The following is a 144179-nucleotide window of genomic DNA, read 5'->3' on the forward strand; positions in this document are numbered from 1 at the left end:
GGCAGGTACTTCACAAAGTCAGCAAGCGGCAATAGAGGCAGAAGGTGAGGGTTTACAGGGTAAAATCAGGGATTTCTCTCGGAGCGCTCACACTGCAGCGTCTTACTCCATGCGTCGCTGGCCACGCCCCCATGCCCATTGACTTTAATGCATTTCATACAGCAGGGTATCAAAGTACACAAACAGGCCGATTGAAACACAAGAATATCAGGATAATAGTAATATAGGAACGCTAAGGGGCCCATTCACTAAGTTCGAGTGAAGGAATAGAGGTGAAAATAGTTAGATTTTCGAATGGTTTTTTTTGGCTACTTCAACCATCGAATTGGCTACTTCGACCTTTGACTACGACCTTCGACTTCGAATCGAACGATTCGAACTAAAAATCTTTCAACTTTTCGACTATTCAATAGTCGAAGTACTGTCTCTTTAAAAATTTCTTCGACCCCCTAGTTCGCCACCTAAAACCTACCGAGGCCAATGTTTTAGGGAAGGTCCCCACAGGCTTGCTAACAATTTTATGATCGATGGATAATCCTTTGATCGATGGATTAAAATCCTTCGAATCGTTCGATTCGAAGGATTTAATCGTTCGATCAAACGATTATTCCTTCGATCGAACGAATTGCGCAAAATCCTTCGATATTCGAAGTCGAAGGATTTTAATTCGGCAGTCGAATATCGAGGGTTAATTAACCCTCGATATTCGACCCTTGATACATCTGCCCCTAAGTGTCTTACCAAAACAGCAACGATCACTTTGTAATGAATGGAGGTCTCTGGCGTCCATTTTATCCCACTGCGCATGCACCAAAACGCCTGTGTTGTGATGCTACGTGCCTTTAAAAACAATGCGCATGCACGCCTGTGCCAATCCCGGATGCGCCATCTTGACACCTGGCAGAGATGCAGCGGGACTCAGCAGGGTACTCGGTGCCGGGAGCGCCATTCTGTAAGCTCCTTACAACATCCCTAGGTCTGAACACTTACGGGGGAATGTAATAAAAATCTCTAACGGAAAAACTATTCGCAATGCGAAAACGTATGCCTTTGCGCGAACAAATTTTGCTTTGTGCGAATTTAATATAGCTTTTGCGAGCCCGGAAACTGTTTAGCGACCACTTCCGACAGTGAAAGACCGTTTGCGAATTTTATAGTTTGCGCCAATGCGCAGTCAATGTAATAAAACTTCTTACTGAAAAAGTCGTTATGTTTGCTCCAAAAGATTACGACACCTTCAAGCACTTCTTATGAGTGCACAATTAAAATTCGCAATGCGCAATTAAAATTCGCAATGCAATAACAGTTTAAGTAACAATATTACATTGCGAGATATGGATTTTTAGTCTTATTGGTGCAAATTGTTTTGCTCTTTGCGACTTTTATTATATTCCCCTGTTATTCCCTACTTCTGGGCAAACTCAAACTGCTCAGCTAAATAATCTGTCTATCTGTCACTCCTAGTGGCAAATTCACTAAGCAGCGAAAATGCGCTAGCGACGCCTTCGCCGCACTTCGGCAGGCCAAGTTTTGCCAGGGCGCCGCTAATTCACTAAAATCCGAAGTTGTGCTCAGGGAGGCGAACGGTTAGCGAATTTGCACTAGCGTTAATTCATCAAGCAAAGTGAAGTTACGCTAGCGATGCCTAATTTGCATACGGCGCGAAGTTAAAGTTGAATGGACGTATATGTAGCAGCAAATACATTACACTACACAAGCCTGGGAAACCTTCATAAAATAAAATAGAGTTGTTATTTTGCCCTACACATGTGCCCACTCTATAGTTTAGGTGCCATATGTTAGGAAATGTAGGGGGGAAGGAGGGTACACCCAAAAAAATGTACGATCTTTTTCAGCCTATCACCCTTAAAAAAGGAAAAGATGCCAGCGTTTTTTGGAAATTAGAAAAAATGTCAACTTTTTTTGAAGCAAGCCCTATCTACTCTATTGCACTTTGCCTGGTCTCAGTTGGTAAAGGCAAGTCTGGCGCAAGAGTTAACGTTCATGAAAATCCGCAAGTTAGTGAATTAGCGTAGTTACGTCCCTTCGCCATATCGCAACTTCGCCTGGCGTAAGGGTGCGAAGTAGCGCTAGAGAAGGTCCACTTCGCTAGCGAATTTATGCCAGCGCCCATTAGTAAATTGGCGAAGTAACAAAATGACGTCATGCTGGCAAATTTGCGCCAGCGTTAGTCACTTCGCCCTTTACTGAATCTGCCCCCTAGAGTGACCTCTTTAAGTAAGTAGCCTCTCCTGACTAGACCTAATCAGTCTAGGTTCCACTTGAGGCCTGTGTGCCTATTCAGGCCAGGACTAACACCAAATGGACCCCGAGTGCATGTAATTCCTGGTACCGTACCTTGTCATCAAATCCTCTTTTATTTCCAGCATTTATTTTAGCAGCATTCTCCTCAGTCAACTGATAAGCTTCCTTTAGACTGCCCACAGACAAGTTACATACTGATAGTGTTCTTAACATCTCACTCCATCAGTCGAAACCCCAACTGCACATCAATAGGAAGTCAAGCTTCCCTTCCAAACATCAGAAAATAAGGGGAAACCCCATAGATTCATGGCGCGTGCAATTATAGGCGTGAACCAGTGCACTCACATGACAACTCCATAAGGACTTGTCACTGGCAGGAAGAGTACCTAACATGTCCAACAGTGTCTGACTAAATCATTTAGGTAAAGCATCCCCCTCATGGTGGTAGGGAGTCATGCGACTCTTCTCTATACTCAGCAACTCCATCAGTTCCTTTATCCACCAACTTTCAAAGTCTCTCCCCTCATCTGAGTGAATCCAGTTGGGCAGACCATAATGAACAAAGAACTTCTTACACAAGGTCTTAGCCACCATCACTGCTTTTTGGTCTTTAGTCAGATAGGCCTGAGCATAGTGAGTGTAGTGATCAGTTACAACCAACACATTACCTGTTGTCATTATCAATACACAAAAAGTCCATGCAGACTAAATCCAATGGCCCAGTGCTCCTTAGGTGCTCCATAGGTGCAGCTCATGTAGTTAAAGTTTTTCTCTGCAAACAGGGCACACATCTCTGGCAGTACTCTGCGACAGCATAGCCATATGTTTCTTCAACCCCTAGATGTCCATGCTGATCATTTAAACTTCTCAATGTAATCTTTTGATAACTTTGGGGAAGCAAGAGTGATCTTGATATAATTGCACTCTATAAAAGAGTCCATCAATAACTCTGTATTGTATTAGGACAACTGGTGGTGGGCCTGCCCATTTGCAATGGTGCTAAGTGTGTTATGCTTTAAATGAGAATGATTTGGGGGCCCTCATTTTTTATTGGAAAATTATTCACTTAGATTTTTAATAAATATGACCTCTCTTTTATTTTCTAAAACTAATTATGTTGTCTGAGTTATTTTGGTTATTTTGATTACTGCAAAATTTGGTCTTGTGGGCTTTAGCTTTGAGTCAAAGGAAGCAGATTACACACTACAGACCTTATCAGCTTTGATGTGAACAGATATAGTTACGTAGTTAAATTGGGTTGAAAAAAGACAGTCCATCAAGTTCAACCCCTACAAATGAAAACCCATCATCCATACACAAACCCCTCCATACCTTCACACAAATTATATATACCCATATCTATACTAAATATAGAGTTTAGTATCACAATAGCATTTGATATTATGTCTGTCCAAGAAATCATCCAAGCCACTCTTAAAAGCATTAACAGAATCAGCCATCACAACACCACCTAGCAGTGCATTCTACAACCTCACTGTCCTCACTGTGATGAACCACCTACTTTGCTTCAAATGAAAGTTCTTTTCTTCTAGTCTGAAGAGGTAGCCTCTGGTGTGGTGATCCTCTTTATGGGTAAAAAGGTCCTCTGCTATTTGCCAATAATGTCCTTTAATATACTTGTAAGTGTAATCATGTCCCCTCGCAAGTGCCTTTTTTCCTGAGAAAACAACCCAACCTTGACAGTCTACCCTCATAATTTAAGTTTTCCATCTCTCTAACCAGTTTAGTTGCACATCTCTGCACTCACTCCAGCTCTTATATCCCTCTTAAAGGGGTTGTTCACCTTTGTAACAAATTGATAAATCTAACAGTTCACATGAATAGAACAAACTTTTCCATAGAAATAGTTAACAGAAAAAGTACAGTTCAAGAGATATTCACCTCAGAAGTGTCCCTGTACTAATCCTTCAGTTCCACACAGACCCTTTGCTGGGAGGGGGTCACTGACCCCCAAAAACACTACAGTGTTCACTTCCTCTTCCTTATATGACATCACACATTGTACTGGCAGCTAACTTAACTCCTATTGGCTATGTCTGCTGTCAATCTGCCACTGCTTCCTGTGCTGGCTGTGCTGGGGAATTTGAGCAGCATTCAGGTACTGAAGAGAAACTGTTACAAGTTTGTGAGAGGGAGGGGGAGTGTGGGCTATGTGCTGCAGAGACTTCAACTGGCAGATGGGGGGATCAAGGTGCTTGGGACCAGGAGTTTTCTGGATAATGGATCTTTCCATAATTTGGATCTTCATACCTTAAGTCTACTAGAAAATCATGTAAACATTAAATAAACCCAATAGGATGGTTTTGCTTCCAATAAGGATTAATTATATCTTAGTTGGGATCAAGTACAAGGTACAGGTATGGCATCTGTTATACAGAATGCTTGCGACCTGGGGTCTTCCGGATAGCAGATCTTTCTGTAATTTGGATCTTAGTGCTAGAAAATGGTGTAAACACTAAATAAAGCCAATAGGCTGGTTTTGCTTCCAATAAGGATTAATTATATCTTAGTTGGGATCAAGTACAAGCGACTGTTTTATTATTACACAGGAAAAATATATCATTTTTAAAAATTTGAATTATTGGATTATAATGGCTACTATGGGAGATGACACTTGTACTTTCCAGAAATATACTATTATTTTTTTTTTGGGGGGGGGGGTCCATGTATTATTTTGTGTATTTACCTCATACAAAAGGTAAAATATTTTTCTGGTATAGATCCCTATATCATGAAAAATATAACTTTTTAATTTTTTGGTATTTAGAGCTCTAAATCTTGTTCCAGAAGTGAAACACTTAAAAAAGGTATCGTTTTCCTAGGTAAATTACCGCCCCCCCCCCCGGGAGAGCGCACAAAATGTTCAAAAAATGTACCTGCCCTCATCACTGCTCTGCCTGTCACTTAGGGCTGCCACCTCACCCTTTTAAAACCAAACACATATGAAATCCACAGCCTGCATGGCTAATTAGCAATTCATTTAGATGCATGATACATGGCTGCACAGAAATCAGTTCAGTCTGCAGCATCTAAATGAGTTGATAATTAGCCATGCAGCCTGTGGATTTCATATGTGTTTGGTTTTAAAAGGGTGAGGTGGCAACCCTACTAGTGTCCCTGCTAGATGTGTAAGTTACATACGTTTCTAAGCAAGTCACTGCTGGTTTTGTTGCAATTTTGTAAATAACTGACATTATGCTTAATGCCAAAGGTTGCCAAACAATGTTGCTCCTTCCTTTTCTGCAGTATTTGTCTGCATGGCTGTGTGATTGTTTGTTACAAGGCAGGTTTGTTTATATGCTGCGTCTGTTAACCTCTGCCATTACAATTGAGTAATCAACCAATGACCATTCAAATTATGTGACTGGTTACAGTTCACAAGCACCCAATAAATTACTAGGAGGAGGGCAATATCAACATCCAATAGGAAACAAGTAAGGGCAAAGCCTGGGCATGATGATGTCATCATATAGGAAGTTCTTGGTGTGTCAGGTTCAAAATAGGCCACTCCCATCACTTCAGAAAACTGGTCAGAGAGACAGGAGAAGGACTGAGTTAATAGGTATAACAATTAGCTTTTACAATGGCATTTTTACTTTTTGTTATGGAAAATGGTTTTTCTAACACATTGAGAGCATTGTTAGTGGTTTCATAAGATTTGTACATTGAAGGTGAACAACCCCTTTAAGGACAGGAATCCAAGACTGCACTGCATACTTAAGGCCAGTGCTGTCCAACTTCTGTGGTACCGAGGGCCAAAATTTTACTGACCTATGTGGTGGAGGGCCAATGATGGAAGTCAGTGTTGGCCACCCCCCCCCTTTTAAACCACATCCACTGTAAACCACACCCATGTTACCACATTAACCGTGGTAACACACCAAAAAACCGAATGGTTGGTGCTCACTTCAGGGAAATCACTCATATGTGAAAAATTGAAGTCATGTTAAAACATACCCTTAAATCCATATGCCTCATCCTCCCCTGTGGATAATACAACAACCCCCCAACATGTGATTAAACACCTTAGGGGCCCTTAACAACAATTTCCAAATGCTAACAAACCCCAAGAACAAACCCCTAACAGGCTTACATCCCACAGGTAGCATAGGACAAGCAGAGAATGGCACACACAAGCAGCACTGGGCAAACAGAGAATGGCACACACAAGCAGCACTGGGCAAGCAGAGAATGGCACACACAAGCAGCACTGGGCAAGCAGAGAATGACACACACACAAGAAGCACTGGACAAGCAGAGAATGGCACACACAGACAGCACTGGGCAAGCAGAGAATGGCACACACACATACAGCACTGAGTAAGCAGAGAATGGCACTCACAAGCAGCACTGGGTAAGCAGAGAATGACACACACAAGTAGCACTGGGCACGCAGAGAATGGCACACGCAAACAGCACTGAGTAAGCAGAGAATGGCACACACAAGGAGTACTGGGCAAGCAGAGAATGGCACACACAAGCAGCACTGGGCAAGCAGAGAATGGCACACACAAGCAGCACTGAGTAAGCAGAGAATGGCACACACAAGGAGCACTGGGCAAGCAGAGAATGGCACACACAAGCAGCACACACAAGCAGCACTGAGTAAGCAGAGAATGGCACACACAAGCAGCACTGGGCAAGCAGAGAATGGCACACACAGGTAGCACTGGGCAAGCAGAGAATGGCACACACAAGGAACACTGGGCAAGCAGAGAATGGCACACACAAGCAGCACTGGGCAAGCAGAGAATGGCACACACAAGCAGCAATGGGCAAGCAGAGAATGGCGCAAACAAGCAGCACTGGGAAAGCAGAGAATGGCACACACAAGCAGCACTGGGCAAGCAGAGAATGGCACACACAAGGAACACTGGGTAAGCAGAGAATGGCACACACAAGCAGCACTGGGCAAGCAGAGAATGGCACACACAAGCAGCACTGAGTAAGCAGAGAATGACACCCACAAGGAGCACTGGGCAAGCAGAGAATGGCACACACAAGCAGCACTGAGTAAGCAGAGAATGGCACACACAAGCAGCACTGGGCAAGCAGAGAATAGGACACACAAGCAGTGATTGGCACACCCAAGCAGTACTGAGTAAGCAGAAAATGGCACACACAAGCAGCACTGGGCAAGCAGAGAATGGCACACACAAGCAGCACTGAGTAAGCAGAGAATGGCACACACAAGCATCACTGGGCAAGCAGAGAATGGCACACACAGGGAGGGAAGGCAGAACAGGAGACAGGGAAAGCTATCATTTTATGTACTACATACAGTGACACAGTGCTGGTGCCCCATTAGCATTTTGAATAAGGTGTGAACAGGTAAACAATGTGAGCAGTTTCAGACTTGGTCTCAGATGTGAACAGTACAGGTCTTTAGAATGTGAACAATAGAGGTGTTACAGGTGTGAACAATGCAGGGCGATCACAAGTGTGAACAATACATGGGATTACAGTCTGTATTTGAGGTTTAAACAATGCAGGAGCCAGTTAATCTCTGTAGTGATACCTTTTAAAATGTACACATGGTAAGCAGACACAGCATGTGGGGGGGCACAGAATGGGGGGTCACGGACCGCAAGTTGGACATCCCTGCTCCAGGTGATGCCTTACCAGGGACCTATAAAGAGGCATAATTATGTTTTCATCCCTTGAGTTAATGCCCTTTTTTATGCAAGATAGAACTTTATTTGCTTTAGTAGCCACAGAATGACACTGCCCAGAATTAGACGTGTTATCTACAAAAACCCCTAGATCCTTCTCAAAGAAATTAAGATAGTCTGGCAAGATCTATTACGCATAAAACCATGCTGGCACAAACTCATAGTATTATGATTTGCTATGAAGTCCAGTATCTTATCCTTTATTAACCCTTCGAAAAGCTTTCCTACCACTGACGTCAAACTAACTGGCCTATAGTTTTAAGGCTGAGAATGGGATCCTTTTTTGAATAGAGGCACCACATTAGCAATTTGCCAGTCTCTCTGCACTATGCCAGATCTCAATGAATCCTGAAAAACTAAGTAAAGAGGTTTGGCAATCACAGAGCTAAGCTTGCTAAGTACCCTGGGATGAATACCATCTGGCCCCGGACCTTTGTTAATCTTAACATGTTCTAGTCTCTTTTGAATTTCCTCATGTGTGAACCAGGCATCATTAGTTGTATTACTAGAATTGGGACTATTAAGAAGGAAACCTTCACTTACTGGTTCCTCATTTGTGTAGACAGATGAAAAATATGAGTTCAGAATCTGCGCTTTTATTTTGTTTTCATCAACCAGCTGACCAGCTGACTTCATTTTTTTACTAGTAACATATTTAAAAAATAATTTTGGATTTTTTTTACTGCTTGCTGCAATATCCTTTTCTATATCAATTCTAGCTTGCCTTATAGCTTCTTTGCATGATTTATTGGCCTACTTGTACCTTATAAATGACTCGGCTGTCCCAGCTAACTTGAAAGCCTTAAAAGCACGTCTTTTCTTACCCACCTCAACACCAATGCTTCTATTGAACCAAAAAGGTTTTGCTTTGCAACGACGTTCATTGCTTACAAGTGGAAAATACTGATAAGTATATTTATTAAGCAGCATTTTAAAGACTTCCCAATTTTGTTCTGTGTTTAACCCTGTGAAAAGCATTTCCCACTTAGTATGTTGCAGAGATGCCCTTATACTGTCAAAGTTTGCACGTCTGAAATTTAGTGTTTTAGTTACTCCCTTATAGAATTGCTTCTGCAACAGAATCTCAAAGGAGACCATGTTATGATCACTATTCCCTAAATGCTCACCCACACAAATGTTAGAGATGAGTTCAGTATTATTAGTTATTACAAGGTCCAAAAGAGAGTTATTCCTAGTAGGTCCTTGAACGAGCTGGAATAAAAAGTTGTCATTCAGCATATTTACAAACCTACTAGCTTTTTCTGTCTTAGCAACCCCATTACCCCAGTCAATGTCTGGATAATTGAAGTCACCCATAGCAACAACTTTACCCAGTTGTGAAGCCGCTTGTATCTGCAAGAGTAGCTGGGCTTCATACTCGACACTTATACGAGGTGGTTTATAGCATACACCAATGATAATTATTTTTGTAACCTTTTGCCCAGTCAAAATCTCTACCCAGAGGGATTCTACACCCTCACCAGTGCCAGCTATTATTATTTCTTTAGTGCATGGCTTTAATTCAGGCTTTACATTCAAACACACATTTCAGTTAAGTCGGCCCTCATGGCCTCAATAAAGGGCTGGGGTCTTATGTGTTGTAAGTTGTTCCCCCCATGTGTATAATTAACAAATGTATCGGATTCGGGCATGATGCCTCAAAGAACATACCTCTCTGCTGTTCCCATTTTATACCTCTCTTACTCCGCCAAGAGATCTTCATGTGTTCCTTCGGCAAACCCATCTGCTGACCTGCAGCCCCTGCATGCTTCATAGCCCAGAGAATAAATAAATGCCCTAATATCAAAACATTGCAAGTTGTTGCACCTCCTGCTGCGATAAAGAAAGAACATGAGTTGACACCTCTCCTGCATCAGTTATGGGCCTTATGTATCTCCAGTATACCTTTGACTTCCCTCTTCCCAGTTATTTTATCCTTTTGCTACTTTCGCCGCCCATTGCTGCCTCAGTTGCCTCACTAATTCTAAAAGAATGTGATCCAAACCTCTCTGGAACCCCCCATTATATATCACAGCCTTCTTCAGTACCTGCCTAAACTGAAATGCTGAAAGAGGGGTTCCATCTTCATGCAATAAAAATTGCTGCCCTCCTGATGAACACACCACCATATATTCCCTTACTAACCTAACGGGGCATGACACTTCCCCTGTTTCCTGTATGCTTACCCATTTCCCTTTACCCATCTGATCCATTTTAGAACTACTAATATAAATCAACAGTTTCCCTTCCTGTATCAGCACATGTTTCTACCATAGCCCCTTTCCTCTTTTTTATTTTTTTTTATTTGCTGACCTAAATTAACACTCTCCTATCTTGTACCTGCCGTGTTTGGCAATTAAACCTTTTCCTACTGTCTTCTTAGATGGGGCGTGAAAACTGCTCTAAACAATAGACATTCAAAATGGTCAAGCATACCTTTTTTAATGCCCCTAATATCAACTGTAACCAATCTTTTACTATTGGTTCTCTTTTATCCATTTTGGGGTCCTCAAACGCTATCCCATGCTCTTATTACATTTTTAATTACTGGGTTGTGTGTTAAATCTGGTTTACCCTCTGCTATGGAGAAATGTAAAATAGCCGCTAATGTGGCACTAGCTCCAGCTTTTGATTTACCCTCCTTGTAAAGTAGCATCAAAATCACAACATATATTTTATGTCACCATTCCTCTTACCGCCCTTGCAGAATAGCTGCCATCTTTTCCAGACCCTGTTATAGGTGGAAACAGTTTTTCTTTGTTTTTTGATACAGACCTTTTATACAGTTCTTCTAAGAGGGGTTCACCAGCTGTCATAAATTATCAGGGCATGTATGAGCTATTGTTTGAAACATTAGGCACAAGCTTAAAGAAAGCTCCCTTTTCTCCCTAGACAAGGCATATGTTATGTTGCTCTCCACATCTGGGACATGTTGGGCTTTGAACGAGATATTATGTCTCATGCAGATTAACACTAAAAACCATAGCAGCCCTATAACCAGGGGTGAGTCTGATGACAACTCTGCATTAGCTGCTTGTGTTAATCTTATCATAATGTGGTTGCTTACTTGCTTTTTCCTTAATCAACCTTCCAATCTCCTGTTAATTATCCACCCCATAGGTATGACCCTACATGCAAAATTTAGAGTGCCCAGCAGTGCTTGTAAATCCTTTAGTGTGACCTTGACCACCAAACCCCTACCTAACATCCTAGCCTTTATAACCTTCTCAATTGGCAGTCTGCATACTCCTATCTCTGTGTTAATTTCACTGTGTCAATTTTACTGTTGTTTTAACTGCCACCGGAACACCAAATTCATTTAACAAAAGTTCTAGGTTTTGATAGCAACTCCCCACAGACTATTGACAATTGTGGCTCACTAATAGGAAATCAGTTAAATAGTAGGCTATGCTGCAATGCCCTGACCTTACTTTCAGAAACCAATGCAAGAAAGTGCTAAAGCTTTCGAAAAATTCACAAGATACTGCACATCCTATGGGTAAGCACTTGTCAATAAAGTAGCCCCCCTGAAAGTAACAACCAGTAAATTTAAACTGTCTGGATGCAGTGGCAGTTAGCGAAAAGATGACTATTTCCAACATGGTAATTTCTGCTCTTAAACCTTTCCCTTTTACTATCTCACGGGTCTGATCAAAAGACTGGTATTTCACTGTGCACTGCACACTGTCAATTGCATCGTTAACTGAATTTCCTTTGGTGTAAGTAAAGGTGGCCATAGACACAGGTGCAAATTCACTAAGCCGCGAAGCGCCGAACGCTAGCGTTAATTCGCTAGCATTTGGCATTTTCGCTACTGCGCAAATTCACTAACGAACGCTGGCGTAGTTTCGCTAGTGTTACTTCGCAACCTTACGCCAGGCGAAGTTTCGCTAGCGACGAAACTACGCAAATTCACTAACTTGCGCAGTGTACTGAACGCTACCTTTTACGCTAGACTTCCTTCGCCACCTCAGACCTGGCGAAGCGCAATAGAGTAGATAGGGATTGTTTAAAAAAAAGTAAATTTTTTTTCTAAGTCCCAAAAAACGCTGGCGTGTTTTCTACATGATGGCTGATAGGCTGAAAAAGAAAATTTTTTGTGGCTCCCCTTCCTCCCCCCTACATTTCCTGACTCATGGCAACTTACCTAGACAGTGGGCACATGTGTAGGGCAAAATAAAATTTTTATTTGCTGATTTGAAGGTTTTCTAGGCATTTGTAGTGCAGATACGTGTTCCTCCATTGAAATTTGAATTTCGCGCCGTATGCAAATTAGCCTTCGCTAGCGTAACTTCGCTTTATATAGCCAATCAACGCTAGCGCAACTCTGCAACCTTACGCTACCTCTGTGCGCAACTTCGGATTCTAGTGAATTTGCGGAGCCCTGGCGAAACTACGCCTGGCGAAGTGCGGCAAAGTTGCGCCTGGCGCAACTTCTCATCTTAGTGAATTTGCCCCACAGATCCTATCGTACGAATCGACGATTCATACGATTTTCGAATTGTGTGTGGCGTGTGCCGACATCTTTTGTCCAGCGGAGATCGGTCGTTTGGTCGATCAGTCAGGTTTGATTTTGACCCGACCGATCCCGCTGGATCGGTCGGGGATCATGTTTGTTGATGGCATATCGGGGAAAGATCCGCTCGTTTGGCGATGTTGCCAAACGAGCGGATCTTTTGCATCTATGGACACCTTAAGTCTGAATTCTTTTACTGTACATCCCCTTAAAAACCCTTTCAAACCAGCACTCCTCCCCTTGCCTCCTCCTCCAGCCCATCCCTCCTTTTCCCTCCATTGTTAGCCCCCTCCATTGTTTTTACCTGGGTGGGGGCTGGGGAGTGAGAGGCTAGGCAACACCTGGGGGGAAGTTGGCCCCGCCTAACCCCATGTCAGCCCTAAACGGGCTTCATTCCTCCTTCTGAATGCAGAAAATAACAGCGTATTTCAGCTAGCTGATTTCAGCCCTGTGTGGCCCTATCCTGACTAGGGGATACCCTTTATTAACGGGATATAAAATGCAAGCATTTGTGACATTTTGGGTTAATTGGGAGGGTGCGCTGTTCCTTGCTTGCCTAGAGCACCAAAACATTGGGTTGGGCACAAAGTTGCAACATTACCCTTTTAATACTTGTTATTAAGCATATGCCATAATCTTCTGTAAAGAGGGCATCTAAATAATAGAACACATCTTGGCAATCTACACGGTGGTGGTATACAATACAGATAGGGTTGCCACCTGGTCGGTATTTTACCGGCCTGGCCAGTAAAAATGATTTCTGATCCCAATGTTATTAATAGGGCAAAAAGATAACTATATAGGAAGGCCAGTATTTTTTTCCAGAAAAGGTGGGAACCCTAAATAAAGATCTGCTTATACCCTGTCCTACTGATAAAGAAATAAAGCGATCCCTGTACGGAAAGCATTTTAGGACATCCTCCTCCACATGCTCCTGTGTGCGCTCTCCTAAGGGAGAAGAATGCAGACTCATCTGTTATTGTACTCACACTTCCGAAGAGGCAGCGCAGCAGTCACATCTCAGTCCTGGCCATATATAATGTTGTAATCTCCCCCTTCTTGTCTCATTTCTCAGTCCTCAGCCCTCCCTCCTTGCTCAGACTTCTGCTTGTAAGCCAGGTTGATGTCTGAGGAGGGAGGGCTGATGCCTGAAGAGGGAGTACCTAGAAATGAGACACGAGGGGGGAGATTGGAACATGATATGTGGCCAGAAAGGAGGTGTTATTGCAGCCTCTTCAGATGTGTGAGTACAATAACAGGCGAGTCTGCATCCTTCTTCCTTATGAGAGCACATACAGGAGCGTGATTTCTCCTGAGGATGTCCTAAAATGCTTTCCATAGTCACATGGCACTGTGATGTCGTGCACGACGTCAGAGAGTCCAACTGCGGAATAAGTACTGGTGGATAATTAAGAGCTGAGGTGAGTGCGCAAGGAAAAGGTACAGCGTGCGAGTCCCTGCATCCCCAGAATCTTGCCTGTAGCCCTGTGCTCAGTCTCCGGCCAGCTGCGTGCCTCTAGGGACTGGCATTTCTCTTGCTCCATTTTCTTCCCATCAGGACATAAAGGAAAGGCAGGAATAAATGGGATCTTTTGTTTGATTGGATTCGGCTATAAGATTAGATTTAGTTCTGTGATAAAAGACAGTCGGCAACAGAATGAATTGGAAGTAAAAGCAGACATTTGAATCAGATGCCAATATATTCAGCACCTCTGATTTACAGAGAAACCTGATAGGCTGAAAAATGTCCCCCCTCATCCCTGTATAGGCAAATACATGCATGTAATGCACAGGCTCTGCCTCTAATGTCATGCTGTATATTCACTGTTCCATGAGTGGGATTCAATCACTTAATTAGAAAATGAAATTCTGCTCTATATGAAGAAGATAAATGTTGTTGAATACACAGGGTGCTTTCTGGGAATCGTCATATCCAAGTCTTTTTAAAGGGTTTCCAGCTTTCAAATGGGGGTAACTGACACCATGTAAAAAACAAATTCTCAGCAAGTCTACACATTTATTGTTATTGCTACTTTTTATAACTCATCTTTCTATTTAGGTCCTCTCCTATTCATATTCCAGTCTCTCATTCAAATGAAAGCATGGTTGCTAAGGTAATTTGGACCCTAGAAACCAGATTGCTGAAATTGCAAACTGGAGTGCAGCTGAATCAAGTGTAAAATGACTCAAAACCTACAAAAATATGGAAAAACCTGAAAATATCAGAATATCATTCTCTACATCATACTAAAAGCTAATATACAGGTGAACATTAAGCACAGTGACAGGGAGAGGGATAGGTGCGAACGAAAGGCTCGCTTAATAACACTGACAGCAAATTGCACCACCAACATTACTTATAGAAACCAATCAGCAATAAGCCTGCAAGTTGGGAAGAAAAGTGAAGACCTTATTGGTTGGTATGGTTCCTGCACTGGTTTAGGTTAGTGAATGAAGTCCCTCTTACACTACCACACATGGCACTATTTTACATTCTGTTAAAATGTATTAATTACATTAATTAATATTGTGTACCTATTGTGTAACTATAATGACCTCTACTTTGTGGCTGTGATTAAGTGTTAAGAGTTGTTATGTGGATTGACTAGAATTTCTGACCTGTTACTCCTGGCTCGCTTACCACTTGTTTAAAATAAATAATTGGTTATGGGTTATTGCTTTGCAGAGAATGCCCCAACTTTGTGCCTGCTCTCAGGTATCCCTGGCACTAATTCATGCTTGGCTCATGCACAGGATAATGCTCTCATTCTGCACACAGGAAAACTGGGAATGGGCAAGAAGATGAGGGTAATCTGCACGATTCCTAACAAAAAGCCACCAGTGATTTTACCCTTTATTCTCTTCAGTTACATAAAAGTACAGAAGCAGCCTTTTTGTCATACCTTTACAGAGCATTATATATGGGGCATACCCTTTACATTGATCAATGTCTATTCCATAGAATGCAACACTGCTTCTAGCTTCCTCTTGTAAGGCTGTAAGCAAATCATTACAATGCATGGTTCCCACTCAAGTCCAAACAATTGAAATATATCTCATTCCATGCAATGGAAGGAATGAGGAAGGCGGCACTCCATAGCTTGTGCTATTTTTGCTCCAATAAATGGATTAAAAGGCAACTTCCTTAATATAGCCATCCAACAACCCAACTGAAACTTCCGGGCCATTCATCAAATACATTCATATTAAGAACGGGACTAGGCAAGGGCAGGGTCGGACTGGGGGGCCCATCGGGACTACTGTCCAGGGCCCCTTCTGACCCCCCCCCGCCCCCCTACTATGACGTGCCGTCCACACATGTGTGGAGGCGCTGCTCGGCGCACCTGCGTGTAGGTGCCACTCGGCGCTCCTCAGTGAAAGGTGCCGCGCGCATGCACAGATGGCGCTGCGCGGTGCATAAATAAAAAAAAAAATTCTGTCACATACGATCAGGACAGGGGACTTACCCGGTGGGGGCCCATTAAAGGGTCGGGCCCACCGGGTTTTTTACCGGTCTCCCGCCGGGCTAGTCCGACACTGGGTAAGGGTGCACTTTATCCCCTTTACACTATGTCCTCAGCGATTCTCCAGTTATCTCAGGGATTACATTAGACACCTCTACGTACAAAATCTCACTCTTCACAGATGATGTTTTGTTAACAGTAACTAAACCATTAATCTCTCCAAAATCTACATAAGGTTTTAGATATGTATATCTTTCTAGCTATAAGGTTAATCATAGTAAAACAGAGGCACTTCCTATACAAATCTCACAGCCACTATTGCGGCAACTTCAGGGCGCTTTTCAATATAAATGGCAAACAGAATCGATATCTTCCTTAGGGACTAAAATTACTTCAACGTACATATAATGTAATTTATACAAAAGACAAAGAGTCTAATACAAAAATGGTCAAAATATTCTATTTCCTGGTTTGGCAGGATATCTGCAGTGAAAATGACTATTATGCCTTAATGAGATCCAAGCAATATGTCATGACTTTATTTGGTCCAATCACAGACAAAGAACCTTTAAAAAAGTTATGATGGTACTACATAGGCTAGACGAACTGGGGGTCCCTTCCTTTAGTAGATATTATGAGGCAGCACATTTGAGACAGCTTTTAGCATGGGCAAGTTGGTATCCTACCGCTACATGGGGTCTTATAAAGAGCAAAATGTCCACTGTAGGCCATTTGAACCAATGGGTCTGGTTAAAAGCCAGGTCCCTCGCGGGATAGGGTGACTTTGCTGGCATCTACACAACATACACTCTCGTTATGGTATAAATTAAGAGAGACTTAATCTCTACTAAACCGCTTAACACATTGTTTCTCAATAACCCTGAATTTCAGCCTGGGGTTCATCAGAATTTTATGAGCAAATGGGTGTCCACAGAAATACAGTCCATTGGAGACTTACTGGACCCGTGTACAAGGAAGATCTTATAATTCACTGATTTAAAACAGCCCAAGAGACATTGAATTTTTTGAATATTTTCAACTTTGTGAGGCCCTTCAGTGATAATGCAAAACTGAATCCTCCTACGCCTTTTGAGTTATTAGCAAAGTCGGGCCTCCCACAAAGGGGGCTAATCTCTAAAATATATCAGATGCTTTCCGAACCCCAGACAACATCAGCACCCAGACATCTATATATGGATAAGTGGGACTCCCTCCTAACCAACCCTCTTACATTGAGTGGGATTCCATTTGGGAAAATGCAAAAAAAAATAGTAACATGTGTAAAGCAAAAGGAGCATATACTGTATATAAAATTCGTATGTTTTGGTACCATACCCTGGCTAAACTGCACTCTCTGTTCCTCGACCACTCACCATTATGTTGGAGAAACTGTGGGGAAATAGGCACTCTCCCCCATATATTTTGGGACTGCCCAAGCATTATACCACTGTGGACTGATATTTCAAACTTATTAAGTAGAATGTTATATGAGCCTGTCCCAGTAGACCAATGTACCTTTCTATTGGGTAAACCCCTTCTGAAAATGGGCAGATCTACCCAGGCCTTAGTAAATCAAGTTCTCACAGCCATGAGCCTTTCAATAGCTGCAAAATGGAAATCGCCTAATCCCCCCCACTCTATCTGAAATTAAGTGCAGGATTAACTCCAGTATGGTCTTTGGTATCGCCATAATACAGAACAATACCCAACATTTATTAAGATGTCTTTACACCCTGGGAGCTACTGGACTCAGATGAATGAGTACTTTTTATTTACCCCCTAGGGAACTATTTAAAACATTACAGGAGTGCTGAAGTACTGTTTTGCAGGTTCTTTGTTTAATATTACTTTATTCTTGATTACTTTATCATTTTTCGTTGCAATCTAGTCATGCTCACAAATACACACATTGGTTGAAGGTAGAACTTAGTATGACAATATATCACTTTTTATATATATTATATAAGATGGGATATGTCTGTATTAGCATATTTGGATAAAATTCTCTCCCAGGAGACAGCGCTCCAGCTTTGATAAAACTGTCTTTATTGTATGTGGGACAGCAGCATAATAATACAATGTTTTGAGTGGCACTCCACTCTTTGTCAAGCATAGTTGCATAGCATACTTAGACCATGTTGTTACAGATGAAATCAACCTAATATGTGACCTGTTTATTGTAAAACAACCTACAGTATATACTCGAGTGTAAGCCGAGTTTTTCAGCATCCAAAATGTGCTGAAAGAGTCTACCTCGGCTTATACTCGAGTCAGCGGGCAGTAGCTGAGATTGCATTCACTTTTAATCATTCCTATACCAACAGTTCGCTTGGGGAGAGACTGCAATATCACACAGCGCCCTCTGTTGGTTATATGAAAGAATAACAGTGCGCCCTCTGTTGGTTATATGAAAGAATAACAGTGACTGCAATTTCACACAGCACCCTCTGTTGGTTATATGAAAGAATAACAGTGCACCCTCTGTTGGTTATATGAAAGAATAACAGTGACTGCAATATCACACAGCGCCATCTGTTGGTTATATGAAAGAATAACAGTGCGCCCTCTGTTGGTTATATGAAAGAATAACAGTGAGCCCTCTGTTGGTTATATGAAAGAATAACAGTGACTGCAATATCACACAGCGCCATCTGTTGGTTATATGACAGAATAACAGTGCGCCCTCTGTTGGTTATATGAAAGATTAACAGTGACTGCAATATCACACAGCGCCCTCTGTTGGTTATTTGAAAGATTAACAGTGACTGCAATATCACACAGCGCCCTCTGTTGGTTATATGAAAGAATAACAGTGACTGCAATATCACACAGCGCCCTCTGTTGGTTATATGAAAGAATAACAGTGACTGCAATATCACACAGCACCCTCTGTTGGTTATATGAAAGAATAACAGTGCGCCCTCTGTTGGTTATATGAAAGAATAACAGTGACTGCAATATCACACAGCGCCATCTGTTGGTTATATGAAAGAATAACAGTGACTGCAATTTCACACAGCACCCTCTGTTGGTTATATGAAAGAATAACAGTGCGCCCTCTGTTGGTTATATGAAAGATTAACAGTGACTGCAATATCACACAGTGCCCTCTGTTGGTTATATGAAAGACTAACAGTGACTGCGATATCACACAGCGCCCTCTGTTGGTTATATGAAGGATTAACAGTGACTGCAATATGACACAGCGCCCTCTGTTGGTTATATGAAAGAATAACAGTGACTGCAATATCACACAGCACCCTCTGTTGGTTATATGAAGGATTAACAGTGATGGCAATATCACACAGCGCCCTCTGTTGGTTATACAAAAGATTAACAGTGATGGCAATATCACACAGCACCCTCTGCACATGGTAGTGGGACAATGGGACAATGCACACAGTAATCCATTTGGCAATTCTCTGTCACCATCAACTTTGCAAAGAAGTCCGTTTGATCGTTGGGGGGGTCACTTTGGCAGAATGTGCGCTGCTGGGAGACAGGGCTGTAGTTGTGTCTAGGCTTATGCTCGAGTCAATAAGTTTTCCCAGTTTTCGTAGGTAAAATTAGGTACCTCAGCTTATACTCGGGTCGGCTTATACTCGAGTATATACAGTAAATCTTTTCAGTAAAAATATAGACAACTAAGTCTATTTCTCTTGTGCTGATCTTTTTCTGTCTGTCATAACTCATTTCCAAATGTTTTTTTGCTCTGTGCTCTTTGATGTCCTGTCCTGTAAAAAAGATCAGCCTGGCAGGGCAAACAGATGGGATACTTAAGCTTTCCCAAGCCAATCTATCTGTGTGTACTGAGGGGTTCATCCCATGCCTGTCAACACTTACATGTTTGGGAAGCAAAAGACATTGAATGACCCATGTACTATTAGCCTTACTGGAAGCAACACAAACATTGATTGGCTGTCTTACAGTCAAATTTGGTTCTGCGTGTTGCGTTAATCCCCACTTAACAATTCATTACAAGCCCATGCTGATTGCATCTTAACAATATTGCAAGAATTACACCTCTTCCTCATCTCCTGCTTAGACTATTGCAATATATTCCTTTTTGGCCTACCATTTACTTACCACTAGCATCCTCCATATAAGGCATAGAGAATACAACTGCAGGACTCACCTCATTTGAAAACCACCTCTGCTGCACCTTTCTCCAAATCCCTGCACTGGCTAGCAGTATACTTTTCAATCAAATTAAACTCTTCTCACTCACCTACAAAGCTTTACGTACCAATGAGCCACCTTTTAAAACCTCTAAACCTCAAATGACCTCAGACTTTCCTCCTATCTAGAAACCTCCTTCATGCCCACCTACAGTACTCCACTGAGCAGCTCCCTACCTTTGGAACTCATTACCCCACCACATGAGACACTCCATTAGCTCACCTCTCCCCTCAGTCATGAAACCTAAACTTTACCCTAATAACTCTAACACAGTTCAGTATTCGCTTCCCATAATAACACATCAGACCAAACTGAATGCAGCGTGCAAAGTGCAAAAAAAAGGCTGCAATCACTGCATATTAAAAAATAAATATCTGCATAAAATTCTTTTTATAGAAAAATAGGTGCAATAATGCTTAGACTATTGCAATATATTCCTTTTTGGCCTACCATTTACTTACCACTACCATCCTCCATATAAGGCATAGAGAATAAAACTGCAGGACTCACCTCATTTGAAAACCACCTCTGCTGCACCTTTCTCCAAATCCCTGCACTGGCTAGCAGTATATTTTTCAATCAAATTAAACTCCTCTCACTCACTCGCCTGGAACATAGTATTTGTACCTGGATAGAGAACTGGCTAAAAGATAGACTACAAAGAGTGGTGGTAAATGGAACATTTTCTAATTGGACCAGTGTTGTTAGTGGAGTACCGCAGGGCTCTGTACTAGGTCCCTTGCTTTTCAACTTGTTTATTAATGACCTGGAGGTGGGCATTGAAAGTACTGTTTCTATTTTTGCAGATGATACTAAATTGTGCAGAACTATAGGTTCCATGCAGGATGCTGCCACTTTGCAAAGTGATTTGTCTAAACTGGAAAACTGGGCAGCAAACTGGAAAATGAGGTTCAATGTTGATAAATGCAAGGTTATGCACTTTGGCAAAAATAATATAAATGCAAGTTATACACTAAATGGCAATGTGTTGGGAGTTTCCTTAAATGAAAAGGATCTAGGGGTCTTTGTAGATAACACGTTGTCTAATTCTGGGCAGTGTCATTCTGTGGCTACTAAAGCAAATAAAGTTCTGTCTTGCATAAAAAAGGGCATTAACTCATGGGATGAAAACATAATTATGCCTCTTTATAGGTCCCTGGTAAGGCCTCATCTGGAGTATGCAGTTCAGTTTTGGACTCCAGTTCTTAAGAGGGATATAAATGAGCTGGAGAGAGTGCAGAGACGTGCAACTAAATTGGTTAGAGGGACGGAAGACTTAAATTATGAGGGTAGACTGTCAAGGTTGGGGTTGTTTTCTCTGGAAAAAAGGCGCTTGCGAGGGGACATGATTACACTTTACAAGTACATTAGAGGACATTATAGACAAATGGCAGGGGACCTTTTTACCCATAAGGTGGATCACCCTACCAGAGGCCACCCCTTTAGACTAGAAGAAAAGAACTTTCATTTGAAGCAAGGTAGAGGGTTCTTCACAGTCAGGACAGTGAGGTTGTGGAATGCACTGCCGGGTGATGTTGTGATGGCTGATTCAGTTAATGCCTTTAAGAATGGCTTGGATGATTTTTTGGACATGCATAATATCAAAGGCTATTGTGATACTAAACTCTATAGTTAGTATAGGTATGGGTATATAGAATTTTAATTAAAAGTAGGGAGGGGTGTGTGTATGGATGCTGGGTTTTCATTTGGAGGGGTTGAACTTGATGGACTTTGTCTTTTTTCAACCCAATTTAACTATGTAACTAACTATGTAACCTACAAAGCTTTAAGTACCAATGAGCCACCTTTTAAAACCTCTAAACCTCAAATGACCTCAGACGTTCCTCCTATCTAGAAACCTCCTTCATGCCCACCTACAGGACTCCACTGAGCAGCTCCCTACATGTGGAACCACATGAGACACTCCATTAGCTCACCTCCCCCCTCAGTCATGAAACCTAAACTTTACCTTAATAACTCTAAAACAGTTCAGGACTCGCTTCCCATAATAACACATCAGACCAAACTGAATGCAGTGAGCAAAGTGCAAGAAAAAAAAGGCTGCAATCACTGCATATTAAAAAATAAATATCTGCATAAAATTATTTTTATAGAAAAATAGGTGCGATAATGCATTCATAAAACACCATTCAGAAAATATTTTTGCCATGCTTAGTGCAGTTGTGTGAACCCTGTCATATCTAGGTCATGTGTAATGGCAGCTATTGTGAAAAATGTGCAACAGCATCCTTGTAGGTGCAAATGGATCCCTGTGTATAAGGTGTGCCTTTCAGGGCACATTTGCAAACTTGTTAATGACCTAAACACAGGTGCTTATTCACATAACACTTTGTCCGGAACAATGTCTGGCAAATTACCCCCAGTAGCAGGTGGCAGGCTTTCCCTTTCCCCATTGGTGACACCATCCCTGTGTCCCAGCCCCTCTAGCAATGTTTGTCTTGCCCACTCCCTGTTTTGGGTTGGGGTTGGTGTTGGGCAGGTTAGGGTTGGCAAGGGTCAGTTAACTTACACATCATTACTCTGCACTTTCTGCTGGGATAAAATCAGACATGAAGTTCAGAGTGCAGCGCGTTCAGAATTAAGGAAGCCCAGCAGTAGGCCTGCATAAGAAATCAGAAACTAGTTCCCCAAATCAGTTCAGTTCCAAATAAATTCAATTGCGTTTTCTTTTATATCTCAGAGGCCAAAATATGAATTAAATATGATCAACCCAGAAGCATATTTCACATTATGCTATACTATATACTTATACACATTTCCCTCATCTCTCTCTGACAGGACTAACTCACTAACAACAGTTACAATGACCATCAAGAAAGACAAGAAGAAGATGACTGATAGGATAGTGAATCATGCGCTCGAGATAATCTTTCTGCTTACTGGAGAGGTGAGAGCAGCCTTAAGATTGCCCAGATGCCACTAGTCGAATACACTGGTACCAGAAACATAATACTCTGTCTGAGTAGCAGAATTGTGTTGACCCTATATGGCAGCAATGATTTCCTGCTATACAATCAGTGTTTTCCCCAGGCCCCTTTTGCTTAGCTTTAAATTCCATTTATATTTCCTTAATCAGGAATACATCATTATGAAGAAAAATGCTCCCCAAAGCATACACCTTCTGACTGGTGAGGTGAGTACACATAGGGATTCTTTAAAGACTAGAAAATCTAAGAAATCTGACATAGCGATTTAGCATTACTTTAAATATGTTTGATGCACCATCATATGTTTGAGCACCATAGTTGTTGCTTCAATTGGAAGCACAAATCTGTGTTCATATCTTTGGGTAAATGGCTAACAGTGTACATTTATTAGTATGCTAGTGCTCAATAAGTTTTTGTATGTTACAGGTCCATATAAAGAGTGGAGATGCTGCTGTCTATTTTTCGACAGAAGAGTGGGAATATATAGAGAGCCACAAGGAGTCTTACAAGGATGTTATGATGGAGACCATTGGTAGTTCTGGAATCCCAAACAACAAGACCTTTGGTAATTTATTGTTTGCTATTATTGGGATTTAATCTATGATTAAATACAGATTCAACAATGAAATCCCTGCTTGCTACAGCATGGCAGGATCCCATGTATCCTAGAAGAAAAACAGGCCCAAGGTTTAATTGTGTTCACAGCCGGCTCCTACTTGTATCCCTTCAAGTCCGCAAAAATATCACTAAAAATGAAAAGCCAGCGCCAAAGGCACAGGGGACAGACAAAACAGAATATAGGGTAATATTGTTTTACAATGTTGTCACCTCTAGTGTGAAAATTAACTTCACCTTATAAGTGTTACCCTCATTCGGTATTAACCACCACCAAAGGGTTAAAGAACTTTCCTTAGAGACTTGTTTAGGTGGGTACTCACAAACATAGAATATCAACTTGCACCTAAAGAATCATGCACTTCTCCTGGTATTTCAGCATCCTTTCCTCGTGTGCGATGCTGGGCGCCTTCCAGTGACGTCACCTGCCTTACGAGTTTCGTCTTGCGACTTCCTCAGAGGCTTGGTTTCTACTGCACATGTCCACTTCCTTTATTCCGTCTCTGCGCGTCACCCGGCAACACCTCCTTGTGTTTGCCATCCGTTGCTATGGGGACGCGTGGTTATCGATATACTTAAACATCACTTTCTCCATCTCCTAGTCCCATGGTATTTAGGGTTCTCTCTGTTTCCATCGATCCAACCCCCATTTAAAAAATGCCTAACCCAGCAAATCTTTAGCGATTTCAGTAAATAAATTATGGGTAAAACTCCTATATAGAACAGCATATATCCAAAAAGGCTGTTACATATTTTAGTAGATATACTATACAGAAAACACTCCTATATAATAAAATTATATGTAAAAAGCATATATCCAAAAGAGCTGTTATACATAAAGGACATTGAATTATAACATTTGCATTTATATAATAATTTAATAATTCATAAATAAATATTCATGTATCTCCTCATTCCATTTTTATGCGGCTAGGGTATATTCTAAATGAAAATGAACATAAATTTATAAAAATAAAAAACCCAATTATTCCTGTCTTGTACTGTCTACCAAAAATACACAAAGACAGAGATAACCCACCAGGAAGACCTATCGTCTCCGGAATAGGGTCTATTACAAGCAATCTTTCCCAATATGTAGATAGACTCCTACAGAAATACGTTGTAGCACTCCCCACCTACTTAAAAGATTCCACCCAATTGTTAAAGATACTACATAAAATAGAATGGGGCTCAAATTTCATTTAAGGTATCTTAGATGTAAAATCCTTATATACGTCAATAAGACATAACCAAGGTATAAAATCAACTGCGTATTTTTTGGATAATGATGACGAAATGACTGCTGAACAAAAAGAGTTCATTTTAAGCTCCATAGAATTTATTCTAGAACACTATTTTTTTTGGTTTGAAAGCCAATTTTATTTACAGCTGTGTGGCACCTCCATGGGAACAAGATTCGCGCCCAGTTATGCGAATTTATTCATGGGACTCTGGGAGATACACAACATACTCCCCTTTGTACAGCTGGGTGCGAACTTACTCCTGTGCCGGCGCTACATTGACGATATTATATTTATTTGGAGAGGTACTAAGGAAGAAGTGACACAATGTATAGGTGGATTAAATAAAAATGATTTAAATATTGAATTAACCCCAACAATAAGGGGCCGATTCACTAAGCTCGAGTGAAGGATTCGAATGAAAAATACTTCGAATTTCGAAGTATTTTTTGGGTACTTCGACCATCTAATGGGCTACTTCGACCTTCGACTACGACCTTCGACTTCGATTCGAACGAATCGAAGTAAAAATCGTTCGACTATTCGACCATTCGATAGTCGAAGTACTTTCCCTTTAAAAAAAACTTCGACCCCCTACTTCGGCAGATAAAACCTACCGAAGTCAATGTTAGCCTATGGGGAAGGTCCCCATAGGCTTGCTAAACTTTTTTTGATCGAAGGATTTTCCTTCGATCATTCGATTAAAATCCTTCGAATCGTCCGATTCGAAGGATTTAATCGTTCGATCGAACGAAAAATCCTTCGATCGATCGAACGAACGTTTAGCGCTAAATCCTTCGACTTCGATATTCGAAGTCGAAGGATTTCAATTCGAGGGTCGAATTTCGAAGTATTTTTTACTTCGAAATTCGACCCTTAGTGAATCTGCCCCTTTAAGTGTAACATTTTTAGATCTCGAAATATACATAAAACAAAATAAAATACACACAAAAACACACTTTAAACCTGTAGACTCAAACAATTATGTTATACCCTCAAGCAACCACCATCCTCGGTGGATACAAAATATCCCCTTAGGTCAAATGTGTAGGGTGAAGAGAAATTGTTCAGAACAAGAACATATAGATGAACAGCTGAACTTTATGAATAATAGATTTAAAGAAAGGGGTTACAATAAAGATCTAATTAAACAAACTGTAGAGAAGGTCCTGAAAATCCCAAAGACAATGCTTTTAGAGGGTAAGCCAAGGAAACAAAATGAAGAAAATGAAATAGTATTCTCGACCACTTACAATCCAATAGCGAAAGAGATAGGGGGTATTATTAAAAAACATTGGAATATACTAAAAGGGGATACAAAACTCCACCAATCCCTTCCCTCCCAGCCAAAGATAGTGTTTAGGAAACACAGAAATTTCAGACAGGTTCTAACACAGAACCATTTAACAACTGACAGTTAGCGATGGGCGAAACTGTGGCGATTCGCTTCGTCAAATTTTTCGTGAATTTCTAGCAAAATTCGTGAAACGGCGAAAAATTCGCGAAACTGCTGCAGCGCGACTCGTTTTGACGCGCGACGATCTTGTCGCGCGTCAAGTTCGAAGTTGACGCGCGTCGAGTTCGAAGTTGACGGGCGTCGAGTTCGAAGTTGACGCGCGTCGAGTTCGAAGTTGACGGGCGTCGAGTTCGACGTTGACGGGCGTCGAGTTCGAAGCACACATATCTGCTGGATTTGTCTACATTTTATGGGGCACATCTACTATAGGGTGAAAATTCACCAAAAGTTTGGTGTAAAATAATTGTCTCATATGTTATAAAATGTATGGTGGAAATCAGTTACAGAAAAAAATTTAAACACTTTTGCAGCCTATCAGCGTGAAAAACGGAAAAGACGGCAGCATTTAGTACTTAGATGATATTCCACTTAAAAATGATAATGTAAGTAACTGAAGAATGAGGATGTTTTATGCACTATGCAGGTCAGAGCTGAAGGCAAGTCTAGTGAACTGTCACTAACAGTAGCCACTAACCCCCTTTATAAATCTGTCCCTATGGCTTTGTTTGTGTCACCTTTTTTCTGCTTTGGACAGGCCTGGACTGACAATCTGTAGCTTCTGACAAGTACCAGAGGGGCTGCTATCAGGTGCCATAGAAAGTCATTATTTAGTTGGCTGATGGGCCTGTTTGGGACTCTCATTACTTTGAATGCCAGGGGCCCAGGGCCTGTTTTGCCTCCCAGACCAGATGTATCTTTGATGCTCCCATTAAAACTTTTGCCCAATTTCAAGCTACACTGTGATAAACGAATACGGCATACAGTATGGCATGTTTTGCTTTAGAGTCAATGGGAAGAACATTTGACAGTTATGTTTCTCTCAGTAACTGCCACACACACGTCCTGCCCATATACATTGTTAGAGGCTCTTTTTCAAAGAAAGTGTCACATTTTGCCAGTTTCTTATAAAAAAATCTGTAATTTTTTACATTAGCTCTGGTCGACTGGTCATGTTATCTACTACTACTCTGTCTCTCAGTCTATATTGCTATTAAACCAAAAAGTACCATCTATACTTATATATATATATATATATATATATATATATATATATATATATATATATATATATTATATATATATATATATATATATATATATATATATATATATATATATATATATATATATTACTAATAGCTTACTAACACAGGCTCGGCTAATAATAATATGAACACATAATGTCTGGGTGTATCCCACATCAATAAACCATATGTTTATGTCAGTGAACCATATATTTATGTGAAAATGTAAGTAATGATACTTGTGTTATATTATCCAAACAACTTCAAGTACCATGCGAGTCCTAGTTAAATGAAAAATAAACTCCAAATATATAAGTTTGAAAAAACTTTATATAAATTTAAAAAAAAAAAAAAGAAAAACCAGCACACCAGTGCTATTAAAATAAATAAAAACATTAAACTGGAGGAGGAGGAGGAGGAGGCGGACTCATATTGTCCAGCAGGTGCCTGATCTCTCTCACTTCCTGTTGAATTTGAGACACCTGCTGGACTAGGCCTCTAATAAGTTCAGTGAGTTCCCCACCATCTGCTGCTGCTGCTGGTGGTGCTGCTGCTGCCTCTGGCCCCTCTATAAGGCCTGCTGGAGGAGATGGTGGTGTAGTGGGGGGAGGAGATGCAGCCCCTCCTGCGTCTTCCGCAGCCCCTCCTGCCTCTTCCGGTGCTGCAGCGGGCTCTCCAGCAGGCATCCACTCCGCTGGCAATCAAAGAATTCCATTTTGAGTAATACAGCACTTGCATTTGTACAGTACAGGCGGAGGTGATGTGTACATACAAAAAACCTATCATTGATATGGATGGCAAGTATGGGGCCGAGCAAAACCATTAAGAGAGTTTTTTGCAGAAGATAATCTCCATTTGACAGCTCATTTACTTGTTATCTAACTTGTCTGCAATTAAATGACACTCAACTGTTTCAATCCTAATTAAAATTTTCACTGAAATACATTTTTGCTCTAAAATAGCAAATCATTATAATATACTATAAGTCTGGGCATTATTGTAATTAACAAGAGCAGTTTATGTTTTCTATTTAAATAACTACCTTCCACTTCCTGCTGCACCTCGTCCACAAGCACGGGGTGGCGCCTCTTCAAATCGCTCCAAACCCCGTGCCTCAGCGCATATCTATGCCTCAGCCTGCGCCTGAGGCTCATCATTATACGCCGCCTGAGTGCCTGGATACCAGGAGTGCCGGGAGGGATGGTGTCATATCCCTGCAGGTGGAGGAACCTTATGAGGTCCCTCACTTCCTACTCACGCATACCTCCTGGTCCAGACATCTCAGGCAGGCAATCTCTCTCTATAAGTGGGCAGGGAATAGGGTATTTATATATTGGCAACGCCCATGTTGACACGCGCACCACGTGACGCGCGCACCACGTGACGCGCGCACCACGTGACGTGCGCACGCACAGGAACCTGACGCGTAAGCGCCGTACTTGACGCGTAAGCGTCGTACTTGACGCTCAAGCGCCGTACTTGACACGCAAGTGCCAAATTGGCTAATGACTAGTACTGTAACTCTAATACATTATGATTTTCTGTTAATTTTATTATCATTGTCACTATATTTGAGAACCATGCATCACTATTAGAAGTAACATTATTAGAAAGTTAGGAGGTAGGCCTCAACCAGAATACATTTATATCAACTATGTAGCAGTATTGGAATGAACACATTATTAGAATAAAAATTAGATGACGATATAGGTAGGCCTCAACCAAAAGAAATTTCCCAACTATCAGGCAGCATTAGAAGCAACATTGTTATTAGGAGCCTTGGAAGACCCCAACCAGATGACATTTGCTAGCTATGTGACACTATTAGAATTTCACGGTCAGCACCCTAAACCAGAACAGATGCCAAGCTCCCTGGTCTCGGCTCGGCTTCACCAGTTAATGTGACCACCTTTGGCTTCGGGAGTAGCCCTCAGCTACTCAGATGCCACCTGGACTTTACGAGAGGAGCAAGGCGAGGAGTTCTGGCAAGCAAAGGGGCATGACTGTTGAAAGAGTCTGTTAGGCCGAAGGTCACAGTACAAATAGGCTGAAGCAAGTTTGTGGTCAGACAGGCTGGGTCGAGGCAGGTGGATATCGGAGAAGTCTAGCAGGCAAAGGTCAACACCGGGTAATCAGTCAGAAGTGGATTAGGCAGAAGGAGTAGTCGAGATACAGGCTAGGGTGTATTTCGGATATCAGAGTAGTCAGGAACAGGCAGGGTCACAACAGAAGATCAAAGACTAACAGATTCAGATGCTTAAAGCTCAAAAGGCACCAGGAAAAAATCCTATCACGGGCAGCTTGCAGAAGGCCGAGCTGGCCTTTTAAACTTTTGAATTTCGCGCCATTGCATGCGCCTTTAAGAACCCGGAAGTGGGTGCGCACTCACACTAAAAGACCGGACGGCAGAAGAGGAGGTGCACAGGGATCATGGTGGGAATCCCTGCTGTCCCCCCACTAGACCACCAGGTCATCTCCTTACATAGAAACAACATTATTAGAATTAAAATTAGAAAAGGTAGGCTTCAACCAAAAGATAATGACATTTGCCAAGCATGTGGCAATAGTAGTAGTAGTAGTAGCAGCAGCAGCAGCAGTACTGGAATAATACTCAATATTTTAAATCGCATGACGGTATAGGTAGGTCTCAACCAGAAGGCATTTGCCAACTATGTGGTAGCATTGGAATGAACACATTATTAGAATGAAAATTAGAAGAGGTAGGCCTCAACCAGATGACAATGGCATTTGCCTGAAACACAACACATTTGATAAAGGATGAGGCAGTGGTAGCAACAGCAGTAGCATTGAATTTTACTGTATTAGGACCTGCAGTATTGACATGAGGCAGGCCTAAAACACAACACTTTTCATAAAGGATGAGGCAGTGGTAGCAACAGCAGTAGTAATGAATTTTACTGTATTAGGACCTGCAGTATTGACATGAGGCAGGCCTGAAACACAACACGTTTGATAAAGGATGAGGCAGTGGTAGCAACAGCAGTAGCATTGAATTTTACTGTATTAGGACCTGCAGTATTGACATGAGGCAGGCCTCAAACACAACACGTTTGATAAAGGATGATGCAGTTGTAGCAATAGCAGTAATAATGAATTTTACTGTATTAGGACCTGCAGTATTGACATATTAGGCCTCAACCATAAGAAATTATCCAACTAAGGCAATATTAGAAACAAAATTCTTTGTAAGCCATGTTAGACCTCAACAACTGAAAAATTTGCCGACAATGCAGCAGTAGTATCTTCAGTAGCAGTAGGAGCCATGATGATAGACCCCCACCAGATATAACATTTACCGACAATGCAGCAGTAGTATCTGCAGTAGCAGTAGGAGCCTTGATGATAGACCCCCACCAGATTAAAAATTTGCCGACAATGCAGCAGTAGTATCTGCAGTAGCAGTAGGAGCCATGATGATAGACCCCCACCAGATATAACATTTACCGACAATGCAGCAGTAGTATCTGCAGTAGTCGTAGGAGCCTTGATGATAGACCCCCACCAGATTAAAAATTTGCCGACAATGCAGCAGTAGTATCTGCAGTAGCAGTAGGAGCCTTGATGATAGACTCCCACCAGAAATAACATTTGCCGACAATGCAGAAGTAGTATCTGCAGTAGCAACAGGAGCCTTGATGATAGACTCCCACCAGATATAACATTTGCCGACAATGCAGCAGTAGTATCTGCAGTAGCAGTAGGAGCCTTGATGATAGAACCCCACCAGATTAAAAATTTGCCGACAATGCAGCAGTAGTATCTGCAGTAGCAGTAGGAGCCATGATGATAGACCCCCACCAGATAAAAAATTTGCCGACAATGCAGCACAGCAGCAGTTCTATTAAGGCTAGTAGTAGGCTGCAGCAGCAGCAAGGGCAGCAGCACGTGCAGCAGGTGCAGACAGATGGGATAGGCAGTACTACGGAGGAGGAGAGTATAGGCAGCAATGGAGAGAGGAGGCTAGGAGGAGGAAGAGGAGGAGGAGATGAGGCTAGTCTCTGCTGTCTGCTATGGGCACTTGGATATCCTCGCCTATCCAGGCCTCATTCATTTTTATAAATGACAGCATATCCACGCTGCCAGTGGATAGCCGTCTCCGCTTCTCAGTGACCACCCCACCTGTGGCACTGAAGACACGCTCTGACAGGACACTGGCAGGGGGGCAAGCCAGCACCTCCAGAGCGTACTATGCCAGTTCTGGCCACTGTTCGAGCCTCAATACCCAAAACTGCATGGGGTCATCATCAGGGCGAATGGCGTCCTGCACACTGACTGACCCCATGTAGTCAGTCACCATATGCTCCACCCGCTGGTGGTGGTGGCTTTGGGTATTAACCGGGTCTGCTGCTGCCCGTTGAGGCTCGAAAAAGCTCTTCCACACACCCATGAGATCTCCGCCTTTGCTGCTGCTGCTGCTGCTGCTGCTAGCAACCCGTCTCTGCTGGGTGTGTGGAGTAGTGGAGGCCTGAGATGTGTCAGACTGGGGGAAGGCCTCCACTAGTTTTGAGCACAGAGCCCTCCTCAATTGACCCACCCTCCTCTCTCTCTGGCTGGGTACAAGGAACTCCCCCAACTTTCCCTTGTACCGTGGGTCAAGCAAAGTGGCCACCCAATAATCATCCCGGTCTTTGATGGAACAGACCCGGGGATCGCTCCAGAGGGAAGTCTGCATATGGGCAGCCATGTAAAAGAGGTGCCCCCGACCAACCTCTTCTTGACTGCCCTCCAGATGCAGCAGGTCATCTGGCTCGACCAGCCCCTGCTCTATACCCTCCCAGCCGCGGACAATAGCTGGGGTGGTTGGGTGGCGCGTGCCCTGCTCCCCATGCTGTGCAGGCACCCAGCCCTCCTCTCCCTCATCCTCCTCAGCGGGCACCATCTCCTCCACATCCTGCCTCCCAGCCCCATCTGCCTGCCTACGGGGCCTACTCTCCTCCTCCTCAGGCACGTCACCCTCCTCTAGCAGGCCATCCAACGTGCACTTGAGGAGGAACACCAGGGGTATGACATCGCTGACACACGCATTGTCCCTGCTAACAAAGCGTGTGGCCTGCTCAAAGGGGGCAAGTACTCAGCAGAGCTGCCTCATCTGCTGCCACTGCTCTGCACTAAAGTAGCCTAAATCTGCCCCCTGAGTACCCCTGGCACTATGCTCCAGCAGGTAATTGCTGACCACCCAGCGCTGCTCCACGAGGCGCTCCACCATGTGCAGGGTCGAATTCCAGCGCATCGGCAGGTCACAGATGAGCCGGTGGGTGGCAGATTATGCTGCCGCTGCATCCGTGCCAAAGACGCGCTGGCGGTGGGGGACCTGCGAAAATGGCCACATACCCTACGTACCTTCTCAAGCATGTCACCCAACCCTTGGTAGCTCTTGAGGAAGCGCTGTACCACAAGGTTGAGGACATGTGCAAAGCAAGGCACGTGGGTCAGGTGGCCTAGGCGGATGGCGGCCAGCAGGTTGCGACCATTGTAGCAAACAATGTTCCCTGCTTGGAGCTTGCGGGGAGTGAACCACCTCCGCACCTGAGTCTGGAAGGCGGCCATGAGCTCAGGTGCAGTATGACTCCTCTCGCCCAGGGAGAGGAGTTGCAGCACAGCCTGACATCGCTTGTGCTGCACTGAAGCGTAACTACGGGTACGCTTCAGGGGTGGCTCATCCATAGCCGCAGAGGAGAAGGAGGAGGAAGTGGGCATGTGGGGTTTGCCCTGAACCCCACGGGGAGGCACCTGTAGCACGAGGGGAGCGCCCCTGCTTGCACCCTCCCCAGCACTCATCAGGGTGACCCAGTGCGCAGTGTAAGAAATGTACCTCCCCTGCCCATGCCTGCTGGTCCACGTGTCAGTGGTGCAGTGCACCCTGCCGCCGACAGCATGATCCAGCGACAGGGACACATTCTCCACCACCTGCTGGTGGAGAGCAGGGACGGCCTTCCTGGCAAAATAATGGCGGCTGGGGATCCGCCAGTTAGGGGCAGCGCAAGCCATCAGCTGTCGAAAGGGGGCTGCTTCAACTAACTGATAGGGCAGCAGCTGCACTGCCAGAAGTTTTGCCAGGCAGCCATTGAGCCTCTGCACTTGGGGGTGGCTGGGGGAGAGAGGCGTCTTCCGGCCGAGGAACTGAGGGAGGGAAACCTGGCGTGACAGGGGCCGCATTGAGGAGGCTGCAGAAGAGCCTGAGCTACACAGTGGCCGCCTCCAACTGTGAGCCTCAGAATCCTCTTCCCTTGTGGCAGGGTCTGGGGAGCTAGCACCTCTTCCCTGAGGAATGGAAGGAGGTGGACGGGAAGCACCACTGCCCCCTGGTGCCCTGCCACTTTGGTGCTGCTCCCACGTCATCCTGTGATGACGTTTCATATGGGAACTTAAAGCCGATGTTCCCATATGTGACCCTGCCTGCCCCCTTCCAACCTTCTGCCGGCAGAGCTGGCACACTGCTACCGTCTGGTCCTCTGCCTGGCACGTAAAAAATGCCCACACTGCTGAAGTGCGGGCCACTGCCTTGCCTGCTGTGGAGGGCTGGGGATGGTCCCCACCCATACGCCCAGAGGCTTTGGACCGAGGTGCAGTGCTGCCCTGTTGCCTGCCCCCCCTAGCAGAGGTTGGTAGAGCCGGCTCTTCATCCTCCTCATCATCAACAACACACAGTTCCCCCCCTGAACTGCTGCTGTTATCCTCCTGAGCCAGCTCCCAGGGTCCGTCCCTGTCATCATCCTCCCCCAGACCAGACCCTGCCTCATATATGGCATCAAGTCCCACATCAAGCATGCTGGTGTCTGACCCCACACCAGCAGCCTGCTGCCCTGCCATTAGGGGACCCTGCCCAATATCCCCTACTAGTGATGTGGGCTGTGCCATGACCACCTCCTCCTCCTCATCAGACATGAATGCCCCCCCCATTCCTGCCTGATCATCAAAAAGATCCTGGGTGTCTGGGCCCAAGTCCACCTCAGGATCAAATAGGAGGGATGGAGTGTCCCCCAGTTCTGAGCTAGCAGGTGATGCCACTTCCTGCTGCTCACTGGTGCCCGCTGCAGATGAGGTAGCCTGGGTCAGCCAGTCTACCACCGCCTCTGCCTGCTGCGAGCGTATGGGTCGCGAAGCAGAGGCAAAAAAATCGGGCACAGTCCTACGTGGACCAGTTGCCCCGCTGCTGCGACCCACAGCCACCTGCTGCTGTGGCAGAAGCTGCTGCTGCTGCTGCGGCTGCTGCGTTGGCAGCAGCTGTTGCTGCTTTACAGTGCCCAGACTGGGCATAGTACGTGGGCTAGGCTGTTGTGGGGTTGGATGCCCACAGCCAGCACCACGGCCTCTTCCTCTGCCTCCCCTCCCTATCCCACTACCACCACCCAGACCCCTCCCCCCTCTCCCACGGCCCGTCATATTGGGCAAACTAAACTTAAAAAAAATAAAATAAGGGGGGGTGTGGATACTTTGGGGAAGGAAAGGAGAAAACAATAAAAACCCTCAACTAAATCCCCTCAGCACAAGTGTACCCACAAGGTATACACACACAGACAATCACAGATAGTTAGCCCTAAAAAGGGCTATTGTGGGGTGAGCAGGCAAGCAGAAGAGGGAAAACAGAAAACTGAAATCCACAACCTCCACTTGCACTGACTCAGAAAAAAAAAAAGCTCTCTAAACTAACTCCACTAGCTAAATCGAACACCAATCTCTCTCTCAAACCTGCTCTCTCTAACCTACCAAAAACGCACTGAGTAATGGCCGCCTCTACACCTCCTTATATAGACAGTGGGACGGCTCAAATCTGATTTGTCACGCGGTGAACTCGGCGCGCGCGACAAACTCGACACACGCGACGAACTCGACGCGCGGCGAATTTCTATTGCAGTTTCGTGAAACGCGCAAATTCACCGCGAATTCACCTTAGGCGAATTTTTTTGCCCATCACTATTGACAGTATTAAATCTAAAGAAGTAGATAGTTCCTGGTTGGGATTCTTCCCATGTGCAATATGTAAAGCGTGCAAATATGGCACATAGAGAAAACAATTTGTGTCAAATGTCACAAAAGAAGTGCATAAAATTAGACAATGTATAAAATGTACTACACAAAATGTTATCTATTGTCTAGAATGTCCATGTGGACTACAATATATTGGAAAAACAAATAGACCTTTGCGAGATAGGATTAGAGAACATATAAGAAATATAGAAAAGGGCTTGGATACCCACAGTGTATCTAAACACTATCTAAAACAAAATTTTGGGGTGTGGAACAGATAAAAAGAGGCTGGAAAGGTGGGGATTTGGTGAATAAAACGTTGCAGATAGAAAGTAAATGGATACACAAAATGGAAACATCTGTACCAAACGGTCTAAATATAGATATAAATTTGAGAGCATTTCTGTAAGTTGCTAGTATAAGCATATTCCCCATGCCCCATAAAAATGGGGGAGCTTCCAGGAGGACGATGCATAGATATGCTTTTTAAAAAAAAACATTGCCATGTGAGTGCATTTTAATTCTTGATTTTAAAATATAAAAGAGGTATTTTTACACTATTTGTTGCTGCATGTCGATTTCCAGTTCATACCAGGAGAAGTGCTTCATGATTTTTTAGGTGCAAGTTGATATTCTATGTTTGTGAGTACCCACCTAAACAAGTCTCTAAGGAAAGTTCTTTAACCCTTTGGTGGTGGTTAATACCGAATGAGGGTAACACTTATAAGGTGAAGTTAATTGTTTTGCTTTTCACACAAGAGGTGGCAACATTGTAAAACAATAGGATCCCATGTATACCCACTGTACAAAGTCTGCAGCTTTCTGAAAACCAGCAATATACTCTCGATTTTAACTTAATGTCTGCCTGATTCTCTTTAACTGTCTGTTAGTGGTTTGTTTCCTAAAAATGTCAAAAAATAAAATAACAAACAGATAATCATTTGTAGTGTGAATTAGGAAATATCAAAGCAATTTAAATTACAAGCATTTGCCATCCAGATAATTGTATTTTTATACTTTATGCAATCATCAGAAGACCTGATCTAATTACCTGTGGCAGTGGGTTTGTGTTGTTCAAAACTTTGGTAGCAGTGATGTGGGTTGTAAGTAGTGATGGGCGAATTTATTCGCCAGGCGCGAATTCACGGCGAATTTGCGCGATTAGAGCTTCCGTGTCTCATCTTCAATACAGGACACATACATGCTGCAGGTAAAACTGCTTTCAGTGGCAGTGCTATTAGGCTATTAGTCCTTTATTAAAGGTGAGGTAAGACCACTGAATAGGAACTGTATCTTTTCTAAAGGAGATTTAAAGCTTTAGAAATGCCGTGGTAAATTCCTATTCTTGCTCACCATTGGCTCCAGTCTCTCTTTAATTTGGTGACTGTTTCACGGAAATCCACTTTTCAAGTGCATATTAATTCAGCTATCATGATTAATGAAATAGGTCACCACCACCTAGTTTTTATCTTGATTGGTAAATGGCATGCTGAATGGGAATTGAATTGTGGCCCACACAAGCTTTACCATGTGAGCATTCTTTGATCACACACAGGTCCCCAAAAAGAAGACTGCTGGGTGCATATTTGAGACATGACTTCAGGATATGGTTCAGCATTCATCAGAACCATGCTGATTTTGCAGGATTTGAATTTTGAATAATGCCTAGTGAAACCAAATCTAAACTTAAATTGTGACTTTAAAGCACAAGGCAGGAGTTTTCTGCCCAACGTTTCAATTTATTTCACTTATATTAGAATATGCACACTAGTGTTTGGATTTGGTTAATTGTAACCTAATTATAAGGCTAGTGATACACATTTATTTTAATAGGAAGCAACACAAACACTTATTATTCCTTTGCCCTGAAGACACTCTGAATATACTAACAATAATCTTACAGGTAAAATTGTCACTAAAGTTGCATTTGAAAAGGAACAAAAAGAGGAGTCATATGCAATAAGGAGACTTGACACTAAAGTGCAGAAAATCAGTGGATATGCCAGTCCTGGTAAGTAATGAAGTGCATGTCAGCAAATTGATGAATGATGCTCAACCCTAAATTGTGCCCTGTCAGTCTGATTCAAAATCTCTATGCAATATCTAAGGCCTTGTGTCACTGTGGGTTTGGACAGGGGCCAAACCAACTGGAGCCGCTAAGAGAGGGGTGTTTTTTGGCCCTGGCAAAGGTTAGGCCCACCACCTGCCTGCTACAGGAGCAATCACAGATAAACCCATAGGTTTGGTCTTTGTCCGCACTTTGGCAAACATAGGGCTTATGGCCTGCAGGTACATGTCACAACCCTTTAGTGAAATAGCAATATTCTTAAAAGACACAGATTCTGAAGGAATAATTATTTGTAACTTGATTAACAATGATTTCTCTGTCCATGCAATACAGTGCAAGCTATGGCACTCAGCCACTGTCTTGAACGTTATTACATTCATACTCTCATGCTGCATACAGACAATGTTGGGAGACAGGGATGGGTCTGGTACAGTGATCAACAGAAGAGGGATGGTGGAAGAAAGTGACATGGACAAAGGCTGAATATTCATTTATAACATGCAATATTTTGCATGCACACTCTTCAGGTGGAAAGGTAGAGTTATTGACCATTCCTGTTTCAGAATTAATATTCCATCCATGTGCCATCTCTAGTAGTAACAACTATTAATTGGCGAATTTATATGGCAGGCATGGATTTGCAGCAAATTTCCATACTTCGTCGCCCACGAATGCACAAAACTGCTGCGAAAATTCACTGTGGAAAAATTCGATGTGACAAAAAAATTTGTTGCACGTCAAAATTATTCGGACGACCATTGACTTTAATGCATTTGGACAAGAGTTGCACATATAAAAGATTGTCCCTCGTGTCAAAATTGACACGTGTTAAAATAATTTTTAAGCCCATTGACTTCAATGTGTTCCGCTTACATGCCCACATTATTATGATCCCTCCCAGTGTTACCCAATATTCCGATAATGCCAGAATAATGTGTGTTGGTCTTGGGGTGTTTGGTCTCTATGAAAAGAGAATTAAATTTCCTACCTGGTACTCATAGTTTCAAAATTTTGCTATACAACCACAAATAGTTTAGGCTGGTTGAAAGATCTATGTATCCAGAATAGCCAGTTGTAAATTGGTGACCCGCCCTCACCTTTCTCTTTGGATGGGGGTGTGACCTTTCTCTTCCCAACCTGGATATTTAGGGTCCAGACAAGTGGGAAGATATATGCCTTTGGGGACCAAGCTGCTTGGGAGGTATATGTCGTTATTCTTCCATTCCCCCGGAACAGGACTCATATAAGATCCTTCTGTAGGTGATGTATGTAGGTTTCTGTATTTTTATCCTTTTTTATTTTATAACTGTTTGCTGCCTTGTATGTTATTTGTAATTGTATCTGATCTTTTTATATTTTATGCACTGTCCACTTTGGACTATTAAATCTACAATTTAAAAGAGTTTGTCTTTGCTGCTCTAAATGAACCTTTGACCTGAAGAGAAGTGTGTACAGATGAAGCCAGAGCGGATGGTGTGTCTTGCGCGCTGTAACTAATCTAGTTAAATGCACTGTTCGCGTTAAGCGCAGAAACACACGCTGCCCCGACGTTTAGAAAATAAATGAGCTAAAATTCAGATAGGTGCAATTCCAGTACCAAACACCAGGTGGCGCCTGAACTAGATTCCATTCCTAAGCCATACGACTGCTGCTGAAATCTAGCGTGACAGAAACTGGGTGAACAGTGGGTTGGATCCTGCTCCTGTACAGATGCTGGCACCAATGTTATTTATTTGGGGGGCAAATGGGCTCACAGCCAAACAGCAAAAACGTTACAGTATCTGCACTATGATGTTGATTGTAGGCTTCAGTAATATGCATTGCATTTCCTTAACAGACTTGGCTGAGTACATTGGAAAAAAAACATATGCATTTTATTCATGTTTGAGTCTGTAAAAACCATTGGAATCATTCTACATAAAGCAGTAGAATTATTATTTTTTTTTACTTTTTGATAACTATTTAAATACCTCTTAAGTAAGAGTGTTGTGCTTTACTGCCATACAGTAGGCTTTATAGCATAATGGTTTAGTTACTAGACTATGGAGTGAAAGGTCATGAGTTTGAAACTACCCAACTTTAGTTTTTTTAACTTTTCCTATAATTCATATTCAATTGATAATTTAATGTAATATGCCATAGAATTTACATAAGTGCCATTATTTTACCTGTGATAGCTTGTGAGTAAGATACTAGGCCTTATAATGGAAGGCTTTTGGTTCTTACTGAGGAAAAAATACTTGGTACCATCTTAAATACAGCCGTGGTGTTTTTTTAAACTTTTTGCAAAAATTGGCCTTAAGTAAAAGTTTTGGGCAGCATCTTCATTTTATTTTCCACTTTATTCTCCAGAGAGTGATTTTTATTATTTGTGTTTTTGAGTTATTTAGCTTTTTATTCAGCAGCTCTCCAGTTTGTAATTTCAGCCGTATTGTTGCTATGGTTCAAAGTCCCCTGCACTGATTTGAATAAGAGACTCAAATATGAATAGGAGAGGCCTGAATAGAAAGATGAGTAATAAAAAATAACAATAACAATACATTTGTAGCCTCACAAAGCATTTGCTTTTTAGAAAGGGTCAGCGACCCCCATTTGAAAGCCTCAAAGAATCAGAAGGAAAAAGGCAAAATAATCAACACCCATTGAAGAGTTGCTTAGAATTGGCTATTCTATAACATATTAAAAGTTACCTTAAAGGTGAACCACCCCTTTAACTCAATCATTTGATTTAACTGTGTGTCAATAATACTATTATACAGTAGCCACAGCATTCTACAGTTAACCAGCATATGTGGTGCACTGCCCTTCTGTTCAATAAAAGTCACAGGGAATGTGTTTCCAAAAGTAGACAAAATGAGCTGCAGTCTAAAGCTGGCCATAGATGCAAAGATCCGATCGTACAAATCATCGTACGATCAGACTTTCCCATCTCCCGACCCGCCACTAACCATTCAGATCAAAGTCTTACCAGTCAGATTAGTTAAAGAACAGATCAGCAATGTTCTGCCCCTGACAGCTATCTATGTCCAACCAAAGCTAGTGACAGTCTCCCACTGAAAATCGTACGATCGACAATACACGCAGAGATATTATCGGCAGCCGACAGAAATTTTCTAACCTGTCCGATCGACCAAACGACGGATCTCCGCCGGACGAAAAATGTCGGGACTCTCCACACACGGTTCCTCGATTCGTACGATCAGATCTTTGCGTCTATGGCCAACTTAAAGGGATACTGTCATGGGAAAAAATTTTTTTTCAAAATTAATCAGTTAATAGTGCTGCTCCAGCAGAATTCTGCACTGAAATCCATTTCTCAAAAGAGCAAACAGATTTTTTTATATTCAATTTTGAAATCTGACATGGGGCTAGACATTTTGTCAATTTCCCAGCTGCCCCTGGTCATGTGACTTGTGCCTTCACTTTAGGAGAGAAATGCTTTCTGGCAGGCTGCGGTTTTTCCTTCTCAATGTAACTGAATGTGTCTCAGTGGGACATGGGTTGTTACTATTAAGTGTTGTTCTTAGATCTATCTGGCAGCTGTTATCTTGTGTTAGGGAGCTGTTATCTGGTTACCTTCCCATTGTTCTTTTGTTTGGCTGCTGGGGGGGGAAGGGAGGGGTGTGATATCACTCCAACTTGCAGTACAGCAGTAAAGAGTGATTGAAGTTTATCAGAGCACAAGTCACATGATTTGGGGCAGCTGGGAAATTGACAATATGTCTAGCCCCATGTCAGATTTCAAAATCGAATATAAAAAAATCTGTTTGCTCTTTTGAGAAATGGATTTCAGTGCAGAATTCTGCTGAAGCAGCACTATTAACTGATTCATTTTGAAAAAATAATTTTCCCCATGACAGTATCCCTTTAAGGGCAGAGACAGATGAGAAGATTCGGGGAGATTAGTCACCCAGCGACAAACCGTCTCTTCTTCGGCCGACTAATCTCCCTTAACAGCCTTCCGTGCCGGCTAGAATCTAAATAGCTGGCGGGATGGCAATAGGATTGCTTCGCTTTCTCGTTTCTCGCTTTGTTTCCTTGTGTGGTCAATCCGGGAAGCCTATTGGAGGGCCCCATACACATTTGACATTTACCCAGGGGCAGATTTCCCCCGAGGGTGCCCAGAGGCCAAAAATTCGTGAATTTCCTGGGAAATTTGCGAAACAGCAAAAAATTAGCGAAACGCATTGAAGTCAACAGGTGTCAAAATTGTTTTGACGTGCATCAATTTTGCCGCTTGAGACAATTTTTATACGCAAGCCTATTTTGTCCAAATGCATTAAAGTCATTGGGCGTGCAAATAGTTTTGACGCTTGCCAATTTTTTTTTTGATGCATCAGATTTTTTTGAATTCTCTCTGCAGTTTCGCAAATTTATTCACTGCTGGCAAAACGTGGAAATTCACCGCAAATTTGCGCCTGCCGAATTTATTCGCCCATCACTAGTTACCACCTTTTCTGGAAAAAAATACTGACCTTCCTATATTTTTATGGTTTTAACCTATAAATAACATTGGCATCATGCAACAATTTTACCACCTAGGCCGGTAAAATACCAGCCAGGTGGCAACCCTATGCCCCTTAATTTATGCCACCCTAGGCCCGGGCTTTTGTGGCTTCACCACAAATTCGGGCCGCATTTACCAACAGTAAATAGTAGCAGTTCCTCTTGTTAACAGCCCCAACCCCCTACTAAAGTCCTACATGTGTGAACTCCTCACATTATCAAGCCCATGAGCTTTCAAATGTAAATTAGCTGGAATGCACCTGAATACACATATAAAGTGATTAAGGTACAGACAGAAAAAGGAAATGGTGGGGGTTGTGTGCTGTAGTATCCCATGTGCTAAGGCTTTGGACACACAGGTTATTGTCAGCATCTGTTTTCAGCCTGCTTAATTGGGCTGATCTCAGCCTGTGTGTGACCATACACAGGCTGATCAGATTCAAATCAATGGAGCAGGGGCACTGAGCAGATCTGCTTCTCTCCGCCTGTAAAATGACTAGGCCAAGGAACCCCCTATCCCCCCAATCTGCACCTTTACATTAAAAAAAAAAACACAGAGACATGTTATGGCTAAAATCTGTGGAGGTCACAAGCTTTATTTAACAGTTAAAAATCAAAGTTTAGGTACACCCTGACCCCAGCTGCGGCTCTCATTCTCCAAACGTGGGCTTCTGCCCAAAAAGTTTCCAAAAAACCTGAAGCAGGGATCACGGGGCCGGGCGCACTCAGTGACCACCTTTTTGCCCATCCCCCTGCTCCCTCGTTGTGCATAATGGCGCTAACCCAGTCACTTGCATGCATCAGAGCAGTCCCAGTCTGATGCACACTCGTGACTCACCAAAGGTAGGCCTGCACTATAACCACTTCGTAGACCTAGAGCCGCACTGATGCCAACCAATGGAAAAAAGGGGAGGGGTGACACCTAACCTTTCCAATGGCCCCACTACACCACCTGTGACCTCCACCATTCCTCAATAAACACCTTAATGTTCCCAATGAACAAGCGCAAACCTTCTTCCGATAAATGAACTCCATCCTGTCTGTACAACCTTGTTTGCCTACATTTTATATTTTCATGCCTTATTACGCCCCCCCCCCCCCGCCGGAAGAACACATGAATTTATGCATGGCCCTGTTAACCTTCTTCCTGACCTTCTCAATGCCTTTTGGGGAAGAGGCGCCTCTCCAATTGCTTCTAGGAATCATATCTGACCATGCCACACATCGGATTCTCCCCTTGCTCAAAATATCTGTTAAGTCAGCCTTCATGTTTTCAATAAGAGCTGGGGTCCTATGTGACGTAAGATCATTCCCCCCCCCGCATGTATGATTAATAAATCTATAGGATTCCTTTTTGCTGCTCCCAAGGACATACCTCTCAGATGCTCCCATCTCATCCCTCTCTTACCAAGCCAAGTGATCTTCATGTGTTCCTCCGGCAAACCCATCTGCTGTCCTGCAACCCCTGCATGCTTCATTGCCCAGAAAATAAATGAATGGCCTAATATCAAAATGTTGCAAGTTGTCGCACCTCCTGCTGCGACAAAAACAAGAACATTAGTTAAAATCTTCCCTTGCATCGTTTAAAGGTCGTTTGTATTTTTTGTCAGCCTTCGACTTCCATCTTCCCAATGCCTTTATCCTCTCACTACTTTCCCCTCCCATTGCTGCTTCAGTTGCTGCACCAATTCTAAAAGAATGAGACCCGAATTTCTTAGGATCCCACCCATTGTTGATCACCGCCTTTTTCAGGACCTGTCTGAACTGAAAAGCAGAGAGAGGGGAACCATCCTCATGTAATAATAATAATGGACCTCCTTCCGGGTGGACTACCATATATTCCCGTACTAACCTAACAGGGCATGACACTTCCCCCGTTTCCGGTATACTTACCCATTTTCCTTTTCCCATCTGATCGGTCTTAGAACTACGAATATGAATCAACAATTTATTTTCTTGTATAGACACATCTTTATAACCTAACCCCTTTCCCATTGCCTTTTTTGAAGGTGGCACTAACTCACTGATACGAAATGCTCCTCCAAATGACAATGCAAAAGCTGCTCTAAACAACACACACTCAAACTGGTCAAAACAAATCCCCCCCAATGATACCAATATCTGTTGCAACCTAGTCTTAACAATGGGCTCCCTTTTATCCACCTTAGGACCCTCTAATCTACTCCAACCTTTTAAAAGCTTTTTAATGATAGGATTCCGTGTAAAATCAGGTCTCCCTTCTGCTAAAGAAAAATGCGATATTGCCGCTAACGTAGTCACCGCCATCGCCTTGTACTTCCCCTCCTTGTACATGTCTTTCAAAAATTCTAACAAATCCTTAAATGCATAATTTTTCTTACCACCAGTGCAGAATAGGCGCCACCTTTCCCATGCCCTTTTATAGCTGCCGAGGGTTTTTTCCGACAACGACCTCGCATATAACTCTTCTAATATGGGTTCACCAGCTGCCACACATGACCAGGGCACACATGAGCCATTTTTTCTGCCTTAGGGGCCAGTTTAAAGAAGAGCTCCCATTTCTCCCTTGACAATGCGTCTGCTAATGTGTTCTCTACACCTGGCACATGCTGTGCTTTGAATGATATATTAAACTTCATGCAAATTAGCACCAGCTGCCTCAATAACCTAATTACTGGAGGAGAATCGGATGACAAATTATTCACTGCATGAACTACTCCCATATTATCTGATAAAAACCTTATTGCTTTATTCTCCAGTTCTCCCGCCCACAACTCCAGCGCTACCAAAATAGGGAACAACTCTAACAGTGTCAATTTTTTCGTTAACCCTTTCGCCTGCCATACTTTCGGCCACCTGCCAGCACTCCATTTTCCTGCAAAATATGCCCCAAAACCAATACTCCCTGACGCATCTGTGAGAAAATCCAATTCCTGGCTAAGCCTAGCCTCCTCAATCCATATTCTTATTCCATTAAACTTATCCAGAAACTTGTCCCACACCTTCAAATCCTCTCTCAATTCCTTTGTAATTCTGATTTTATGGAATGACTTTTTTATCCCTGCCATGGATTTTTCCAGTCGCCTATTAAAAATCTTTCCCATGGGAATTACTCTACAGGCAAAGTTTAACAAACCCAACAATTTTTGCATTTCTTTCAATGTTACCTTCCCTGCTGTTATCAACGTCTTGACTGCCTGCGCTGTCCTATCCACCTTATCCTTTGGTAGACTACACACCCTTGCTTCTGAGTCAATTTCAATTCCCAAAAACGTCAATATTGTCGTAGGTAACACCGTCTTTTCCTCCGCTACTGGCACCCCCAACTCTTTCAGCATTTGCAAAAATATTATTAACGTCTTCTGACAAGTATCTTCATATCTCGGCCCAATAATCAAAAAATCATCCAAATAATGAGCTATAGCTACATTCCCTGACCTTTTGTACAATAACCAATGCAGAAATGTGCTAAAAGCCTCAAAAAACGAACAAGATATCCCACACCCCATAGGTAAACACATATCCACATAAAAAACTCCTTGAAAATAACAACCCGTCAACTTAAAACTATCAGGATGCAATGGTAAAAGCCTAAATGCCGACTCTATATCCACCTTTGCCATCAAAGCCCCTTCTCCCTGCATCTTAACTATCTCCAATGCTTTCTCAAAAGACTGATATTGAACTGAACATTCCTCCTTGTCCAATGCATCATTTACTGATGCCCCTTCTGGATATGACAAGTGCTGGATCATCCTATATTTCCCTGGTTCTTTTTTAGGTACAATACCTAATGGTGACACCACCAAATCCTTTATGGGCATTTCCTCAAATGGACCCGCCATCCTCCCTGCCTTCAATTCTTTCTCCAGCTTCTGTTTCAATGCTTCTTCATGCTGAGTAGCCGACTTTAAATTCTTATATACTTTAATTGGAGTCGGCACCTCTAAAACTGGTATTCTAAACCCTTCCAAAAAACCCTTTGCCAAGAATTCTGCTATATCTCTATCTGGGTAACCCTGCAAAGCCTCACTTAGCTTGCCCACCTGTACTGACGTTTCCGCTCTTCTGTTGAGCTGCTCGAAAGGGCTGCCTATTCCCCTCCTTCTTTTTGTTGCATTCACTTACTGCATGTGATAAACCACAAGCTGAACATGCATGTCTAAATCTACAAGCATACCCCCTGCTACAGCGCTTTTCATTATAAGCAAAACAAACATTCCTTGGTTTATGAGATATCAATCCTCTACTCACATTGTTAAACCCACCTTGCTCCTTTGCTACCCATCTGGTCCATAAATCTATGTCCTTTTGACCAAATGACAACATCTTACTATTGACCATCTTTTTTCTAAATGCCCTGTCATAATCAGACCATGAAGTGCCCTTGTAAAAAAAGATATGTGTCTACTATGGTATCAATGTACTTAATCACATTAAGGCATTGCTCCGGTTTTCTTTCCAAATAAACGCTAGTAAAAACCAAAAAACCTTTCAACCAATCAAAAAACGACTTATTCTTCCTTCCTTCCCCCTCAATCCTAACCCCATCTTCCTTGGCCTGCACCATTTCCCTTGTCAAATCATATATATCGACAAATTTCCCATCTTCAATTGCCTTCCTCAATTTCCTAGGCAAATGTGCTGCTGTTTCTGTCAAGGCACATGCATAAGTATCTGCTGCTCCTACCAGCACCAACTGACTCCTCTCCTTTACCGAATCCCCTGCCTTATCCTTTTTCTCCTTTCCCTTACCTTCCTTAAAGTATTTTTTAATTAAAGCCAAAATTTTCCCCCCTTCTGTCTCACTATCCGAAGTCTCTGATTCTGAATCCCGATTAACCAATACATTAGATCTCAACTCACCCAAAGCACCAACCATCCCAGATGAGCTGCGACCTTCCTTCTGGACCTGATGAACTGCTGGCGACTTAGCCGAGATGCGACTTTCCTCCCTCGCAGAAAGACTTGCTGCCGAAGTAGACGCCTGATCCTCATAAATGCCATCATCAAAATATTCATCATCATCATATTCATCATCATCATCCTCATCACCACCATAATCATTAAAATCCCTCTGATCCCGGTATTGGAAACCTCTACTGTGCCTTTGCCTCTGAGAATCATGAATATATCGGACACGGCCATTACCCCTGAGCTTCACCCTGCAACCCCCCCCTTGCCCTTCCCTGCCCAAACCCCCTACCCGCAGGAGAAGGGGCAGACTCTGTTCCCCACTCCCCACTCCCCGTCCTCAGATTCCTCCTTCCTTACCCACCCCCCTTCGGATTCAGGGTCCTCACTGTTGCTGCCCCTATCCTCAAATTCCCCCCCCGAAACCGACTGCCTAAATTCTCCCCCAAATTTGCAGGAAGAACCTTTATCATTGGTGGGAGTAGGATCCCTCCCTCCCCCCTTGTAATGGAGGCCGTGCAACCTCCCCCAGATCCGCTTGATGAGCCATTATCATTGGTGGGAGCGGGACCCCCCCACCCGGGACCCCCCCACCCCCCCTCCCTAACCCTACCCGTGGGCGACTTTGCGGGACTCTTTCCTGAGCCCCTCAACCCCCCCGCCCCCTTTGCGGCAATCCTCCCCGGGCCCCCCAACCCCTTCCGCTGGCCCCTTCCTTTAAAAACATTGGTGGCAGTGGCCCCATCCAGGCCCGCTACCTCCCTCTGGGCACCTCCCCCCTCCTTCCCCGAATGAACCGGACTCTTAGGGGAACACTCAGCTAACCGCTTACCTCCAATGACATCACCGCCGAAATCTCGCGATAACTCACCGCCTCTGCTCACAACTTCACCGATCCTCCTTCGCGCTGGACGTCTTCCGGATCCCTCCTGCAAAGAGAACCTCACCTTCCTCTTCTGCCTGAGCCCATCCGACGACGCTGCATCCTGCTCCCACTCCTCCCGGAACCTCTTCGGCCGAAAAACCTTTCTTCTAGGTGCGACCTCTTCTGCTCCGACGCCTTCCATCTATGTCTCCCGAATCTTCTACTGCTGCCAACGAATCTTCCTCCGCTGCTGCTGAATCCTGCTGCTGGTGTCGCCGCTGCCGCCAATCCGATGAAGGACCTGCAGGAAACAAAAAACAAGTAAGTATGAGCGAAAATCACCACAGCATCCCCTTAAAACACTGACCTGCCCCACGCTCCTCCTCTGCTTCCTCCCCCAACCCGCCCACTTTTTTCCCGCTGTGGCTAGCCCCTTCCTTTGTTCTACCTGAGGGGCTATCTGGGAAGGGTTGGGGGATGCTAAACACGGGCACATTATGGGGGAAGGGGGGCCTGGCCTAAATCCATTCCTACCTAGACGGTCCTCATTCCCCCTTAGGTTGATAATCTGACTGCTCAACAGCCATTGACAACAGCCTGTTTGTCCAAAGCCTAAAGCTGGCCATACACAGAGAGATCTGCTCATTTGGCGATGGTGCCAAACAAGCAGATCTCTCCCCGATTTGCCCACATTGAGGTGGGTGATATTGGGCTAATCCGATGGTGGGCCCTAGGGCCAAACGATCGGATCAGAATGGAGTCCAAATGGGCGGTAGGATCGTGGGACCGCATCAATGAACTGAACTTGACGGATCGGCATCATATTGATTGGGGACGCCCATCGGATGGCCTAACACACAGCCCAATAAGCTGCTGACTCAGTCTGTCAGCAGCTTTTATCAGCCCGTTTATGGGGGCCTTAAGAGGTTGTGGCTGGAGATTGTGGCGTAAGTAGAGTTGCCACCCGGCCTGCCAAGGCCGGGGCCGGTATTGCAAATTTACCGACAATGCAATTGCATTGAAATACCCTTTAAAAAAAGCCCCTGGCCTGCCCCCAATTCGAAAATAACTTACCTTTTTTCCAGCGCTTTGCGATGTTGCTCCGCCCCTTTTGCAGCACGCCGCGTAGCTCCGCCCCCTTTTAGCGTCACCCTTCTTGTGCAAAGTCTTGAAGGAATACACTCTGTTATTGTAATAATGATTATGATGCTTTATTGCACAGTTTTGCAAAAGCCCTGTGTATCCACACATGTATTCTCACCAGTGTTGGACTGGGCCTGTGAGACAATGGGCCAGTCCCCCTCCCCCGATCACCGTACCCCCCAAATAAAACTACTTGTGGCGCCGTTCGCGTATGCGCATATTGGGGCCTGGAGGTTTGTAACCGGGTGGGCCCCCCATGTCGGCACTCCAGTGGTACGTCTGCAAACTGCAGATTGTACTAAGTCTGTCTTGGTCTCCAGGACACCTAAGGGAAGGATTACACAGATGATTTCCGTGCAATCCGACATGCTGCGCAAAAACGCAGGCGTCAAATCAGATGCGACGGAGATAAGGTAAGTCAATGCATTGTCGGATGGTGTCGCAGAGTTGATCAGATGCTGTCGGATGCAAACGCACCTGAGTTTTTGCGCAGCGCGTCGGATTCCACGGAAATCGTCTATGTAGTCCTTCCGGTAGAGACGATCAGGGTCGGACTGGGCCGACGTGACACTGGGAAAAAATCCAGTGGTCCCCAGCTCTTTTGGGCCCATACCCGCTCCCTGCACTCCCTCTCCTCCTCTCCCTGAACCCGGACACGCTGATGCTCTGGAAACATGTACATACATGCAGGTCTGGACTGGGAAACAAAATAGGTCCTCACATTCCAATTACATAGAGGCCCAATTATCTCCCCACCAGCCCACTAAATAGTGACTGGCTATGGCATTTTACAGCAACCCCTCTGGCATTTGCCAGAACCCGCAGATTGCCAGTCTGGGCCTGCATGCATGTGTGGGTGCTTTGGTGGGGGGAGAGCTGGTGGAAGATAGGACTTTGCGGCTGGGCCCCCCAGTCCGACACTGGAGACACTCCATGTGCCCTGGATCAAACTGTATTTATTTAGTAAAATCATCTACCGCTGCCACTACCTCCATATAAAACATTGTTTGAATCAACTGTAAAAGTTCTGGTACATCAGGCAATGAGCTGGCTAGCTTCACTTGCAAATGCATTATATCTTGGTGCTGCGAGGTTTGCAAAGATGGCACAGTACACAGGCTCCATAATTATTAATTATGGGTGCTTGGTGCTGATGCCTTCAGTGGCACCATTTATTTGTTGTTTATTCAGGAATTTTATTATAGAGGCTAAATTTCACGAAGTTGCTAGAGCTAATTTGATAAATTGATGATGCCACTGTCTTTTGATTCATTATTTACTTCAATGCAACATAAATTAAGCTTAATTCAGTATAAAATGAAAACTTTACATTTCAGTATTAATTAGAAAAAATTGTAAAAATTTAAAGGTATAGAGGGGAATTGAACCTGGCACCTTTACCACCAGAAGCAAACACTTAATCCACTAGGCCACCAACACTCCACCTGAAGTAATAACTTCAAAACTTCTCTTTATCTGTAGTTTACTGAATGTTACAGTGAAAAAAAAAAAGTTCAATACATATTAATTGTGAAACCATCTGTTAATTAACGCAGCTTATAGTCATGCAGCCCAAAGATATAGAGGAAAGTGCATGGATGGTTAAAGCATTAAGAGTTAATTTTGATCATGGATTTTTTTTTCCCCCCCAGAGTTTGGTTACACATTTTTATTAGTACTACCACACTAATGTATCCTAAAGATACCAGGTGGTATTCAGAACTGACTCTTTAAATGTCCATGTGCAGATCCCATTTCTTCAGCATAGAAGGAGATTGTGGAATTGTAACTCATAAGCCTACACCTATAGCAATAACTAGCGTGTGGCGACCTCTAGTGGTCAGAGCTGGTAATGCATTTAGATAACTGCGATAAACGCGAAGAGACAACTTTAGATATCACATTTTGCTGCTGATTATCTTGAGTTACAGCGCGTTAAACGGACAAAAACAAGTGGCTGCATCTGATCATTCAACAGAATCACTTCAGCGCACTGCCCAGTTTTTTTATGCAGTGGTGCTTCTTTCCTCGTTAGACTTCACCGCAAGTCTTCAGCATACATATTATTAGAAAAGTGAGGAGAGCAATCCAGGGCAGAAGATCTGCAACAATGTAGTTTATTAGCAGCTACAAAACACACAACATGTTTCGGGCCTCAAACGCCCTTTATCAAGTGTAACAAAAATGGAAACTAAGTGACCTTTTAAAACATATCCTATTGGAATCCCACCCCTTAATTACAGGGTCAAAGTTCATCCCCTCCATGTTTCATGTGAAAGTGCCAATTAGCAGTGTTAATAATATAAATACAATAAAATGTGGAATAAAATTGTCGATCTTAATCATAAAAAGATTTTTTAAAATTATTAAAGTGCGTTTGTGAAAGTGTACATATAATCTTTCAGACATTTATAGATTAAGGCATATATCAAAAAAGTGTATATCAAAAAATAGTCCAGCATTACACAAAAAGAGTTTTTTCAACCTTAATCCAAGGCATATTCAGTCCATTGCCATATCGCCAATTTCCACCTATAAATAAAATAAAATTCACTGATATAGCGCCTGGGTACTGCACATCACAGTGCCTACCTAGGTTTCACGAAGCATGCAAAAAACGTTCACAAGGTAGAAACTAGAGTAGCTTCCATAATATTCATTCTGGCAACTTACATGGTAATATTCATTACTATATATTAATTAAATGGCCAAGTGCCAGTATATAGTTGAATCGTCTTACCCTTATTGCGACTAAATTGCTAGTATTTTCTATTATCAGAACCTGTAATAGTGAAGACACAAAGTTAAAGTTAAAGATACGGTTTTAGGCTCCAACTATTATTCATTCCATCCGGAATATGAGTATTCAACTTTCTGATCCATCTGCCTTCGAGTTGCAGAAGTTTGTTTAACCTATTCCCTCCTCTCTTATCTAACACAGCTTCATCTAGGACACACCATTTCAATTGCATAGGGTTATGTTTATGCTCCACAAAATGTCTGGATACAGACGTATCTGTTTGTGAGTTCATCTTAAAGTTCCTAATATTCCCTCTATGCTCTTGAATACGGATTTTGATTTCCCTTTTTGTTTGCCCTACATAGCCCATGCCGCAGGGACATTTCAGTAGGTACACTACATGGGTCGTATTACAGGTGGCATAAGTTTTGATTTTTATTTCATAACCTCTAGTGGGATGGTTAACAACATTGCCTTTCATAATTGATGAGCAACAGTTGCAGCTCATACAAGGAAAAGTTCCAGTTTTGGATTTTCCAAGAAACCTAGGCTTTTGTAACCTCGTGTCCGAGGGACTGGCCTTTTTTATAGCAAAACAGGGGTGGTTGCTTAAAGAGGTGCCCAAATTGTTTATCAGCTTGTAATAGTGGCCAATATTTCTTAACAGCTTGTTCAATAAGTTTAATCTTAGATCATTTTCTATTTTTTGTTTTTTTGACAATAGATCGATACGAGGGACTAATTCCACCTCTTCTACGGCTTTTTCTATAAGTTCAGGCCTATACCCCCTTTCCAAAAATGTACTCGTAAGGGCAATTTTTGCTTCCTCATATTTATATGGCCTTGAGGTAATTCTTTTAGCCCTAATAAATTGGCCTTTTGGAATTGCTTTAGTAACTGTACGACTATGGAAGCTCTTCGCGTGAAGTAGGTAATTCTTGTCTACAGGTTTCCGATATAAATCAGTGTGTAGTTTACCATCGGCCAAACTGATCTTCACATCCAGAAAATTAATTTCTGATTTCGACCATTCATAAGTGAATTTTATGGTATCATGGCTTGTATTTGCTTCCCTCAGCATACTGTCTAGTTGTTCAATACTCCCAGTCCAAAGGATGAGAATATCATCCACATATCGGCTCCTTATTAAGAAAAAATTGTTTCTCCAAATGGTGTACAAACAGATTTGCATATGATGGGGCAACTGTGGCCCCCATTAACGTACCCTGAGTCTGCCAAAAGAATTCGTTCTCAAATGCAAAATAGTTCTTTGTTAACACCATGTTCAAGCAATCTAATATGAAGAAGATTTTCTGATTAGGCAAATTGCTTTCCAATAGCACACCTTCAATACAGATCATACCTTCACTATGGGGGATAGAAGTGTCTAAACTTTGAATATCTATCCCGCATAATATAAGATCGGATGGAAGTGTATCAATTGCATTTAACCTGACCAAAAGGTCTGTAGTATCTTTTAAACATACACTGATTTTTTGCATTTCATTTTGAAGAAAAGAATCAGTGAAAATAGACAAAGGTTCCAGTGCTGACCCTATCCCAGAGACTATGGGTCTCCCCGGGGGATTAACTAATGTCTTATGCACTTTCGGCAAAAGGTACAGCACTGGAATCCTTGGCTTGTCAGTTATCAGAAAATCTCTTTCAACATTATCAATTACTTTATTTTGCCATGCTTCCTCTATCATTAAGTCAATGCTCTTTTAAACTTCAAATGTAGGATCAAACCCCACTTTAACATAATGCCCAGGTGTATTAAGCTGTTTGTAGGCTTCACAATTGTATTTGGTCCTGTCTAATAGCACAATACTTCCGCCTTTATCGGCTTTGCGAATAATTATTGAGTTATTATTTTTCAATGAGCGTAATGCTGCTCGTTCTTTAAAGCTCAAATTATTCGCAGGCGGAGTGGTGCTATTACACCAAATCTTCTTACTTCTCGGTTAATACAATATGTTCAAAAGCTTGAACTGACTCGTTTTGTATATCAGGTACAAATGTACTTGGTTTCTTACATTTAGTGACTGGGCCAGGATCTCTATTCTCAGGAAAACACATTTTAAGCTTAATTTTCCGTACAAACTTAAGAAAGTCAATCTCCCAGTCCTCAGCTGCGGTAAAATGCATAGGCACAAAACCAAGGCCTTTATTAAGAACAGACAGTTCGCTAGAGGTCAGTTCATGAGATGAAAGGTTAATAACTAGATTTTTTACCTCGGTGCCTGCCTGTTCCTCCGTGGATAACGATCCTTGTTGTGCTGAATTTTGGGATTGGAATGTCTCTTTCCTTCGCCTCCTTCCTCTGTGCGTCTGTCTAAAAAACTCCGCTGTGAAGTACTCAGAGTTTCATCTTCACTGCTTGTGGGGATAGCGGGGCTGCGTCTTTCTCTCCAACCTTTATTGTAGAAGCGTTGACCAGGCAGTCCGGTCCTTGGGGATCCCCCTTCAGAGCGCTGCCGAAGACGGTCTTGACGCCAGGTATAGACTCTCTCTGCCGCATAATCCTCCGCATCCCTTTCTAATTTGGCGAGCTTCCTTGTTAGTATGTTGCGGCTTAGCTTCTCAAGGGCCTCTTTATGGCTTACACGTACCCTTTCAGCTTCCTCCACGCCGACACTGTTAACTATTTCAGTCCTGCACTTTACGATCTGATCTTTCAGTTCTGTCAGTTTCACATGCGCTCGCTCCACCATCAACACCATTAGGTCTAGGCTGCATTTGTTCGTGATCTCGTGCCAGCGTTGCATCAGAATCACATCATCGCCGCACAGGTTGGGTGTAATATCGAGTCGCAGGCCACGTGGGATTTGCTTGGCCTTTACATACCGGATCAGCGTGCTTTGATGTAAGGATAAACTTATTTCCTTTTTTTCCAGGTTCAGTAATTCTCTAGCCGGATCTCTGGTTAGACACAATCCTTCTTGCGGTTCTAACCCTCTTTCTGCTTCTGTTATGATTCGTAGGATATCGCTGTCTGTATATGCAAATGTAAGAAAGCTTTCGGATGTTCCATTAGTAGCCATAGTGGAGATTCTTTAACCTCCTAAGTGCGGCGGCGCTTGAAGCAATGGTAAATCTGATCATTCAACAGAATCACTTCAGCGCACTGCCTAGTTTTTTTATGCAGTGGTGCTTCTTTCCTCGTTAGACTTCACTGCAAGTCTTCAGCATACATATTATTAGAAAAGTGAGGAGAGCAATCCAGGGCAGAAGATCTGCAACAATGTAGTTTATTAGCAGCTACAAAACACACAACATGTTTTGGGCCCCAAACGCCCTTTATCAAGTGTAACAAAAATGGAAACTAAGTGACCTTTTAAAACATATCCTATTGGAATCCCACCCCTTAATTACAGGGTCAAAGTTCATCCCCTCCATGTTTCATGTGAAAGTGCCAATTAGCAGTGTTAATAATATAAATACAATAAAATGTGGAATAAAATTGTCGATCTTAATCATAAAAAGATTTTTTAAAATTATTAAAGTGCGTTTGTGAAAGTGTACATACAGTATAATCTTTCAGACATTTATAGATTAGTTTCCATTTTTGTTACACTTGATAAAGGGCGTTTGAGGCCCGAAACATGTTGTGTGTTTTGTAGCTGCTAATAAACTACATTGTTGCAGATCTTCTGCCCTGGATTGCTCTCCTCGCTTTTCTAATAATAAGTGGCTGCATCTGTATGTCAAATGTATGCTAACCCCTCTTGCTAGTTAGAAGGAAAGTTGTGCATGTTTTATCCTTTATCTGCGGTTGTGAGAGTTTTGTATTGACTGTTGATTGCCTTAACCTGTCTACTGGAGTGAATGTCATAGTGCTTAGCTGGAAAGCATAGTGGGATAAGCCTCTAGTAAGCGTCAGAGTGCCAAGAGTCGGGTGCTTGCGGCCCTTAAGCACGGTGGTGGCAGCTTTGAAATTTTGGCATGTTGGGACTGTTTGGGTGTGACTGCGTGTGAGTTCTGCACAGGTTAGCAAGGAACTGCGTGGGCCTTTACAGTTGCATGCTGTGTCACTGGAGTCTGTGGTGGTGTGCGTGACAGGTAGGTATTAAATATGGGTCTTTTCTGCTCCTTGCAGACCCTGGTGCATCCTAGCCTGCACATATGAATGAAGCTATGGGGGTTCCAGGAAATTCATATATGTTGCTCACCACTCTCCCTCTTAGGATGCAGTTTTGCAGTGTACTTAGAATAAGGTGAAGCTCTTTATTCCATTGAGTGTAACCCTGTAGGGCTGGGCGCAAAGTACAAAAAACAGTTCATTTTTGCACCTTGTCACTTTTTTGGTAAATAAACCTCTTTATGTGCAGGTGGATCATTTATAAATCTTCATCTGAATTAGATATAGTAGATGTATAATTTAAGAATTCTTCAAATATTTATTACATCAAAATATGTAAAATTTACTTCATCTTAAGAGGCCTCCTATAAGGATAGTTTGCACTCTGCAGTTGAACATCTTTTTGTGCCCTAAAACCATGCTAGAACTTTAAAGCTGAACATTTGAGTTTAGCTACCCCAATCTAAGTTCATTAATCACTTTCCCTCTACATTAAGGTGCCAATTCATTAACTTCGAGTGAAGGAATAGAAGAAAAAAAACTTTGAATTTCGGAGTGTTTTTTTGGCTACTTCGACCATCGAATGGGCTACTTCGACTTCAAATCGAAGGATTCAAACTAAAAATTGTTCGACTATTCGACCATTCGATAGTTGAAGTACTGTCTCTTTAAGAAAAAACTTCGACCCCCTAGTTCGCCACCTAAAAGCTACTGAACCCAATGTTAGCCTATGGGGAAGGTCCCCATAGGCTTGGCTAAGTTTTTTTAGTCAAAGGATAATCCTTCGATCGTTGGATTAAAATCCTTCGAATCGTTCGATTATAAGGATTTAATCGTTCGATCGAACGATTATTCCTTCGATCGTCCGATCAAAGTATTTGCGCAAAATCCTTCGACTTCGATATTCAAAGTCGAAGGATTTTCATTCCCAGTCGAATATCGAAAAGGTACAAGGTCATACAAAGGTACAAGGATTTTCATTCCCAGTCGAATATCGAGGGTTAATTAACCCTCGATATTCAACCCTTGATGAATTTTCCCCTAAATATCAATGCTGAATGGATGCTTCAAAAAAGTGCTAAGTGCTTGATTCTTTTGAAAATAAAAACTGCAGGTGGGAACAAGCCAGGGTTTGAGCCAGACATTAATCAGAATGATCCATGCAGTGCAGTAATATGTGTGGAAGATAAAGATCAGGAGCTCTCTATAAATGGTGACTCGGTAAGAGTACAAGACAAATCAGAATGTATTTGAATGCAAATGTATGTTTGTATATTTTCATTTTTGATTACTAACCCTCTTTTATTAGACAGGACTACCATGCTTCCTTCCCTAAAGGGAAAAAACGAGCACACACTTTAGTGAAAGACTGCCCCCTCCAACCAGTGGCCAAATTACATGGAACATTGTAGTGAGCGCTGCTTAATTTTGTATGCCAGGTTTCTCTTGTATGAATCTCCAAGCAAAATTTTAGCAAGCCCTGCTTAATTTTCTATACAAGGTTTGCCTCATATGAACCTCCAAGGAAAAGTCATACATAGGTAAAGTTTCCACAAGCCCAGTAAGCCAATCAAATGTTTGCTTTCATTATCAGATCTGCATTAGAACTGCTGATTGTGAATATTGGTTTGCAGGGATCACCCAAACCTGTCTGTATCTGTATATAGGCCCTGCTGAATAACTAATCAGAACAGTGGTCCAAATATACAATATTTGTATAAAATAAATAAAGACGGTTAAAGATTTTGATGTTATTTAACAATGAAATATATTTTCATACAACGCAGTAATCTTAATTCTTCCAGGTGAAATCAATGAAGTTGTATCAGATATAGAAAATAAAGGGGAGCAATATGCGGACAGTAGCCTGGAAGACACTATGCAGATAATCTGTGTGAATGCTGACTCAGGTAAATATAGAGCATGTCAAAACAAAAGGCTGCACCCCTGCGACATGTGCAAACACCATCCAAAATCTTATGGTGAGGGATATACTGAACAAAATGGTTCTGTTTTATGGTTCTGTTTTAGAGGTTGGAATATACGTATCATGGCAGTCATTTACAATCACACAAGCAGACGTATAAGCATAACCAGTAGTGGGCTTTTAGCCATGTACATAGAATACATATATACAGTACACTATGTGGTATTCAGGGCCACCATCAGGAATCACGGGGCCCTGTACGGCAAAATTTTCTGGCCCCCCTGGTCCCTGCCCACCACAGATCCTGCCCCCAAGCCCCAAACCATTTGTGGTCAGGGCCCCCCTACAAGTTAAAAAAAAATCATTAGTGGTCAGGGCCCCCCCTATAAGTTAAAAAAATTCATTAGTGGTCAGGGCCCCCCAATAAATTAAAAAAAAAACAGTGATGACAGAGAGCCCCCATAAAAGTATAATAATAAAAGAATATAATAATATAAAAAGAATATATAATAAAAAAAAAATCATTGGTGGCCAGGGGTTCAATAAACTAAAAAAAAACAAAAACCTTAAGGGGGTTATTTACTAAAATCCAACACTCCCATTTACCATATTTATTAATGAATTTACTTCAGTAAATCTGGTGCAGGAAAAGATAAATTCGAATCAAATTAGATTTGAGGCAGCAAACAACTCCAAATTCATCCCAGGACATTCCCCCCATTGGTTAAAACAGCAATTTGGCAGGCATAAGGTGGCGAATAGTCGAATTTGAGTTCTTAAAGGGCAAGTTTATGATAAATTTCAAAAATCAAATTTGAATTTTTAAAAAAACTCAAATCAAATTTTAACAATTCCCTAGTCGAATTTTACAGTTTTGGCCATAAAAAAACGCAAAAATGTAAATTTTCACTTCAACCCTCGAAAAATCTGCCCCTGAATGTGTAGCCTTACAGAGCATTTGTTTTTTAGATGGGATCAGTGACCTCTATTTTAAAGCTGGAAAGAGTCAGAAGAAGGCAAATAATTCAAAAACTATAAAACAAAAAATAATGAAGACCAATTGAAAAGTTGCTTAGAATTGGCCATTCTAAAAGATACTAAAAGTTAACTTAAAGGAATTGTTCAGGGTAAAAATAGAAACTGGGTAAATAGATTGTATGTGCAAAATAAACAATGTTTCTAATATAGTTAGTTAGCCAAAAATATAACTTAAAAAGGTTGGAGCGACTGTATGTCTATCTAACATAATAGCCAGAACACTACTTCCTGCTTTGCAGCTCACTTTGTTTTCACTAATTGGTTACTAGACAGTAACCAATCAGTTATTTGAGGGGGTGGGCACATGGGTCATAACTATTGCTTTTGAATCTGAGCTGCATGCTAAGGATCATTTGCAAACTCACTGAGCAGTTATGTCCCATGTGCCCCCCTTTCAAAGCAGGAAGTTGGGTTTTGGCTTTTAGGTTACACATCCAGTCACTGTAGCCTTTATAGATGACATTTTTTGCTATCTATATTAGAAACATTGTTTATTTTGCACAGCCTATCTATTTACCCAGTTTTTATTTGTACACTGAACTGTTCCTTTAAAGGTGAACCACTCCCAAACAAAAGTTGAACAAGAGACAACCACTTTAAGGTATGGTAATTCAAATTAAAGAAAGACCTTTATCTGAAAAAAAACCCGGTCCCAAGCATTCTGGATAATAGATCCTCTACCTGTATATGCTCCCCTACTAGTTTTTTGTTAGTGTACCCACGTTTTATTAATTGGCCAGCTGGTTAGTACAGCATGCCTTGCCTGGGAGGGCTTTTACTCTTTGCAGGGTTTGTGAGCTTCTGTGCAAGATGGTTTAGAAGATGACCCAGCTTGTTAGCATTCATTAAAGTAATACTGACAGTAAAAAAATTATTTTCAAAATATGAATCTGTCAGTTAGAGTTGCTGCACAAATATGGCAGCCCCCCTCATAGAGGAGAATGGGGGGTAAGAAAGGTGATGTAAAAGCATCTGGCAAATACTTGTATGACAAGTATTTTCTGGTAAGAAGATTAGCCAAACAACACAGGCTGGTGTAGCGGGGATCTCCCCTGCACGTTTATTTCGTCAAGTGATGTAACGTTTCGGGGGCGTGCCCCTTCATCTGACGAAATAAACGTGCAGGCGAGATCCCCGCTACACCAGCCTGTGTTGTTTGGCTAATCTTCTTTGCAGATATTTCTGGGAGAGGCGCCGACCCCTCCAGCCAGCACCGGGCAACTATTACCAGGAGAGACCTAGGGGAAATTAGGTAATTCGTTTTGCTGCAAGTATTTTCTGGTGTCAGTATCCAAGATTGCCACTCACTGTAGTATATGATACTAATTATCCTGCTTAGTGATAGCTTGAATACTACTGCTGCACTTTGACATTGTGCTAGAATGGGCCACAGGCTAAAATGTTAAATCACTAGACAGAAGCACATGCTCATGCTGTTCAGGATGGCCCGGTCACTTAGCACCTACACCCAAGTCTCATCATCAGTCTCCTTAAGACTGTTCCTGGGTAGTTTTATTGTAACCTGTAGCAACTACTTGGCAAACTTTGAGCTTGTTGTTACAAAACTTTCATAGAGGCACATAACACATGTAACCCTTCAGTTGCAGTCTCAGCTTTATACAGCATGAATGTGACTTGCCTTGGAGTGCATTGACAAGGCCTGCACTATAATGGCATATAAGGAACATTTTAATTAGTAAACATGCACATAAGTTATTTGTAAAAATATTGTAGTTTATGCACAAACTAAATACATTGGGTGTTATTTACTAAACTCCGAATGCAAAAATCATGAAAAATTTTTGATTTTTTTTTTATTATTAAATCTGACTTTTAAAAAATCACAAATTTATTAAACCCCTAAGATAGAAAAGTCTGAATTTGAAAATCCGGCATCTCAGACCTTAATCAACTATTTAGGAGGCTGAGAGAAAGCAATCAAGGCAAAACTTGCTGCTAAGTGTTCTTTATTACACACAATGTAAGTGAGGAGGAAGAGACAAAGCTCCTAATGCAAATAGAAAAGGCTGCTAGTTTAGGTAAAGTAATGATAATGGGGGATTTTAATTACCCAGATATTGACTGGAGAAACAGTACTGCTATATCAGTTAATGGGAACAAGTTTATAAACTTATTGCACGACAATTTTTTTAGCACAGGTTGTTGAGGAGCCTACCAGTAAAAATGCTATTCTTGATTTAGTGATCTCAAATGACCCAGAACTTATAGCAAATGTGCAAGTCATTGAACCCCTGGGTAATAGTGACCATAATGTTATATCTTTTAATGTCTGGTGCAAAAAACAAAAATATACTGGGGCAACAGTATATGCCTCTATGCCTCTTATAGGTCCCTGGTAAGGCCTCATCTGGAGTATGCAGTTCAGTTTTGGACTCCAGTCCTTAAGAGGGATATAAATGAGCTGGAGAGAGTGCAGAGACGTGCAACTAAATTGGTTAGAGGGACGGAAGACTTAAATTATGAGGGTAGACTGTCAAGGTTGGGGTTGTTTTCTCTGGAAAAAAGGCGCTTGCGAGGGGACATGATTACACTTTACAAGTACATTAGAGGACATTATAGACAAATGGCAGGGGACCTTTTTACCCATAAAGTGGATCACCGTACCAGAGGCCACCCCTTTAGACTAGAAGAAAAGAACTTTCATTTGAAGCAACGTAGAGGGTTCTTCACAGTCAGGACAGTGAGGTTGTGGAATGCACTGCCGGGTGATGTTGTGATGGCTGATTCAGTTAATGCCTTTAAGAATGGCTTGGATGATTTTTTGGACAGACATAATATTAAAGGCTATTGTGATACTAAACTCTATAGTTAATATAGGTATGGGTATATAGAATTTTAATTAAAAGTAGGGAGGGGTGTGTGTATGGATGCTGGGTTTTCATTTGGAGGGGTTGAACTTGATGGACTTTGTCTTTTTTCAACCCAATTTAACTATGTAACTATGTAACTATGTAACAAAAACCATGAATTTTGGAAAAGCTAATTTTAGTGCCTTGAGGGCTGCCCTACAGAGCATTGATTGGTGCAATAAGTTTTCAGCTAAAAACACAGAACAGAAATGGTTGTCCTTTAAAATGATATTAAATAATTACTGTTCTGAATTTATTCCCTTAAGGACTAAACGTAAAAGCTCTAAGAATCATTCTGTGTGGCTTAATACAGAAGTAAATAAGGCATTTAAAAACTACAAATCTGTAGGGACAGAAGCTGCATTTAATGAATATAAACACTGTAATAAATGTTGTAAATCAGCAATCCGGAAGGCTAAGAAAAGAAATAAAGAGTTAATTGCGGTGGAGGTGAAAACTAACCCAAAAAAGTTTTTTAAATATATTAATAGTAAAAAGATGCAGGTTGAGAGTGTTGCTCCATTAAATAATGGTACCAGTATGGTTGTAACAGATACAGAAAAGGCAAATGTGTTAAATCAGTTATTTTCTTCAGTGTATACAATAGAGGAGTCTGGGTTCACAGGCTCACTTTATAACTGCACGAATGGTTCAGCTCAATCTAGTCAGTGGCTGACTCAGGATATGATTTAAAAAGCTTTAATACAAATTAATGTAAACAAGGCTCCAGGGCCCGATGGCATACACCACCGGGTTCTAAGAGAGCTTAATTCAGTTTTAGACCAGCCCTTATTTCTGATTTTCTCAGATTCACTGTCATCTGGTATGGTGCCTATGGATTGGAGAAAAGCTGATGTTATTCCAGTATTTAAAAAGGGATTACGATCTCAGCCTGGCAATTATAGGCCAGTAAGATTGACATCTGTGGTGGGCAAATTATTTGAAGGCTTGTTAAGGAATCACATTCAAAATTTTGTCCTAATGAATGGCATTATGAGCAACAATCAGCATGGCTTTATGAAGGATCGGTCATGTCAGACGAATTTGATTGCATTTTATGATGTGGTAAGTAAGATTCTGGACAGTGGGGGGGGCAGTAGATGTGATCTATTTGGATTTTGCCAAAGCGTTTGATACTGTGCCCCACAAACGACTGCTTTCTAAACTAAGGTCTGTTGGGCTTAATGAAGTCGTTTGCACGTGGATAGGAAACTGGCTACAGGATCGGGTACAGAGGGTGGTTGTTAATGGGACATTCTCTACTTGGAGTAAGGTTCTTAGTGGGGTCCCCCAGGGCTCAGTATTGGGTCCACTTTTATTTAACTTGTTCATTTATGACTTAGGAGAGGGTGTTGTAAGTAATGTATCAGTGTTTGCAGATGACACAAAACTATCCAGCCCAATTAATTCCATCCAGGATGTGGCATCCTTGCAACATGATCTTGACAAACTGGCAATCTGGGTATCTAAGTGGCAAATGAGATTCAATGTTGATAAATGTAAAGTCATGCACCTGGGATGTAAAAATATCCAAGCCACTTATACCCTTAATGGGACTACACTAGGCAAATCCATTATGGAAAATGACCTTGGAGTCCTTGTAGATGATAAACTTGGCTGTAGCCAGCAATGCCAGTCGGCAGCATCAAGGGCAAATAAGGTCTTGAGCTGTATTAAAAGAGGCATAGAGTCAAGGGTGGAGGGGGCACATTCTTCCACTGTATAGAGCACTTGTAAGGCCCCATCTAGAATATGCCGTACAGTTTTGGTCTCCATCACTCAAACAGGACATTATTGTATTTGAGAGGGTACAGAGAAGGGCAACTAAGCTGGTAAAAGGTATTGAAAATCTTAGCTATGAGGAAAGACTGGCCAAATTGGGGATGTTCACGCTGGAGAAGAGGCGCTTAAGGGGTGATATGATAACTACAGTGCTACGCAATATGTTGGCACTATATAAATACATGTTAATAATAATAATAACTATGTATAAATATATAAGGGGATCATATAATAATCTCTCAAATGCTTTATTTACCAGTAGGTCTTTCCAGCTGACACAAGGTCACCCATTCCGATTAGAAGAAAAGAGGTTCCGCCTAAATATTCGGAAGGGGTTTTTTACAGTGAGAGCTGTGAAGATGTGGAATTCTCTCCCTGAATCAGTTGTACAGGCTGATACATTAGATAGCTTTAAGAAGGGGTTGGATAGCTTTTTAGCAAGTGAGGGAATACAGGGTTATGGGAAATAGCTCATAGTAAAAGTTGATCCAGGGACTAGTCCGATTGCCATTTTGGAGTCAGGAAGGAATTTTTCCCCCCTCTGAGGTAAATTGGAGAGGCTTCAGATGGGGTTTTTTTTTTTTGCATTCCTCTGGATCAACTGGCAGATAGGTAGTTAATAAAAAAAAAAAAGGTTGAACTCGATGGACATGTGTCTTTTTTCAACCTTACTTACTATGTTACTATGTTACAACATGTTTTGGGCCGGATGCCCTTTATCAAGTGTAAAGATTTTTCAGTGATACAAGCTTTTAAGGGTATATACAGGAAGTGAGGTCCCATACAATACGTGTCAAAGTTTCAACAGTGTATAAGTGCAAACATATGTTGTCATTTCACGGGTACCCATAATTAAAATAATGAATATAGCAAGAGTCCTCTTTTGTAATGTCCATAGTGCTGAATCAATCAAAAATGTTTCAAAAATTCTAAATTCTTGTTGGAATCCAATAACGCACAAATTAGGAACTTCTCATTTCTAGGCCTACCACAAACAAACTTGATAACATTTTCTAATGTATGGAAGGAAGGGTATATAAGCTTACCATTAGCTGTACATTTAATGTAACTATCTTAGGGCTCAGAAAACTGTTATCTGAAAAGAAACTAAAACAGTCACTAAAACAGTATCTTAAGTTTATACACATAGTATAAATAACGCAACATTGTTACAATTTTTATAGAAAGCATTTCACATTCCAGCTATCATTCAAGCCTTTTGGATGGAGTGTAACAAACTTCTTAATCCAGTACGCTTCTCTCTGTAATATTCTCTTTTTCGGGTTCCCGCCTCTATTTTGAGGACTAATCACTTCCAGAATAGCCCATCTTAGCTGAGACTGATTCTGGTTAACAGTGTTAAAGTGTGTAGATACCGTGGTATCTGTAGCTGTTCCCTTTTTGTAGTTTCGTATGTTACCCTTGTGTCTTTAATGCGGGTCTTTACTGCTCTTATTGTTTGACCTATATAGGCTAATCCACAGGGACATTTTAATAAGTAAATCACATTATTTGTGTGACATGTGGCAAAATATTTCAATTTGACTGGAGTACCATTTGCAGGATGGCACATTGTTTCTCCTTTAATCAATAGAGGAGCAACAGTTACAATTTAATCAAACACATGTTCCCACTTTTGGTTGGCCCAAGAATCTCTGGGTTCCCTTTAGTTTGGGGGGGTTTACCTCTGATAGACAAAGTATGTCTCAGAGGCACCTGCCTTTTTTGTAACTAAACACGGGAAGATTTGCCACAGCACTCCTAAGTGTTTTTTCCTGTTGATATAGAGAAGGAAGGAACAAATGTAGCCAAGACTTAATGCTACTGACTGTTGAAACACTTACTACCAAGCTAGATGACATCCGCACCGAAATCCAGAAGTATAAGGAACGACTAACTTGGGAGAAAGGCAAGGAGCAAGCCGAGAAAACATTCAGCAAACAAGAACGCACATTAACCTAACTATGTTAGACCATCATCCTCCAGAAAGGGACGCGAGAGACTACAGGAAAGGCCTGTGAATACTCATGGTGCGAGGATAGGAACACCCAGTGCACACAATCTGGCCAGCACGTCACGACACAGATTGCACACAAGGAAGCCACTGGGCCCCTGCAGACCACGCACATTCCCAATATCGCTACAAGCGGCGACAGAGAACCCCACGACAAGGCGCACTTAGAACACCAGCGGAAGTCACATCTAGAAGCGAAGAATGTTCTGCTTCATCTACACAATTGTCTGCATCTTTTTTAGGACCTGCAACAGCCCAGGATACCACAGGCATACAACACATTCAAAAGGCACAGAATACCAGGAAACAGTATCCAACTCGGAACTGCAAAACAGCAAGGTAAACCACCTTGTAGTTAATTTCTTAAGGAACATTAAATTGAAATTACATTTTGGTCCACAGATGGCCTCAAGTGGTAGTAATGTAAAAGATACCACAGACGTCTTAAGTGGATTCAAAAACACTAGCACATTTGTACCTGATGTTAGCAATGAATTTCTCTGCTTTTGAAAAAATTGTAACACACGAGGTGAAGCAAATGTGGGATAAAAATGCGACCACAAGTAAAAAGACTAATTTATCCCATAATGAAAGGTCAGCACTACAAAGGCTAAAATCAAATGATTCATTGGTAATACGTACGGCAGATAAAGGTGGGGCCATTGTAGTAATGAACAAGGAAACATACTTAGAGGAGGCCTTTAAACAACTCAATACACCAGGCCACTATGAAAAAATAGGGAAAGATCCCACTAATTCCATTAACAATGAAATCGAATTGTTGATATCACAGGCAGTTCACAATGGCCTCATCCCTAATCATGTAAAAGATTTCCTATGTAAAGAGTACCCACGAATACCTGTGCTATACCTCTTACCAAAAATTCATAAGTAATTAAAAAAAACCCAGGTTGAACTATAGTGTCTGGGATAGATTCAGTTTTGGAACCCCTCTCTAGGTTTGTTGACATTTTTTTGCAGCCTTTGGTTGCTAACATTCCTATCTGCTTAATCAACACCACAGATCTGCTATGTAAATTGAGGGACCTTGGGAAAATAAGTACTAATGTAAAGCGATATAGCATTGACATACAGAGCCTTTACACCTGTATTCCACAAGAAGAGGGCATTCTGTATGTGGAGGAAGCCTTACTAGAAACTATTGTCTCCAACCAATTGCTCTACTTTATCCTGGACTGCTTGTCGATTGTTTTAAAAAAAAAACTATTTCAGATTCTCTGGAGAATTTTATTGGCAAAAACATGGGACATCAATGCGGGTGGCTGCCGCTCCCTCGTTTGCATACATCTTTGTTCACAGAATTGAAAAACAGTTGTTCCTGACTGCACCACACCTACAATATATGGCAGGATACTACAGGTTTATGGATGATATTCTCGTCTTATGGGAAGATCCAGAATCAGCCGTTACAGAAATGGTAAACCAGTATAATGAATCACACCCTACCATTAAGTTCACCATAGAGATGGGGGGTCACTGCATAAACTTCCTAGACATCACAATAACAATAACTAATGGCAATATCAGTACTAACCTCTACCGTAAGAATACGGAAAAAAATAATATTTTTCTAGCCTCCAGCTTTCATGCCCCTAAAGTGATTAGAGCAAGTCCTAAGGGCCAATACATAAGGGCACACAGGATCACTTCTGAAAAGGAAAACTATACCTTGGCAGTGGAAACCCTCAAACAGACATTTATTAAAAGAGGGTATAGATCAAAGGATATCGAGAAGTGGGCAAAATGCCTAGGAAACAGTTACTGACATATAAACAAAAAAATAACAGAAATTTTCCCATTTGTAAACCAGTATAGTGCCCAGAGCAAAGAAATAGAATGGATTATTTACAGGTACTGGGCACTATTGCAACAGGAAAAACACTTAGGAGTGCTGTGGCAAATCCTCCTGTGTTTAGTTACAAAAAAAGCAGGTGCAGGGACGTCATGTGATGCGTTCGTGAGTAGACGTGTTGGCACATCACTCCGTCCCGGCCTGAGGAAAAAGCATCATAAGCTCCCTTTTATTATCTCTGAAAAGGTGACGTCTGCTGCACAATCTATTGGGGACATGACTAGGATGGGAAAAGCCAAGAAGAAGACACTACAGAAGCCGTTAACTAACTTCTTTGACTCCCAAAGCTCAGCCCCGGAGGAATCCAAGATGGCGGCGGCGAGTCCCTTCTCCTCTACGCAATCGGATAGTGGACCGCCAGATAGTCCGGTGAGCCTACATTCAGAAATGCCACATGACTCACCGCATGTTAGTGACACAACATTACTGCACAAGTTTAAATCTTTATTACACAAGGAACTGACTGAAATGTCGGTAACTATTACGTCGCAGCTTACACTCGAAATACGCGATTTGGGACACCGTACTGAGGAAATGGAAAATAAGCTGGATGGCGCTATCATATGCTTGAATGAGCATGACTCTTCAATCACGCACCTAACGACGCAATATGAGGAGGTGGTGGAACGTTTGGAAGATTTGGAGAATAGGTCCCCACAGAATAACATTCGTATACGGGGCCTTACTGAGGACATCAAGGATTTGCAGGTCGAAATCCCTAAACTATTGGCCAATCTGGTTCCAGATATACCACTTGCTCGTTTGGAACTGGACCGTGTGCACCGAGCATTGGGGCCTAGAAAGGTCAACGGGATGGCGCGAGATGTCATCTTACGATTTCATTACTACGCAACGAAGGAGGCGGTCATGGCGGCCGTTCGAGGAACCGCGGACTTAAGCTATAACTCAAACTCTTTCCAAATCTTTTCGGATCTGGCCAGCATTACTATTCAGCGGAGAAGGGAGTTACGCCCTGTCACGCAGCTATTGCGGCAACACAATATCCTGTATCGGTGGGGCTTTCCATTCAAGTTGTTATTCACCTACAACAGCAAGCAACATCTGGTCAAGTCGCTGAAAGAGGGGCAAGCGACACTTCGCTTGTTGGGAATAGCTTCGGATCAAAGCCTGCCTGATCGTCCGCACTCCTCGCCCGCTCAAACACCGCCATCCCCAAGAAGCCCATTGGCTACTATTTGGGAGAAAGCACCGCTGAAATCCCCATGAGACCTTATTCGCAAATGATAAAACCGTTTCTTTTTTATATGTCTCTGCACCTGTTCTCTATATGGGAGCTTGTTACGCTACACTACACCACGTGGCGTTTAGTTTATTCTGTGACACTTCCTCGGCCGGGAGGACGTTACCCCCCCTCGCCACTACACAAATGTCATCGGTGAGGATGTTACTGGAACATATTCTCCACATTGAGACATTTCCCACTCATATGATCCTTTTGAGTGAGGGGCCACATCTTAGTGTGGACTGTTCTGGTTATGTATATCCAATAAGGGTATTACAGTTTCACCCCCAGTTTGATGTTCTCTTGCTGCGACTTTTCGATGTTTTTCTTTTTTCGACCATACTGGTTTCCATTTTTTTTTTCAGATTTTCTCCTTTTTTTCCTTATTACACTGCACTGACATTTCAAGGACATTGGATTCACTTGATTTCTGGCTGGCTCAATGCCTAATGTTACTTTGGGAATGGTATGATTATCTGAAGAGTTGTTTTTTCACGGTACCACAATGGCGGTTTTTTTGACGCATAATGTCAAGGGATTTAATAGCCCTCAAAAACGCTCTATGGCCTTTCGCTATTATACATCTATGGGCATACAAATACTTTTTTTTGCAGGAAACACATTTTTCCAGGACTTCAATTCCTAATTATTTTCACAGCCAATTCCCACATGTTTTTTTGGCCACGGCGGAGAAGAAACAGAAGGGCGTGGGAATCTTTATTAACAAAAATGTACCATTTAAATTGTTAAAGTGTGTGCCCGACCCGCAAGTGCATTTTGTCATTATTGTTTGTCTTATTGGGGAAACGCTCTATACCTTAGCGTCAGTATATAGCCCGAATGATCACCAACATAAATTCTATAATAGATTTTTCGCATCTTTGTCCGTACACCACAGAGGACAAGTAATTATAGGAGGCGATTTGAACGCTACTTTAAATGCTAAAAAAGATCGTTATGATCCTATGAACCCACTTAAGAAATATTCTGAATCTATTTCAAAAATCTTACTAACGAAACTAAAAGATATGGGGCTTGCTGATGCATGGAGAGAGCGTAATCCCTTTAAAAGCGATTATACCTTTTACTCGAACCCTAATAAGACTTACTCCAGAATTGACTATGTCTTACTTGGTCTCTCACTTCTGCCAAAAGTAATCTCGGCAACAATCCCTGTCTGCTCTTGGTCAGACCATAATCCTGTGAAAGTTGTTCTACACGATTTAGATTCTCGGAGACGTACTCCAATATGGCGGTTGAATGAAGCCATCCTTACAAACCCTCAAGTTCGTTCCCAAATTGAACAGGAGTTACTTTCCTATTTCGAAATTAATAATACCCCTGATGTTAGTGAATCAATACTTTGGGAAGCTCATAAAACCTACATCAGGGGTATTATTATTAAAATTTGTTCAAAAAAGAAAAGGAAAAAACTATAAAAGTGAATACATTGACACAGCCATTGGAGCACACTGAGCTAGAGTACAGAACTAATCCTAATAATAGATTGTTTAAAAGTATCCGACAACTCAAGACGGAACTCAACTTACTCCTTTTGGAAGATGTTGAAAAACAACTTCAATGGATGAGACAGAAATTTTATACTAAGGCTAATAAAATTGATACCATGTTAGCCAATAAACTGAGAAATATGCAGAAAGGTCCTTCTACATATAGCTTGCTTACCAAATCGGGCGCTCTTACAGCTAATACTTCAAAGATTGCTTAAACATTTAGAGATTACTATTCACAACTTTATAAGAACCAAACTGTATTTGACAAACAAAAAGTGGACTCAATCTTCCGAGATATAGCGATCCCTACTTTAACTAATGATCAGATAGCTTCTATGGAACAACCTATTACTATGGACGAAGTCCAGTGGGCCATAAAATCTTTGAAATCGAACAAAGCACCTGGGCCAGATGGGCTTACAGCCCCTTATTATAAACACTTTTCCAAAGTCTTGATACCTCATATTACTTATATGTTCAACTTCATAGGAACTGGTCAGTGATATACTTCTGATTCTCTTAGAGCATTTATAACAGCCATCCCAAAACCGAACAAAGAGAGCCAGGCTGGTTTTGTGCCTGGACGACAGCCAACAGATAACATTCGCAGGGTTATTGATTTGGTGCATTGGGCCAGAGAGAGGGGCACACCTGCTGTGCTCCTCTCTCTGGATATAGAAAAAGCTTTTGACTCACTGTCATGGGATTTTCTTAAATATGCCCTGGATAGATATAGGTTCCCTCCGACTTTTTTGTCACATATTAAGGCATTGTATAACTTCCCTACGGCAAAAATGAAGTTTTGTGGCTTTCTTCCCACTCCAATTGTAATAGAGAGAGGTACGCAGCAGGGATGCCCACTGTCGCCAATATTGTTTGTTCTGACAATGGAATTTTTGGCAGCATGGATAAGGCATAATGTTGATGTATCGAGGATCTCTATAGCACAGCAGGAATACAAATGTTGTTTATATGCAGATGACTTGTTGCTTACTATTTCCAAGCCATTGATTTCATTGCCGAACCTCTTTAATATCATGGACAAATTTCGATTGCTTTCTGGGCTTAAACTTAATGTCACTAAATCTGAGGCATTACCGCTAAACATCTCCCCTGCTATGAAGAAACTTTTAGAATTGAACTTTGATTTCGAATGGGTACAAACTTCGATCAAATATTTAGGGGTACGTATTACGGATTCATATCACACGTTGGGTATAAATAATTACAAAAACCTTATCAAGAAATTAATGGATGACTTAGACTCCTGGAAAAGTTTTTCGATCTCATGGTTTGGTAGAATTAACATTGTAAAAATGAGTATATTACCCCATATATTGTACCTGTTTCGTACCCTTCCTGTCCCACCGCCAGTTGATTTGATGACTAGGTTACAAAATGCATGCCCCAAGTTTATTTGGTGTACTAAATGACCAAGAATAGCTAAAGCAATATTGTATAGACATAGGTCAATGGGTGGATTAAGTGTCCCAAACTTTCGTGAATATTATATGGCTGCACAGATATCTCAGTTGTTGCATTGGTTTGTCCTTTCCCAACCACCGAAATGGGTGCTGATTGAACAGGATATTTGTCACTGTAGTTTCCTTGGGGATACCCTTTGGATTTCTGATGTATCTCAATCTGCTAAGAGCTTTCCCACTGTCAAACATACCTTGGCTATATGGCATGCTGTAACTTCTAAACCTCACTGGTTGTCTAAACATAAACCCTTAGCACCCTTGTTTAATAATCCAGACTTTCCACCGGGCCTGGATCCTAGGCAATTCAATTGGTGGGTGGATAAAGGACTAACACATATTCACCACTATTTATTGCATGGTAAAGCTCTAAGCTGGACTGTCCTACAAGATAGATATGCCATTCCTGATCGAGAACAATACCGCTATAATCAAATACGGCATTTCTTAGCTACTCCGGAAAAGCAATGTTCTTTTTCCCCTCTTACATTTTTTTAAACATTATGTTTACATCGTCCCCAAATGAAAGGATCTCTCAGTTACTTATACAGACAAGGCACTACTTCACAACCTATAGTATCCCTCACATATGTTAAAAATTGGACAGCAGAATTGTCACTGGATTTGGATGAGCAAACTTGGCAAGCTATTTTCACAAACACAATGCATACTTCGGTTAATATATTGGCACAAGAAACCTCATATAAGATTTTAAGTAGATGGTACTTAGTACCTACTCGCATTGCCAAGTGGAAACAGGGAGCTAATCCTAATTGTTTCCGAGGCTGTGCCACACTAGGCATAATGTTACATACATTTTGGTAGTGTAATAGGGTGCAACGCTTATGGGCTAGAGTTTACGAATTAATATATACAGTATTGCAAGTAAACTTACCTAAATGCCCAGTGGAAGCATTACTGAACAAACCAATAGAGGCGTTATATAAACCGCACTATAAACTAATCACACATTTTTTCACTGCAACTAAGCAAACCATTGCAAAAGCTTGGCTGACTCCACATTTGCCCTTCTCTGAAGTCAAAAACAGAATAGATGCTGTCTTCCTTATGGAAAAACTCACTAGCATATCGCAACATAAACAGGAACAATTCACGAAAGTTTGGGACCCATGGATTCCCGAGAGATCTGATCGTAATGTTTTAGCCTACTAGTAGGCCGTGTGAAGAAACAGGACCGGAGTCCTGTGGTACAATCTTACTGCTATTTTGTTTGTATAATGCTTGGTGCAGTGTATGGAAGAAATCTCCTTCTCTCCCTCCCCCCCCTTTTTTTTTTTCCTTTCTTTCTTTCCTCTTCTCTCCTTCTTCTTATTCTCTCTTCTCGCTGCCCTTATCTGTTTCTCTTTTCTTTTCCTCTCCCACCTAACCCCTGTTAAATTTTTTTTCGAATACCTTGTTTATCAATATTTTTACATTCTCGTAGCATATAGCACTCACTCAAGAGTCGGACAATTGTATTGCATGTATTATGTTTAATTGTGATCTGTTGTCTTTAACGATTGTTTAACCGAACATTTCTTATCAATGCACTGAGATGTAATTATTGAATCTCTGCAATAAAGAAATATTGAAATAAAAAAAAAAGCAGGTGCCTCCGAGACATACTTTGTCCATCAGAGGTAAACCCCCCAAACTAAAGGGAACCCAGAGATTCTTGGGCCAACCAAAAGTGGGAACATATGATTGCTTAAATTGTAACTGCTGCTCCTCTATTATTAAAGGAGAAACAATGTGCCATCCTGCAAATGGTACTCCAGTCAAATTACAACATTTCACCACGACACAAATAATGTGATTTACTTATTAAAATGTCCCTGTGGATTAGTCTATATAGGCCAAACAATACGAGCAGTAAAGACCCACATTAAAGAACACAAGGGTAACATACGAAACTACAAAAAGGGAACGGATACCACAGTATCTAGAAACTTTAACACTGCTAACCATAAACAGTCTCAGCTAAGATGGGCTATTCTGGAGGTGATTAGTCCCCAAAATAGAGGCGGGAACCTGAAAAAGAGAATATTACTGAGAGAAGAGTACAGGATTAAGAAGTTTGATACACTCCATCCAAAAGGCTTGAATGATAGCTGGAGTGTGAAATGCTTTCTATAAAATTTGTAACAATGTTGCTTTATTTATACTATGTGTATAAACTTTAGATACTGTTTTAGTGACACTGATCTTTTTCTTGATACTGGTGCCTTATATGGTGCCTTATTTGTTTCTTTTCAGATAACAGATTTCTGAGCCCTAAGATAGTTACATTAAATGTACAGCTAATGGTAAGATTTTTGGGCATTTTTCTTCCTTCCATACATGCTATCAATCTTGTTTGGGGTAGGCCTAGAAATGGGCAGTTCCTAATTTGTGCGTTATTGGATTCCAACAAGAATTTAGAATTTTTGAAAACTTTTTGATTGATTCATTATTTAAATTATGGGTACCCGTGAAATGACAACATATGCTTGCATTCATACACTGTTGATTGACACGTATTGTATGTGACATCATTTCCTGTATATATCCTTAAAAGCTTGTATCACTGAAAAATCACTTGATAAAGTGCATCCAGCCGGAAACATGTTTTGTGTAGTAAAGAACACTTAGCAGCAAGTTCTGCCTTGATTGCTTTCTCTCAGCCTCCTAAATAGTTGATTAAGCTTCCACACCTGGAGCGGGGGTGCTTCACTGAGATCGAGAGCACAGCAACCATTCCCCAGCCATCTCTACATTTTCCGGCACCTCAAACCTGTCGAGGTTGCATATAAGTCAATGGGAGAAGTCCTAATGATTTTTTTATGTGCGCTGGGTTTTGGGCAATACCCCAAAGTTTTCAGGTGAAAATTACTAAAAATCTTGAAAATTGTGAAAAGCGTTTGGAAATGTCCGAAAAATTTGTGAAAATTAGATTTTTTTCCCCGCAAAGCAAATTTTCAGGAAAATGTAATAATAAATAAAAGTAAAAAATCCAAGGGGATTTGATCAGAGTTTGTAGCAGAAAATATTGAGATAAATTCAGACTTTGATAAATAACCCCCATTAAGTACTGTTGTTTACTCTTATAGGTGAATCCTCAAGTGTGGATATTTTAGAAGAATCCCAGCCTGCCACGTGCATATCAGATGAGGAGGTGGAAAATGAAATAGGTATGTTTTGTGACTTTAAATAGAAAACAACAGATTTCATATCAATTTTGAATTTTTTGAGCAGTAAAGCATTATCTTCAAAGGGGAACCTTGACACAATAACACACTAAGCTATACTGGATCTGTTTCACTTTAACATTTTTTTACCGATTATGCTAAGTAAATAATTATTATGATTGTCAAAGACATCATATAGAATATATATATAGATATATTTATATATATATATATATATATATATATATATATATATATATATATAATACACAAAAGCCATGAATATCCTGTAAATTATATCCTTATAAACGGTGAGTTCTGATGTCATCAGTTATAAACGGTGAGTTCTGATGTCATTTCTGTCACATGACTCATTGAAATTTGTGTATTATAATAAATAAAGTACCCCCCAGTTGTAAAATATGAGGATATTAGAAGTTACCTCGGAGTTCCATGACCTGTATAAAAACACTCGGCCTTCGGCCTCGTGTTTTATATGGTCATGAAACTCCTCGGTAACTTATAATATCCCTATATTTTACAAAAGGGGGTACTTTATTCACTATATATATATATATATAACCAACAAGGGAAAGTTGTGCTCACCACTAGTTTTTAAAACCATTAGACAGGGGTGCAACGAGGCTGTGTCCACAAAATACATATAGACAATTACAAGAGTCCTCAGGACTCAACCCATTATCAATATATTTAAGACAGAGACATTTTGTGCATACTGCTACTGAAAAATGCCTTACCCGTTAAACAAAACAGGGATTGTTTGTCCAATATATTTAAGCTGGCCAACTATGTCAAAGTCATCCCATATCTGGCCAGTCCTACACTCAATTTCCATCTGATTCATTAAGAATTTTATTGCTTCATTATACATTTTACAAAGGGACGACTACGTTTTACCTGCAACTCACTAGCTGCTTTCAAAGTAAAACTCCGAAACTTGGCTGCCCTTTTATTAGACACCAGTGGGATCACCTGACTATAGTTGGAGAGGGTGGGAGCTACAACATGGAGCTGGTCACTGCTCCTGTATAACTATAACAAACAAGGGAAAGTTGTGCTCACCACTAGTATATATAATATATATATATATAAATAAAAAAATATTGATTATTTAAGGCAAAATAAACCCAGAGGTTGCAACAGACATGGAAGAAAAAGTGAAGCAATGTGCAGTAAGGTGCCTAGATGATGAAGATGATGAAGATGAGGAAGTCTGTATGAGCTCTGGCTCAGGTAGGAAATGGTTTCTTTTCAGCAAATCAGAATATGCAGAGCTACTGGAATTAAGATAAATAGATTATTTTAATTCAGGAACTAGTCAAATTGCCAAATATTTTCTTGATTGAAATTAATTGGTAAATCATTTGTAACAGACTGATGGATGGTGGTTTATATTACGCAAAGTGATTTTCATACTCATTTGCTCTCGTTGTGTAGGTGGGTCTTGGAACAGGAGAATGTCAGAAGAATACCAAACAAATGTATGCATAGCCCACGAGCTAGTGAAATATGAATCCAGTGTGTTTCATGGGCTTCAATCAGATAATTCTAAAGGGAACTTGACTTTGTGGAAACAAGGAGAAGCCATATTTGCTTCACAGCCTTATCAGTGTAAAGAAAATGCATTGGCTTTGAATGAGAAGTTTGACTATATTAGCGATGACGCCCTTCAGGAGGCTATAAAACATAACAATAAAGAGAAGAAAGTTTGTGCTAAACTTTCCTCCGGAAAATCAGGTTGTGAATACTACACACTTGCTGAAGATACACCATTTAATTATAGTGACAGTAATAATCCATACGTGACCACTCAGCAGATGGCACACACTGATGATAGGTTGTATGAATGTACTGAAGGGGAAAAACACTTTCCTTATGATTCTATTTTCAATAGACATCAAATAATTCACAAAAAAGAGGAGCCTTGCACTTCTGCTGATTTTGACAAGAGTTTCAGCCCACACAAGGTCACACATTACATGGATAGTTCAGGAGAGAAACCCTTTAGTTGTAATGACTGTGGACAGTGCTTTACAAGACGATCAAGTCTTCTTAGACACGGTAAATTCCATAGTGGAGACAACCCATATACATGTCTTGTATGTGGGAAATGCTTCTCAAACAAGTCCCATCTTGTGGCACACAGGAGAATTCACGAGGGAGAGAAGCCATATTCTTGCCCTGAATGTGGGAAATGCTTTGCTAACAGGTCCTATCTGTCCGTGCACAAGAGAACTCACACAGGAGAGAAACCCTATTCATGTCCTGAGTGCGGCAAACGCTTCACTGCCATGCAAAGTGTTGTCAGACATCGGAGATCTCACACAGGAGAGAAGCCTTATGCATGCGGGGAGTGTGGGAAACGTTTCACCAGAAGGTCATGTCTTAATAGGCACAACAGATCCCATATGAGAGTGAAACCTTTTCCCTGTTCAGAATGCGGCCAGTGCTTCACCAACAAGGGACTCCTGGATGCGCACAAAATTACTCACACAGGGGTGAAGCTTTACTCATGCACAGAGTGCGGCAAATGCTTCACCCAAATGGCTGCCCTCATTGGGCACCACCGGTCTCATATAGAAGAGAATCCCTGAAGATCTCATAACATAAGCACAACAGGACTCATGCAGGGTCTTAGGTGATATTACTTGGAGAAGTGTTTACCAGCAAACTCATGCCAGAAAGAATCTGTTTCCTTTAACTGAAGGCTGCTGCTTAGTGTTGTGCAAGAGAGAACACACACAGGAGAAAACAGAGACAGCACATATATAGACCATTACTTTACATTGGAGAGGGCAGAACGATGGAGCACTTGAAATTTCCCTTAACTAATTTTATTTAAATATCGAGTTGTTCGTTTGTAAAAGAGTATGTTGCAGCATTCATAGGGATAGATGTAAAATGTCTGATGTTTTTAGAACATGATGCTTGAGGAAATTCGTTGTTTTGTTTTATCCCCCCCCCATCTACTCAAGAAGTCTGCTGACTGTAATTGTTTTCTAAACAGCAAAGATGTAATCAAAAGTGCAAAGTCAGGGTCTTGTAACCTATAGCAACCGATAAGTTGGTCTGCTTTTTTGAAATGCCTAATTTTATTATGGGCAACTAGGACTGATATAAACTTTGCATCTACTATTACCCCCCCCCCCCCCGATTGATTTTTAACAAGGAGGCTGCTTTGCTGCAGAGCAAGGAAAAAAGACATGTTATATAGAAGTGCAAAATTGACCTGGGCTTATTTCAAATTATTATGCCTAAACGAAACACTAATTAGTACAGGTATGGGACCTATTATCCAGAATGCTTGGGACCTGGGGTTTTCCGGATAATGCGTCTTTCTGTAATTTGGATCTTCATGTCTTTTTTCCAATGACTCTATTTTCTATGTGTGACCGTTTTTCTAATATTGAAGTGTAAAGTGTCATTTTTCACCTTCTGACCAGCCCTGGGAGGGGGGGGGGGGGTCGCCAATCCTGTAAACTGTTCTAAATAGATACATTATCTTATATTTGTCCCTGCTGAGTAGAATCCCTGAGTTTCATTACAGGCAGCTGTTAGAGTTGTTACAATAGTTGCTAATTCTCCAGAGATGCTGCTGAGAAATGTATCAACTAAATGTTGCAAAATTGTAACAGTTCAGAGCCTGCATTAGAATTACTGAGTTGCCCAATTGAAACACCAGAGACACGAACATTCCACTTTAAACTTGGATGTTTGGAAAAACAGTAAAAAATAAGTAATTCTTTCTGGGGAACAATCTAAAAACAACTGAATTGAAAAAAGTGTTTTGAAGGCAAACAACCCCTTTAAGACTATTAGAAAATCATGTAAACAGTAAATAATCCCAATAGGCTGGTTTCGCTTCCAATAATAATTAATTATATCTTAGTTTGGATCAAGTACAAGGTACTGTTTTATTATAACAGAGAAAGAGGAAATATTTTTTTTATTTTTTTTTTAAATTTGGATTATTTAATTATAATGGAGTCTATGGGAGATGGCCTTTGTGTAATTGGAACTTTCTGTATAAAAGGTTTCCTGATAATGGATCCCTTACCTGTATTTGAATATCAAAGTTAGCTTATTATATTCTTAAGGGCTCATGCATTTCGTTAGATTTAAGTGGAATCTACTAGTGAAAAATGGAGGCAACTTACAGTATACCACCACCACCACCATTTTTTCTGGCTTTTAGAGGCACATTTGTTAAACCTTAGAGTGGGAAATTTGTGTATTTTGTAGGTTAATGGAAACTAATTGCATTTGCCATTGATTTATAATGCTTTTGAGTTTTCACAAACAAAATGCTTTGAATTTCATGATTTATTATACAACATAATTGTTTTCTTGCCAGATCTGACCTACCAATATAAAATAGAAATCAATGGAAAGTGGATATACTTAACTACAGGATTTGGAACATCGTTGTATTTGCCCTTTTGCAAAAATGATTCAACCCAGATTAACTTTAAATAAGGTCAGAAATGTGAGATTTGTATTTTGGTAAATTCAATGTAGATGAAGCGTATTTATGCACATTTAAGATTACCATGCAACTTTTAATAAATATGCCCCTAGAGTCCGACTGTCTAGTGTGCATGAAACCATCAGATTCTATAGACAATAATGGTTTCTATTGCTCCCTTTTTCAAACAACAAGTAGTTCCAGCTGATAATGGCTTGAAGTCCACAAAAGCACAAAGGCAGAGTAAAGATAAGTTTAGAAGAAGGTATTCTGTATAAAGGGGTAAGCAGGCTTTTCTTGAGGGCTTTTTGAAATATCAGTGGTAATGTGGTACCCACCATCATTGCTTGCCCAATCAGAAGGAAAGAGGATGCAGGTTGTTGGCTTCATAGACTAGAAATCTACTCAATCTGTAGCAAAAAAAAAAACCCATGAAGCTATTTAGTAGAAGTTAGCTCCTTTTTAAAATTAATTTTTTTAAAAGTGTTATTGTGTTTTTTAATAAAACAAATGGAAAGATTGAACTTTTTAATTTGTGACTACTTTTATGAGAACTATTGTAGAATATTACTAATGTCTTCTTTTGGATTCTGTGGTTTTAAAACTTATTTTTGCTATCCTCATGTTCTGGATTCTACAGATGGAGCACTGGATACACCAGTGTGCATCCCCAGTGCTCCCAAGAAAGCACCCAGAGCGGCATGCCGCCCCTAATGCTTTGCCGCCACAAATCCGGGCCTGTATGTCCTGTGCCTCACCTCTGCACTTACATTTTCCCCATATTGTGTCCATTACTATCCCTATTGTGTCCACATTGCCCTCTGTATGGCAAAGTATCTTAACAACCCTACTAATGATTCTATTCTACAGTGCTGCCAGATATGTTGGCACCTTGTAAATATGTGTTAATAATATTAATAATAATAGAATTGATATTTAAGCTACAGCCTTAATTGCAGACTCGGGTGCCACTACATCATCCAATGATATTCATGACAATTCTGTATTTTGTGGCAATAGTTTAGGAAAGGCCCTTTCCTGTTTCAGCAGAATAATAACAACATGCTTAAAGTAAGGTCCATGCTGAACTGTATTGCATAGGTGGGAGTGGAATAACTGGACTGGCCTGCACTGAGCCCTGACCTGAATGAGTTGGAAGCCAGGCTAGTCCCCAAGTTGTAGCCTGGCTCACATAAACAGTGCAAATTTACCAATGATGATGGTTATAGTACCACTGGTTATTTTTGAACAATTTGATCTTGCATTGTTACATAGTTAGATCAGGCTGAAAAAAGATCAAAGTCCATCAACCCCTCCAAATGAAACCCAGCATCCATACATACACACACTGACCCCTCCATACACTCATATAAACTATATATATACTCATACACTAACTATATATTTTAGTATCACAATAGCCTTGGATATTATGCGTGTCCAAAAAATCATCCATGCCATTCTTAAAGGCATTAACAGAATCAGCCATCACAACAACACCCAGCAGTGCATTACACCACCTACACTGCTTCAAATTAAAGTTCTTTTCCTCTCTTCTGAAGGGGTGACCTCTGGTGCAGTGATCTGCTTTCTGGGTAAAATGGTCCCCTGCTATTTGTCTATAATGTCCTCTAATATACTTGTAAAGTCCCATCTCAGGTGTCTTTTTTTCCATAGAAAACAACCCCAATCTTGACAGTCTACCCTCGTAACGAAAGTCTTCCATCCCTCTAATCAGTTTAGTTGCATGTCTCTGCACACTCTCCAGCTCATTAATATCCCTCTTAAGGATTGGAGCCAAAAACTGTCCCACACACTCCAGGTTCGGCCTTACCAGGGACCTATAAAGAGGCAAAATTATGTTTTCATCCCTTGAGTTTATCCCCTTTTTTATGGAAGACATTACTTTATTTGCTTTAGTGGCCACAGAATGTCACTGCCTGGAATTAGACAAGTTGTTATCCATAAAAAACCCTATATCCTTCTCAGTTAAGTAGTAGTTGCCATTTAGTATATAACTTGCATTTATGTTATTTTTGCCAAAGTGCATAACCTTGAATTTATCAACATTGAACCTCATTTTCCAGATTGCTGCCCAGTTTTCCAACTTAGTCAAATCACTCTGCGAAGTGGCAGCATCCTGCATAGAACCTAAACAGTATTTCTGCACAATTTTGTATCACCAGCAAAAATAGAAACAGTTCTTTCAATGCCCTCCTCCAGGTCATTAATAAACAAGTTGAAAATCAAAGGACCAAGTTCAGAGCCCTGCAGCACTCCACTAGCAACACTGGTCCAATTAGAAAATGTTTTATTTACCACCACTCATTATAATCCATCTTTTAGCCAGTTCTCTATCCATGTAAAAATACTAAGTTCCATGCCAACATTCCTTAAAGGGGAACTCTGGCTTCCAAACCAAAATTTGATAAGGAGACGCACATAACACAGAAACCCCTAATATATCCACCACAGTTACCTGTTTCTTCAAAAAGTATGAATAAATGCCATTTCCTATGCTGAAATCGAGCTGATTAATGTTTCTTCTATTTCTGCATCATTTGAAATCCTGGCAAGGAAGGAGGGACTAAAACACTGATGTTACAAATAATCCACAATGCATTGCACTGTGATGTTCAATTCCTTATTGAAATCACATGTGCAGGGAATCGTGGGGTTTGGAGGATGCAGGCTAAGGACAGATGGCTGTTGATACAAAGTAACAGTAGTCAGCGAGCTCAGCAAAGTAGTCAGTCAGATCAGCAGGAAAGCAGGGGGCTAGGCTTAGGGAACTGTTCCAAATCATTAAAAATCATGAAAAGTCTGCATATTTTTTATTTGATGTATATTGCAAAGTTGCTTGAAATTATGTTTAGTTTTCAAAAAGCTTCTTATGTTTTTTGTGGAGTTCCCCTTTAATTTAAGTGTTTACTTTCTGTGTGGCACTCTATCAAATGCTTTAGCAAAGTCAAAGTAGATCACATCCACTGCCTTCCCAGAATCAAAGTCCCTGCTCACCTTCTTATAAAAGGAAATTAAATTAGTCTGGCAAGATCTATTATGCATAAAACCATGGTGGCATAAATTCATAGTATTATTACCGTATATACTCAAGTATAAGCCGAGTTTTTCAGCATCCAAAATGTGCTGAAAAAGTCTACCTCAGCTTATACTCAGGTCAGCGGGCAGTAGCTGAGATTGCAGTCCCTTTTAATCATTCCTATACCTACAGTTCACTTGGGGAGAGACTGCAATATCCCACAATGCCCTCTGTAGGTTATATGAAAGAATAACAGTGCACCCTCTGTTGGTTATATGAAAGAATAACAGTGACTGCAATATCACACAGCGCCATCTGTTGGTTATATGAAAGAATAACAGTGACTTCAATATCACACAGCACCCTCTGTTGGTTATATGAAAGAATAACAGTGCGCCCTCTGTTGGTTATATGAAAGATTAACAGTGACTGCAATATCACACAGCGCCCTCTGTTGGTTATATGAAAGAATAACAGTGCGCCCTCTGTTGGTTATATGAAAGAATAACAGTGACTGCAATATCACACAGCGCCCTCTGTTGGTTATATTAAAGAATAACAGTGACTGCAATATCACACAGCACCCTCTGTTGGTTATATGAAAGAATAACAGTGACTGCAATATCACACAGCACCCTCTGTTGGTTATATTAAAGAATAACAGTGACTGCAATATCACACAGCACCCTCTGTTGGTTATATGAAAGAATAACAGTGCGCCCTCTGTTGGTTATATGAAAGAATAACAGTGACTGCAATATCACACAGCGCCATCTGTTGGTTATATGAAAGAATAACAGTGACTGCAATATCACACAGCGCCCTCTGTTGGTTATATGAAAGAATAACAGTGACTGCAATATCACACAGCACCCTCTGTTGGTTATATGAAAGAATAAGAGTGCGCCCCCTGTTGGTTATATGAAAGAATAACAGTGACTGCAATATCACACAGTGCCATCTGTTGGTTATATGAAAGAATAACAGTGACTGCAATATCACACAGCGCCCTCTGTTGGTTATATGAAAGAATAACAGTGACTGCAATATCACACAGCACACTCTGTTGGTTATATGAAAGAATAACAGTGACTGCAATATCACACAGCGCCATCTGTTTGTTATATGAAAGAATAACAGTGACTGCAATATCACACAGCGCCATCTGTTGGTTATACGAAAGATTAACAGTGATGGCAATATCACACAGCACCCTCTGCACATGGTAGTGGGACAGTGGGACAATGCACACAGTAATCCGTTTGGCAATTCTCTGTCAGCATCAACTTTGCAAAGAAGTCCGGTTGAACGCTGGGGGGGTCGCTTTGGCAGAATGTTCGCTGCTGGGAGACAGGGCTGTAGTTGTGTCTAGGCTTATACTAGAGTCAATACGTTTTCCCAGTTTTCGTAGGTAAAATTAGGTACCTCGGCTTATACTCGGGTCGGCTTATACTCGAGTATATACGGTATTATTATTATTAAGTCCAGTATCTTATTGCTTAATACCCCTTCAAAAAGATTTCCTACCACTGCATTGGGTCTGTAAAGTATCAGTCTTCACAGTTAATGCATAATTATACAGAGTAGTGAACAGAGAAGATGTTTATGGGAATAAATAAAGCTAAACGCACCACCTAAAGTCACAAATCCCAAACTTGAGTACTTGAGCTATACACAGGCTGCTATAAGCTGTGGACTGATATCTGGTTGTTGATACAGTCCTCTCTTAAAGTGATACTAACACTAAAAAACTACTTTTTAAAATATGAATGTACATTAAAAGTTACCTATAGGTCATGTTAATCGTTTTTTTGATTAGAGGTCTGTTTTGGTAAGTAATTGTTATTTGACGTTCCTAAACCTGACTGTTTTGCCAACCTGACTGTCCCATCTCACCCTGTGAGTTAGAGTTTCTAATGCTAATGGACTTCTGCTGCACAAATATGGCAGCCCCCTCATAGATGAACATGTGCAGTCAGAAAGGTAATGTTCTTTCAGCAAATACGTTATGGCAAAATTATAAGTAGCAAACCAAGCCAATATTATGATAGATGTAATAATGGCTTAATTTGAGTTCCTCAGAAAGTATGCTAAAATTGCCTGCCATCCATCATATTTATAAAAGAAAACCTGGTGTACAGAGCAGTAGATCCAAGAATCACTCCCTCAGTTTGATAGCCGGATTAGATGCTCCCAATCCACGGTGGCCATCTTGGAAAGTGCGATATCGCCCCATCATAAAAAGTTTGAAAACACATCCAGACACCCAGCCTGCACATATTTAAACTACCTCTGCTTACCCCTAAAGCAAAGACTGCACTATCACACTTGATGTAGCCTGTCCCACCTAATATTTACTGCTCCAATTCTTCAATCCCAAAAAACAGGAGCACTACAAGTTAAACTCCACTGACATTTGAACTTAATAAAGACCCCCATCGGGCTGTGACAACTGGAAAATATAAAATACTGCTGCATGAAACAACAGACCCTCACTTCAACCGTGACCATGACAATATTTTTTGTGTCAAAAACATGCAACTAAAGATATAAAACTACGCATGCTGCACTCATACATGAGATCATAACGCTCTAACAAACCACAACCAATACAAAAAAAAGGGAAGGAGAAGGCGAATATTTGCCTATACAATTGCAAATTTCCAATTAAACCCTCCAAAAGTCACACATTTTTACAACTATGGACAAATACCTAGGACCCCACGCATCGCAACCACAACGCATTACAAAAGGGGGTAAAAAAAGAAGCTAAACGACTGTTGAAACAGCTTCTTCACCACAACGAGCACAGCCTCGCCAAGCAGCCCTATGCACCAAACAGAAATCGTGGTCACAACCGACTTGGTACAAGTTCTTGCTCCACTAGGAAAGCTTTTCGAAGGGTTAATAAAGGATAAGATACCGGACTTCATAGCAAATCATAATACTATGAGATTGTGCCAGCATGGTTTTATGCGTAATAGATCTTGCCAGACTAACTTAATTTCTTTTTATGAGAAGTTAAGTAGAGACCTCGATTCTGGGATGGCAGTGGATGTGATTTACTTAGACTTTGCTAAAGCATTTGATACAGTGCCACACAAAAGGTTACTGGTTAAATTAAGGAATGTTGGTCTGGAACATAGTATTTGTACCTGGATAGAGAACTGGCTAAAAGATAGACTAGAAAGAGTGGTGGTAAATGGAACATTTTCTAATTGGACCAGTGTTGTTAGTGGAGTACCACAGGGCTCTGTACTAAGTCCCTTGCTTTTCAACTTGTTTATTGATGACCTGGAGGTGGGCATTGAAAGTACTGTTTCTATTTTTGCAGATGATACTAAATTGTGCAGAACTATAGGTTCCATGCAGGATGCTGCCACTTTGCAGACTGATTTGTCTAAATTGGAAAACTGGGCAGCAAACTGGAAAATGAGGTTCAATGTTGATAAATGCAAGTCTATGCACTTTGAAAAAATAATATAAATGCAAGTTATACACTAAATGGCAGTGTGTTGGGAGTTTCCTTAAATGAGAAGGATGTAGGGGTCTTTGTAGATAACACGTTGTCTAATTCTGGGCAGTGCCATTCTGTGGCTACTAAAGCAAATAAAATTCTGTCTTGCATAAAAAAGGGCATGAACTCAAGGAATGAAAACATAATTATGCCTCTTTATAGGTCCCTGGTAAGGCCTCATCTGGAGTATGCAGTACAGTTTTGGACTCCAGTCCTTAAGAGGGATATAAATGAGCTGGAGAGAGTGCAGAGACGTGCAACTAAATTGGTTAGAGAGATGGAAGACTTAAATTATGAAGGTAGACTGTGAAGGTTGGGGTTGTTTTCTCTGGAAAAAAGGTGCTTGCGAGGGGACATGATTACACTTTTCAAGTACATTAGAGGACATTATAGACAAATAGCAGGGGACCTTCTTACCCATAAAGTGGATCACCGTACCAGAGGCCACCCCTTTAGACTAGAAGAAAAGAACTTTCATTTGAAGCAACGTAGGGGGTTCTTCACAGTCAGGACAGTTAGGTTGTGGAATGCACTGCCGGGTGATGTTGTGATGGCTGATTCAGTTAATGCCTTTAAGAATGGCTTGGATGATTTTTTGGACAGACATAATATCAAAGGCTATTGTGATACTAAGCTCTATAGTTAGTATAGGTATGGGTATATAGAATTTAATTAAAAGTAGGGAGGGGTGTGTGTATGGATGCTGGGTTTTCATTTGGAGGGGTTGAACTTGATGGACTTTGTCTTTTTTCAACCCAATTTAACTTTGTAACTATGTAACTGCTAGACCAAAAGTTATTGAGTATAAAATAAACTTCAGATGAACTTCTGCAATAATCGTCCAACCAATCACAGCATCTACAAGAAGCAGAAACCAGGATCTCAACTTTGGGGGATGATTTGGGAAAAGCCCAAAACCAAATTGATCTCCAACATAAACAAATGACCATTCTTGCTGACAAAGTAAACGATTTGGAATCTAGAAGTAATTTGTGGCTAGTGGGTGTTCCTGGAACAAGGAAGGGAAAACAGTTGGACGACCTCCTTCTTAAATAGCTGCCTGAGACCTTACAAATGAAACCAACAGACAGCCATTATCAAATAGAGAGATCTCACTGAATCAGTCCTCCACCTCATGAAAACTCATCTAAACCTTGCCAAATAATCTTTAAGATGCTGAACTATGTTGACAAATAAAACATTCTAGAGGCATACAGGAAGACCAGAAATATCACTTTTGAAGGACACAGATTGCTTCTTTTTCAGGAATTTTCAGCACTAATCACATCTAAATGTGATTTAAATGTGATTACTGCACGTATAGACTTTACTCCTATCTGTAGACATCCTATGAATGTTAAACCTAAAGTGCTTGTATGCTGCTGTTCCGCAAGTTTGAAATCATTAAATAATTAGAAAAGGGTAGACTAAAGAGACTGTTAGTAGGAGACAGGAAAGAACTGTGTCCCACAGTCTCTTAAAAGCAAACTAGTTCGGTCAGCAGCATGACTAGTGTGAAAGTTTCTATTAAAATATAACTTTTATTGCAATCTACCAATAAAAGCGCTCCTATCATTACACACCCACCGCCTACCTTGACTGCTGGCAGTGCTGGACTGTGTCCATAAAAACACAAAATTAAAAACTGCAATTGATGGACTTGTGGTGTTAATGAGCAGATTTCAAGCATCTGCCCCTGGCTATTAATGCCAAATAGAACACAATCGCCGGCTCCCACAATTTTCCTATCTGTAGACTTACTCAAAACTGGACAAAAATTCTCTCTACTAGGAACATTATCCTTGGTATAAATGAACACTTACATAACATTGTTCAACCCACAACTTTTGCAAACCCCTCACAAGGGAAACATCCAAGGACATTGACCCACAATCAAAGGAAAAATGTTCCTACATTTTCTTTGAAAACAAAAATGCGGCATGCACTGCACGTTAATACTTTAATATGTTATTGTTAATTTATGTTTGTATGTTTCTTACTCTTTCTTCCAGCCCAACATGCCCCTCTTATATGGAGCAAGCATCTGGATGCCGATCGCTAGGACAGATCCAGTTGCACCTTTTCATAGATACTTACCATGGCCAATTCAGGAAAACTGGTATATGCTAATGCCATGGCGCAATCTACCTCCATTATAAATGATATTAAAATCCTAACTTGGAATGTGGGAGGTTTAAATTCACCAATTAAAAGGAAAAAAGTCCTTGAAAAGCTTAAAAGCGAAAATCCTCATATAATACTACTGCAGGAAATGCACTGGCAGGTGGGAGATAGTAACAGTCTCAAAGCTAACTGGTTAAGCCATTGTATAGAAGCCTCATACACATAACATAAGGAAATCTAGGGGAGTTGTTACAATATTTAATAAATCACTTAACTTACATTTAATAAAAACATTGAAGGATAAACAAGTCAGATACCTACTGCTATTAATAGAACTCTTGAATGCAGCGTCGGACTGGGCCAGCGGGAAACCGGGAAAATACCCGGTGGGCCCGGGCCTTCATGGGCCCCCGTCGGCCCAGCCCCCTCCCCCAATGTTCTGGCCCCCAAATAAAAATTAATCGGTGCGCCGGTATCGCACGCGCTTTGGTGTTCGCGCATGCGCATCGGCGTTTGCATACACACCAGCGTGCGCAGAGACGTTCGCGCATGCGCACTGGCATGCGCCGAGACGTTCGCACATGCGCACGGGGGGCCCGGAGTATAGTTACCCGGTGAGCCCCCCCATGTCCAGTCCGACCCTGCTTGAATGTTCGATATATCATAGCAAATACATATGCTCCGAATGATGCTAATCAAAATGGTTTTACAGAACTTCTACAAAAACTGGACTCTTGGGAGGCAGCATAAGTAATCATGGCATGAGACATGAACGCAACATAGGACAGATACTGAGACAATGCAGGCACTCTCTCCATACCAACTACAGATAGAGCTAAGTACCTTAAAACACTATGCAATCACTTACAAATCCAAGACTCTTTTCAATGTATGCACCCCACTTCTAAAGAGTACACCTTCTATTCTGGAGTCCACAGGACATTCTCTTGCATAGATCATGTCTTTATTTCCCAAACACTCCTCCATATTATACAACAATCTGAAATAAAATACATAATAATCTCAGACCACGCCCCAGTAACACTATGCATACAACACCCCAACCCAGATCATTTAACTGGCGCTTCCCTGCATACTTCTACAATAATGAAGATTTAAAACAACACATAAAAAACACTTCGGCCAACTATATGGATGATAATCTCAATCATTGGGACTAACTGGTATTAAGGGGACACATCACCATATATCTGGCACACTGAAGAAAGCATTATAATGCCAAATATAAATCATTAAACAACAAACCCTGCAAACACACATTCATAAACTTCAGGGTAATCAAGGATGGATTACATCCCCCACACAAATTACCAAAACAATGGCACATTACTTTCAAAACTTCTATGCTTCAGAGGCTAACAACCCTGAAGAGGAAATCACATTCATGCGAGAGGCAAATTTGCCTAAACTAACCATAGAAGAAAGGATATATATATATATATATATATATATATATATATATATATATATATATATATATATATATATCTACATAACACAGAAAAACATAAACACTGAATACTATTTAATCTAAATGCAGAAAAAACATTCAACAGGATCACACACACGTTCTCAGATTAATAAATTAATGGTGCTAGTTACCTCAAACAAATGCAAACCAAACTTTTGATCGAAGCCTTGTGATGCACCTCCGCCGTACGTGCAACTGCATAAATCCACAAATACCGTTTTTCAAGGAACGATCCAGACTGCAGGATTAACTGCTCAATTAGGTGTTTATTGTTCAATTAGGTGTTTATTGTTCAACACAACATGTTTCGAGTCTCAAAGGACTCTTTGTCAAGTGTATACAATGGATGTGAAACAACGTATAATATAGTGTTTAACAGGAAATGACATCAAAGCGTTAAGCCCATCCTCCAAGTGGCAAACAAGTGAGGGAAAACAATGTTTCAAAAGTGAAGATAAACTTCAGTTTGTAACAACGTAAATCGTGTCCTTATATAATAAAGTTCTTTTTCCAAAAGGCTAAGGGCCTTTATGTTTCTCATTCAATTTTATTTCATAGATAAGCTTCAGCTGTCACCAATGTGCTGTAAAAAAAGGAAATAATCAATACAATGTAAAAGGGGTAAAACATTAGACCAATGGGCAAAACATGTTAGCACTGCCAACTACGGCCTACTAGCCCAATCTGTCTCAAAAATAGCAGAGACTGACTCAGAGTCCTCTCGGACTTAAACGTATTCTACATGATAAAGTAACCGTAATTACTGTACGTTACCATAACTGGATTCTGAAACATTCTGAATGTGTGGCTAAGGGGTCAAAATCTGGAAGAGAGGTAAACACAAAGATTAGTATTAGCGGCGTTTCACAAGAAACTTTTTACACTCCAAGATTCATTTAACCCTTTAGGGTTTACAGTGTTAAGCTTTCTAATCCAATACATCTCTCTTTGAGATAATCGCAATTTCAGATCCCCACCTCTTGGGGGGTTATGTACGACCTCCAAAACTAGCCATTTTAGTTGGTTTACGTTATGACTCATAGCCGAGAAATGCCTAGCAACTGCTGTGTCCGAATAAGTATCCTTTTTAAAATTTCTGATATAGCCTCGATGTTCTTTAATTCGTGATTTAACTTGTCTCACTGTCTGGCCCACATATGCCATCCCGCATGGGCATTTGAGCAAGTACACCACGTTACAGGTGTCACAGGTGGCATAATGTTGTAGGCGTATGGGGGTCCCATCACATGGATGATTGATGGTGTCCCCTTTAATAATAGATGTACAACATACGCCAATTTAAGCATGCAAATGTACCCTTCTTTGGTCTTCCAATAAACCTTTGCGTACGTGGACCCGAGGGGTTAACCTCTGATGGACACAGGATGTCCCTTAGGTTACATCCTCTTTTATAACTGAAAAGAGGGGTATTAGGGACACATTTACCCAAAGTATTATCTTGTTGGACAATAGGCCAATATTTACGTATGGTATTTTCTATAGCTTTACTGTTTACTGTCTAAACGTAGACACAAATGGTAGCCGTTTACTCTCTTTTTTAGGTTTGTAAGTAAGGAGTTCTTTCCTATCGATTTTGTAAGTGTCTTCAATACATTTATTAATGGACTTTTTGTTGTAACCCCTATCTAGAAATCTTTTTTTCAGATTTTCGGTAGCGTTTTCAAACTTCTCTATATCGGATGAAATCCTACGAGCCCGTAGGAACTGTCCTTTTGGAATAGCTTTAACCACATTGGGGGCATGGAAACTTTTGGCATGCAGGACGTTATTCCTATCTGTATCCTTCCTATACAGGCTAGTGTGCACATGGCCTTCAGCGATGGTAAGGTGTACATCCAGAAAATTCAACGAGAGTCCACCAACCTCAGATGTAAATTTAATGGTTTTATGGGCTTTATTGGCTTCTACGACCATCTCCTCAAAAGTTTGAACAGGACCTTTCCAAAAGATAAGGATATCATCCACATATCGGAAATACTGGATGATATGTTCTTTAAATGCCCCTTTCAGGAATACTTTTTTTTCCAGATTATGCACGAAGAGGTTGGCAAAAGCTGGTGCTACTGCAGCACCCATCGACGTGCCCTGTCGTTGCCAATAGTACTCGCCTGAAAACCTGAAATAATTTTTTTGTAGTACAATCGATAAACAATCAATTAAAAAATACATTAACTGAGGTGACAAGTTGGTATCTAAAAAAGCCTCTTCTATGACCCTTATGCCTTCATCCTGTGGGATAGAGGTATATAAACTTTGTATATCCACGCTCACAAGTATAATATCAGGGTCTAGTGCATTCAGGGCATTCATTTTAACCAACAAAGCTGTGGTGTCCTTCAGACACACTGGTATGTGGCAGGTTAATGGTTGTAGGAAGGTATCTACAAATTTAGATAAAGGTTCCAGGACAGACCCAATGCCTGAGACTATGGGTCTCCCTGGTGGACTGGCAAGGCTCTTGTGGATTTTCGGAAGTAAGTACAACACAGGGATGCGTGGAAACTCGGTTGTAAGGAAATCCTTCTCTTGTGTCTGGATCACTCCGTTTTACCATGCTTGTGTCACCAAAAGGTCTATATCCTTTTTGATCTGTAGTGTGGGGTCATAGTCTATTTTTTCATAATGTCCTGGTACATTAAGTTGATTAAGGGCTTCGGCTTTATACTTCATCATATCCATGACTACAGTTGCTCCCCCTTTGTCTGCCTTACGTATAATAATGGTATTGTTATTCTTTAATGAATCTAGAGCTCTCTTCTCCTTAAACGTAAGGTTAGGGCGAAAACATTTATCTCCCTGTGTCTTCCAATGTTTCTTGACCTCAAAATTCACAACATTTTCAAAAGCTATTAGAGATTCATTAATACACTCCGGTATAAAGGTGCTACGTTTCTTAAGTTTAGGTTCCGCTTTTATAGAACAGTCCTTTGGTACAGAGCCTGAAAAATAAGCTTTTCATTTTAAGTCACGCAAGAACTTTTGAAATTCAATTTCCCAATTAGTCAAATCAGCGTCGTAATATGGAATGAAGTTTAGGCCTTTGTTTAATACGCTAAGCTCAGACGCAGTCAGTTCATATGAAGAGATATTAATAACTAGATTTACCTGGTTTGCTTGCGGGTCCGTTTCGGGTAGCGACCTCTGCCACCTCTCGAGGACGCCAAGGAACTTGAGGACCAGCAGCGAAGACTCGGCAACGTCTATACAGGCGTCCTCAAGTTCCTTGTTTTCGCCCTAACCTTACGTTTAAGGAGAAGAGAGCTCTAGATTCATTAAAGAATAACAATACCATTATTATACGTAAGGCAGACAAAGGGGGAGCAACTGTAGTCATGGATATGATGAAGTATAAAGCCGAAGCCCTTAATCAACTTAATGTACCAGGACATTATGAAAAAATAGACTATGACCCCACACTACAGATCAAAAAGGATATAGACCTTTTGGTGACACAAGCATGGGAAAACGGAGTGATCCAGACACAAGAGAAGGATTTCCTTACAACCGAGTTTCCACGCATCCCTGTGTTGTACTTACTTCCGAAAATCCACAAGAGCCTTGCCAGTCCACCAGGGAGACCCATAGTCTCAGGCATTGGGTCTGTCCTGGAACCTTTATCTAAATTTGTAGATACCTTCCTACAACCATTAACCTGCCACATACCAGTGTGTCTGAAGGACACCACAGATTTGTTGGTTAAAATGAATGCCCTGAATGCACTAGACCCTGATATTATACTTGTGAGCGTGGATATACAAAGTTTATATACCTCTATCCCACAGGATGAAGGCATAAGGGTCATAGAAGAGGCTTTTTTAGATACCAACTTGTCACCTCAGTTAATGTATTTTTTAATTGATTGTTTATCGATTGTACTACAAAAAAATTATTTCAGGTTTTCAGGCGAGTACTATTGGCAACGACAGGGCACGTCGATGGGTGCTGCAGTAGCACCAGCTTTTGCCAACCTCTTCGTGCATAATCTGGAAAAAAAAGTATTCCTGAAAGGGGCATTTAAAGAACATATCATCCAGTATTTCCGATATGTGGATGATATCCTTATCTTTTGGAAAGGTCCTGTTCAAACTTTTGAGGAGATGGTCGTAGAAGCCAATAAAGCCCATAAAACCATTAAATTTACATCTGAGGTTGGTGGACTCTCGTTGAATTTTCTGGATGTACACCTTACCATCGCTGAAGGCCATGTGCACACTAGCCTGTATAGGAAGGATACAGATAGGAATAACGTCCTGCATGCCAAAAGTTTCCATGCCCCCAATGTGGTTAAAGCTATTCCAAAAGGACAGTTCCTACGGGCTCGTAGGATTTCATCCGATATAGAGAAGTTTGAAAACGCTACCGAAAATCTGAAAAAAAGATTTCTAGATAGGGGTTACAACAAAAAGTCCATTAATAAATGTATTGAAGACACTTACAAAATCGATAGGAAAGAACTCCTTACTTACAAACCTAAAAAAGAGAGTAAACGGCTACCATTTGTGTCTACGTTTAGCATAAACAGTAAAGCTATAGAAAATACCATACGTAAATATTGGCCTATTGTCCAACAAGATAATACTTTGGGTAAATGTGTCCCTAATACCCCTCTTTTCAGTTATAAAAGAGGATGTAACCTAAGGGACATCCTGTGTCCATCAGAGGTTAACCCCTCGGGTCCACGTACGCAAAGGTTTATTGGAAGACCAAAGAAGGGTACATTTGCATGCTTAAATTGCGTATGTTGTACATCTATTATTAAAGGGGACACCATCAATCATCCATGTGATGGGACCCCCATACGCCTACAACATTATGCCACCTGTGACACCTGTAACGTGGTGTACTTGCTCAAATGCCCATGCGGGATGGCATATGTGGGCCAGACAGTGAGACAAGTTAAATCACGAATTAAAGAACATCGAGGCTATATCAGGAATTTTAAAAAGGATACTTATTCGGACACAGCAGTTGCTAGGCATTTCTCGGCTATGAGTCATAACGTAAACCAACTAAAATGGCTAGTTTTGGAGGTCGTACATAACCCCCCAAGAGGTGGGGATCTGAAATTGCGATTATCTCAAAGAGAGATGTATTGGATTAGAAAGCTTAACACTGTAAACCCTAGGCCAAGGATCCCCCTATCCCCTGGGGCATCTCTCATCCCCCTCAAGAATGACACAGAGACTTAATTGGTGCAAAATATGTGTGGAAGTCACTTTCTTTATTTATTACTTTTTGCTAAAAGGACTAGGTACCCCCTGACTCCCAGCTGCGGCTCCTATCACCAACCTGGGCATTGTGCCCACACCGTAATAGACAACCACAGGGAGCAGGGATCATGGGGCCAAGCGCCCTCTGTGACCAACCAGTCGCCCATCCTCCTGCTCCCAACCGTGTGCATAACTGGCGCTAACCCCAGCCCCTTGCATGACTCAGACAAGACCGTGCAGTCAAAGTCTGCTCCACACTAGTGACTCTCCAAAGGGTAGGCCTGCACTGTAACCGTCTTTTCTCCTGGAGCCGCACTGCCGCTGACCCCCACACATTTGTAGCCGCAGCTGATTTCAGGGAGTACCTTTGACTTCACATATAATAATGCCCCAGAGGAAGGCGAAAAAACCCTTCGGTGTGTTTTTCCAATTAGCACCGCAGGGGAAAATTCCTTCCTGACCCCATCTAGGCGATCGGTCCGAAGACCCTGGAGCACCTTCTTAGCCTCCATCCACCTACAGGGTGGGAGGGTGGGAAACAAAAACAAAAATTAGTCTGCTGCTCCTGGCTTGGTTTCCTCCTTAAGCATCTGTCCCTTCTCTGCACCAGCCCCCTTTACCTCCCCCAGCCCGCCCCCTTTTTTCCCGCCACCAGGTATCTCTCCCTTTGTTCCCTTTGTATGTGTCCAGGGGGAGGGAAGGGGGGCTGGGGTGGCAGACAGCCCCAGCTACGTGACAAACTACCTAAAGCCCTGGGGGAAGGGGTCCCTTGCCTAAGTCTCACTCTCCCCTATACAGGTTTCGTTCCCTCTAGGCCAAGGATCCCCCTATCCCCTGGGGCATCTCTCATCCCCCTCAAGAATGACACAGAGACTTAATTGGTGCAAAATATGTGTGGAAGTCACTTTCTTTATTTATTACTTTTTGCTAAAAGGACTAGGTACCCCCTGACCCCCAGCTGCGGCTCCTATCACCAACCTGGGCATTGTGCCCACACCGTAATAGACAACCACAGGGAGCAGGGATCATGGGGCCAAGCGCCCTCTGTGACCAATCAGTCGCCCATCCTCCTGCTCCCAACCGTGTGCATAACTGGCGCTAACCCCAGCCCCTTGCATGACTCAGACAAGACCGTGCAGTCAAAGTCTGCTCCACACTAGTGACTCTCCAAAGGGTAGGCCTGCACTGTAACCGTCTTTTCTCCTGGAGCCGCACTGCCGCCACCCAATGGAAAAGGGGGGAGGGGTACCATTTGTCCTTTTCCATGGCCCACCTATACCTCCTGTGACTTCCACCACTCCTGAATAAATGACCCGATGTTCCCTAAAAACAGATCCAAACCCTCCCTTGACAGATGAACTCCATCTTCCCTAAAAAACTGGTGTTGCTTACTTCTTATGTTGTCGTGCCTTATGATACCTTTCCCAAAGGAACACATGAATTTATGCATGGCCCGGTTCACTTTCTTTCTAGCTTTCTCCACGCCTTTGGGTGAAATTGCCCCCCTCCAATTGCTCCTCTGTATAATGTCTGACCAAGCTAACCCCCCGACCTTCCTGTTTTCCAGCATCTCCGCCAAGTCGGCCCTCATGTTCTCTATGAGTGCTGGAGTCTTTTTTGACGTGAGATCGTTTCCCCCTGTATGAATTATAACTAAATGCACGAAATTAACTCGATGGAGCGCGTTATAGAACCTACCTTTTAGTTGCTCCCATCTCATACCTCTCCAACCCTGCCATGCCAACTTCATGTGTTCCTTTGGTAACCCCAGCTGTTGCCCTGCTGCATGCTTTTTGGCCCAAAAAATAAATGAGTGCCCTATGACCAATATGTTGACAGCAGATCCACACCTTGCTGCGAAGTAAATACATATGCAGGGTTAGCTTCCTTTTCTCATTTTTTCCACGGGCCGTATATACTTCCTATATGCCTCTGATTTCCATCTCCCCATCTTTTTTATCTTCTCTATACACTCCCCCCTCATTGCTGCCTCCGTTGCTGCACCTATTCTGAAAGAATGTGAACTAAATTTCTTTGGGTCCCAACCATTGACTTTTACTGCCTTCTTCAGCACCTGGCTAAACTGGAAAGCAGAAAGGGGGGATGAGTCTTTGTGCAGTAGTAGCAGCTGCCCACCCCCGGGCCAGACTGTCCTATAATTCACCAGTGCCTTGACCGTACATGTTATTTTACCTGTGGCCTCTATACCTATCCACCTCCCTTTCCCTTCCTGATCAGTCTTAGCTCTACTAACATAGACCAATGCTTTCCCCTCTTGTATAACTACGTGCTTGTCCATTAAACCTTTCCCTGCTGCCTTTTTTGATGGGGGGACCAATTCACTTAACCGCAACGCCCCCCCAAATGCTAATGTGAATGCCGCCCTGAACAGCATATATTCAAATTGATCAAAACAGACCTTTTTTAATGCCCTTATGACCAGAGTCAGCCTGCTTTCCACTATTGGTTCTCTCTCATCTACTCTAGGGCCCTCCGCTCTTGCCCATCCTTTTATAACTTTCCTAATTACTGGGCTGCGTACTATCTCAGGTCTACCTTCTGCCACTGAAAAATGGGAAATCGCCTGCTTTTGATTTTCCCTCCCTATACATTAACGCCAGAAATGACAACAAATCCTTAGTGCTGCCCTCCCTCTTACCGCTTTCGCAGAATAGTTGCCATCTTTTCCATGCCTTTTTGTATGCGGCAAGAGTTCTCTCGGATACAGATTTCCTGTACAGCTCTTCTAAGAGAGGTTCACCAACTGCCATAAATTATCAGGGCAATTATGAGGTGTTTTTGCTGCGTTGGGTGCCAATTTAAAGAAAAGATCCCATTTTTCCCTTGACAATGCGTCTGCCAATGTGTTTTCTACACCTGGGATGTGCTGCGCTCTAAATGAGATGTTAAATCTCATGCAAATTAAAACTAACTGTCTCAATAGATTGATTACTGGGGCTGAATCCGATGATAAATTATTAACTGCACACACCACCCCCATATTGTCTGATATGAACCGAATTGCTTTATCCCTAAAATCCCCTGCCCATAGCTCCAGTGCTACTACTATGGGGAATAACTCTAGCAAAGTCAAATTCTTAGTTAAACCCAACTCACGCCATGCTTGCGGCCACCTGCCAGCACACCACTTTCCTGCAAAGTAAGCTCCATAACCAATGCTACCCGACGCATCTGTTAACAATTCCAATTCTCTGTTATTCTTTGTCTCAGATAACCATAACCTTATTCCGTTAAATTCTGTCAAAAAACTATCCCAAACACCCAAATCTGCTCTCAACTCCTTAGTTATCCTTATTTTGTGAAATGGTTTTTTAACCCCTGTCGTAGCCTTTTCCAACCTTCTCTTAAATATCCGACCCATTGGAATTATTCTACATGCAAAGTTCAGCAGCCCCAAAGTCTGTTGCATTTCTCTCAACGTTACTTTTTTAGTCCCCATTAAATTATGTATTGCCTGCTTGCTTTTTTCTACTTTATCCCTTGGCAACCTGCACCTCCTGGCTTTTGTATCTATCTCAATTCCCAAAAAGGTCAACTTTGTAGTTGGCTGCACTGTCTTTTCCTCCGCGACTGGGACACCTAACTCTTTTAGCATCTGTAAAAATATTATCAAGGTTTCCTGGCACTTCCCTGTTTGTTTGGGCCCTATGATTAAAAAATCATCTAGGTAGTGGGCTATGGCCGCATTCCCCGACCTTTGGCATATAAGCCAATGCAAAAATGTGCTAAACATCTCAAAATATGAACATGAAATTGCACATCCCATAGGTAAGCATAAATCCACAAAAAATGCTCCCTGAAAATAACACCCGGTCAACTTAAAACTCTCTGGGTGTAAAGGTAAAAGCCTAAATGCAGACTCTATGTCCACCTTTGCTAACAATGCCCTGTCCCCTTGTCCCTTTACGATTTCTAAAGCTTAGTCGAAAGACTGGTACTGCACCTTGCACTGTTCTTTATCTAGTGCATCATTCACTGATGCCCCTACTGGATATGAAAGGTGCTGTATCATCCTGAATTTACCCTGCTCTTTTTTGGGCACTACGCCCAGTGGAGATACCACCAGGCCCTCTATGGGGAGGACTTCAAATGGCCCTGCCATCCTACCTGTTTTTACTTCTTTTTCAATTTTTTGTTTTAAAACATACTCATGCTGGCCAGCTGATTTTAAATTTTTATAGATTTTACTAGGGGGGGGTGTTTGCGATACTGGAATCTTAAAACCATCCAAAAAACCCTTTGCTAAAAATACTGCTGCCTCTTTATCTGGGTAACCAACTAATGACTCACTTAGCTTGCCCATCTGCACTGGCGTTGCCGCTCTTTTGTTGAGCGCCTCGAAAGGGCTGCCTGTTTGCTTGGGTCTCCCTTTTCCTGTTACATTCACTTACAATATGAGAAGATCCACATGCAGAGCATGCATGCCTGAATTTGCATGCATACCCTCTATTACATCTCCTCTCGTTGTATGCGAAACACACGTTCCTTGGTTTGACCGTATAGCTCCCTTTGTTCACATTATTGCTTGTACTACTCTCTTTAGACACCAATCTTGTCCATAAATCTATGTCCTTCTGTCCAAAAGATAACATTTTACTATTTACAATCTTTTTCCTGAAAGCCTGGTCATAATCATACCATGAAGTACCCTTGTAAAACAGATATGTGTCAATTATTGTATCAATGTACTTTATGATATTCAAACTCTGCTCAGGCTTTTTAACTAGGTATACGCTTGAAAAAAACAAAAAACCTTTCAACCAATCAAATATCGATTTTCGCCTTCTCTCTTTTTCCTCCTGTTTCACCCCTTCTTCCTTTTCTTGAACTGCTTCCCTAGTTAAACTGTAAATATCCACAAATTTACCCTCCTCTATAGACTTTCTCGCTTTCTTAGGTAAATGTGCTGCTGTCTCTGTAAGCGCGCATGCATATGTATCCCCAGCCCCAGCTAGGACCATTACCGGAGTGGTTTCTTTTGAATTTTTCTCTATACCCCCACTTTTCTCTTTGCCTTTCAGATACCTCTTAAGTATGGCTACCATTTTTCCCCCTTCTGACTCACTATCTGAATCCTCTGAATCAGAATCCAAATCAATTGGTATGTCATGTTGCACATTCAACTCACCCATAGGTGCCTCCTTTGTAGCGGTTGCCACGATTGGTCTCTGTGTGCTTGTATCCTCTTTCTGCTTTTCCTGCACCCTTGTATTTGTTGGATAGGCTTCTTTTTCCCTCCTTGTTGATGGGCCAGCCTCCTCCTCTTGTCTTTGTGTTCTTTCTTTCCTCCACTGCAACCAGCTCTCCTCTTCCTCCCTGTTTCTAAACTGGAGACTCGGCACCCGATAACCATCCCAATATGGAAACTCCTGTCCCACTGCCCATCCAGGTATCCTCTGGTTATACCATTGCCTAAGTGCAGGAAAAAACTCATAATTATTGTCATAACCTCCATACTCAGTATTACAACCATCCCCCTCCCACATGGCATTAGAACCGTTTCCGTTCCACTGTTGGCAGCCTCTGTGCCCCCATCCCCTCTGGGGGTTCCGATGCTCAAAAACAGGTCTGTTGTTTCCCCTAAATCTGAAACTCCCCCCTCCCCTGGTCGCTGGGGCTTGGAAATGTTCAGCTCCCCATGCATGGCCATGTTCTGATCCTCTGTGTCCCTCCTCCTCAGGGTTGGGGGCAGCTTCCCTCCCCCAATCCTCTTCCCCTGGAAGCTCCTCTTCGCTTGCTCTGCCACCCTGCAGGGAACAGGGGTCGTTGGTGCTGGATCTGCCCCTTAAACCTGGGCCTGAGGGTAACTGTGGGGCCCTATTGGCTATGCCCATCTTGGCCCCCCCGTCCCCTTGGTGGTGGGTGGTGCCTTATTGCTGGCGGAGTGTAATACATTGGTGGCCGTGGGGGACTCGTTGGTGGCATAGGGGGGGGCATTGGTGGCCGTGGGAAAAACATTGGTGGCAGTGGGGACCCCCTCCGGGCCCCCCACCCGCCTCCCCCTTGAACCTCCAAACCTCTTCCTTGGATGCTCCTTGTTGTGCTACTCCTCGATCCTCTGTGCGCCTCCAAACTTCTTCCTTTTCCGCACCACCGGTTCAGCGCTGTTCGTCGACCCAGAAGTGACGTCATCTTGATCCGGTTCTCGTTCTCGCGATGCTTCCTCCTCTTCGCCGATGACGCCGTCTCTTCTGCCGCATCCACCGCTCGCTGACCGACTCCTGACCTGCATGGAACAACTTACCCTCTTCTTGGGCCTAGCGATGTCCCCTGCCGAGCCTTCTGTCTCTTCCCGGAACCTCCTGGGCATCAGGGCTCTCCTCTTCGTCGCTCCGATTTTCACCCCTTGGGCCGCATTCACCTCCATCTCAGCGATGACCGGATCTCTTCCAGCAGATTTCCTGATGAGTTCTTGCCGCACAGCTCTTAGAGATCTACCTGAAACAAAAACAAAAATTAGTCTGCTGCTCCTGGCTTGGTTTCCTCCTTAAGCATCTGTCCCTTCTCTGCACCAGCCCCCTTTACCTCCCCCAGCCCGCCCCCTTTTTTCCCGCCACCAGGTATCTCTCCCTTTGTTCCCTTTGTATGTGTCCAGGGGGAGGGAAGGGGGGCTGGGGTGGCAGACAGCCCCAGCTACGTGACAAACTACCTAAAGCCCTGGGGGAAGGGGTCCCTTGCCTAAGTCCCACTCTCCCCTATACAGGTTTCGTTCCCTCTAAAGGGTTAAATGAATCTTGGAGTGTAAAAAGTTTCTTGTGAAACGCCGCTAATACTAATCTTTGTGTTTACCTCTCTTCCAGATTTTGACCCCTTAGCCACACATTCAGAATGTTTCAGAATCCAGTTATGGTAACGTACAGTAATTACGGTTACTTTATCATGTAGAATACGTTTAAGTCCGAGAGGACTCTGAGTCAGTCTCTGCTATTTTTGAGACAGATTGGGCTAGTAGGCCGTAGTTGGCAGTGCTAACATGTTTTGCCCATTGGTCTAATGTTTTACCCCTTTTACATTGTATTGATTATTTCCTTTTTTTACAGCACATTGGTGACAGCTGAAGCTTATCTATGAAATAAAATTGAATGAGAAACATAAAGGCCCTTAGCCTTTTGGAAAAAGAACTTTATTATATAAGGACACGATTTACGTTGTTACAAACTGAAGTTTATCTTCACTTTTGAAACATTGTTTTCCCTCACTTGTTTGCCACTTGGAGGATGGGCTTAACGCTTTGATGTCATTTCCTGTTAAACACTATATTATACGTTGTTTCTCATCCATTGTATACACTTGACAAAGAGTCCTTTGAGACTCAAAACATGTTGTGTTGAACAATAAACACCTAATTGAACAATAAACACCTAATTGAGCAGTTAATCCTGCAGTCTGGATCGTTCCTTGAAAAACGGTATTTGTGGATTTATGACGTTCTCAGATTACTTAAAATTCAACATTTTGGTCACCAACTATTGAAACTCTTCCATAACCTCTACACATCCCCATCAGCCTTTCTTACAGTAAACAACATAAATTCCGATAGATTCCCTATAAGAAAAGACACCAGACAAGGCTGCCCATTATCCCCACTTTTCTTTAATATAGCATTAGACCTACAACATTTAGCCCAAAACCACAGATTTCAAGGTCTCACCATACAATAAACACAATACAAAAAAATAGTATTTGCAGATGATACCTTGTTATTCATAAATAAACCAAATCGAGACATCACTGTAATAATGGAAACCATCAATAGATATGCTACCATCTCTGGTCGAAAAAAATAAACTGTGATAAACCAGAAGCCAATAAGTTAAAACACACCACCCAAGCAGATTGAACACAAGACATACCTTTCAAAAAAGCACAACACCATATCACCTATCTAGGCATCAAATTCATTAATCATCACTGAAGGCATATCACCCATTAGTTAACTATGTGCAGCTATAAGGAGTGTGTACTGTGGTAAATAAAAAATTTGTGTCCCTGTTATTTATTAAAGGTAGATATGCCCAAAGCTGTTCCTTGCACTTTCTAATAGTTGTGACAGTCATCTTTATTTGTGCAACTAACCGAGCATTATTATGCGTAGGTTTAAAAACCATGGGGTTTAGAGAGGCATGTTGGCAGACTGCCAAGAGAACTATGCATTCAACACTGCCTAGTCATTTTAGACTGATATTGCTACATGCAGCACTCTGACATCAGGGCTGGATTACCCGCTAGGTGCCCTAGGTACCCGCCTAGGGCCCGCCTAACTTCTGTCTTTGATATTCACATGCTTCTAGTTGGTTTACCGCTGTTTTATCTATGACCTGTTGCCTGTTGAAAAGAAATTTGGGAGACTTAGAAGTGGAATGTGACTGGCTTGTGAGAGGGAGGAGGGGGAAGTCAGGCCAGGCTGTCAGGCTGTGCTGTAGCCATTTGAAAGTGATCTGGGGGTAAAATTGAAAAGGGTCTGTGGGGCTGCTGGGGCAGTGTGTGGGACTGTTGAACTGTTGCAGGGAGGGGGGCAGACAAAACTGATAAAACAAACTACAAAAAAACCCCACAAAAAAAAAATATATACTATAATAACATTAATATAATAACATTATTTGGGGGCAAAGTGATTTGTTAAAGGTCTCTGGGAGTGGGACTGTGCAAAACTGTAATAACTGGGAAAAAAAACAGAAATATGTTCAAACTTTCATAACCTGACAAATTTTGTAAAATTAACATGGTAATTAGGGGGTGTGGCCACAAAATGGGCATGGCCCAAAAAAATTTTGCCGCGACACAAACAACTTTTTATCCCTCTTTCTATTTCCAAAATGTTGGGAGGTATGCGCTAGCATAGCAGTGCTTCTTTTATAACTGTGACTTTAGGTGGTTTGAGGTGTGGGCCCCAGAAGCACTACCTTTCCTAGGGCCCTGTTTAGTCTTAATCCGGCTCTGTCTGAGATAAAATCGAATAGGTCAGGCAACTTTCAGAAGATATAAAAATTAAAGACTAGATTTCTAGCAACGCCCCTGGGTCTGGGTCCACCCTTTATGTATGGTTGGCTTAATGTTTTCTTATCTTTATTAAGTGTGTATATTTACATTGTTGGCATGATTTAAATAAAACCATATGTACATGCAGAGTGGGGGCACAGACAGGAAAGCAATACAAAGTAACTGCTGAGGGAATACTATAAGAAAAAAATTAAGCTTATAAATTGCAACTATAGAATGCAAATATTGAATGCAACTATAGAATGCAACGTTCTTAAAACATCATAATAGGGATGTGCTTCTGGGAGAGGGGGGGGAACAGTTGGATTTGGTTCTGTAGTGGAACAACTTGGAGGTATTCTCTCTCTGGTATAAGAAATGCATATTCATTGCTGGTTTGGGCTACCATGGCTTCATATTCAGTTTCAGGATCCTGCTTGCATGGATGGTAATTGTTTTCAGTTTGTGAGGTTTGGCAATGCAAAGGATAAATATCCACCATAAGCAAGTGGAGTGGATCCATCTAGCCTCACAGCCAACTGGCTCATGCTGGGGAGAAAAAAATGGGGATAAAATGAATAAATATCTCCTGCTCATTACATAGTAAATGTACTTGTTCAACAGGCACTAATAAAACAGCTTTAAATAAGCAAGAGCCATACTCACATGGGCATATCATATCTGTAATCTGTGTGTGTGTGGGGGGGGGAGTACAAATATCAGTAAGTCCACAACAGGGACATTCTAGCATTATTATCACAATCACTCAGACCAGGCTGGCTATATAAGATGGATTTTCCTAATGCTGACTTTAAATAAAACTTAAAAGAAATTCCAAGCACAAGTTATGTAAAAGTGCCAAGGCAAGGAAGCACCTGTTTGTTACAGAAATGTTGGGGCAGAACCCATTTCAGGTCCTATCAAATGTATATGTATTTTTACAAATAGACACTCACACATAGTTTTCTTTTGTCTGGTGATGAAGACAATAATTAATGTAAAAATGCAGTGAGCGCATACCAGCACAATGAACAGTGTAAAATAGATTGGCACTCCAGAGCCTGTAATAACACAAACACAGAAAGAAACACATCAATGACAGGACTCTGTAGGTAAACTGGGCCAGTCTAATGGGAGAAATCACTTTATGGAAAAACACTGCTAATAGAACAACCCCCCAGGTACAGAATCTGTTGTACTGTCTCCTAAATTGGTAGTTCAACTGCACATTAGAATAATACAGTGTGAAGATTCAGGCTGCAGTGTTCTCTCTTGATATAGTAATTTCTTAATTTTATAGAAATTACAATCAACATAAATATGTGGTGGCATGCCTAATGCTTACCAACAGGGCCAGAGTTAGAGGAAAGGGAAATACACTTCTTGATGATGGGAAGGATCAGAGATGTATGATCTGCAGTCAGGGGTGATTCGGGCCCCTAAGCAGCCCTGAGATGGCTAATGTGATGCTGCTCCAATACAAGGTAAGGTACGGGGGAGGGGGGCACAATAGCGCTCTCTTAAACTAATAGAGCTGAATTTACAACTTAATTTCCTGAAATTCTGCTCTTAAAGGAATAGTTCAGTGTGAAAATAAAAACTGGGTAAATAAATAGGCTGTGCAAAATAAAAAATGTTTCTAATATAGTTAGTTAGCCAAATATGTAATGTATAAAGGCTGGAGTGAACAGATGTCTAATAAAACAGCCAGAATCCACCTTTCTGCTTTTCAGCTATATAACTCTGAGTCAGTCAGCGACTTGAAGGGGGGCCACATGGTACATTTCAGTGAGTTTGTAATTGATCCTCAGCATTCAGTCTCTGATTGGTTACTGCTTGGTAGCCAGGGTAACCAGTCAGTGTAAACCAAGAGAGCTGAAAAGCAGGAAGTAGTGCTCTGGCTGACTTGTTATACATCAAATCACTCCAGCCTTTATACATTACATTTTTGGCTAACTAACTATATTAGAAACATTTTTTATTTTGCACAGCCTATTTATTTACCCAGTTTTTATTTTTACACTGAACAATTCCTTTAAAGTTACCAGGAGCGGCTTTTTGCCATCCCTGGTAATTTGAGGGGCAATGCCTCCCGTGGCAAGGTTCTTACCTTGCACCAGGTGCACCACGGTCTGCAGGCAAGAAATCCAGCTGTTCTCCCCTCACAAGCTGTCATCTATCAGCTACATTTCAGCAGTTGTTTGGAACCTTAAATTATATAATAAAAATATTCCAAAATTTTTGAACATTATAATATGTATTTTATAAATGTATCTATTATGTTACTATGTTATTGTGAGAAAAGCAACTCACCCTGGTGGTCCAGTGGTGCGGCGGGGAAACCCGCTGCGCCGCTCCTCTTCAGCCGTCATTGCCCGCAGCTCGTTTGTGCGCAAAATCGCGCAATGGCGCAAAATTCAAAAGGGTATTTAAAGGGATCCCATTTTCACTCATTGCCCGTGATAGGTTTATCCTGTAGTGCTTTTGAGCCTTGTGCTATCTGTTTGATCCTGTTCCTGATTCTGATTGATTCCTGTTGTGACCCCTGCCTGGCTTTTGACTATTCTGACCTCTGGATCCTGACCCTTGCCTGAATACCGACTACCTCTTCTGCTAATTCCCTTCTGATTCTCCTGGTTTGACCCTTGCCTGCCTGACTATGTTTATTCTCTGCCTGCCTCGACCCAGCCTGATCTGACTACACCTTGTACTGTGACCTTCTGCCCAAAGACTCTAGTTTACAGTTGTGCCCCTCTGCTTGTCTAGAACCCCTCGCCTTGCACCTCTCGTTTTAAGACCTGGTGGCATCTGAGTAGCTTAGGGCTCCTCCTGAAGCCAAAGGCGGCTGCTACAGGCAGAAGCACGAGCCGAGACCAGGGTGCTTGGCATCAGTTCTAGATTTAGGGTGCCAACCGTTACATTATCATGGGCACATGGATGATGAAGGTCATGCCGCTGCTCCCTCCACTACAGAAGCGCTCCTTACCAACTTGCTACATCGCTTGGAGGATCACGAGCGGAAGTAAGACTATCTCATGCATGGCTTCCACAATCTGACTCGCCGACTGGAGTCTCCGTAGCAGTTGCCTAGTCCAGTTGCCACTCCTCCTGTGGGTTCTTCTGCCATTATGGGTAAAACCTCTAAAACCCATCAACCGAAAATTGTGTTCCCCGAAAAATTCAGTGGGGACAGAATCAAATTTTTTGTGTTTAAGGAGGCCTGCAAATTATACCTTAGTTTCTTTCCTCATTCATTCTCTGACTATCCTCTCCCCGTCACTGTGAGAAGTAAATCAACAGGCAGTTTACTCGCCCTTCAATCACCACACTGTATAAGTTTTGGAACTTGTTTAATGCTGATGATCAAAAGAAGGTAGAACTGTAGATACAAACAATATAGAGGTATCAGAATACATTCTGGAGACATGAGATACAGATGAAATGCATTAAACATATATAAACATCTGATACATGTTATATAGTCCTAATGAGGCCTAACACAGGTGTGTGCTGAGAGGGAAACATTGGGTTTAAAACTACAACCAGGATGCCCATAGCAGTAAAATACACATAGTATAATGAACAGGCATTAAGGCAAAATGCAAGCTTACCAACGATGTTTGGATAGGCCTGCTTGGAAACAAGGATGGGTGAGGATTTTACAGATTGTAGTGAATTGTGGCTGTTACTACAGAAATGACTGCTTCTTCTCTGCACCAGGAAGTGATGTCATCAAATGTGACAGGGAGAATTTCAGAATGGATAATTAAGCCAGGCCGCAGTGCTAGAAACACCCTAGATGCTCAATACACATACTTATAAGAAATCATTACATATGAAGAATTTGACAGCACATAATTATACATGGAATACAGACAGATCTACTGATGTGGCAGCACAGTGACCCTCAAATTTGGGCTCTCAGATTACCCTCCACTGATCCTGCCTGCTTTTCCCTTGATTCTTTCTTTAACACCATGGCGATACTCTATGATGACCCGGATCATGCGTCTTCTGCCGACTCCGCTATTTGTAAATTACACCAGGGAAAGTGGGATGCGGAGGTGTATTGCACTGAGTTCCACCGGTGGGCAATTGAAACTGGGTGGAACAACATGGCTCTTCGTAGCCAGTCCGTATTGGGCTTTCTGATGCTGTTAAAGATAGCCTAGTTAACTATCCTCTACCTTCCAACCTGGATGATCGCATGTCTCTTGCCATCCAGGTAGATAGAAGACAGAGGGAGAGAAGGGATGAGAGGGGTTCTTCTTTTCATTCTGGGTTTACCAATACTAAGTCAAACTTTTCTAATGTGGTGACCAATGTTAAGTTCCTTGCAAGAATAGAAAGAGAATCGCACAGACACCAAATATGTTGCAGGTGGGGAACTTACCCTTTTCTTTATTGTGACCACCTGTGCATCAATGTTTCAGGGGGGATTAACCCTCCCTTCGTCAGGATACAAACACTTGTGCTACAAACATATTTAAGGCATTTGGGGTGCATGTGATCCCACCCCTTTTCCCATAGTCCACCAGGGTTCGGTGTGCTCCAAAGTGAGGCTTGACACACATAGTCCATATGTAGATCCAAAAGTCCAATCGTACATCAAATAATAGTTATATAATAACCCCTTAAACCCAACAATGATAATTGATAATAGTAAATGGTGGGCTAAGTAATACTACTCACAACCAGCGCGGTGTTAACCGCAATCTCTATTTCTCATAATTCCCGCTGGCCCAGGTTATCTGTGGAAAGGAAACACAGTGTAAATAACAGGAGTAAAGTGTTTACAAAAAACAAGTCAAGCTAAAATTCTCATTTAAACCCTTAGGTTGTACAGTTTCAAGTTTCCACATCCAGAACGCCTCTCTTTTAAGAAGTGCCAGCTTCATCTCATTCCCTTGTGGCGCTGTAATTTTTTCAAGGATTTTCCACCTTATTTGCGATACTGTATGTTTTTGTGTATGAAAGTGCTTTGCTAATAAAGTTTCTTTTTTTATTCCGTCTTTCTTCTTACTTACTAGTGGGTCACTCACTTTTGTTTCTGGTACAAAATTTCTAATAACGCTTTTGTGTTCATTCAATCTTACTCTGCAGGTCCTTGAGGTTTGTCCCACATATCCCAGTCCACATGGGCATTTCAATCGGTAGATAACCCCTTCCGTATTGCAGGTGGCAAAACATTTTAGTCCTATAGAGAAGCCTTTGCTGGGATGGGTACAGACATCTCCTTTTATTATACCACTACAGTGTCCACAGTTGAAACATGGAAAAGTACCCACTCTTTCAGATATTGTTTTTTTGGACTTATTCAGTTTAATATCTGTTTTAGTGAGCTGGTCCCCTATGCTTTTGCCCCTTTTGTATGAAAATAATGGGTTATTCATAAACAATTTCCCATAAATCTTGTCATTTTGTAATATGGGCCAATGTTTATTGATTGTTTTTTTAATGAAAGTTGAGTGGGGACCATATGTAGTTACACAAGGTATTCCTAGTTTTTTCTGTGCCGCTGTCCTCTTTACCATTAGGTCTTCTCTTTTCATTTTGCCTACCTCTTCCATAGTTTTATCCAATTCTGTTTTGGAGAAACCCCTTTGCACAAATTTGGTCACCAGTTCCTCCCCTTGTTTACAATATAATGTTTCAGATGATGTTATTCTTCTGGCCCATATGAATTGACTCTTTGGGAGTCCTTTAATTGTCCCTATCGGGTGGAAGCTATCCTTTCTCAACATGTTGTTCCTATCAGTGGGTTTTTTATACAGGTCCGTCATAAGTAGGCCATCTGAAATTGTAACCTGTACATCTAAGTAATTAACACTACTGGGACCAATACAGGTGGTAAATTTGATGGCGTCATGGATGTTGTTTAAATATGTGAAAAATTCTGTAAGTGTCTCAGGGGAACCTGTCCAAATTAGGAACATATCATCCACATATCTTTTCCATAGGGCAATATGTTCCTTAAACTTTGGGTGATGTAGAATGTTCTCATGTTCAATCCTATGCATAAAGATATTTGCGTAGGCTGGAGCCATGTTGGCCCCTATACTGGTACCCTGGGCTTGAAAAAAAATACTCAGAATCAAAGCGAAAATAATTACGCTTTAAAACCAGCTCCAGGCAATCACATAGGAAATTTATCTCATGTGTGGGCAAATCCTCACGAGACAAATATTCCCTGGTACATTCAATGCCCTCATTATGTGGGATTGAGGAATATAGATCTTTAACATCTATGGTGCAAAGTATAGCTGAATGTATTCCTATTGTGACCCCTTCAATTGTTTTTAAAAATTGTGTGGTATCACTCAGACAAGTGTCTAATTTGGGTAGGATTTCCTGTAAGTAAGTGTCTATATAGATGGCCAAGGGTTGTAATAGTGAATTTACCCCAGACACTATGGGTTTCCCTGGGGGTTTTTTCAGGGTTTTACGCACCTTGGGTAAAAGGTAAAAGATTGGGACCCAAGGGTTGTCCTTACGTAGGAGTTCCTGTATTTCAGGTGAGATTATTCCTGATAGGCATGCATCTTCGAGAAACATATCAATATCTGTCTTTAACCTTTCAGTTGGATCTTTATTTAGTGGTGTATAATGCTCAATATTACTCAACTGTCTGTGTGCTTCCTTCAAATAATCCTCCTTATTCATTACCACAATGCTGCCGCCTTTGTCAGCTTTTTTAATAATTAACCCTTTATCCTTTTGTAAGGCAGTTAACGCATTTCTCTCTTTCAGGTGTAGGTTATTTTCCCTTGGAACTACATGTTTATGCAACCCTTTTTCTATATCAAAGTGAATCATGTTAGAGAACGTGTCAATGGAAGCACAGGATAAAGTTGGGTTAAAAGTGCTGTGGGTTTTCAGTTTGCTGGACACTATGTCCTTTCTCCCTTTAGGCCATATCCCAGTGTTCTTATCCATATACAGCATTTTTAACTTAATAGAACGCAGAAATTTAAACATTTCAATTTGAACAGTAAAGGGATGACATTTATATGTGGGAACAAAACCTAGACCCTTATTTAACAGTTTAAGTTCATCAGGAGACAATGGTTGAGAGGAGAGGTTAATCACCAAGTCATTTACCTCTTTTTCCTCAGTGTGTACTCGTTGCCCGATGGAGTGGTCATTCTTGGGGTTGCGGATCTTTCCTCTGCCCATTGTGCTCCCTTCTTGCCTCCTCTGGTATTTCCTCACCCTTCGGGTTCGCCTGTGGCCAGGTGAAAAACTGCCTGAGTGCTGGATGCTAAAGGCGCTGCTGAATGGCGTTCTCCTCGCTCTGAACGGGAGTCTGACGTCACTTCCCTGCACCAGTCACCAGGGTCTGTGCTTGACGTCGTTCCTCTGCGTCGGTCAAGTGGCTGATGGCGTTGCTTCCCTGGTCCTTGGCGTGCACCTATCTAAGGAAAGGTGAGAGGTGCGGCTATTTGCACATACACAATGTTAAGTTCCCTAATCTCTCTATGCCTCTACCTCAGGAGGAACCCATGCAATTGGGCATATCCCATCTAACTCCTGAGGAAAGGGCTCGCAGCGGTCCCAATGTTTATGCATATACTGTGGGGAGAAGGGTAATTTTTGAAATCAATGTCCTAAGAGGCCGGGAAACTTCCAAGCCTAAATGGAGTAGGGGAGCTCAATTTGGGTAAAGAAGTTTTCTCTCCCCAGTCTTCCTCTAGGATTTCGATACCGGTTAAACTAACCTGGCCTACGGGCTCTGTCAAGGTGTCCGCTTTTGTGGACTCGGGGGCGGAGGGGAATTTTTTGGATGCTGCCTTCGCAGACAGATTTTGCGTTCCTCTAACCCCTCTAAATCCTACAATGAGAATATTTGCGGTGGATAAAAGACCCTTGGGGTCAGGTTTGGTTTCTAAGAAAACTGTGATCCTATCCATGTGTGTTAATAATCTTCACAGTGAGGAGATAGCCCTTTACATTATTGAGGGTGCTTCTTTTCCTCTTATTTTGGGGGTTACCTTGGCTCCATCCTTTTATTGATCTGGGGGGATTATTCAATGTGGTTTAAAGTGTGGTGGTACCTGTATTCCTTCCGTGGTGGCAACTACCTCTTTAGAGGGTTTACCTGCAGCATATTTAGAATATGCTCATGTGTTTTCCAAGAAAGCCGCAGAAACTTTACCCCCACACAGGCAATGTGACTGCTCAATCAATCTAATTCCTGGGTCTACTCCCCTCGTGGTAGAACTTACCCTCTTTCCTTGCTGGAAGACCAGGCAATGAAGGAGTATATCAATGGAAACCTTGACAGAGGTTTCATTTGACCTTCTAGTTCCCTTGCAGGGTCGGGCTTCTTTTTTGTTGGGAAAAAATATGGTGGTCTTCGCCCTTGTATAGATTACAGGGGTCTTAATAAGATCACCATAAAGAATCGCTATCCCCTTCCTCTGATCTCTGAATTATTCGACCAGGTTAAAGATGCCAAGATCTATTCCAAGCTTGATCTTATAGGTGATTATAACCTCATCCGTATCAGGGAAGGGGATGAGTGGAAAACAGCCTTTAACACCAGGCCACTATGAATATTTAGTAATGCCCCCGCAGTGTTCCAGGAATTTGTTAATGACATCTTCCGGGACCTGCTGGGGATATTTGTAGTAGTCTATCTTGACGATATTCTGATTTTTTCCTTGAACATCAAAAACATGTTCAGGAAGTCTTACGTAGGTTAAGAGAAAATAATCTTTATGCGAAACTTGAAAAATGTAATGTTCTGGATTGGGCCGAACCTCTTTCTTTACGTGCAACCCAAAGGTTCTTAGGTTTCACCAATTACTATCGTAAATTCATTAAAAACTTCACCCCGATAGTGGCTCCTATTACCAATTTGACAAAGAAAGGTGCTGATCCAAGCATATGGTCCCCCAAAGCTATCCAAGCTTTTGAATTCCTCAAGAAAGAGTTCAGTTCTGCCCCTATTCTTCGGCACCCTGACACTGCACTTCCTTTCATTGTTGAGGTAGATGCCTCAGAGGTTGAGGCAGGGGCAGTCCTTACTCAAAGGCATCCGATAATCAACAAAGTGCACCCCTGTGCATTCTTCTCTAAAATATTTTTGCCTGCTGAGGCTAGTGGGCCCACGCTTGAGGGTCCGGTGTAGTTTGTAAGTGAGGTAGTTTGGGGTTACACCAGAGGGGTGTGAGCACTGAGCAGTGATCCTCTAGTTTGGGAAGGAGACCCTGGGCTATGTGCCATGCCCACACTACTTCTCTCATAGGTGGGGTTGCATTAGTGGCATAGTGACATCCACGGTAGAGGAGGTTTTTGAGTTCCTCATAGGACTCTATAGTCTGAGCCTCTAAGTATGTGGCAAGGTTATCTGGAGATGGGGTTGACCACCTTTTTGCTATAGCAAGCTTTGCAGCCAGGTAATATAAAAAAAAGGTTTGGGGCTGCCATAGCTATTTTTGGCGTAGAAGAGTACCAGTATAACTGCGTAAGGAAACCCCTAAGTTTTGTAAAGAAGTTGTTTGGTATCCTTACCGGGGATTGCCTAAATATATGAGTAAACTTGGGAAGCATTACCATTTTGAACAGGTTTATGCCCCCAAGTAGGGATAGTGGTAGACGGGTCCATTGTTTAATTTTTTGCTCCAATCCTTGTACTAAGGGTGTTAAATGTAGCTCTACAAATTTACCCAGGTCTTTGTGAATACTGATACCCAAATATTTTAATTTACTCGTCCAGAGTAAGCCTTCAGGTAGAATCGGTAGAGGTTCAGGTAATGGGTCTAGTGGAAAGAGTGCTGATTTACTCCAATTAACTTTCAGACCCGAGTATGAGTAATGTACATTTATAATTTCTAGTGCAGCCCTCAGGTCCCGGTCTGGATTGGCTAGGTATAGTAATGTGTAATATCTGCAAACATAGATATTTTTTCAGTGATTCCCCCCTTCTTGAGCCCTTCTATCCTAGTCGATTGCCTTATCATGCCAGTGGTTCCATAGCCACTGCAAAGAGAAGGGGAGAGAGAGGGCACCCCTGTCTAGTCCCCCTGTGCAGCTAAAATGGGTGTGAGGAGTTACAGTTTGTGTGAATAGAGGCTCCGGGGGCCCTATACAACATCTGCACACATTTCATGAAGTTGTCAGGGAACCCCATGCATTTCATTGCTGCCCACAGGTACTGCCACTCCACTGAGTCAAACGCTTTCTCATTATCTAGGATAGCAATGACTCTTGTATCAGAGTTATCGTGAGTCACCGTAGAAACAGAACACACCGGCACAACATGGGTACTACTAGCAGGTATAACCTTGCTCGTTTATTGCGGATGCAACGTTGCATCCACAATAAACGAGCAAGGTTATACCTGCTAGTAGTACCCATGTTGTGCCGGTGTGTTCTGTTTCTACGTTGCTTCTGAGGTTGCCAAATTCCTCTATCATCGAGCACCTGGGATTCGTGTTTTTCTGGACGGCCAGGGTGTGCGAGTGTAAGTTCTTTCTTTCTACAATTATCGTGAGTCACCGCCAGATTAGTGTAGAGCCTTCTGATATTTATATCTGTGGTCTTCAAAGGAATAAAGCCTGAATGATCTATGTCTACCATAATTTGGATCTTCAAGTCTACTAGAAAATCATGTTGATATAAAATAAACCCAATAGGCTGGTATTGCTTCCAATAAGGATTAATTATATCTTAGTTTGGATCAAGTACAAGGTAGGGATGTCGCGGACTGTTCGCCCGCGAACTAATTCGCGCGAACATCGACTGTTCGCGTCCGCCGAATGTTCGCGAACATCGCGCGACGTTCGCCAATTTGGGTTCGCCTTAGCTGGCGCTTATTTTTGACCTCTCACCCCAGACCAGCAGATACATGGCAGCCAATCAGGAAGCTCTCCCTCCTTGACCACCCCCACACCCCCTGGACCACTCCCCTTCCATATATAAACTGAAGCCCTGCAGCGTTTTTTCATTCTGCCTGTGTGTGCTTGGAAGAGCTAGTGTAGGGAGAGAGCTGTTTAGTGATTTGAGGGACAGTTGATAGTAACTTTGCTGGCTAGTAATCTACTTGATACTGCTCTGTATTGTAGGGACAGAACTCTGCAGGGATTTTAGGGACATTTTAGGTTAGGTAGCTTTGCTGGCTAGTAATCTACCTTCTACTGCAGTGCTCTGTATGTAGCTGCTGTGGGCACTGCTTCTGATCTCTCATCTGCTGACTGCTGCCTGTAACCCAATAGTCCTTGTAAGGACTGCTTTTATTTTCTTTTTTGTTTTTTTTACTTTGCTACTGTAAGAGCCCAGTGCTATTAGTCTAGCTGTGTTGGGGAGTGGGACTGGTGTGCTGCTCCTCCTAGTAGTTCACCACTACCAGCACCAACCAGAGTCAAAATTGTTACAAAGTATCTTATTTGCACCTGTTAGCTGTTCTGAGCTCTCTGCCAAAAGCTAATTAAGTTAGAAACTGTTTTTTTTCTGGCTGTTCCGTTCAGAGAAAAGAGGGACTTTCCAGTACAAAAGAGGGACAGGGGGTTGAGTGGTCAAAAGAGGGACAGTTGGGAGGTATGCAAGTGCCACCTAGCTGTGTGAGCTTTTTCACATTCTGTCTAAATAACAATAATAATTCCGTGTCCGTAAACATCACCTGAGTGATGTTTTTACAGCAGCAATAATATATTCCGTACCCACTACTGTATACGTTGCCCTTGCAGGCATTGTTTGCCCAGTCTTTAACCAAGTGCCACCTAGCTGTGTGAGCTTTTTCACATTCCGTGTCCAGAAACATCACCTGAGTGACGTAGTGTGATTTCTGCCCTTTACAGCACAAAACGCAGCGCTGTGTCAACAATGTATTTTTCAGATACATTTTTGCCCTTGATCCCCCTCTGGCATGCCACTGTCCAGGTCGTTGCACCCTTTAAACAACTTTAAAATCATTTTTCTGGCCAGAAATGTCTTTTCTAGCTTTTAAAATTCGCCTTCCCATTGAAGTCTATGGGGTTCGCGACGTTCGCAAACCGTTCGCATTTTTGACGCAAGTTAGCGAATATGTTCGCGAACATTTTTTCCGCCGTTCGCTACATCCCTAGTACAAGGTACTGTTTTATTATTACAGAGAAAAAGTAAATCAGTTTTAAACATATGTATTACTGTATTTGATTATAATGGGGTCTATGGTAGAAGGCCTTTCCGTAATTCAGAGCTTTCTGGAAAATGGGTTTCCAGATAACGGATTCTATATCTGTGCTATGTCAGCTTTAAACATCTATAAATAACTAGGCTCTACCCTGGTGTTACCTTTATTTATAAAATCCAATTTGGCATTTTCAGTAGCATCTTCGGAAGAATCTGGCACAGGGATTTTACTTTGCGGTCAGCTGCCCATATCTTTTGTGGTATGGCGACCCTTGGTGGTGCTGCTTTTTCTGTTTGTAGGGAAAGCTGTATTCTGCAAGGTACCTGTCACACAAACACTCAACATCTTGGCAATGCAGAATCAAAGAATTCCTGGGATGAATGTTATTATGTGCTTAGAGGGAACAGTTGCATTCATATTTCTTCATATTTCTGGCAGTAATATATCCAACACCATGTTCCTAAGTTACAGGATGTGCTGTAGGTAAAATAATAATAATGATAGTTGGTGTTCCAACTGGAGGCCAATGTGCCAAGGAATAAATATTCCCTTTAATTTATAGACAACTGCGTCCAGATCACACAGCAAGTTGTGGTTTACACAGAGAGATGACATTTGACACTTAGGGGCACATTTACTTAGCTCGAGTGAAGGATTCGAAGTAAAAAAACTTAGAATTTCGAAGTTTTTTTGGGGTACTTCGACCATCAAATAGGCTACTTTGACCTTCTACTGCGACTTTGACTTTGAATCGAACGATTCAAACTAAAAAGCGTTTGACTATTCGACCATTCGATAGTCGAAGTACTGTCTCTTTAAAAAAAACTTCGACTACCTACTTCGGCACTTTAAACCTACCGAGCATCAATGTTAGCCTATGGGGACCTTCCCCATAAGCTTTCTAAGCATTTTTTGATCGAAGTAAGGATTTTACTTCGTGGTCGAATATCGAGGGTTAATTAACCCTCGATATTCGACCCTTAGTAAATGTGCCCCCTATTCTGACAATGTTAACAAAACACAATATTTGCACACACAGTCAGAGGAAGCATTCGTAAAGTTTTTTTACAAGATGATATTTTAAAATTTGCAGATTTTAAAATATATTTTTTTAAATAAAGAATATATTATTTGATAATGATCATGTAAAAAAAGAGCACCAGGGTTAAGGGTGACCAATTCATGTCCTAAGCATAATCTAATTTGTAATTAATTTTATCCACAGTCAAGAACCTTTAAAATAGAACCCAGGCTATAAGGTTCTGGGAGTACTACATCCTTTCCTGTAATAAGTGCCCTACTCTGTGAAGGGAATAGGACTGCTGACAGGGGAAGCAGACCAATAATTAATAAGTCATACAGTATAATAAAAAAAAACTTTTAGATTGAAAGTTCTTTTGAGCAGTGCCCAATTTAATGTCTGTATCAGTCAGTTGTTGTATATAACTTGTATGTTTGTTTTACACACCCTTCTATTGTACAGCACTTCAACATTTGTTGACATTTTATAAATCCATGTTAATAATCATAACAATAACACAGAAAATATGCTTACCTTCCTCGAAACAGCTTGCTGTTGCCGCCTCCTCCCTTGTGCATTCACCCTTATGTGCTGGAGGGAGTCGAGGGGGGGGGTCCACAATGTCGGCAAAGGGGTCCAGGAGGCTAGTGCAAAGAGAGAAATTGCACTCTCTGAGCTATAAGAGGTGAATTTCCGGTTTGAAAAACTGAAATTCTACTCTTAAAGTTAGAAGTAAATAGCGGGGAGCTTCTCAACTCACCTCATACGCACAGCGCTCCTGCCCCTTCCATAGCTTTAACCTTTTGTCTGCCAAGAACGTAGGCACTACGTTCTTGCAGGAAAGGGACCAGAGTGCCAAGAACGTACTACCTAGGTTTTTTCCCCCAGCCTCCTTGTAATGTGATCAGCGCTTGTCAGCACTGCTGGAGAAGTGCGATCGGGTCTCTTACCGCTTAGGCAACATCTACAGGGCCTTCTGATGAATCCCTTCCAACTGGATTGTCGATGCGCCAACCCCACACACGACTTCCGACCCCACAGGCACTTCTTCCAGGATCAGTGCTGATCAGCGTCGATCAGTGCCTGTCAGCACTGCGCCAGGTCATCAGGTTGAGTAGGCAACATCCGCAGGCCCTTCTGCTGACCCCCCTCCAACCGGATTGCCCATGCGCCGACCCCACACAGCAGTCCCGCCCCCACAGGCACCTCTTCTGGATCAGCGCTGATTAGTGGCGATCAGCGCCTGTCAGCACTGCAACGGCCATTGCGATCGGTTGGCTTATCCCCATGGCAACGAGCATTGGCCCTCCTAGGGATGCACTTCCCACCGGATTGCCCCAGGGCCGACCCCATAAACTCGTACCACCCCAGAAAACCTCACACAGGAGGTTAGCTGCTGGTGTATTTAACTGTGACCCTCTGGAGCCACCCCCTTCGATCTCTGCTGCTGGCTGGTGTTGGAGGAGCCTTCCTGCTACTGATTGCGGTCCCACAGTGTCCATTGTCGGTGAGATCTGCCTCCAGGTACTCTTTTGCACACCCATTACACACAATACACACACTTATCCATTTTTACCTAAATTGATTTTTTTATTGCAGTTAGTCTTACTTTATTCCCCACTTACTTTTGCATACTCACACACATACACACACACCTTTTGCAAGTGTACACACAGACATTTTTATTACTTTGCCTTTCTTTCCTCATCCTCTGCCTACTTCTTTTTTTTCTATTTATTACATTCATTTTCTTGGTTTTATAACTGTAGAACTAAAGTTTTACAGTTACAGTTTACTTTAAAATTACTGTTATTTTTCAGTATTAGTGTATTTATTGCATTTTCATTGATCTAGCATTTTCAGTTTTGTGCTGCATTCCATTACTGTTTCTTACTTTTTCTTGATTGTTTCTTGTGGATTTTCAGTTAGTTTTTGCTGCATTTCACTACTGTTTCTTACTTGTTGATTGTTCTTTCTTGTATTTATTGAATTTTTTGGCTTATTACTTGTGCAACCTTGTTTCACAGTGTGATTAGTGATCGGGTATTCTGAACGCAAATCACTGTATAATCTGCCTTCTTTTATTGGTTTTATTGTATTTTTAGTGTTCAGTGTTAGTTCAGATTGTTGGCTCTTTTGGCAGGTGCTTAGGCTCAGTTGTGTGCCAGATTGTTGGCTCTTTTGGCTGGTGCATAGGGCTTAGCTTTTGTTGTGTGCCAGATTGTTGGCTCTTTTGGCAGGTGCTTAGGCTCTGTTGTGTGCCAGATTGTTGGCTCTTTTGGCTGGTGCACAGGGCTAACATACTTTTTCAGTTCATCAAGAGTGCAAGGGAATTTGGTTTGGCTCATAGGTTTTGTTTATCTTAATTCTTTTTTCCTACTTTTGCAAGTGCTGCAATAGTTTTACTAGAAATTATTTTTCATTTTCTGGCTACAGGTCTTACTGTGAAATCACTAGACTTTTTCTTTTCTTTTTGTTGTGTGCGAGATTGTTTGCTGTTTTGGCAGGTGCATAGGGCTTAGGCTTTGTTGTGTGCCAGATTGTTGGCTCTTTTGGCAGGTGCTTAGGCTCTGTTGTGTGCCAGATTGTTGGCTCTTTTGGCTGGTGCATAGTGCTTAGGCTTTGTTGTGTGCCAGATTGTTGTCTCTTTTGGCTGGTGCACAGGGCTAACATACTTTTTCAGTTCATCAAGAGTGCAAGGGAATTTGTTCTACCTTTGCAAGTGCTGCAGTAGTTTTACTAGAAGTAATTTTTCATTTTCTGGCTACAGGTCTTACTGTGAAATCAATTGACTTTTTTTTTCTTTTTGTTGTGTGCCAGATTGTTGGCTCTTTTGGCAGGTGCTTAGGCTCTGTTGTGTGCCAGATTGTTGGCTCTTTTGGCTGGTGCATAGGCTTAGTGATGGGCAAATCTGTGACGATTCGCTTTGCCGAATTTTTCGATCTTGACGCGCGTCAAGTTCGAAGTTGAAATTTGGTTTGGCTCATAGGTTTTGTTTATCTTTTTTTCTACCTTTGCAAGTGCTGCAATAGTTTTACTAGAAGTATTTTTTCATTTTCTGGCTACAGGTCTTACTGTGAGATCAATTGACTTTTTTTTCTTTTTGTTGTGTGCCAGATTGTTGGCTCTTTTGGCAGCTGCTTAGGCTCTGTTGTGTGCCAGATTGTTGGCTCTTTTGGCTGGTGCATAGGCTTAGTGATGGGCAAATCTGTGACGATTCGCTTTGCCGAATTTTTCGATCTTGACGCGTGTCAAGTTCGAAGTTGACGCGCGTCGAGTTCAAAGTTGACGGGCGTCGAATTCAAAGTTGACGGGTGTCGAGTTCGACGTTGACGGGCGTCGAGTTCGAAGCATACGTATCTGCTGGATTTGTCTACATTTTATGGGGCACATCTACTATAGGGTGAAAACTCACCAAAAGTTTGGTGTAAAATAATGGTCCCATATGTTATAAAATGTATGGTGGAAATCAGTTACAGAAAAAATTTAAACACTTTTGCAGCCTATCAGCTTGAAAAACAGAAAAGACGGCAGCATTTAGTACTTAGATGATATTCCACTTAAAAATGATAATGTAAGTAACTGAAGAATGAGGATGTTTTATGCACTATGCAGGTCAGAGCTGAAGGCAAGTCTAGTGAACTGTCACTAACAGTAGCCACTAACCCCCCTCTGTCCCTATGGCTTTGTTTGTGTCACCTTTTTTCTGCTTTGGACAGGCCTGGACTGGCAATCTGTAGCTTCTGACAAGTACCAGAGGGGCTGCTATCAGGTGCCATAGAAAGTCATTATTTAGTTGACTGATGGGCCTGTTTGGGCCTCTCATTACTTTGAATGCCAGGGCCCCAGAGGCTATTTTGCCTCCCAGACCAGATGTATCTTTGATGCTCCCATTAAAACTTTTACCCAATTTCAAGCTACACTGCGATAAACGAATACAGCATACAGTATGGCATGTTTTGCTTTAGAGTCAATGGGAAGAACATTTAACAGTTATGTTTCTCTCAGTAACTGCTACACACACGTCCTGCCCATATACATTGTTAGAGGATCTTTTCCAAAGAAAGTGTCACATTTTGCCAGTTTCTTATAAAAAAAATCTGTAATTTTTTACATTAGCTCAGGTCATGATATCTACTACTACTCTCAGTCTCTCAGTCTATATTGCTGTTAAATCAAAAAGTACCATCTATACTCATATTGTCCAGCAGGTGCCTGATCTCTCTCACTTCCTGTTGAAGTTGAGACACCTGCTGGACTAGGCCTCTAATAAGTTCGGTAAGGTCCCCACCATCTGCTGCTGCTGCTGGTGGTGGTGCTGCTGCTGCTGGAGGAGATGATGGTGTAGGGGGGGAAGGAGATGCAGCCCCTCCTGCCTCTTCCGCAGCCCCTCCTGCCTCTTCCGCAGCCCCTCCTGCCTCTTCCGCAGCCCCTCCTGCCTCTTCCAGTGCTGCAGCATGCTCTCCAGCAGGCATCCACTCCACTGGCAATCAAAGAATTCCATTTTGAGTAATACAGCACTTGCATTTGTACAGTACAAATTATACAGGCGGAGGTGATGTGTAACTACAAAAAACCTATCATTAATATGGATGGCAAGTATGGGGCCGAGCAAAACCATTAAGAGAGTTTTTTGCAGAAGATAATCTCCATTTACCAGCTCATTTACTTGTTATCTAACTTGTCTGCAATTAAATGACACTCAACTATTCCAATCCTAATTAAAATATTCACTGAAATACATTTTTGCTCTAAAATAGCAAATCATTATAATATACTATAAGTCTGGACATTATTGTAATTAACAAGCAGTTTATGTTTTCTATTTAAATAACTACCTTCCACTTCCTGCTGCACCTCATCCACAAGCACAAGCCTCTTCAAATCGCTCCAAATCCTTTAGAGCACGCGCAACCCGTGCCTCAACGCATATCTATGCCTCAGCCTGCGCCTGAGGCTCATCATTATACGCCACCTGAGTGCCTGGATTCCAGAAGTGCCGGGAGGGATGGTGTCATATCCCTCCCGGTGGAGGAACCTTATGAGGCCCCTCAGTTCCTCCTCACGCATACCTCCTGGTCCAGACATCTCAGGCAGGCAATCTCTCTCTACAAGTGGGCAGGGAATAGGGTATTTATATATTGGCAATGCCCATGTTTACATGCGTGTCACGTGACGCGCGCACGCACAGGAACTTGACGCGCAAGCACCGTACTTGATGCGCAATCGCCGTACTTGGCGCGCAAGCGCCAAATTGGCTAATGAGTACTGTAACTCTAATACATTATGATTTTCTGTTAATTTTAATATCATTGTCACTATATTTGAGAACCATGCATCACTATTAGAAGTAACATTATTAGAAAGTTAGGAGGTAGGCCTCAACCAGAATACATTTATATCAACTATGTAGCAGTATTGGAATGAACACATTATTAGAATGAAAATTAGATGACGATATACAGTAGGTAGGCCTCAACCAAAAGAAATTTTCCAACTATCAGGCAGCATTAGAAGCAACATTGTTATTAGGAGCCTTGGCAGACCCCAAACAGATGACATTTGCTAGCTTTGTGACACTATTAGAATTTCACGGTCAGCACCCTAAACTAGAACAGATGCCAAGCTCCCTGGTCTTGGCTCGGCTTCACCAGTTAATGTGACCACCTTTGGCTTCGGGAGTAGCCCTCAGCTACTCAGATGCCACATGGACTTTACGAGAGGAGCAAGGCGTGGAGTTCTGGCAAGCAAAGGGGCATGACTGTTGAAAGAGTCTGTTAGGCCGAAGGTCACAGTACAAATAGGCTGAAGCAAGTTCGTGGTCAGACAGGCTGGGTCGAGGCAGGTGGATATCAGAGAAGTCTAGCAGGCAAAGGTCAACACCGGGTAATCAGTCAGAAGTGGATTAGGCAGAAGGAGTAGTCGAGATACAGGCTAGGGTGTATTTCGGATATCAGAGTAGTCAGAAACAGGCAGGGTCACAACAGAAGATCAAAGACGAACAGATTCAGATGCTTAAAGCTCAAAAGGCACCAGGAAAAAATCCTATCACAGAAGGCCGAGCTGGCCTTTTAAACTTTTGAATTTCGCGCCATTGCATGCGCCTTTAAGAACCCGGAAGTGAGTGCGCACTCACACTAAAAGACCGGACGGCAGAAGAGGAGGTGCACAGGGATCATGGTGGGAATCCCTGCTGTCCCCCCACTAGACCACCAGGTCATCTCCTTACATAGAAACAACATTATTAGAATTAAAATTAGAAAAGGTAGGCTTCAACCAAAAGATAATGACATTTGCCAAGCATGTGGCAATAGTAGTAGTAGCAGCAGCAGCAGCAGTACATCAATATTTTAAATCGCATGACGGTATAGGTAAGCCTCAACCAGAAGGCATTTGCCAACTATGTGGTAGTATTGGAATGAACACATTATTAGAATGAAAATTAGAAGAGGTAGGCCTCAACCAGATGACAATGACATTTGCCTGAAACACAACACGTTTGATAAAGGATGAGGCAGTGGTAGCAACAGCAGTAGTAATGAATTTTACTGTATTAGGACCTGCAGTATTGACATGAGGCAGGCCTCAAACACAACACGTTTGATAAAGGATGAGGCAGTGGTAGCAACAGCATTAGCATTGAATTTTACTGTATTAGGACCTGCAGTATTGACATGTGGCAGGCCGGAAACACAACACTTTTGATAAAGGATGAGGCAGTGGTAGAAACAGCAGTAGTAATGTATTTTACTGTATTAGGACCTGCAGTATTGACATGAGGCAGGCCTCAAACACAACACGTTTGATAAAGATATAGCCATATTAGGCCTCAACCATAAGAAATTAGCCAACTAAGGCAATATTAGAAACAAAATTCTTTGTAAGCCATGTTAGACCTCAACAACTGAAAAATTTGCCGACAATGCAGCAGTAGTATCTTCAGTAGCAGTAGGAGCCATGATGATAGACCCCCACCAGATTAAAAATTTGCCAACAATGCAGCAGTAGTATCTGCAGTAGCAGTAGGAGCCATGATGATAGACCCCCACCAGATATAAGATTTACCGACAATGCAGCAGTAGTATCTGCAGTAGCAGTAAGAGCCTTGATGATAGACCCCACCAGATATAACATTTGCCAAAAATGCAGCAGTAGTATCTGCAGTAGCAGTAGGAGCCTTGATGATAGACCCCCACCAGATATAACATTTGCCGACAATGCAGCAGTAGTATCTGCAGTAGCAGCCTTGATGATAGACCCCCACCAGATTAAAAATTTGCCGACAATGCAGCAGTAGTATCTGCAGTAGCAGTAGGAGCCATGATGATAGACCCCCACCAGATATAACATTTGCCGACAATGCAGCAGTAGTATCTGCAGTAGCAGTAGGAGCCTTGATGATAGACCCCCACCAGATTAAAAATTTGCCGACAATGCAGCAGTAGTATCTGCAGTAGCAGTAGGAGCCATGATGATAGACCCCACCAGATAAAAAATTTGCCGACAATGCAGCACAGCAGCAGTTCTACTAAGGCTAGTAGTAGGCTGCAGCAGCAAGGGCAGCAGGTGCAGACAGATGGGATAGGCAGTACTACGGAGGAGGAGAGTATAGGCAGCAATGGAGAGAGGAGGCTAGGAGGAGGAAGAGGAGGAGGAGATGAGGCTAGTCTCTGCTGTCTGCTATGGGCACTTGGATATCCCCGCCTATCCAGGCCTCATTCATTTTTATAAATGACAGCATATCCACGCTGCCAGTGGATAGCCGTTCCTCTTCTCAGTGACCACCGCACCTGCGGCACTGAAGACACGCTCTGACAGGACACTGGCAGGGGGGCAAGCCAGCACCTCCAGAGCGTACTGTGCCAGTTCTGGCCACTGGTCGAGCCTCGATACCCAAAACTGCATGGGGTCATCATCAGGGCGAATGGCGTCCTGCACACTGACTGACCCCATGTAGTCAGTAGGGATGTAGCGAACCGCCGTTTTGGTGTTCGCGAACGCCATTCGCGAACACCGGCAAAAAATGCGAACGGTTCGCGAACCGTTCGCGAGCTTCGAACACCCGCAAAATCGTTCGATTCGAACGTTCGAAGGATTTTTCGTTCGATTCGAACGTTTGAAGGATTTTCATCGTTCGATCGAAGGATTTTCATTCGAATCGAACGGTCGAGGGATTTTAATCGTTCGAACGAATGGAAATCGTTCGAACGAATGGAAATCGAACGAATGGAAATCGTTCGAACGAATGGAAATCGTTCGAACGAATGGAAATCGTTCGAACGAATGGAAATCGTTCGAACGAATGGAAATCGTTCGAACGAATGGAAATCGTTCGAACGAATGGAAATCGTTCGAACGAATGGAAATCGTTCGAACGAATGGAAATCGTTCGATTTTAGCGGTCGAATGGTCGCGAACTCAAATTGCGAACGTTCCCAAACGTTCGCGAACATTAGGCGGACGCGAACGGTCGAAGTTCGCGCGAACAAGTTCGCAGGCGAACTGTTCGCTACATCCCTAGTAGTCAGCCACCATATGCTCCACCCGCTGGTGGTGGTGGCTTTGGGTATTAACCGGGCCTGCTGCTGCCCTTTGAGGCTCGAAAAAGCTCTTCCACACACCCATGAGATCTCAGCCGCTGCTGCTGCTAGCAACCCGTCTCTGCTGGGTGTGTGGAGTAGTGGAGGCCTGAGATGTGTTAGACTGGGGGAAGGCCAGTTTTGAGCACAGAGCCCTCCTCAATTGACCCACCCTCCTCTCTCTCTGGCTGGGTACAAGGAACTCCCCTAACTTTCCCTTGTACCGTGGGTCAAGCAAAGTGGCCACCCAATAATCATCCCGGTCTTTGATGGAACAGACCCGGGGATCGCTCCGGAGGCAAGTCTGCATATGGGCAGCCATGTAAAAGAGGTGCCCCGACCAGGGCCAGACTGGGGGTAAAAATCAAAGCAGCCCGCATGTAAACACGCGATGGTCTGACTTGTACACATCTAATCATATATAGGGGTAAAACTGCAAAAATGTATGTATAAACAAATCCTTGCTTTCTGCAGGATATAAAAAAATATTATAGAAATATATTTTTATTGGTAACACTAATTAAGATAACCCTGGTGATCAGGTGTGCTGTAAAGGTATTCCAGAATGAATTAATGGATTTCAAGTGAAAACGTTTCTCACTTGCTACTGTTTATTCATAAAAAAATCCCCCATGTAGCCACATGTTGTTTTTTTACAATTCATTCTGCTGGGTACCTACATAATCTAGATGACAGTCCCAGACCAAACACCACAGTAAAAAAAGCCACACAAACATGGGAGATAAAACAAACACTAAAAACCCATTGGTTACCAGGGACCCCCATACAAGTTAAAAAAAACAATTGGTGGTTAGGGGGCTAGGGGCCCCCCATAAAAGTTAAAAAAAACTTCATTGGTGGACAGATAGAGACTGTAGAAAGAGAGGGACTCACAGAGAGAGACAGAGTGCAGAGAGAAGCAGAGTGTAGTGAGAGAGAGTGCAGAGAGCAACAGAGTGCAGAGAGAGAAAAAGACAGAGTAGAGAGAGAGACAGAGTGCAGAGAGAGACAGAGTGCAGTGAAAGAGAGAGTGCAGTGAAAGAGAGAGTGCAGTGAGAGAGACAGAGTGCAGAGAGAGAGACAGAGACTCACACAGAGAGGCAGAGTGAAGTGAGAGAGAGACAGAGTGCAGAGAGAGACAGAGACTCACAAAGAGAGACAGTGCAGAGAGAGACAGAGTGCAGTGAGAGAAAAAGAGAGTGCAGTGAGAAAGAGAGACAGAGTACAGAGAGAGACAGAGACTCACAGAGAGAGGCAGAGTGCAGTGAGAGAAAGAAAGAGTGCAGCAAGAGAGAGACAGAGGGACAGAGAGAGAGAGAGGCAGAGAGAGAAACAAAGACTCACAGACTCACAGTGCACAGAGAGAGAGAGGGGGAGAGAGAGAGAGACAGAGTGCAGGCGAGAGATTCCTGAGAAGCACAGTGACTGCTGGCGATGTAGTCCCCTTCTTACCACATCAGTTCCTGTACTTCCGTCGGCATCAGTGATGTCCACGCTCATAAAGGGGGGCTGGCTTATCCTGAAAGAGCAGCACAGCAGGCCCCCCTTTGAGCCTAAATCCTGCCTGGCCCAAGACTATCTTCCTTGTTCCCCCTGATGGCAGGCAGGCAGGCCTGCACACAGCACAGCATGAGAAGGGAGACGAGTGGAAGGGGCGGAGCCACAGTGGGAGCTGGGACGGAGGAGCAGTCCTAGAGCCCACAGGCAGTTTGTAATAAACATTATAGATCAGGAGCGGCCCACTTTACTAAAATACAGAGCGGCCCCTCGGGCCGAATAAACAGATGATCAGTCCGGGCCTGTCCCCGACCAACCTCTTCTTGACTGCCCTCCAGATGCAGCAGGTCATCTGGCTCGACCTGCCCCTGCTCTATACCCTCCTAGCCACGTACAATAGCTGGGGTGGTTGGGTGGCGAGTGCACTGCTCCCCATGCTGTGCAGGCACCCAGTCCTTCTCTCCCTCATCCTCCTCAGCGGGCACCATCTCCTCCACATCCTGCCTCCCAGCCCCATCTGCCTGCCTACGGGGCCTACTCTCCTCCTCCTCCTCAGGCACGTCACCCTCCTCTAGCAGGCCATCCAACGTGCGCTTGAGGAGGAACACCAGGGGTATGACATCGCTGACACACGCATTGTCCCTGCTAACAAAGCGTGTGGCCTGCTAAAAGGGGGCAAGTACTCGGCAGAGCTGCCTCATCTGCTGCCACTGCTCTGCGCTAAAGTAGCCTAAATCTGCCCCCTGAGTACCCCTGGCACTATGCTCCAGCAGGTAATTGCTGACCGCCCTGCTCCACGAGGCGCTCCACCATGTGCAGGGTCGAATTCCAGCGCGTCGGCAGGTCACAGATGAGCCAGTGGGGTGGCAGATTATGCTGCCGCTGCATCCGTGCCAAAGACGCGCTGGCGGTGGGGGACCTGTGAAAATGGCCACATACCCTACGTACCTTCTCAAGCATGTCACCCAACTCTTGGTAGGTCTTGAGGAAGCGCTGTACCACAAGGTTGAGGACATGTGCAAAGCAAGGCACGTGCAGGGCCGCCATTAGAAATCACGGGGCCCCGTACAACAAAATTTTTGGGGCCCCCTGGGCCCCGCCCACACTGACAACCAAGCTCCACCCCATATGCCGCCCACTCCACATCGCAGTTAAAAGACCACACAGACATCAGCAGTAAAAAAGTAACCCACCCCAAACAAGTTATAAAAAGCTATTGATGGTCAGGGCCCCCTTATAAAAAATTGGGGCCCCAAAAAAAAATGTAAAAAAAAAATGTTTTTTTTAAAAAAACATTTGTGGCAGGGGCCCCCTTATAAGTTAAAAACAAATTGGGGCCCCAAAAAATTTTTTAAAAAATAAAGTTTTTTGAAGAAAAAAAAAAGTGGCAGGGGCCCCCTTACAAGTTAAAAAAAATTGGGGCCCCAAAAAATTAAAAAAAAAAAAAATACACAACTGGTGTTCAGTAGAATTGAACTCATGGCTTCAGTACTTCAACTTCGCCTCCTTTCGTGACTTCGGGTCTTTTCGCCGCTTCAGGACTTTGACTTCGGCTGTTTTTGTGACTTCGGGTCTTTTCGGCGCTTTGTGACTTCGTGTCTTTTCAGCGCTTCGGGACTTTGGCTTTTTCCGTGACTTCGGGTCTTTTCGGCGCATCGGCTTCGGCTTTTCAGCACTTCCACATTCGGCAACGCAGAGGGAGGACGTACGGCTCGGGCGCTCGTAAGGGGGGCCCGGATCTTCAAAAAATGCAGCGCTGCCGGGCCCCCCTTCATGCCCGGACCCGGTACGCTTGTCCCCTCTGTCCCCCCTGATGGCAGCCCTGGGCACGTGGGTCAGGTGGTCTAGACGGATGGCGGCCAGCAGGTTGCGTCCATTGTCGCAAACAATGTTCCCTGCTTGGAGCTTGCAGGAAGTGAACCACCTCTGCACCTGAGTCTGGAAGGCGGCCATGAGCTCAGGTGCAGTATGACTTCTCTCGCCCAGGGAGAGGAGTTGCAGCACAGCCTGACATCGCTTGTGCTGCACGGAAGCATAGCTACGGGTACGCTTCAGGGGTGGCTCATCCATTGCCGCAGAGGAGGAGGAGGAGGAAGTGGGCATGTGGGGTTTGCCCTGAACCCCACGGGAAGGCACCTGTAGCACGAGGGGAGCGCCCCTGCTTGCACCCTCCCCAGCACTTATCAGGGTGACACAGTGTGCAGTGTAAGAAATGTACCTCCCCTGCCCATGCCTGCTGGTCCACGTGTCAGTGGTGCACCCTGCCGCCGACAGCATGATCCAGCGACAGGGACACATGACCACCTGCTGGTGGAGAGCAGGGACGGCCTTCCTGGCAAAATAATGGTGGCTGGGGATCCGCCAGTTAGGGGCAGCGGTCGAAAGGGGGCTGCTTCGACTAACTGATAGGGCAGCAGCTGCACTGCCAGAAGTTTTGCCAGGCAGCCATTGAGCCTCTGCACTTGGGGGTGGCTGGGGGAGAGAGGCGTCTTCCGGCCGAGGAACTGAGGGAGGGAAACCTGGCGTGACAGGGGCCGCATTGAGGAGGCTGCAGAAGAGGCTGAGCTGCACATTGGCCGCCTCCGACTATGAGCCTCAGAATCCTCTTCCCTTCCTGCAGGGTCTGGGGAGCTAGCACCTCTTCCCTGAGGAATGGAAGGAGGTGGACGGGAAGCACCACTGCCCCCTGGTGCCCTGCCACTTTGGTGCTGCTCCCACGTCATCCTGTGATGACATTTCATATGGGAACTTAAAGCCGATGTTCCCATATGTGACCCTGCCTGCCCCCTTCGAACCTTCTGCCGGCAGAGCTGGCACACTGCTACCGTCTGGTCCTCTGCCTGGCACGTAAAAAATGCCCACACTGCTGAAGTGCGGGCCACTGCCTTGCCTGCTGTGGAGGGCTGGGGATGGTCCCCACCCATACGCCCAAAGGCTTTGGACCGAGGTGCAGTGCTGCCCTGTTGCCTGCCCTCCCTAGCAGAGGTTGGTAGAGCCGGCTCTTCATCCTCCTCATCATCAACAACACACAGTTCCCCCCCCATAACTGCTGCTGTTATCCTCCTGAGCCGGCTCCCAGGGTCCGTCCCTGTCATCATCCTCCCCCAGACCAGACCCTGCCTCATACATGGCATCAAGTCCCACATCAAGCATGCTGGTGTCTGACCCCACACCAGCAGCCTGCTGCCCTGCCATTAGGGGACCCTGCCCAATATCCCCTACTGGTGATGTGGGCTGCCATGACCACCTCCTCCTCATCAGACATGAATGCCCCCCATTCCTGCCTGATCATCAAAAAGATCCTGGGTGTCTGGGCCCAAGTCCACCTCAGGATCAAATAGGAGGGATGGAGTGTCCCCCAGTTCTGAGCTAGCAGGTGATGCCACTTCCTGCTGCTCAATGGTGCTCGCTGCAGACGAGGTAGCCTGGGTCAGCCAGTCTACCACCGCTTCTGCCTGCTGCGAGCATATGGGTCGCGAAGCAGCGGCAAAAAAATCGGGCACAGTCCTACGTTGACCAGTTGCCCAGCTGCTGCGACCGACAGCCACCTGCTGCGGTGGCAGAAGCTGCTGCTGCGGCTGCTGCATTGGCAGCAGCTGTTGCTGCTTTACAGTGCCCGGACTGGGCATAGTACGTGGGCTGGGCTGTTGTGGGGTTGGATGCCCACAGCCAGCACCACGGCCTCTTCCTCTGCCTCCCCTCCCTATCCCACCCTTCTTCCCACCACCACCACCCAGACCCCTCTCCCACGGCCCGTCATATTGGGCAAACTAAACTTAAAAAAAATAAAATAAGGGGGGGTGTGGATACTTCAGGGAAGGAAAGGAGAAAACAATAAAACCCCTCAACTAAATCCCCTCAGCACAAGTGTACCCACAAGGGATACACACACAGACAATCACAGATAGTTAGCCCTAAAAAGGGCTATTGTGGCGTGAGCAGGAAAGCAGAAGAGGGAAAACAGTAAACTGAAATCCACAACCTCCACTTGCACTGACAGAAAAAAAAGCTCTTTAAACTAACTCCACTAGCTAAATCGAACACCAATCTCTCTCTCAAACCTGCTCTCTCTAACCTACCAAAAACGCACTAATGGCCGCCTCTACACCTCCTTATATAGACAGTGGGACGGCTCAAATCTGATTGGCTGCTTGTCCGTTTGTCGCACGACGAACTCGGCGCGCGGCCAATTTCTATTCGCGCAAATTCGCCGCAAATTCACCATAGGCAAATTATTTCGCCCATCACTACTTAGGTTTTGTTGTGTGCCAGATTGTTGTCTCTTTTGTCTGGTGCCCAGGGCTAACATACTTTTTCAGTTCAAGAGTGCAAGGGAATTTGGTTTGGCTCATAGGTTTTGTTTTTTCTTAATTCTTTTTTTCTACTTTTGCAAGTACTGCAATAGTTTTACTAGAAGTAATTTTTCATTTTCTGGCTACAGGTCTTTCTGTGAGATCAATTGACTTATTTTTTCTTTTTGTTGTGTGCCAGATTGTTGGCTCTTTTGGCAGGTGCATAGGGCTTAGGCTTTGTTGTGTGCCAGATTGCTGGCTATTTTGGCTGGTGAATAGGGCTAACATACTTTTTCAGTTCATCAAGTTGCAAGGGAATTTGGTTTGGCTCATAGGTTTTGTTTATCTTAATTCTTTTTTTCTACTTTTGCAAGTACTGCAATAGTTTTACTAGAAGTAATTTTTCATTTTCTGGCTACAGGTCTTACTGTGAGATCAATTGACTTTTTTTTCTTTTTGTTGTGTGCCAGATTGTTGGCTCTTTTGGCAGGTGCATAGGGCTTAGGCTTTGTTGTGTGCCAGATTGTTGGCTCTTTTGGCTGGTGAATAGGGCTAACATACTTTTTCAGTTCATCAAGTTGCAAGGGAATTTGGTTTGGCTCATAGGTTTTGTTTATCTTAATTCTTTTTTTTCTACCTTTGCAAGTGCTGCAGTAGTTTTACTAGAAGTAATTTTTCATTTTCTGGCTACAGGTCTTACTGTGAAATCAATTGACTTTTTTTCTCTTTTTGTTGTGTGCCAGATTGTTGGCTCTTTTGGCAGGTGCATAGGGCTTAGGCTTTGTTGTGTGCCAGATTGTTGGTTCTTTTGGCTGGTGCATAGGGCTTAGGTTTTATTGTGTGCCAGATTGTTGGCTCTTTTGGCTGGTGCATAGGCTTTGTTGTGTGCCAGATTATTGGCTCTTTTGGCTGGTGCACAGGGATAACATACTTTTTCAGTTCATCGAGAGTGCAAGGGAAATTGGTTTGGCTCATAGGTTTTGTTTATCTTAATTCTTTTTTTTCTACCTTTGCAAGTGCTGCAGTAGTTTTACTAGAAGTAATTTTTTCACTTTCTGGCTACAGGTGTTACTGTGAAATCACTTGATTTTTTTTTATTTTTGTTGTGTGCCAGATTGTTGGCTCATTTGGCAGATGCATAGGGCTTAGGCTTTGTTGTGTGCCAGATTGTTGGCACTTTTGGCTGGTGCCCAGGGCTAACATACTTTTTCAGTTCATCAAGAGTGCAAGGGAATTTGGTTTGGCTCATAGGTTTTGTTTATCTTAATTCTTTTTTTCTACCTTTGCAAGTGCTGCAGTAGTTTTACTAGAAGTATTTTTTCATTTTCTGGCTACAGGTCTTACTGTGAAATCAATTGACTTTTTCTTTTTGTTGTGTGCGAGATTGTTGGCTCTTTTGCCAGGTGATTAGGCTCTGTTGTGTGCCAGATTGTTGGCTCTTGTGGCTGGTGCATAGGGCTTAGGCTTTGTTGTATGCCAGATTATTGGCTCTTTTGGCTGGTGCATAGGGCTTAGGTTTTATTGTGTGCCAGATTGTTGGCTGTTTTAGCAGGTGCATAGGCTCTATTGTATGCCAGATTATTGGCTCTTTTGGCTGGTGCATAGGGCTTAGGTTTTGTTGTGTGCCAGATTGTTGGCTCTTTTGGCTGGTGCACAGGGCTAACATACTTTTTCAGTTCATCAAGAGTGCAAGGGAAATTGGTTTGGCTCATAGGTTTTGTTTATCTTAATTCTTTTTTTTTTTTTCTACCTTTGCAAGTGCTGCAGTAGTTTTACTAGAAGTAATTTTTCACTTTCTGGCTACAGGTGTTACTGTGAAATCACTTGACTTTTTTTTTTTATTTTTGTTGTGTGCCAGATTGTTGGCTCTTTTGGCAGGTGCATAGGGGAATTCAAGGAGGTTGGCTCATAGGTTTTATTTATCTTAATTTTGTTTTATTACCTTTGCAAGTGTTGCAGTAGATTTACTAGAAGTAGTTTTTATTTTTATGGCTACAGGTCATACTGTGAAATCACTTGATTTTTTTTATTTGTCCCTCTGATTGTGAGCTTTTTGACTAGGGTATATATAGAGTCTGTTTGTTGGCAGCATGGCCAAAAGGTTTTATAGAGCTGAAGAGGCTGCTGCTCTGTGCATGGCATCTAGCTCAGAGGAGTTTAGCGACTCTGATTCTGAGATTGTGCCCCCTGCATCAGACAGTGAGTCCTCTACTGATGAGTCACCAGGTGGGAGTAGCAGCACTGTTACTGCCCTTGAGGTGCCCATGGAGCTTGAGCAGGATGTGGATGATCAGGTTGATCATGTTGATCAGGGTGTTGAGGATGAGGAAGAGGGCAATAGGGCTGATGCTGCAACTGGCGGAGAGCCTGCGTGGATGCCTCCTGGTCATTTTTCTCCTGAAATCCCCAATTTACTGCAGTCTCAGGTGTAAAGATGGACACTACAAATTTTGAACCCATTGATTTTTTCTAATTATTTATGACTGAGGCCATCCTACAGGATATGGTCCTCTATACAAATTTGTATGCCGAGCAATATATTGCCCAAAATCCCCTACCTAGATATGCTTGAGCACACGCGTGGCATCCCACAGATGTTAACGAGATGAAGAGGTTTGTGGGCCTCACTTTAGCAATGGGTCTCGTTAAAGCAAATACGTTGGAGTCCTACTGGGATACCACTACTGTGATGTCTATCCCTGTTTTTTCAGCCACAATGCCTAGAAACCGGTATCAGCTACTGCTCCGGTTTCTTCATTTCAACAATAATGCCACTACTGTACCCCCTAATGAGCCAGGACACGACAGGCTACATAAATTGAGGCCCCTTATAGATAGCCTGTCAGAGCACTTTCGAGAAGTGTACACCCCCTCCAAAAACATTTGTATAGATGAATCACTTCTCCTCTTCAAAGGGCGCCTAAAATTCCGGCAGTACATCCCTCTGCGAAAGCAGCTCAGGTACACCAGCTTTTTTCTAATTTATGAGGGCAAGGACTCTCAATTAGACCCCCCTGGTTGTCCCCTTGACCTGACTGTCAGTGGCAAAATTGTCTGGGAGCTCATCACTCCACTTCTGCGCCAAGGTTACTACTTATATGGGGATAACTTTTATACAAACATCCTTTTATTTAGAACCCTTTATTGTTTAGACACCCCAGCCTGTGGCACCATAAATCGCAACTGAAAAGGATTGCCCAAGAATCTTGTTAACAAAAAACTGAGTCGTGGAGAAATTTATGCCCTGAGACAGGATGAGCTCCTTGCCATCAAATATAGTGACACAAAAAATGTATTCATGCTGACGACAATCCATGACATGTCTGTAATTGCAGAACAGAGAGCAGGTAGGCCCCCTAAAAATAAGCCTCTCTGTAGCAAGGAATACAGCAACTACATGGGTGGTGTTGATAGAACTGATCAACTCCAACATTATTACAATGCCACCCGAAAAACAAAGGCCTGGTACAAGAAAGTTGGTATATATTTGATTCAAATGGCCCTTCAAAATTCATACATTGTATATAAGGCAGCAGTACCAGGCCCAAAATTGTCCTATTACAAATACCAGTTGCAGATACTCCCTGCCCTGTTGTTCGGTGGCACTGAGGTTCCAGAGATGCATGCAAGTGACAATGTGGCCCGATTGTTGGGGAAGCATTTTATTGACACACTTCCACCCACTCCTGGCACGCGATTCGCCCAAAAAGCTTGCAAAGTGTGCCGCAAAAGGGGTATCAGACGAGATACACGGTACTATTGCCCAAAGTGCCCTCGCAACCCTGGGTTATGTTTCAAACCATGTTTTGAAATATACCATACCCAGGTACACTATTGAAAGATAAATTGTTGTGTTTACTGATTGGCTATACTGTATGACTAGAATTGGTATCCCCTTTGCAAAATTTATATTGTATACATCTGGTTTATATGTGTTCAGGGCAATAATATAATTTTTCTGTCTTGTTTAGTTTGGTATTTATTTCCCCGCTGCATTGGGAGGTGTAGTTATTTGAGGTGTAGGTGAAGGACAAGGGCACCTAAAATATGTGGTGCGTGATGACTCCATGAGATAATTTCATCTTGCCTGCTGATGATTCATCTCTCTGATGCCACATAAAAAATTTTACTGACACCTTCAGTTTTCTTTGGAAAGTGATCTTGGTACATGGAGATAATCTGCATTTCAAACATTTAGGCTAGGACTACACGAACGACAAAACACATGCGACTCATCGCCTGCGACAAAAATAAGGTAAGAGATAGAATTGTCGCATGGTGTTGCAGTGTTGATCCGACGTGACATGACTGTCGGATGCAGACACTGCATCTGCATCCGACAGTCGTGTCGCGTTGAATCAACGCTGCAACACCATGCGACAATTCTATCTCTTACCTTATTTTTGTCACATGCGACAAGTCACATGCATTATTTGCAACGCGTCGGATTGCACCGGAATCGTTCGTGTAGTCCTAGCCTAAGTCTAGATTTAGGTTTTAGGATCAGCTTCCTCTATAGCCACTTTACTCTTTCATTTACAACTTTGTTATACCACTTTTGGAGACAAACAGGATACTTTCTCTAAAAACTCAATAGCTCAGCTTTCAATGCATTTACTGAGGATATTTTTTATTTTTGCGAGATATATATATTTGAAATTAGTATAGGCATTCAGCTTTTTGTAGAATTTTGGTTGATACAGCTTGTGTAATCATGCCACAAATTAAAATATTTATGCTATGGTGGTATGGCATATTGAGGTGGGTTGATTTGGATTGACAGTGACTATTTGGTGGCAAGATATTTTTTCCATAAATGTACAGTTTTTTCATTTAGTGTTCTAACAGTACCCTCCCAGCAGCACTTCCAAAGAAATTGAGTACAGATGAAATGAAAGGTCCAAAGAAGCTCAGCTAAACTTATAAAGGTAAGTAGAATATTCAGTAAGTTTGTATTACTTGTCTATGGGGAATTGGAGCAAAATCATATCTGTTCTTTTTTTTCCTCCTGTTTCCTTAGGAAATGTGCATTTCTGTGAAGTACAGCCTCCAGAATTTTACAAATATGAAGGAAAGGACAGCACTTCTACAAAGCTGAAGGTGTGTTTGTGTATACTTATACAATTTGTGGGGTATTTCACTGGTACAGGGGAAAAATCTGCAAGGTGTGCTTTTAGAGCACAGCCTCAAATGTTGCCCCAGTTTTTGAATGTTTGGTGGCTGCATCTTTAGGTACACCAATATATGTGGGGTATCTTTTTGTTCAGGAGAAGTTGAAGATAGACCTTTAGTAGGTTTTTTAGTTGTCATGGCAATTTTGGGGAGAAATCAAATTTTAGACCCTTTTTCTCTTTTTTTCAGGTCAAAACACAAACTTCTACGGTGAACTTTGCCCACATATCTGCAAGTAGGAAAACAAGGATAGCGCTGCTGAATAGCTGCAGGTGTGCACTTTCAAGAAATAAATAGTTTGTGGGGGGGTATTTCACAGGTAAGGGTATGTGTAGACTGACTAACTGCAAGGTGTGCACCTAGAGCGCAGCCCCAAACTTTCCAGCTGGAATTGCTCTTGTGTTTGGAGGCTGCGTCTTTAGATGCACCCATACATGCAGGGTATCATTTTGTTCAGGAGAAGTTGGAGATTGATACTTAGCAGGTTTTTTTTAGTTGTCATGGCAATTTTTGGAGAAATCTAACTGGAAATTTTTTTTCTTTAATTTTAGTCAAACCACAAGCATCTACAGAGAGCTGCGCCCACAGATCTGCATGTAGGAAAGCAAGGATGGTGCCGCTGAATAGCTGCAGGTGTGCACTTTCAAGCAATATATAGTTTGTGGGGGTATTTCACAGGTAAGGGGGTGTTTAGACTGACTAACTGCAAGGTGTGCACCTAGAGCGCAGCCCCAAACTTTCCAGCTGAAACTGCTCTTGTGTATTTACCCTGTTTTGGGGTGTTTGGAGGCTGCGTCTTTAGGTGCACCCATACATGCAGGGTATCATTTTGTTCAGGAGAAGTTGAAGATTGATAATTAGCAGTTTTTTTGTAGTTCTCATGGCAATTTTTGGGAGAAATCCAACTTTGGAACTTTTTTTCCTTTATTTTAGGTCAAACCACAAGCTTCTATGGAGAACTGCACCCACAGATCTGCATGTAGGAAAGCAAGGATGGTACCGCTGAATAGCTGCAGGTGGGCACTTTCAAGCAATATATAGTTTGTGGGGGTATTTCACAGGTAAAGGGGTGTTTTGACTGAAGAACTGCAAGGTGTGCACCTAGAGCGCAGACCCAAACTTTCCAGCTGAAATTGCTCTTGTGTATTGACCCTGTTTTGGGGTGTTTGGAGGCCGCGTCTTTAGGTGCACCCATATATGGGTGACATCGCTTTCTTTGGGAGAACTTGTTTTTTTGGGTTCATTTGAAAATTTTTACTTGAGTATTTTCATAAATCCCCTTCTGAATTTGAGACTTTGGTGGTGTTTCAGAAATGAAAAACAAAATTCCAAAAAATTATGTTGTGTTTTAGGGTGATCTGTAGGATGGCAGCTACATTTAGAGAAAAAACGACACCACAGCTAAAAACCTAGAGATATGTGGTTTCTAAAAATACCTAACTTATGGGGGTATTTCATTTATATCGTTAGATATGCCATGTTAACCTAGAGATGCCCTTATCTTTTGTGTTCCAATGTAAAATTGTACAAATTGCTGTTTTATTATTGGGGTGTCTGCTGGACAAGAAAAGTGGGGTACTAATACATATTTGGTATCGTTGGATTCAGCATACTCAGGGCTTTTAGAAACAGTACATTTTTGTCAGTCAATGTAACTCTTCTTTGAAATAAAACACAAAATAAAAATACTTTAATCTTTATTTCACATTTTTTTACATATTTTACTCAAAATTTTTGTTATACCCCCAGAAAAAGTACAAAATATTGTTTCAGTATTCAAGCCCAATTCATTACGGAAAAAACGATATATAATATGCCTTATTTCAACAATGATAGGAGGTGGTTTGGAATATTCTCAGAAATATTCCGTAATTTTATAAATGAAAGAGGAGTCCCTGCGACTGTATTACATTACTCATTTATTTTTCTATGCAGGCAATGTCAAGATATGTATACAAGTTTGAAAACAGCAGAAGCTAGACTGTTCCATGAAAGGAGAAACAGGGGTGAGTTATGCCTTCTGTTAGGGAACGTCCTTTATTTCTCCTTACGCTGGTTAGAAAAAGCCATGTGGTTAGTATAGTGTATTGCTTAAAATAGATTAGACTATTGCAAACCTGTGGCATGTCCTCTGGTAATAATAACGGCCACATCAGATTTCACAGTTGAGGAATGTATTGTAGCTAAAATAAGAATAGAAAAAATAAGAAAAATAAATATATACTGTAAACCATATTATACTGTATATAACACTAAAATGATACCAGCCAAAAAAGCTAAATTTATAAGTAAACCCAATTCTTCAAACTTATTTAATGGCTTTATTAGAATTGAAAATGGTACAAAAATGTAAATAGGAATCTGGTAATTTTTGTCCTTTAAAATGCATAACAATATCAGAAGTAGTATTGTACATCGTACCTGTATCATTGTCATTGACGTTAGTGATAATATTCACATTTGGTTTCTTAGTAATAGATTGAACTGTAGGTAAAATAAATACCATTACCATATTAATATTGTTTGAATTATGTGAAAAAGATTTGGAACATATTAAATTTTTAAATCCCAAATCCCCTCTCTGTATTTGCCCTCTCCAGGATTCCACAGGAAAGAAGAAATGGCTTAATACACAGGCTACAACACACTGAAAAAAAGTCTCTGCTGAGCTGGAAACTATGCAATTTCCCACTGTGAGACTTTTGTGCTGTTCTAGTAAAGGCCAATTGGATTTCACAGCATTAAGATGGCTTCAGACATCTATAAAATAATTGAAGTCCATGTGTCTTTATTTTATTTCTTATTTGTTCTGTTATGATATGGAGGCAATGTCAAGATATGTATACTGGTTTGAGAAGCTCAGAAGCTAGACTGCTCCATGAAGGTAGAAACAGGGGTGGATGAGAGGTTATGCCCCCATTTAGGTACCTTCCTTTTTTTCTCCTCCTTACACTGGTGAGAAAAAGCCATGTGGTTAGAATAGTGTATGACTTCAAATAGATTAGACTATTTCTTACCTGTGGAATGTCCTTTAGTAATAATAATGGCTATAGGTTTCACAGTTGAGGAATATATTGTAGCTAAAAAAAGAATAGAAAAAAAATAGAAAATAATATATATAAACCATATTACAATGCATGTAACACTAAACTAAAATGATACCAGCCAAAAAAGCAAAATATATAAGTAAACCCAATTCTTATAACTTATTTTATGGTTTTTAACACCTGAAAAAAACTTTTAATAGACAAGAACAATGTGAAGGTTTATGGGCTAATTTGTCCACTATCATTCATGATTACAAGGGGTACTGATGCCTACCCTCACAAAGCATAGAACCTCAACCACGTCAAATTGATTGAGATTATACCAATTTATGGTACCTAGTGTTCTGATAGGTCTATTACAGTGATGGGCATTTAAATAACTGTTGTTCTCTCTATGAGAGGAATGGAATTATATACATATCTGTGTTATAAGCATTAAATATTAGTGTTGTTTGTCATATAATATACAGTCATATGAAAAAGTTTGGGAACCCCCTCTTAATTCTTTGGAGTTTTGTTTATCATTGGGTGAGATTTCAACGTAGCAACTTCCTTTTAATATATAACATGCCTAATGGAAACAGTAATATTTCAGCAGTGACAAACTTTATTGGATAAACAGAAAATATGCAATATGCATCAAAACAAAATTAGACAGGTGCATACATTTGGGCACCAAAACAGAGATATTACATCAATACTTAGTTAAGTCTCCTTTTGCAAATGTAACAGCCTCTAGGCACCTCCTATAGCCTTTGATGAGTGTCTGGATTCTGGATGGTGGTATTTTTGACCATTCGTCCATACAAAATCTCTCCAGTTCAGTTAAATTTGATTCCATAGATCTTCAATGATATTCAAGTCAGGGAACTGTGATGGCCATTCCAGAATATTGTACTTCTCCCTCTGCATAAATGCTTTTGTAGATTTTGAAGTGTGTTTAGGGTCAGTGTCTTATCTAACCCCTGCATAATATCAACGTTGTGACTGATGCTGGAACATTATCCTGAATAATTTGTTGATATTGGGTCGAATTCATCTGACCCTCGATTTTAACAAGGGCCCCAGGCCCTGAACTAGCCCCACAGCCCCACAGCATGATGGAACTTCCACCAAATTAGCTCCTGTATTTTTCTTGGCCTGCCAGACCTGGGTTTTACAGCAACTGTGCCTGTGGCCTTCCATTTGCTGATTACATTCCTCACAGTTGAAACTCACAGTTTAAACCTCTGAGATAGCTTTTTGTAGCCTTCCCCTAAACCATGATACTGATCAATCTTTGTTTTCAGATCAAAGAGAGTTGCTTTGAAGATCCCATGCTGTCACTCTTCAGAGGAGAGTCAAACAGAGGCACAACTTGCAATTGGCCACCTAAAATATCATTTCTCATAATTGACACACCTGCCCATGAAGTTCAAGGCTTAACAAGCTAATTCAACCAATTTGGTGTTGCCAGTAATCAGTATTGAGAGTTACATGCATTCAAATTGGACCAAATACAAGGGTACGCAAATTTTTGCACTGCCAGTTTTTCACATTTGATTTAATTTCATACAACTGAATACTGATTCACTAAAAATCTTTGTTCAGAAAACACCCCAGTTGTCCTTGGGAAACGAAAAACATACCACTGTTATCTTTTTTGTTGAAAGGGGAGTAAATTATTATGCAGGCTGAGAAGGGTTCCCAAATCTTTTCATATGACTGTATGGAAGTATTGATTGGATATATTGAAATTAGTCCCACCAGACCTCAGTTTTGATTTGCCTGGCACTTTTAGTTTGACAGCTGTCTTCATTGCTAGAGCAATTGAGCAAAAGAGCAAACTGTGACATTTGCAAATCTCATGAGCTATGACACAACATGCAGTGGCCAGGTTTAAGCACTAGGAGTCTGGGCATCATAGAACATTTGCCTGCATATAGATGGTGTAGAAGTTTGCTCATACACTATCTCTACACAATAAAAAATAAATTTAAATTAAAATAGGAATCTGACTATTTTGTCCTTTAAAATGCACAATAATATCAGACGTAGTATGGCATATCATACCTGTATCAATGTCATTGATGTTAGTGACAGTATTCCCATTCGGTTTCTTAGTAGTAGATTGAACTGTAGGTAAAATAATTACCATATTAATTTTTGGAATTTTGGAACATATTATATTTTTAAATCCAAAATCCCCTCTCTGTATCTGCCCTCTCTAGGATTGCACATGAAAGAAGAAATGAATGGCTTAATACACAGGCCACAACACACTGCACACAGCACTTTTGTGCTGTTCCAGTAAAGGCCAAGTTAGAATAGCGCATGGCTTCAAATATATTAGACTATTGCTTACCTGTGGCATGTCCTTTGGTAATAATAATAGTCACATCAGGTTTCACAGTTGATAACTGTATTGTAGCTTAAATGGGAATAGAAAAATAAATAATATACAGTATAGAGTATACTATACATAACACTAAACTAAAATCAGTCTTCAGTGTCACTGTAACCATATGAAAAACTCTGCAAGTAGACGGCACTTCTGGATAAGGTTTATTGTAGCAAAACTGCTGAAAACACCAGTTTTCATCAGTTTTCCTACAATAAACCTTGTCCGGAAGTGCAGTCTACTTGTGGAGTTTGTTATATCTTCCTTTTTTCACCTTACACTGGCGAGACAAAGCCAAGTGGTAATAAATAGAATCACGAATATTACCAAAGCAAATAAGAAAACTATCTCTAGAACACTTCAGACTCATCTCTGAATCTATCCTCCTGATTTCACTGAAAAAAAACAGAAACCCCTTTTTAGATGCCTTAATACACAGTGTTAAGGTGTGTATCCATGGGTGTGGTCTCATACAGCTCTCATACTGATACAGTGTCATATGACATGATCTTTGTCTGCTAATGCAGAAGTGTTAATGAAGTTTTGACTTCTTGAAGCAAGAGAAGCATTGTGTCTGTGCGCAATTTCTCTGTCTAAATGAAAGCTGCAAGCTCATGTGAGATTGAAGTACCGGTTATCCCCTCTCTTGCAGAATGGCAACACACAGGCTTTAACCTGCAGCAGGTTTCAGCTGAACAAGACACTATGATAACTATCACTGTGAGACTTACAGTATGTGTAGTTCTAGTGAAGACCAAGTGAGTTCCAAAGCATTAGAATGGCTTTAGCCATTTAGAAAACAACTGGGAGTCATTCCAATTTTATGTTGCATTTGTTCTGGTTATATATTCTATGGAGACAGTATCATCGCATAATTAAAAGATGAGAACTATAGCTCTATACGAGAGAGAAGTGAAACCTCTGACCTCCCAATCCTTACAACGTCTCTAAGGCAGGCACCACTCAGCTAAAGCAGCCTTAAGCACTTCCATGAACTGGGATGCCTCCCCTTTGGCACTTTCCCTTATTGTTCCTTAAACTGATAAGAAATAGCCACCTGGGTGGAATAGCAGACCAGTGGGGTAACTAGAGTTTTGGGAGGCCACCTGCAGACAAACTTCAGGGCCAATAAAACACACTCCAACTGATGGGTTTAATATTATGTCTAAGAATCATAGGTGGAGGGTGATTTTTATGCTTGGAGAGGCTACTTAACCCATTCCTTGTTTTGATTTTACCTCTCTGCTTATGTCCTTTAAGCATAGGGCATGTCATAGAAGCAAGAGCAATTAGTGTGCTGTACTATATTAAAAATTTGATAGCTAACTAGTGATGAGCGAAATTTTTCACTAAGTTTAGAAATGAAACTGATGCCCATAGACTCCAATGGGTAAAATTGTTGCATATGAAAAACATTTTGTTGCCCATAGACTTCTGTACATTTCAGCTAATTTTCTGGGAAGCGAAACAGGTCAGATATGGCCATGACTATAACTAACTGTCTAGAAATTAATATATGTGGCAAGTAGGTGAGTACAAGAAGCTATTTTAGTTTTTGTAATGACCCTCTGTATTGGAATAATAACAGAGGGTCATTATAAATACTACACATTACCATCTTCCCACCAGTTAGAGGCAAAGAAATGTCTTGGCATTTTGTTTATTTATTACTGGGGTAATAAATAAACAAAATGCCGGGGCGCATGCGCGCAGCTGTACAGGAAGGATGTACCAACCCGCTGAATTTAGCAAAAATAAGCCAAGCAACTACATAGAAGCACTCGATTAAGAAACTCTATAACTGTGTGAACTTCTTCCGACAGACACAATGGCCCCGCCATCCGCAAAAAAAACAGCAGCTCCAAACACCGCCAATGTTTCAACGGCGCGCAATGGGAATTCACATCGGCCATCTTTATCTCCCTGCGCAGAACACAACTATGACTGAATCGCAGGTAACAAGCGCCGACACTCAAGCCACGCTGCAAACAGTACAACAACTGTTTAAAACCGAACTTAAAGCGGTGGTTACTGAGTTCTCCCAACAGATTTGAGAACTGGGAGACAGAGTCGATAGGCTGGAATATACGGCAGACGGCCATGCAGCAGCCCTCCAGGAAGACCAGAAACTAATAGCCGCACACCAGGCCCAAATGGCGCAATTGGAGAACAAGCTGGAAGACCTAGAAAACCGGTCACGGAGGGGATTCCCTGAATCAGTCACGGATATAACAAACCTGATGGATGAAACACTATTACGCCTATTACAGGACTTACCGGAGGGGCACCTCCACATTGAAAGAATCCACAGAGCCTTGGGACGTCCTCGAAACCCCAACCACCCCAGAGACATTGTACACAAAATGCACCATGTTGAGGTAAGAGATTTGGCTCTCCAAGCGGCTCGCTCAGTGGGCAAAGATGCATTACCACACCAGATGCAGCTATATGCAGACTTAGCTCCTGCCACTCTTCAAAACAGGAGACTGCTGAAACCAGTAACAGCACTTTTAATAAAGCACAAAATAAA

The 144179-nt window shown here is 42.1% G+C and overlaps 3 protein-coding genes and 1 long non-coding RNA gene across 5 annotated transcripts; 2 read left to right on the top strand and 2 right to left on the bottom strand.

Moving 5' to 3' along the window:
* Positions 1–13600: 13600 nt before the first annotated feature.
* LOC108700050 (oocyte zinc finger protein XlCOF7.1-like) lies at positions 13601–78013 on the top strand. Of its 2 annotated transcripts, XM_041574493.1 has the most exons (9): positions 13605–13895; positions 22917–23025; positions 23215–23271; positions 23492–23630; positions 37355–37462; positions 57553–57657; positions 74579–74659; positions 75794–75910; positions 76115–78013. In XM_041574493.1, the coding sequence occupies exons 2-9, from the start codon at positions 22942–22944 to the stop codon at positions 77269–77271; spliced, it is 1848 nt and encodes a 615-aa protein (XP_041430427.1). In that variant the 5' UTR covers positions 13605–13895; positions 22917–22941; the 3' UTR covers positions 77272–78013. The 2 variants fall into 2 exon arrangements, with proteins under 2 accessions (XP_041430428.1, XP_041430427.1); XM_041574494.1 differs by lacking the exon at positions 37355–37462 and having other exon boundaries at positions 13601–13895.
* Positions 78014–89561: 11548 nt separating this feature from the next.
* On the bottom strand, positions 89562–100558 carry LOC121397570. The gene is made up of 3 exons (XM_041574476.1): positions 99696–100558; positions 90090–90138; positions 89562–89898 (listed from the first exon to the last, which is right to left on the bottom strand). The coding sequence occupies exons 1-3, from the start codon at positions 100399–100401 to the stop codon at positions 89868–89870; spliced, it is 786 nt and encodes a 261-aa protein (XP_041430410.1). The 5' UTR covers positions 100402–100558; the 3' UTR covers positions 89562–89867.
* On the top strand, positions 92811–101984 carry LOC108711013. The gene is made up of 3 exons (XR_005963762.1): positions 92811–93484; positions 101368–101416; positions 101608–101984. It is a non-coding gene; the product is annotated as an uncharacterized LOC108711013 (long non-coding RNA).
* LOC121397569 lies at positions 95425–98333 on the bottom strand. The gene is made up of 2 exons (XM_041574474.1): positions 97588–98333; positions 95425–97539 (listed from the first exon to the last, which is right to left on the bottom strand). The coding sequence occupies exons 1-2, from the start codon at positions 98331–98333 to the stop codon at positions 97293–97295; spliced, it is 993 nt and encodes a 330-aa protein (XP_041430408.1). The 3' UTR covers positions 95425–97292.
* Positions 101985–144179: the final 42195 nt, after the last annotated feature.

Source organism: Xenopus laevis, chromosome 8S, assembly GCF_017654675.1.
Source record: "Xenopus laevis strain J_2021 chromosome 8S, Xenopus_laevis_v10.1, whole genome shotgun sequence".
NCBI classification, from domain to species: domain Eukaryota; kingdom Metazoa; phylum Chordata; class Amphibia; order Anura; family Pipidae; genus Xenopus; species Xenopus laevis.

Excerpts from the sequence above, each read along its gene's own strand:
- LOC108700050 (XM_041574493.1), top strand. The coding sequence starts at position 22,942 with ATGACCATCAAGAAAGACAAGAAGAAGATGACTGATAGGATAGTGAAT. Across the intron at positions 23,272-23,491 it reads TACACCTTCTGACTGGTGAG|GTCCATATAAAGAGTGGAGA; the intron begins GTGAGTACACAT and ends TGTATGTTACAG. Across the intron at positions 74,660-75,793 it reads GGAGGTGGAAAATGAAATAG|GCAAAATAAACCCAGAGGTT; the intron begins GTATGTTTTGTG and ends TGATTATTTAAG.
- LOC121397569 (XM_041574474.1), bottom strand. The coding sequence starts at position 98,333 with ATGGGATGTGCAATTTCATGTTCATATTTTGAGATGTTTAGCACATTT. Across the intron at positions 97,540-97,587 it reads GCACTGGAGCTATGGGCAGG|GGTGTGTGCAGTTAATAATT; the intron begins GGATTTTAGGGA and ends CAATATGGGGGT.
- LOC121397570 (XM_041574476.1), bottom strand. The coding sequence starts at position 100,401 with ATGGGCATAGCCAATAGGGCCCCACAGTTACCCTCAGGCCCAGGTTTA. Across the intron at positions 90,139-99,695 it reads TACAAAGGAGGCACCTATGG|ATTTTGACCCCTTAGCCACA; the intron begins GTGAGTTGAATG and ends CCTCTCTTCCAG. Across the intron at positions 89,899-90,089 it reads TGTTTCAGAATCCAGTTATG|CACATTGGTGACAGCTGAAG; the intron begins GTAACGTACAGT and ends CTTTTTTTACAG.